Source organism: Mercenaria mercenaria, chromosome 3 (genome assembly GCF_021730395.1).
Source record: "Mercenaria mercenaria strain notata chromosome 3, MADL_Memer_1, whole genome shotgun sequence".
Lineage (NCBI taxonomy): Eukaryota > Metazoa > Mollusca > Bivalvia > Venerida > Veneridae > Mercenaria > Mercenaria mercenaria.
Window position 1 is genome coordinate 72,232,503 of NC_069363.1, and position 121,896 is coordinate 72,354,398.

The 121,896-nt window shown below is 35.6% G+C and overlaps 1 protein-coding gene across 3 annotated transcripts; it reads left to right on the forward strand.

Moving 5' to 3' along the window:
• The first annotated feature begins 60,901 nt into the window (after positions 1-60,901).
• LOC123524428 (CD82 antigen-like) lies at positions 60,902-117,082 on the forward strand. 3 transcript variants are annotated; one of them, XM_045302631.2, is made up of 9 exons: positions 60,902-61,488; positions 88,505-88,741; positions 98,577-98,777; positions 101,061-101,135; positions 102,249-102,368; positions 104,321-104,426; positions 108,963-109,108; positions 115,252-115,335; positions 116,535-117,082. In XM_045302631.2, the coding sequence occupies exons 1-9, from the start codon at positions 61,444-61,446 to the stop codon at positions 116,622-116,624; spliced, it is 1,104 nt and encodes a 367-aa protein (XP_045158566.1). In that variant the 5' UTR covers positions 60,902-61,443; the 3' UTR covers positions 116,625-117,082. The 3 variants fall into 3 exon arrangements, with proteins under 3 accessions (XP_045158566.1, XP_045158565.2, XP_045158564.2); XM_045302630.2 differs by lacking the exon at positions 60,902-61,488 and adding an exon at positions 70,869-71,055 and having other exon boundaries at positions 104,321-104,417; XM_045302629.2 differs by lacking the exon at positions 60,902-61,488 and adding an exon at positions 70,871-71,055.
• The last annotated feature ends 4,814 nt before the right edge of the window (positions 117,083-121,896 follow it).

Here is a 121,896-nt window from a genome sequence, read left to right on the forward strand (position 1 = left end):
CTAAATATATTTATGCTTTTGTGTAAAAATAGAAATATTTGATATTTAAAAATGACCTTCTAAAAACATATAAGGCAAAATGGACAGTTTTTCATTGATTTTGGGATATCCCCAATAATAGTCTATATCAAAAGTCTCCACAGCTGAATAAATTCAGTAGATTGTAGTGTAAGGTGTGTCCACTTTCAACACTTTGAAAGAGCCTATACTGAACTTTCTTTTGTCTTGTAGTAAATTCAAAATCCAAGACTAGCCAAGAGTCTAAAATTCATGAAAAAAAATCTGACTGAAAGAGAATGACATGCTCTTTATTATAAGCTTACCAAAACCAAAAATTGACCTGAGAGTTAGGTCCATGTTTTGAAAAAAATCGAACATCACGAAATCATAGAAAGAAAGAGTTGTTTTACATGCGAATTAAACAGCATTTAAAACGGTAACATATTAGTAAGTCTACAAAAGCATCACCAATTTACTTACATATGTATTCATAACTGAATCTGGAAAGGGACTGCATGAAGGGGTCACACTTATAGACAGTTCAACGCCTTTAAACGCTCACCATTTCTAAAGAATTGTTACATGTCTTCGTTTTGATGCAACTGCAATAATGTCCCAGTGCTTAAACTTCACATAACTAGGTTAAACGTCTTTTTGAACATTTGTTTACTTTTACTTCTTTACAAATGGCATTCTTTTTTAAAGGGGAACAACTGTTGAGAATATTTTAAGTATCAAATGGTACGATGTGTTGGACATGTAGATTGGTGGTAAAGATGTTGTTCCTTTACCAAACATTTCTGTGATTTGGTGATACTAGTATACTACTAAACCTGAAATAAGTTATTAAAGGTTTTATAATATGTAAACAAACCCCTAGAACATTTACCATCAATATTTTCCACTCAAGAATGCACTCAGTTCAGGTGATAATTGTTGATATAACTGTAAATGAGAGGCCCCAACAAAAATCTTTTTTTCAAGTTATGTAAACAGTTGAAGTTGTAAATAATTGCTATGAATATCCGAAGTTACCCGCTTACCTTGTTTACAACAATAAATGAAACACCTTTCAGTTTGTTTGGGTTAGAAATCGTCAAATTAAATATTCTCCATATGCTTCTCAGCATTTTTCGCTTTCTTATAGAAATCCATGATCATGTTACGAGAGAATGTCAAATTGCTTACAAATACATAATTACATGTACACGGAAATTGCAGTGTCATTACCGTTGCACTACCTTAAAATGTTGAAATTACATTTGTTGACTGTTACAGCATTTGCAGCAAAATACTCCCGAACAAGCAGAGAAATGCCTCAAAATGAGTAAAGCATAATAATCAGTTTCAAAATGATTAACTGAAATAATGAATTTAACAACAGTTTACGTGTAAGCGATCGGAGACCTCGAACGGTGCGCCGTTATAATCAATGACTAGATGAATAAAAACAAACTGAAAATGAACACTTCAAAAACTGAATTTATTATGTTTGGTAGCAGACCTCAATTAAACAAATGTTTTACAAAGTCGATTAACATTGCTGGTGATTATATCAAAAACGTGAAAGCACAATTAGATATCTTGGTGCATTTGTTGACGAGACAATGAACTTTAAAGATCATGTAAATCGCAAATGTCGTACAGCCATGTCGAATTAATTACGATTTAAGAACATCTGAAAATATTTAACAAAAGCAGCCACTGAAATTTTAGTTTTGTCTTTAGTTATTAGTCTCTGGATTACTGCAATGCCATACTGTATGTTGTAGCTAACGGCGAGGTGCGTAAGATGCAACGTATTCAAACTTGTCCATAACAGGAGGAATTTGACAGTTCCAAACATGCATTGTATCACTTACATAGGTTGCCGATGAAAGCAAGAATTGAGTTTTACTTCACAACAGCGGGTATTAAGTGCTGTGGCGGCCGTAAAAAGTCGCCCCGTCTTCATCTCAGTGTTGTTACATTTTCTGGTCCTTCGGGATCATTGATTTCAACTCATTTAGATTTGAAGATTGAATACTGCTTAAGCCGGTGCTAGGGGGCGTGGACAGTGTTGCATTTTCCATTACTGTTCATGAAAAGACAATCAAATCGAGTCTGCAATTTTCACTGTTTGCCTTGTTCTCGGTGCTTCCAAGGGATCTACTTTCCAGATTTTATTTTTAAGACACTGTATTTCAGAGACTTCATGACATTGTTTTGATTAACTTCTGACCTATAAGATGTAGGTTCAATAATAAAGCGCATCATCTGCCTTGTTTCAAGGCATTTACAGTCACTAATTAACACATTGTTTATAGTACATGTATTCTATTAATCATTAATTCATAATGCTTGCACATTACTTGACAAATAAATATTAGTATTTCTTTCATTTCAAATACACACTACGTATATGGCAACATAGCTCAGTTGGGTAAAATGCAGATAATAATTGGGTTTGAGCAGATCGTTTAGTGGGTTCGAATCCTCACGAGGGTTGTTTTTTTTTCAGATATTTCTCCTTTTTGTTTTCCGTATTTTTGTTTCTTTCTTTGATGAACGCCACTTTCGGTGTATGTGCGTGCGTCCGTACGATTTTGTCCGGACCATAACTTTGACATGTATGGACCAATCTTGTTTATATTTTGCATTAATGTTTAACTCAATTAGAAGAAGTGTCATGCGCAAACCCCATGTTCCTATCTCAAAGGTCAAATTAAAGTTTGGCCGGAGCATTTCTTCTTCATGCATGGTAGGACTTTGATGTAACTTGGCATGAAAGTTTACCATTATAAGACGGAGTGTCATGCGTAAGAAGTAGGTCCCAAGGTCAAGGTCACAGTTAGAGGTCAAAGGTGCTGGTGGGTTCGACATTCTGCCCGTTGGCATACTTGTATTTGTATATATGTCTTTATATAAGACACTAACTATTATTATGTTCATTATTTGCATGGCTTAGTGCATGCATTTAATAATATCATCTTTGTTATGTAATACACTATTCCGATCTGCCATCTCGCCTTTAGATACCTCTGTCGTGTTGTCACAGAGCTCATGAAGGAATCTTAATTTTTATTCAAAAGTGAAATAAAAATTTAAAAAAATAAATGTTGATGCTGAGTTTCGAACCCACACGGTAAAACATCTGTTGAACATGGACTGTATGCTTTACCAGTGAGCTAATTCTTAACTGGTACAAAACCTCGAAATATTTAGATTGTAACATGTTAGTAAAATGTTGAATTCCCTATGTTCCATTTTAATCTATTTATAGTCATGTTTGTAAATATCAAGTTCTAAACCATAATGAAATGAAATTTTATAAAAAGAACGGAACTAGGCATACTCATGTTATTACTATTAACAGCACTGTAAAAATCCTAGGTAATAAAATGAAACTTGATGAAGAGGTTCAGTTTGAAGAAAAAAAAATTTACACAGAGGAGGTTAAAGAAATGTTAAAAAAGTAAATCTTTATCCAGATGCTAAAGAAAGGGCCAAAACGAAAGTAAGCTTGATGCAGCGGTTTAATTTCAAAGAAAGGATAAAAAAAAGTTTTATGCAGAGGTTAAAGAAAGGGTCGATACAAAAATAAGCTTTATGCAGAGATTTTTTAAAAGAATGTGTCAATATTAGAAAAATTTTATGCAGAGGTTCAATTTGAAAGAAAAGCTCAATACTTAAATAAGCTTTATGTAGAGGTTCGATTTAAAGAAAGTGTCGATACTAAAATAAGCTTTATATAGAGGTTCAATTCAAAGAAAGGGCCGTAACTAAATAAGCTTTATGCAGAGGTTCAATTTTAAAGAAAGGGCAAATACTGAAATAGGCTTTTTATGCAGAGGTTCAATTTAAAGAAAGGGCCGATACTTTATGCATTATTTAGCTTTATGCAGAGAATAAAGAAAGGATCAAAACAAAAGTAAGCTTTATGCAGAGATTAAACTAAACGAAAGAGCAAACATTAAAATAAGCTTTATGCAGAGGTTCAATTTTAAAGAAAGAGCAAATAATAAAATAAGCTTTATGCACAGGTTAAATTAAAAGAAAGAGCAAACAGTAAAATAAGCTTTATGCAGAGGTTCAATTTTAAAGAAAGGGCAAATACTGAAATAGGCTTTTTATGCAGAGGTTCAATTTAAAGAAAGGACCGATACTTTATGCATTATTTAGCTTTATGCAGAGGCTGAAGAAAGGATCAAAACAAAAAGTAAGCTTTATGGAGAGATTAAATTAAACGAAAGAGCAAATAATAAAATAAGCTTTATGCACAGGTTAAATTTAAAGAAAGAGCAAACAGTACAATAAGCTTTAAGCAGAGGTTTGATTTTAAAGAAAGGGCAAATACTGAAATAGGCTTTTTATGCAGAGGTTCAATTTAAAGTAAGGGTCGATACTTTATGCATTATTAAGCTTTATGCAGAGGCTAAAGAAAGGATAAAAACAAATATTAAGCTTAATGCAGAGGTTCAGTTTTAAAGAAAGGGCAACTACTAAAATAAGCTTTAAACAGAGGTTCAATTAAAAGAAAGGGCAATACTAAAATAAGCTTTATTCAGAGTTCGTTTTAAAGAAATGGTCAACATTAGATAAACTTTAAGCAGAGGTTCAATTCAAAGAAAGGGCCGTAGCTAAAAAGCTTTATGCAGAGGTTCAATTTTAAAGAAAGGGCAAATACTGAAATAGGCTTTTATGCAGAGGCTCAGTTTAAAGAAAGGGCCGATACTTTATGCATTATTAAGCTTTATGCAGAGGCTAAAGAAAGGGTCAAAACAAAAGCTTTAAGCATAGGTTCATTTTTAAAGAAAGGGCAAATAATAAAATAAGCTTTATGCAGAGGTTCAATTTTAAAGAAAGGGCAAATACTAAAATGGGCTTTTTATGCAGAGGTTCAATTTAAAGAAAGGGCCGATACTTTATGCATTATTAAGCTTTATGCAGAGGCCAAAGAAAGGATCAAAACAAAAAGTAAGCTTTATGCAGAGGTTCAATTTTAAAGAAAGATCAGTAAAAAAACTCTATGTAGAGTCTAAAGAAATGGTCAATACTGAAAAATAGGTTTATGCAGAGGTCCAGTTTCAAAAAGTGTGTAGAAACAAGCACTAATGGGGATAAAGATGATGCAGTAAGTTTAGATTAATTTTTTTTACCAAAATATTAATAATTTAATATCGTTAAACAAATGGTTACCGTTATTTTGTAAACACCGGGTTCATACTGTATCTTTCTGCATGCAGCGACAAGGTGCAACAACAGTATTGACAGTCATGGTCATAGCAGTAATTGTAGTTTTTGAAAAGAAAAATACAGATGTTGGAATTGCTTTACAGTTTGCTTATTCTTCCATCGAATTTATACAGATATACTGAGCATCAATTGAACTGTAAAGATTATGTGTATCCAAATCTGGATGCAATAAATATAAGTAACTAATTTTAAAAAGTAGCCGCGCAGGCCAAACAAATCATGCGAGTTTATGATATTGTGTTGAGGTCACTTTCATGGGTTAAAAGACTAATATAAAATGAAATTATTTCAGCAATAGTACATATAAAGCATGGTAAGCTTGTTGCTCAGTGAACTTAATGCATTGAAAACATTAATGTGTCCGATGAATGCGTCTTGGAATTTTGACATTGGGCTCGCGTCTAAATATTATTTAAAAAAATATATCGATTTTATATATCAACGTAAAATGTTGAAAATTCGTAAATTTAGACACCTCCGCACCGTCAACCCCAAAACACACCTAAATTGCAATCTAAAAATTTCGGAATTGTATAACTTAATAAAATGGATCAAGCAACAAGGTGAATATAAAAGAAAATCTATTTAGGGGGTGCTAGAATAAATACAGCAATAACAAGAAACACTCGCGCATACGTACATGTACGCAGGTACGCACGCTTTACGCATGTACACACACTTGCACATGGACACACACGCACAAGCACGATGCGTACATGTTAGAGGTAGGAACTAGGGACTCCGTCTCGAAAAGTGAATGTCCAGGAAATGATGCCATTCCAGCCGTGCACCTCTCATTAGTTGAAGTCAATTTAACAATCCGGAAAAATTTAACATCGTATATAGCAGGCACCTGTATTTATCGATGGTAAACAAAAATCAAGACATTCCTTTATTGAATAACTCGTAATGACATCGCCGAGTGATATATGGCGGGTTGCCATTTTTGCTAAGTTGTGATAATAATGCGACCAACTGTATTTCAATAAAGAGAATGCATCTCTGAATTAGATACAAAAATCTCTATTGATTTCGCTCATTTAATGACAGAAATAAATTCCGTATCTTATTACTCTCAAAGAGGGAAAAAGATAAATTACATTTGTCAGATTTCAGGCATAAAACATCAACAAAATGGTAATCAGAACGGCAAAAATAAAGGATGATATACATGTACGAATTTGGTTATATCACGAGCCTGTATAGAAATGTTATAATACATTGTATTTACAATGAGATTTATTCAGTTCCAACAAATATTTACTTAACTGGTCAGTATTATGCCTTGCATTGCCTGACGATGATCTGTTAGATTTCGTTTAAAAATGAAATGAAAATAATAAGTATTCCTTAAACTTGTACATATTCTGTTCAGACAACTATAGTGTAGGCAGACTGAAGGTCTTCTGAAATTAAAGAAAGCAGACGTCTGTATAAATTCACTATAAATCACAAATCTTAATTTTTGATCAGTACCAAACCAAATGTGCCGCCAGTTAGTGTCATTGCCATTGTGTCGCCAAGTAGTGTCATAGTAATTGTGCCACCAACTAGAGCAATAGTTATTGAGCCACCAGGTAGTACCATGGTCATTGTGCCATCAAATAGTCCCGCGATCATTTTGCTGCCCCCCAGTCCCATGGTCATTGTACCGCTAAGTAGTGCCATGCTCATTGTGTCACCCTGAAACTATTCCCAAGACCTTTTTGTGCCATACTACCTATGGCACCAACTGGAGCCAATTCCATTTTGCCGCACTGTAGTTTGATGGTCAGTGTCTCGCCAACTTGCTAACCCACTTTGCTACCAACTAGTGCCAAATCCATAGTGCCTCCATCGGCATTTCGAAATATGGAATGGAAATAAAAAGAGAAAATTTACGCGAAGTTCATACGGTTATCGGTACATATGTCCTTTACAGTTAAAGCAGTTGATAGGCGCGGAGTAATTGTGATGGCTTTTTGTGAGTGCAGTGTATGTCGTAAATGACGATTGTTTCCTTTCGATTTGCAAAATTTCAAATTTTTATTTTTAATGACTAATCTGGCCCATAATAGTGGCATCAGATGTAACAACACAAACGGGAAAAATAAGTTTCACTAAAAAAAACGCAGCAGGAAAGAAATCAAAGAGCAGAAAAGAAAGCAATTTGTGTCGGACATCACGTGGAATATTCCTTTCGTTTTCAGTTTGATGAATGCGCCAGAAAGAAGGTTACCTTTTCCGTGTGTAATAATTTCATTTTTTTTATTTTAAATATTGATTTATTATATTGTAGGCATTGTTATTTGCCACATTTATTTCATTTGATAGGGGAGTATAGGCCTTTTATTCCAACCGAAATTCAGGATACTGGTTTGTACATGCATGTTAAGTTAATTTACCTACATTATTGTGTTACTTTTATTGGTTTGTATTTAAGTGAAGTTTTATACTACTACTTCTGTTTAGCATTTGTTAAGGATTGTTATGCATTTGTTAGGGGTTGTTTGTTAAGGATTGTGTATTTGTTAAGGATTGTTGTATGTTGTATATCGTGTTGTTAATATATCGTTGTTTCTATGCATTAAGTTTGTAACTCACTTAGCAATATCAGAATAATGGTCTTTCTTGAGAGGTGGCTGATTGCACAACATTGTTTGTCCTAAAATACCAGTTGATCAATACATATAGTGGTAAAGGTGTTTATAGTAGTGAACTGTTTAGTCAATATTCCAATATTTATTGCTGCGTATTCAGAAGCTGTTCTCCTAAGGAGGAAGTGAAAAAAAAACAACAACAATACCCTCTAAGTAAATACACCAACGTCGTCGTCGGCGTGTAACATTTGGGTTATAATTTTCTTGTTCCTTTTAAACTGTGAGTTTCACGCCCCTAGGCGGGATAAAATGATGTTTGTTGTGTTTCATTCATTGTACACCTTAGTCATTCCTCAACAGTTAACTTGAAAGTATCATATAGAGCCCACATTCTTGATTAGACATTTATTAAAATAATGGTCTTGATAACATCTGAGCTAAATTTGAAACTCAGTCATTTCGGATGAACAACTACGTAAGTCTGAATTTAAGCACAACCTTGTGTACGCAATAAATTTCTTTCCATACCGAAACTAAGAGGTCAATTTCGCATACTAGTATGGGTCATGATCAGTCAATAATTAGGTCACTAAATACAACAATAAAAATCCTGCTTACGCTACAAAGGCAATGTTTTTTCTCCAACAATTATGAAACTCCATCAGACTGTCTGTTTGCCGAGGGTCTACTACAAAGACACCAGTATCGTATATCATCTCCTGTTCTATCAGTACACTGCTTTGTTTGGTGCGGAGTTTCCTTTCGCTGCATCTTGCAACAACTTTCGTACTTGTATGTATTATTGTTTAGGGTGAGCACTTCTATTTAAGCGGTTAGGCACCTATATCTTGATATAAATCTATATGGTTATTCATTAGGGAAGAGTGCTAAATATTTATGATTGCTAATTATCGTTCATTGACTACAAAGTTATATCTGAAAAGTTAAAGGAATGAGAAGAGTTTGAAATAAATATACGTCATTTGAGTGAATGTGGCTGATTTCGATATCAGTAGTGAACAAAATAAAACGATGTTGTTGGAAAGGTACATAGCTGCTATTAAATTCTTCTGAACACAAACCAACATGATTATTATTGTCTAAGATAATTTTTACCACTTTTAGGTCCTGCAACATAATAACTCTGGAAATACTTCGATAACCTCAGAGTGGATCGTTTCTAGTTCTTGCAACAGAACAATGATTGTTTTACAATCGGCTTACCTATTGATTTCGGTTGGCATTAATGATCATCTTAACTACTGGTACATGGAAATACAGAATAAAAGAAAATAGAATATTTCTCTGATAAGATAATGGATGCGTCATAGTTATCATTACATATTTCTCCGAATTCCCCATCAAAGATAATCTGTACTACAACACAAAGCTTACTTTTCAATTCAATACTTTCTTAGTTGCCATTTCAAATGAAGACTTGTTGACAGTTGATGGAAATTGTAGAATGAGTCTTTAAATATTTCCCTGAAACTTTCCATCACATGTGAAGTATGTTGATCCAGTGTACAAGAAATTGCCACATGAATTCTCAAAGTCATTACATCTTTATGCGTGACTATGATATTGCATGATATTATATACATGCACATGTGTTATACGTATGACTGGGCTCTTTACATAGACATTCTCAAGATACGAAGACGACTGTACACCAGTATTTGCTAGTATACACTCTACAGTTTTAGGAACTTAGTACTTGGTCCGTGTTATGTAAGTGAAAAGATAAGAGTATTTGACGTGGTAGTATATCGTGTTTTGCCTCTTCGTTTTGCACCTTGACGGTTGATATGTAGTTGAAGTATTTAATCCTTGAGACAATGAAGATATTTACTTTGGAAAACTGGCAATCAGTCCGCTACAATGCTAAGCGTGTCATAAAAACACTGCAAGAAGTAACAAATTTTTTACATCGGACAACATAGTTTCACTTAGATAACGAAAGTACGTAACGGGGGGAATCCCCATGCTTACGTTACGCAAGAACGTTATTGCCAATGTATATTGCGTATGCAAAGCACTGTAGAGTGAAGTATAACGGCATATCAACAACTGGAATAGTTTAAAACAGTTAATCGATATTTAAATCCTAATCTTAATCTAAACTGAAACAGCTTGCAATGTTAACTCTTGACCTTACGCATTCAAGACGAAAATAGTTTCGTCAAACCCGTACACTACGTCAGCTAAATACGTTATATGTAAATATAAATGTAACATCAAAAGGGTGTCGTGTTAATACGGTACAATGTGTGTATTATATCTGCTATCTCATAATATTTACATTCCAAATGTTCGAAAGTTTTTGTTTTTTTAAGTATTTTGGCTTTACGTTTAACACATATAACTGATCTAACAGTATGATTCGATAATGAAGTGATTTCTCATGGGTATATGCAGCTTTAATTACATTACAATGATTAATAATTTTAGTAACAACACAACTTTTGTCACATTCGCACATTTCATATGTGTTAGCAGCGACTCGTATGATTCTTAAGATACACAGGATTTGGATGGTTGTAAATTTGGACGTTATATCAGTCAGCTGGTAGTGAACTGCAAAACCATCATTTATGCGCACTTACAACTGGATTTGTTAAGTATAAATAGGGCATGTATAGTCTACGTTTATGTTCCCCTACGAAAGATTACATTTTCCAGAAAATATTTAAACATTAAATGCAATTTTCTGTTTTGAAGGATATATTAATACATATTCTAAAAGCATTAAATTTTCATCTGAAAGCGTCTCAGGTGCAGACATAATTCTGATATATTAATTGAGACAGAATATTGAACACATGCCATCCGTTCCAAATTCTATCCTATTAGATTACAGAATGATCTGTCAGATTTTCTACTACTGTTATCGAGTTTCCTAAAGTAGTTTTATTTCCCTGTACTGCTGCCGCAGCTTTATAACAGTAAAACATGCAAACAACAGCACACTATTGTGCGTGATTTTTGTATCTAGGCTTTAAAATATATTTTCTGTTGCATTTGAAATAACAAAAGTATCACAAGTTATAGATGGTGGTTCTATTTCTGATAAATAACTTTCAAATACTGGTGGATTCCAGCGTAAAGTGAGCAGTAAAACTACTCTACTGCTAACTTCACGCTGGTTAGGGGGAGCACAAGATAAATGTAATAATTTGAAGTCTTCAGTGGGTTAAGTCTTCACCTCAGTTTGGTCAATTAACTTAGGTAATCGGCATAATGACCACATTTACCTCATCATTAAAAAAAATCCAAAGTTGAAAAATGTTCTTTTAAAATATAAACGGGAACAAAATGTTAATGTTGGCGTTTTTGGAGTTTGAAATGGACCACGTTTTCCGCAAGATGAAAACATTGGTGACGTTTGGGAGCAGGTTATAAACTTCATCAAATATAGTGTAATAGCCACTTTTAATACTGTCAAGCATATTTATGGTATTTAATGGATGTTTCTATATACATGAACAGCGAAAGAAGATTATATCCCAAACAGTGATTTTACGGTTGAATTAAATCACTGTTTCGTGTACGGAAGAGTAGGTAGTATAGTCTAGTAGGATATAATATCAGGTAAATGTAGCCCGGGTGTATAAAAGTCAGTAATGCAACTGTCTGCGACGTATTATTTCGATTTAAACATGCCTGGTACTCAAGTAAGCATCCCGATAAAAACGAAGGGTCAATTCGTGAAAGACTGGATACAAATAATTGATTTCCTAGCATAATAGTCTTTTTTTTCTTTAATAAGAAACAAATCGGGTCGTTTAGTAAATGTAAAACTTCTGAACCTTTAAGACAAGCACAATTATCCATTTGCAAATTTTATTTTCAAAGTAGGCACAAATTTAATGAAAAATCGAATCACAGAAATTTCACTACTGATGTTGCCTTTCATGACAGTTTCGCCAGTCAATAAACTAGTTATTTTGTTACATGTACAGTGCAACCTCTCCAGAGCGGCCCTCTCTTAAGCAAAAACCTCTCTATAACATCATCAAAATTTCCCTAAGCTGAAATATTCTATCATATTTACCTCTCCAGAATAACAACCTCTATATAACAGTCAATATTTTTATCTCCCAAAGGATGTTACTCTACAGAGGCTGTACTACAGCGTTCGTTCGTTCATTCGTTTGTCCTGAATACGTGTCCGGTCGGTAACTTTGTCATCCATGAAGGGATTTTAATATTATTTGGCACAAAAAAGGGGGGCATGATTCAGGAAATGTTGGTGCCATAGTTATGGCCCTTGTTTAATTTGATGTGGGTGATGACGTGCTACAATATTTCTTGAATATAAGTTTGAATCCAATCCGTTTGGTAAAACAGATATAGAGTGAAATTGCATCAAAACTTTTACCTGAAATTTTATGTAAAAAAGGGGGCATAATTCAAGCAATACTAGTGCCAGAGTTATGACCCTTATGTCATATGATGTGGGTGATGATGTCGAACAATTGTTTTAAGATTGAATCAAATCCCTTCTGTAATAACATAGATTTAGTGAAAATGCATCAAAATTAACCTAAAATGCTAAGTAAAAAGGGGCATAATTCATGACAATTGGTGCCAGAGTTATGGTCCTTGTGTCATATGATGTGGGTGATGATGTGGAACAGTTATGTCAAGTTTGAGTCTAATCAATTCAGTAACAACCGAGATGGAGTGAAGGTGCACCAAAACTTTAACCTGAAATTCTAAGTTAAAAGGGGGATAGTTCATAAAATATTGGCGTAAAAGTTATGGCCCTTGTGCCAGATGATGTGGGTGATGATGAGGAATAACAACTCTAAGTTTGAAGCAAATCCATCAAGTAATTAAAGAGATAAAAAGAAAAAAGAGAAAGTGCATCAAAACTTTAACCAAGGTGCGGACGCGGAAGGACGCCGGGATTTCAAGAGGCTTACATATAGCTTGTATTCGACGCATTGAAACCACCCTTACTGATATTTTTGTACTCAACTGTAAATCTTTATGCTAGTGTAGCTGTTCTTGTGATATTGTGGCAGGTTAAACAATGATTTCATCCTTGCACTTATTTTGCCGTGTTAAAAGAAGAACGCTTACATATTTTCCAGTAGAGTTCTTTATAGTCAACACTTTCTCACTAATTCAATGACGGATGAAAGAATGCATCCTCCATTTGAAAACATGCACAATCTGTCAGTACCAGGAATAAATATTTGCTTGTCAGTTACATCTTCTACAACTATCATTTTGCTGCTTTTTTTGCAAAATAATTTAGACTTCGGAAGTCAGAAAACGATCAACTACTGAAATTTAAGAATGCATGTTCTTACTTAATGGATTAAACAACCTTTATATAATGTATTGTACAATATTTGTCTAAACAATCAGTTATACGAAGACAACGTACACAGTCCTGTACAAAACTGATAGAGTTAATGTCAAGTATGAAAAAGGGCTATTGCATTTCACAATAACCTGTTCACGAACATCCTCAAGATTAGACTATTTTTTTTTAACCTGGTCAAACACGTATTCCTTTTGTGTGCATTGTCAGTTTCAAACTATAACGGACTTTAGCCATCATGTTTTGAAAGATGGATAAATGTAGTGCACAAAGACATTGTCTTATTGCCAAAATGTGACTTAAACTTTGCCGAAATTTGCGTAAAGATTCATATATCCGCCGTTTTCCTCAAAATACAAAATGTAGTATATTTTCAAAATTGTTTAGTATTAGTATTACATGAAAAATCGAGTTAGGTGATTTACCGATCCTTTGCATACAGACAAAATTGGGGAAAATCACATGTAATCTGAATCTGTCTATTATATGCAAAACATCTCCTTGTACCTGGTGCCAATCTTAACCCACAGAACCTTAGTTTATCTATCATGTACAAAACATCTTGTACCTGGTGCCAATCTTAACCCACAGACCTTTAGTCTATCTATCATGTACAAAACATCTCCTTGTACCTGGTGCCAATCTTAACCCACAGAACCTTAGTCTATCTATCATGTACAAAAAATCTTGTACCTAGTGCCAATCTTAACCCACAGAACCTTAGTCTATCTATCATGTACAAAACATCTTGTACCTAGTGTCAATCTTAACCCACAAAACCTTGGTCTATCTATCATGTACAAAACATCTCCTTGTACCTAGTGCCAATCTTAACCCACAGAACCTTAGTCTATCTATCATGTACAAAACATCTCCTGGCACCTAGTGAGAATCCGTCCTTCAAATATCTTGCACAACATTGTACATGTAACTACATTACTTTAACCGACCCTGTATAACGTCTTCGGTAGTAAAATGAAGTAGTTATAAAATAGAAAATTTTAAACAAAGAGCACTGAAAAATGCATCATTTTTCACATTTTTAAAATCGTTCATCATAATGTTACCATTTTTATTGGTTTTAAAATTCTAAAGCGCAAGGTTCATGTTATATTTTCATATAACAGCGACAAACAGGCGGCAGTAGTGGCAGTCATGTTTCTAGAATGAAATTATAGCATGTCATTTTGTTAAAAAACGTATCTGAGATTTGCTATCCATTCATTTTTATTTCATATGCTGTGGTTGATTTTTCACTTTAGTTTAAGATTTCTTTTCCTATTCGATTTCTGTAGATATTAGCGCCATTCGAACCTAATCAAACATGTTCAAGACGCTTTAAAACAAATATGCTTGGTATATGGTGAAAAATAGCCATGCCTGTCAAATGATTAATTCAAATATATATAATTATTTAGATATGAAGGGTTTTGTGTCAATTTCAGTGGGTAAGAATATTCACTTTGTAATAAAATTCATTCCCGGACCACAACGTATATAACTTTGCTGAGTGACTCCTGCGTCGGATATTGCCTGTGTATTAAATCAATTGATTAACTAAATAGAATATATCAGTTTTACATACATTTGTATTAATAAAATCTTAAACCGGCTTCCATGTCGTCTACCCCCACCCCCAAAACACTTCAGAATTATATCTAAAAATGCTTTTTACCTGAGAAAAAAAGAAATAACAAAAACGATGAACTCTCAATAAAAATTTAGAGTGTCTATCTACAGTCCTGCAAGCCGATTAGATACACTGGCATTCATAATTCCAAAGTCATTGACTAAATCAGATCAAAATTTCCATATCGTGTAAAGGGATATGCTTAGAATTAAGAATAAAGAATATGGGACGCACATTAACTGTTAGATTGTTAAAGTGCTATTATCTTGCTCAGTTTGCATTTGCAAAACAATGACATTATAATCATAAGGATATGAATTTAAAATGCTTCTTTGAGGCATCAATCACTTATCAGAACCGACACATTGCCTAGATATTCAAAATGTGCCCGAGATCTAGACCTCATGAAATCTTTTCTTTGCCTCTTTCAGGAAAACCAAACAGGTAAACAATTTGGCCAACATCAACACAAGGTTAGATATATGGAAGTTTTGTTCTGACTTGTTTTTAAAAATAAAAGAAAATGGAGAATAATAACGGAAAACTACCGAAGTGAATAACTCAGAAATCTAGTTCGTTAAGTGTCTTGGCAATAAATACTTCTGACAATTGTTTCATTTTACTACCTAAGACTCTTTATATACTTGGCAGTACAAGTATTTTACTACCTAAGATTCTTTATATACTTGGCAGTACAAGTATTGTAAAACTTGCATTGTTGTGCTCAGTCCTCTTTAAGAAAGTGACAGTTTTTCATGAGACTACTGAAAACTTTGTTTCCCCTTTTTTTAAAACTTATTAAGAAACTGGGCTTCAGTGATAAAGCAAATCCCCTGATCGTTTTAAGGGGTTTTTAACCACTACTGAATAGCGAATGTATTCTATTAGCCTTTAATACACTGTACATTCACAAATCTGGAAGATGTCTAAGGCCGAGGATCAATATAGCTGATTGTCAAAGCTAGTGAACGTTATCTGAGAACTCACAAAAATACTGGAGCTATTCGTCTGGGGCGTTTCGAGGAATCAAATAACAGTAATAAAATTCATTGCTAGTCAGACGTATTTATTGAATACAGCTTATTTATAATAGTAATGGCGTCAATACGCTAAGGGAGGCTTATTCGATAATGACAGATATACAGTATGACTTTTTTGAAATGATCCTAGAAATCACCAGTCATGGAATGGATATATACCCTGTCATTTAATGTTTAAATAAATGAAATAGATTAATAATATCAAATACTACGATTCGTATAGGGATATTACAAATTTGTATAACAGCAATTTCGTTATATTTTAATCAGTGCGTAGTACATAAATAGATAGCATTAGCTGCATTAGCATATGACCGATATGAATAATAAAACGACATTTATATACCTATTATATACAAACACAATATTGGCACAAACAAGTAATACACTCACATTTTGTTAAAGCTGAAGTACATTTGTTAATCTTGGCATTGGCCTTAAACTCCAGTCATAGTTCTCTCCGCTCCCTGTGTTCCCAAAACTTCGGAAACTATTGTAGCCTGATAGGTCTCTAAAGTTCTGTGGAGTCGATGCCATGCCTTGAGGTCCTTACCTTTGGTATAATTGCTATATTTGAATATATATCTGAAAGAGAGAGAGAGGACTGTTATTAAATCATTATATAAATCATGTAGGCATTATATAAATCATGTAGGTAAGAAGGTGTGTTTGTATCTAATGCTATAAAACGTTATCATCTTACTGTTACTGGTAACTTCCATCATGTGTACAATAATTCCATATAAACAAAAGTGTAATCAGTATAAATGAAATAGATGAAACGAAGTTCACTTTCCTGATTGTTTTGTTGTTGACTTTAGTACAAAAATGTCATGCCAGCTGGCAGTAGTTAAAATTTGACATTATATATAAGAGATATATGTTTATTAGTTTTAGTAGTCAACTATACTAACTGTTATTAAATGTTATATATAAAATAGGCAATGTTGTCACGCATGACCAGAGATACAAATCCTTACCTCATTTTAAAGAATAAACAAAAAACTGACATAAAATGATTAGAAAAGTAATTTAAGGGTCGTGTATTTCCATGAGAGATTTTTCTTTTCACGAATTAAATTAAAATTAAAAGTATATGACCCTGTACTACTGCTCAGACTGAAACTGAGATTTACTTCAACATGTACAGCCACCTCCCTCATTTTTATTATCAAAATATCAAAAATACATGAAAAATAAACCTTAATTTAACAAAACTGACTCATACACATACCCGATTATCTCAAGTGAAAAAAGTGTCCTATAACCTGTCCGCCATCGCGCGACTAGAGGTGGGACGGTCGTAAATAAATTTGCTTTATGTTCCACATAAAATGAACAGCCATCTGAGGGCTGTCGTATACAGCCAGGCCCATATCAACCTTTAAACATCAAGAAAAACGCCATCATGTGTCTTCTTAGAGACATTTTGTCTGACCTGTCAATACCCTGGCAACTAAGGTATGGGTGTGTAACAAGTTTTGTTTACATTTCTATAAATGCAAAAAATCTCTTTCAGAATTCTGTCAAAATGTAAAAACAACAACATGAAAATGCAATTTTATCTGAGGGAAAGTAAAGGAAAAGTAAGATTTTTTTCACCATTATCTGACTAACCCGGAATTGCTGATTGATAATTGTTCACTTCTGTGATACCTAGACCGGATGGTTCCCGCGCTGGTTCCTTTAGTCCAGAAAAGCCTAAGATGTAAGACTATTGAATTTCATGTACATAGATTATGCAAACAAAACATATATATTTTAAATATAATTCAGCAAAACTCAAGTTGCATACACCATGAAAATATAGGAGGACTTTAACTCGCAATCATTTTATTTACAATACAGACGTTATGAACATTACCCAATGGTACTAGAGCACATTGAAAACTTTACTTATTGGCACTGTGTATGAATATCAGTAGGTCATCTATGGTCTAAGTCTATATTCCCTTACGAAGTATTACATTTCACAGAAAATATTTATTCACTACTTTTCGGTCATAAAATGCAATTTCCATTTTGAAGAATAAATCAGTACATATCCTAAAAGCATTTCTTCTGAAAGCGTCTCAGGTGCAGACATAAGTCTGATATATTTGTTGAGACAGAATATTGAACACATGCCATCCGTTCCAAATTCTGTACTATCAGATTACAGAATGATCTGTCCTAAAGTAGTTATATTGTCGCCACTTTATGGTGAAACAAGCAAGGAGCAGATTCACATACTGTGCATGATATTTTTGAATTTCAAAAACGACTATGTAGGCTTTAAACAGTTATCGTAAACGTCTAATTTCTATAATATCTAAAGAAAAGATAAAATAAGTGTCAGCTGGTGGTTCTATTTCTGATATTACTAACTTCAATTGTAGGACTTTCGGGTTAGGTAACAGCGGCGTTTGGTGCAGGATACTACAGATACATTTATTTGGTGGATTCAGTTTTCTCTTCTATTCCGTCTATAAAGGCGAATGGTCGGTTACATTAGTATGGATTCTAACACGATCCGCAGCAGTTGCTATATAAACATATAGCGAAACCGCCTATACATGAATCTACGATAAAATATAGCTGTTCCATTCAGCATGACTGTGAGATTCTACTCTGTCGTTATATGGAGTAATCACTTTTGATTTCTATTTTATCTGACCTTAGATGTTATTGAAAATAACATTTTCACAGCAGTAAGCAGTAACTACTTTAAAATTTACTAAATATCGGACAATTCCGTTTTATGCAACGCTTTCCATTCATGGGGAGGATTTTATAATAGCATATAGCCAGCCGAATGACATATCGAGCTAAAAGTAGTGCTGTAAAATGAGAAGAATTTGCGTGGTTAGAATCGAAATAATAAATATGTTCCAATTTTTATCAGTGTAAACATGAAAAAGCACTGTTTGGTGCAGATCTAAACTTTAACAATAAAGTAACTGTTTGTGAAGTTTTTACTTTGATTCGAACACGATATCCGCCAGAACCTTGCCTGTTTGTTCTGTGTCCTAGTAAAAAACGTACTGTCGGCGTAGAATCACTTACTACAGCATTGGAAAAACAAATCGATCATTTAGTACAGCCCAAAACAATGTTTAAATAGTTTATAAAGACAAATAGCCTGGAGTTACCAGTATTGGGGATAAGGACTCATCTCCTATGCATTTGTCTAAACTTGGGTTAAATATATCAAAATGAACTTATTTTGATACATTGTTTACTTGTGCATCCTAAAGAGATCTAAATATTTTACAACCAGCTTTCAATTTCAAATCAGAGCCATTTTAATAACATGACCCATATAAGCAGTATGTCTAAAACATTAAAGTTATCATAAAAGCAATACGTTCTTAACATGAAAATGAATATATTTACTGGTATTTGTAATATTTGTAACAAGTAAGGTTAACCGCAGCACTGTCAGTGAAAACCACCATGCAGTCTAGCCGCCATTTGCAAGCAGCAGTATAAGAGGTGGATGATAGTGACATCCTTTATGGTTACATACCTCAAATTGAGTGAATACAAATGAGCTGCAACAATTTAACTGCAATCTTTCCATTTCTGGCAGAAAAAAAAACATGATTTATTTACATTCACATGTAAAACAAATGGAGATAAAACTCATTAATAGTACTTTTTACAACAAAAATATATAAGAAGATGAAATTTTGGGAATACCCTGTATGCTTATTCTGGGTAATGCATATTATTATTACCATATATTTATGATTTCGGCAGATCTTGAAACTACATCATACAAAACATTGTTTCAAATGGTTAAAAAGTGTGGAAAGTGGAGGAGATTTTGTAACAGTGGTAAAAAGTAATAAGAAATTCATGAAAATTTACACATGGGTATTTTAAATCATCATTCCTTTTTAATTAAAATCACATTTTGCAAAGTTTGACAGCTGTGATGTAGTTAATAAGTTTACACAACCAGTGCAGAAACTTATTATGTCATACGACTCCCTGTTCAAACAAGGAGCATGCTTAAACAAGATTCAGGTAACTGTACGACAGAATTGTCCATTTATTTTGCTATTTTAAACTAAATGTGAAAAAGAAATTCCTAATGTAATTCACGGAGATTCCACCATCTTGCCTTTTCTAGCCATTTCGCCAATCGACAAAGTTATATATTGAGGAGATACAATAAATCAGTGAAACTACAGGAAATCCCCATTTAACAAGTACGCCAATGTACTTTCTAATGCAATGCTGAAATTTCAACACTTTTCACGTACAGGCTTTTAATCTACATGTGCAAGTTAATAAAACTTCAGTGTTTTTATTTAAATCTGTAAATTTATAATTTTATTGTTGTCTTTTTCAGGTCCGAAAATAAGTATATTTTAAGAAAATAGTTTTGTTTTATTTGGCAGAAGTGGTAGCAGAGTTTAAGAATGTACATCCAGATTCTAGAGAAACCCGACTGAATAATGCTGTCTTCACTGTTATATACACAGATAGATAAATACTTTTATTTCCTCCATAATATGAAGAGCTCGACTACGTATTGAAAACACTCTTGCGGAGCCGTATATTAAGCTTGCGGAGCCGTATATTAAGCTTGTATCAAAATCTATATAATGACACATGCTATGTAAATAAGCGGACAAATCAGATTGCTTGATAAAGTTTCATGGGTATTTTAGCTATACGAAATATGTATGCCACAGTCTTGCTGTGTTCACTTTTTGCACTCTGTGTCTTGTGCAACGCTGGATGAAATGACAAAGGTTCCATGATCCCACAATAATACATCTTTTAAAAAACATTGTATATGCATAAGTTCTATTTTAAACAAAATCATGCTATATTTTCCTGTTATAGCGACAAGCAGATGAAAATAAAAAATTAAGTTATAGCAGACGATTTTGTTTGGAAATAAAATTGTATGCTCTTCATTTAGTCTATATTATGTCATAGACTCTGGTTGTCTTCTAAAGATTCTTTGATTTGACTTTTAGATTTTTTTCTATTCGATTTCAGCAGCTATTTGCCCAAATTAAAACACTGACAGACACCAATGTGTCAAAGACCCATTGTAATAAATTTGATTAACTGTTGTGAAAAGTATTTACTCCCGACAAATAATTCATTCGAATAAGATACGAAGGATTTTATGCTATTTCCAATGGGTTAAAATTTAAATAAAATCATTTCAGTAAGTATTGCACACGTGGTATGCTTGCTTCATTCAGCGAACGATGACTTTAACTTTAATGTCTTGTATGCCAGTATGAATTGTCTAAATAAATAAAATATTTCAGTTTTATATATTAATATATAAATCATAATTAAGGTTAAAATTTACCTATCGTCAACTCTCAAAACACACTTTTTTTATGTAAAATATTTTCTTTTTACCTTAATTAAATATAGTACAAATAGAACTCCGTAGACAAATCAGTCTATAAGATACATATATAAGAAAATACATTATTTATTCTATTAAAGGGGATGCTAAAGTAAATACATCAGCAGCACACATACACTATAATAATACGAACACGTTTGCGATCGAATGTAGCGTGTCTTTAGTTGGTATGTTGCATTTAGTGATTCATATAATTATAAGTTGCAATAAAATTAAGAGCATTAAAGTTTTAGAAATAATTCGTAATGACTTCAACGTGTGATTTATGGTGCGTTACCAATTTTGCTAAATTGTGATAATAATGCGACCAACAGTATTTCAATAAAGAGGAAGCATCTCTGAATAAAATATAAAATATCAACAGATTTCAGTCATTTAATGATAGAAAAATATCCGTATATTATTACCTTGCGGAATTACGATTCTCAGATTTCTGGCATAAAATTCAACAAAAAGGTAATACAACTGTACAAATTTGGTAAAATCTCACGGCAACATGGTTTTTATGTTATATACATCACAGGTGTTTGAAGCTCTATTAATGAAATATATGTGCAGGTTAGATCTCTTGAAGAGATCCAGTACTATGTCATAGTATATTAGGTGGGTGGGATATGGTAATGTATATATTTATTGATAGAGCTTCAAGCGCCTGAGTATACATGTAAGACAGTAAGTCTACTTGAACATGGATTCCAATATATCTTTAATGCAATGTTAAATATTATACCTCGCTTTGCCTGGTGATGGGCTAACACTTGATTAATAAATATAACTTAAATTTGTACATATTCTGTACTGATAACTATTGGCAAACTGAATACATAGGAAATGTGATAGCTTTGATCAGTTCAAACCATGTGCCGCAAATCTAGTACCATGGTAATTTTGAAATATGGGAGACGACGGATTTAAAAGAAACAACAATGACGTATTTGTGCGTAATTACAATTTTTACACTTTTAAACATCATTATTCTTGTTCATTGTTCGACTGATATTGAGAGGGAATTACAGATTACAAGAAACAGTAGCGAACACGTTCAAACAACTGAAAATTCACAGACAGATAATGTCGAAATGAGTGTATGTGAAGGCAATTCAATAGCTGGATGTCAAAATAAAGAACCTGAAGAAAACGAAACATCACCACAATGAGACTTTATCAGACAATGTAAATAAGTGTCTGTGAAAATAAATCAGAACTGGTAACACTATCCGACAGTGCATTGTGTGAAAATGAAACACAAATGAACGATACTTTTCAGACAATGTACAATGAAACACCAGTCTGCGAAAAACACAAATGAACGATACTTTTCAGACAATGTACAATGAAACACCAGTCTGCGAAAATAAAATGGCAACTAAACCGGTTTCAACTGAAGATTGTGCAATGGCGGAAAATGAAACGTCAGCAAAGGCAAATGGAACTGTTCAGACAACGGAGAATATAACACTTGTCTGCGAAGACAAAATAGGGGAAAGTAAAGCATTTGGGCAAACAAGTGAAACTTCACAGACAGTGGACAATAGAACACGTGTCTGTGAAAATGGATTAGCTCCTGAAACGGTTTAAACTGAACAGTTGCCAGTTAGTGCAATGGAAGAGAATGAGATATCAGCACAAACAAATGAAGCCTTACAGAGAATGGACAATGAAACGTTTGTGAAAGCAACATTATGCTTAAACAGAATTCTGATGAATAAGCGCCAAGTAATGATTTAGGAGGATAGATAGGACCAACACAAACAAATTCACAGACTATTGAAAATGAACAATGTGTCTATGAAAACAAAATGGTTGCTAACCCGATAATGTGAAGCGAGAAAATGAAAAATCAACACATACAGATGAAACTTTACAGAAAACTGTCGATGTAACGCCTGCATCAAGAAATAAAACTACACAAGATCATGGGTCAAGTGCACAATAATCAGATAGTGCAACAGAAGTAAAGGAAACAAAATGTAATGATCTAGGAAACAAAAACACAGACAAAGAAGAAGCTATTTGGAACGAACTGTATACTTGTATACTGATAATGTAATTGAAGACAAAAATACAGAATCACAAAAAATAAAACATCAGTGGATAGTGAGAAACGCCAAACTGATTATGAAAGACGTGAAACAGTTACTGCTATACTTGAGCTAATGGTAGAAAATGTTAGAAAAGAAAAAGCCGAAAAGAAAAAAAAAAGGAAACACAGAAGGGTGCAAACGCGAAATGAGTTAAAGTACATTGACTCGTCAACTTCAGATGATGATGTGCTGCTGTATGTTAGAAAGTGCGCAATGAATGTCATTGAAAATGATTCTGGGAATGATAACACTTACATTCCAGATTCAGAAGAACTTAATTCTACGTACACTGAATATTATTCAAATTTATCAGATAATACACGAGAAAATCTTGAACAGGCCAAAAACACGAAATGACATCGGAGGAAACAGAAGATCAGATCATATAGAAAGCGAAAGTCACATAAGAAAAATGAAGAAGGAAATATATTCAAAACAAAGACAAACAGAAACACCACTTAGTTCTAGAAGCAATGATGACATTAAAAAATCAAGTCAGGTGGAAGATTTATTAAGGAGGACATTAGTAAACGCAAATGAAGGACAATTAGACCATCTTTAAAGAGTAGTGGACTGCAATGATCCTGAAGGTTGTCATTTCAAGTATGAAATAGATGAAAATGGTGATTTTGATAGGGTAAAGCTTCTTTGTGGCAAACGTGGTCAATATGAACGTCCGCAAGCATTGTGTAAGAAGAAGGATCTGGTAACGTTATGTAAGACAGAAGTCATACCAACTGAATTTCACGAATTCTACAAGTCGATCCCCTCCAGCCAGAATGTGCCAGAATGTCTGCCTGAACCAGACAGGGAAGAAAGCGAAAGTAATACTGACAGTGACTGAGTTAATGAGAGAACTGTATTAAAACTATGATTTGATGGGTATTGACTAATGTTATAAGTTAGATTATTTGTTGTTGTTTTTTTTATCGAAAACTGTAAACATACTTACTGTGTGAATCATCATTTTAATAGTAAAACGTTCCTTAAACGTATGAACCAAGTGATTATCAATGATAAACAGTTAATGTTTGGACGGAAAGATCCTACAAGTTTGGATCAATTAAATACTGCCAAAACTAAGCAAGTAAAATTATGTTTTATTGAACGTTTTATGTAACTATAATCAGCAATAGTGTAAACTACACCATTGTATTTTATATACCTGTGTTTAGCACATTGTTGCAAATCCATCCAGTGTTTTTATTGCTTGAAAGAAGGATCTTTTGGAATATAAGATAGTCTGGTATACTTTTTTAACATTATTAATTGTATTTAGCTGAAAACCAAAACAAAGTACATTGAGAAAAAAGGTTCTTGTCAGTACAAATTTTCTGCAACAGAACTTTTTCATAGCGCAACAACCACGTATCTTTTGATACTTGCATATTGCAAGTGAATGAGTGAAAAGTAAAAAGTACTCATTTCAAACTGCTTGGTTTTGTCATTGCATGTTATGCAAAAACAAACACTGCAAATATAAATAAGGTGAGTAGATTCAGAAAAGTCTGTATGGAATATACCTAAAACCACATGTACCGACTAAACAGTTAATTGATATAAACACATTTGGATAAAATATTAAGTTTTTCCCGTTCCTGAAAAATTTTGAAAACTGGACATACGAGGTTTTGGCATTCACCCCACGAATTATGCGCGGACTGCCACTCGAGTCACAGTTGAGTTAAGAACGGGTATCTCCTACTTTCTGTTAGACTTACAAAGTCTGTTGAGATCAAATACTCTGTAATAAAGTTTATTCTTTCTTCATACTGACACTGAACTGTTAAGAGTCAGAGATAAGAGATAGAGTAACTTAAGAGGATTTCATGGCAGAGATGTTTAGGACTCGGACTAACTTTCTGTTTGGGGTAGGAAGTCAACAAGTGGAATGTATTACGTTATATATATTAAGTCTTGATTCATGTCACCCTCGTTGCAAATTGTGTTTCTTTTGTAGACATCCGTCTTAAAGATATAGCACGTAACAACCGTTCTATTTTCTGATACCTTTGCTAGCACATCTCATATCGACACCGTTTGGAAATATTGCTGTATTTCCACTTACGTGCTTTCACATCTATCCAAGAAATGCCGTTCAGTGAAGTGTATGTTCGTTTGCTAACTGCTGTTCCTGGGCTCGAAACTTCGCTATTTCGGAAAAAGTTTAAAGAATGACAAATTTTTAAAAAAGTGAAGTGACGATTACGGCATATTGGTAAATAATACTTATTGCGATGTCATCTTTAAAATTATTAGTGTGTAAAAATATTGTTCTGTCTGTGTAAATGGCTAACAGACAAACTAAAGTGTAAACTTCTTTTGACCATAACTCAACTTAAAGAGTAAATATTCCAAATTTCCAATTTCATATCCTTTCTGACAGCTTGCAACACAGCAAATCCAGAAATACCACGATGTTCTCTAAGTTTGTTCGCAACATAATGATGATTGTTCTGTAATCGGCTTATCTATTGATTAATTGAAAATGTAATTACGGTTTATATAAATGAGCATCTTTACCGCTGGTACATGAAAATACAGATTGAAAGAAAATGTTATATTTCTCAGATAAGGTGATGAATGTATTTGAAGAAAGATTAATAGAAATTTCAGTATATTGATTTCGCATATCTTTAATTTACACGGACGTTTCCAGATAGACTTCACAACTTCACATCATTTACCCAGGAGTGAGGAAATTGTGTAATAAGAAAAAATATTATCTGGAGGATTTCCAGATCAAATTTGTTGTAGACAGATGTCAGAACGTATAGTAGTTAGTGTCGAAAAGTATAGTAGATAGAATTTCAGATTGTAGACAGAATGTCGGAAAGTAAAGTAGACAGAATTTCAGAAAGTATAGTAGACAGAATTTCAGAAAGTATATAGACAGAATTTCAGTAAGTATAGTAGACAGAATTTCAGATTAGTAGACAGAATTTCAGATTGTAGATAGAATGTAGAAAGTATAGTAGATAACATTTCAGAATGTAGATAGAATGTCAGAAAGTATAGTAGACAGACTGTCAGAGCGTTTAGTAGATACAGTTTCAGATTGTAGATAGAATGTCAGAAAGTAAAGTAGACAGAATTTCAGAAAGTATAGTAGACAGAATTTCAGATTGTAGATAGAATGTCAGAAAGTATAGTAGACAGAATGTCAGAGCGTTTAGTAGATACAGTTTCAGATTGTAAAAGAATGTCAGAAAGTAAAGTAGACAGAATTTCAGAAAGTATAGTAGACAGAATTTCAGATTGTAGATAGAATGTCAGAAAGTATAGTAGACAGAATGTCAGAGCGTTTAGTATATACAGTTTCAGATTGTAGATTGAATGTCAGAAAGTAAAGTAGACAGAATTTCAGAAAGTATATAGACAGAATTTCAGAAAGTATAGTAGACAGAATTTCAGATTAGTAGACAGAATTTCAGATTGTAGATAGAATGTAGAAAGTATAGTAGACAGAATGTCAGAGCGTTTAGTAGATACAGTTTCAGATTGTAGATAGAATGTCAAAATGTATAGTAGACAGAATGTCAGAGCGTTTAGTAGATACAGTTTCAGAATGTAGATTGAATGTCAGAAAGTAAAGTAGACAGAATTTCAGAAAGTATAGTAGATAACATTTCAGAATGTAGATAGAATGTCAGAAAGTATAGTAGACAGAATGTCAGAGCGTTTAGTAGATACAGTTTCAGATTGTAGATAGAATGTCAAAATGTATAGTAGACAGAATGTCAGAGCGTTTAGTAGATACAGTTTCAGAATGTAGATTGAATGTCAGAAAGTAAAGTAGACAGAATTTCAGAAAGTATAGTAGACAGAATTTCAGATTGTAGATAGAATGTCAAAAAGTATAGCAGATAGAATGTCAGAAAGTATAGTAGATAGAATTTAAGAAGGTGTAGTAGATAAAATTTCAAGAAGTATAGTAGATACAGTGTCAAAAAGTATAGTAGATAGACTGTCAGAAAGTATAGTAAATATAATTTCAGAAAGTATAGTAGACAGAATGTCAGAAAGTGTAGTAGATACAGTGTCAAAATATAGTAGATAGAATGTCAGAAAGTGTAGCAGACAGAATTTAAGAAAGTAGAGTAACTAAAATTTCAGATTGTAGATAGATTTCAGAAAGTAAGGTCGACAGAATGTCAGAAAGTATAGTAGGTAGAATCTCAGATTGTAGATATAATGTCAGAAAGTATAGTACGTAGAGTGTCAGAACGTATAGTAGACAGAATTTCAGAAAGTATACTAGACAGAATGTAAGAAAGTATGGTAGATATAATCTCAGTAAGTACAGTAGATAGAATATCAGAAAGTATAGTAGGTAGAATGTCAGAAAATATAAAAGGTAAAATGTCAGAAAGTATAGTTGGTAGAATGTCAGAAAGTAAAGTAGATAGAATGTCAGAAAGTATAGTAGTTAGAATGTCAGAACGTGTAGTAGATAGACTGTCAGAAAGTATAGAAGATAAAATGTCAGAAAGTAAAGTAGATAAAATGTCAGAAAGCACAGGAGATATAATTCAAAATGTAAAGTAGATAGAATGTGAGAACGTTAGTAGAAGAATGTCAGAAAGTATAGTAAAAGGAATGTCAAAAGTAAGTAGATAGAATGTCAGAAGTTAGTAGAATAATGTCAGAAGTTAGTAGTAGAGTGTCAGAAGTATAGTAGACAGAATTCAGAAAGTATTATAGACAGAATGTCAGAGTGTATGGTAGATACAATTTCAGTTAGTACAGTAGATAGAATATCAGAAAGTTTAGTAGTAGAATTCAGAAAGTATAGTAGGTAATAATGTTCAGAAAGATAGTGGGTAGAATGTCAGAACATGTAGTAGATAGAATGTCAAAAATCAATAATAGATAGAATGTCAGAAAGATTAGTAGATAGAATGTCAAAAGTGAAGTAGACAGAATGTCAAAGTAATAGTAGATAGATGTCAGAAAGTATAGTAGTAAAGTCAGAAAGTAAAGTGTGAATTTTCAGAAATATAGTATATAGAATGTCAGAATGTATAGTAGGTAGAATGTTAGAACGTATAGTACATAGACTGTCAGAAAGTATAGTAGATAGAATGTCAGAAAGTAAGTAGATAGAATGTCAGAAAGTATAATAGATTGACTGTCCGAAGGTATAGTAGACAGAATGTCATAATGTTAAGTAGATAGGATGTCAGAAAGTGATGTAGATAGAATGTCAGAAAGTATAGTAGATAGACTGTCATAAAGTAAAGCAGACTGAATGTCACAAAGTATAGTAGACAGAATGTCAGAACGTGTAGTAGATTTAATATCAGAAGGTATAATAAATAGGTTGTCAGAAAGTATAGTAGGTAGAATGCCACAAAGTATAGTAGACAGAATGTCAGAACGTGTAGTAGATTTAATGTCAGAAGGTATAATAGATAGGCTGTCAGAAAGCATAGTCGTTGATTGTCAGAAAGTATAGTAGATAGAATGTCAGGAAGTATAGTAGGTAGAATGTCAGAAAGTATTGTAGGTAGACTGTCAGAATGTAAAGTAAATATAATGTCAGAAAGTATAGTAGATACACTGTCAGAAAGTATTGTAGGTAAACTGTCAGAATGTAAAGTAAATATAATGTCAGGAAGTATAGTAATGTATAATATTAGAAAGTATAGTAGGTAGAATGTCAGAAAGTGTAGTAGATAAAGTGACAGAAAGTATAGTAGGTAGAATGTCAGAACGTATGTAAAAGGACTGTCATAAAGTGAAGTAGATAGAATGTCAGATTGTAGATATAATGTCAGAAAGTATAGTACGTAGAGTGTCAGAACGTATAGTAGACAGAATTTCAGAAAGTATACTAGACAGAACGTCAGAAGGTATGGTAGATACAATTTCAGTTAGTACAGTAGATAGAATATCAGAAAGTTTAGTAGGTAGAATCTCAGAAAGTATAGTAGGTAAAATGTCAGAAAAGATAGTTGGTAGAATGTCAGAACATGTAGTAGATAGAATGTCAAAACAAATAATAGATAGAATGTCAGAAAGTATAGTAGATATAATGTCATAAAGTGAAGTAGACAGAATGTCAATAAGTAAAGTAGATAGAATGTCAGAAAGTATAGTAGGTAAAAGTCAGAAAGTAAAGTTGGTAGAATGTCAGAAAATATAGTATATAGAATGTCAGAATGTATAGTAGGTAGAATGTTAGAAAGTATGGTAGGTTGACTGTCAGAAAGTATAGTAGGTAGAATGTCAGAAAGTATAGTAGGTATAATATCAGAAAGTATAGTAGGTACAATGTCAGAAAGTGTAGTAGATAAAATGATAGAAAGTATAGTAGGTAGAATGTCAGAAAGTATAGTAGGTATAATATCAGAAAGTATAGTAGGTACAATGTCAGAAAGTGTAGTAGATAAAGTGACAGAAAGTATGATAGGTACAATGTCAGTAAGTATGGTAGGTACAATGTCAGAAAGTATGGTAGGTACAGTGTCAGTAAGTATGATAGGTACAGTGTCAGTAAGTATGGTAGGTAGACTGTTAGAAAGTATAGTAGGTACAATGTCAGAAAGTATGGTAGGTACAATGTCAGAAAGTATGGTAGGTACAATGCCAGTTAGTATGGTAGGTACAATGTCAGAAAGTATGGTAGGTAGACTGTTAGAAAAGATAGTAGGAAGAATGTCAGAAAGTATGGTAGGTACAATGTCAGAAAGTATGGTAGGTAAAATGTCAGAAAGTATGGTAGGTACAATGTCAGTAAGTATGGTAGGTACAATGTCAGAAAGTATGGTAGGTAGACTGTTAGAAAGTATAGTAGGTAGAATGTCAGAAAGTATGGTAGGTACAATGTCAGAAAGTATGGTAGGTACAATGTCAGAAAGTATGGTAGGTACAATGTCAGTACGTATGATAGGTACAATGTCAGAAAGTATGGTAGGTAGACTGTTAGAAAGTATAGTAGGTAGAATGTCAGAAAGTATGGTAGGTACAATGTCAGAAAGTATGGTAGGTAAAATGTCAGAAAGTATGGTAGGTACAATGTCAGTAAGTATGGTAGGTAGACTGTTAGAAAGTATAGTAGGTAGAATGTCAGAAAATGAAACTAGGAAAACTAATCTAAAGCAAAAAAAGTGCAGTTACTTTAGTGTAAATATCAGTATGTTTGTATTCTAAACTCTGCATTCAGGTTGGATAGTTAAATAAACAGTCTATTTTCACTACATCTTTTCTATCTTTCCGCCGTCTCAAGTTCCTGAGAAATACAGACCTCTTTTGTATGACTACATTTGAAAGATCATAACCTAAAAGAAAAGAAACAATTCTACTTTTGGAACATTAACGATGTATCTGCAAAACAATCCGTGTAATTGCTATCTGCGTAATTGAATCCTAGGAAATAAATAGGTTTTGGTAACGTTGATAAAATTTAATTAAATGCGTAGACAATTTGTTTTGTAGATATTAGTTTGCTTTGCGTTTCTCTGTAATGACAGATTACTTGTCATGGAGTTTCCGAGAATGATGACTAGAAGTAAGAGTAAAGCAACACCCTTCATTTTTATTTGTCGTTGATGAAATGGAATCCTGTTATTTGTGACATCGTAAAATAATAAGAGCTACTAATCACAAAAGTTATAATGAAATTTCCTGTCTTTAAATTACTTTTTGACAAATTGGATTTCGTTGTTTTCCGGTTGAAGAAATCTTATTTACACTAATTTTGGCTGTTATTCTGCATACTTGATGATACAAATGACAAGGCGGTATCGCTGACATTACTTTCTCTACTCGTATGCAAACCGGCAACTATCTTTCCTTATAATATTCCAAAGTTTCATTCGGAAATAAAAATAGAAAAAACTGGAAATGAAAAGACTGGAAATGATAACGATGCCAAAGCTCTAGTAAGGACAGTCACTTCCAGAGATATCCCTTACAACAGTAGATGCATTGATGTGTAAAGTGATTGACATTTACAGAAAACAGAAGATATGTGAAACACAAAACAGGCCTGTGTAAATAACGTTAAAAATAACTGAACAAAAATTAAATGCATTTACTCAATGCCTTAGCAAAGAAACACAGGACAGGAATCAACGGTTGGCTTTAAGACTGGCGATCATTGTTTCATCCACTTGTATCGTCAGACAAAATCACAGAGGAAGCGTAGAGAGGAATACCAGCCCAGAGGTGATCCTCAAAACAGTCGGGGCATAACAAGTATACATTTCAGCGTATAACATACATTGTAATGATGAACACTTCCCGGTCTCTATATTATTAGTTTGTCAGTAGATTGGTAATAGTTCGTAACGTCCGGTGCTCATTACTTTATATATGGTAATGTTTGTTCATTTTGGCTCACGATCATATCATTCAGTGCAGTTTAAAACGCGGGATTTTGCAATATCAGGTATTGTTGTAAGGAGTAAGAATTATTTGAGCAGTTTGAACCAATGGATATTGAGAGAATTATTCATGGCTTTGTGTTTTGTTTCAGACATTTGTACGATCTAAACGTTTACAAACACCATAAGATTCGGGTCAAGGCAATTTTGTAATTGCATAACTTGTTCAATACAGTCAATCGGAAGCACGGAATGCGACCAAGGAAAACAATAGCAGACTCATTTTCAATCTGACATAAGTACTTGATCTTCTAAACGAAGATCGGAGAACGACCCATTCACATACGTCTTCTGTATATTTTGGATTTCCAGTATAGCAACCATATTGTTAGCAAATGTACACTGTCAGAGACCAACCTGTCACAAATACAGTCAATCAACTATTTCTGTTTGTAGCAATAAAGACTGAAGTAAAAATCATTTTCTTTTCATTCGTAGCTCTGAAAACCCTTGAGAGTATTTATATGAACTGCTGGAGGAAACATATTTTACAAGGAAGTTTTTCCTCTGTCGTGGAAACCAGTGACAAAAGAGTTATTGTCTCACTTAGATCATATGTGCCACACTAATGCAATTTATCTAAGAGCAAAAACTAAATTCTTTGCTAATAACCTTTACGCAATACTGTCTTTGGGTTACCTGAGAGGCTTGGATTTAAAGTGCAGCCGATACACAGGTGTTTTCGTAGCAACAAACAAGTGATTTACCCAAAGTATTTCTAAAGTAACATGAGTACTTTGTAAAAACATTATCTGTGCTATGTACCAAAATGTATCTACACACAAGTACATAAGTTCTCAATTTTAAATCGGCAAACAGATCGAACTAAAATATCAGAGCCCGAAGACATACGGAACATTTTCAATGATCGGGAAAATCCGTGAGTCGCGCTCGTTTGATAAACTCGAAAAAACTGAAATTAATGCGGTAAAATTTACGAATAGAGCGTTCGTCTTCAGTTGCCGGCTTTCCATCCGTCCTTTTACTGTAAAATACATCTTTGTGATACTTCAGTTGTTTTTTCTTTCATTCTCGATATTGCATGTCAGTCAAATATTCGGATAGTTCAATAATTATTATCGTTATATTATATCTGTCTGACAAAACTGATATATTCTTAGACTACGTATTACGTCGGACCATAGTGTCTTGATTCCTAAAATAACCACAAGCTGTCGTATTTGTTTATCAGACACTTTTCAGAACTCAACCCCGAAATCCATTTGTGTTCCATTATGATTAAACGCATTAAAATGCAATGCTAGAATTCAATGCTAAAATTCTAGTTGCTGAAAACTTATAAATATATAACTGCAAAACAATTATATGTACTATCAAATATTTCAGTTTCTACAAGATACACCAATGTCCGGTCCGGACTTTTACATCGATATCCAATGTTTGCAACTTCGATGATAAGCTGACAGTTTCGTTTTTAACGGAATAACTGCGTGTAAACACAATAAACTCTGTAATTCGCCAGCATTGCTAAATTTTCCTGCCCATTCCCTGTTCCATTAGATAGTGTAAGTCTAGACAGTACAAGTCTAAATGTACCTCAAGACAGTTTAAGTCTAGATATTGTACAATTAGATAGTGTCTTAATATTTACAATTACATAAGGTAAGCCTTAATATTACACTAGTCTAGGTATTGTAATGTTAGATAGTGTATTTGTTTGTTTGTTTTGGGTTTAAGGGGACGCATACTTTGAAATTAGAAAAAAGTGGGTGGGGTATTATAAAATTTACCTGCAAAAAAGTACAAGGTTTTGGTAAATGAAATGAATACTGTTTCAACTGTTATAAGTACACAAAGGATTGCTCACTAAAATAAAAATGAGAAAAACTGAAACAAGAAAGTTATTGTTGAATTACATAAGACTTTTTGTGTACATTCAAAGTCAACAATTAAGACATTTTGGTGCGAAAATAATAGTGCTTCACCTTGTCCAAACATTTATCAATGTCCTACAGATTCTAATTTTAAGAAAGAATGTGAAATAAGTTCACTGTCTTGCTTTTCACTTAGCATATGTGAGCTAAAACACATTATTTAGTTTGTTTACAAAGTAGTGCATAAGAAAAGATACGGTGGTCAAGGAATGCCACATTCAAAAACTAAAAGAGTATATTCCCCTTAATACATTAAACATTTATCGTTTCAGAAGTCTAGTGGCTTACAATAAAGGCCTAGAAATGATGCCATTATTAATTTTTAACTTGGTATTCATGAACTACAATGCACTTAAATATCAAAACACATTCAACAAACTTTTGAAAATGTATTGTCTTAAAAATCCCTAAAATAAGGTATGAAATTTGGTTGAGAGGCCCAATCAATGTGTATATGTGCAAAAGTAACATTCTAATCTTGTTCACAGAAGATACTAATACACAGCAGGAATGTCAATGATCAAAACTGGACGAATATACAGTTATCCTCACTTTAATGTCATTTATAATGTGTCCTTGAATTCTCCACCATACTTTTCATAACTCTGTTTGCACGAGTTGCACGAGAATGCTGTCATTCACGTAAAGAAACGGTGTCAAATAAGTTGTAAATGCAATATCATCTAAACGTAATTAATGGATTATGCAGTTCAAGATAGACTTTATCTCATAACGTAACGAACATGTATAATGTTGTAACAACAACTTTACTTAGCAGTCGGTTTATAAGTGACTTTATTGACTCATTTTGTGTTTTGTTATTGTTGTCAAAAAGTATAACGGAAGTGCCGCACAACTGAATCGGAAACCAGTTTAATGCGCAAAGTAGTCCACTGTAAGCAATATTTTTTGACAAATGTCCACAGAAATTAATAATTTTATAATATTAAAGACGAATATCTGAATAGGATTCATTATTTGATGAGAAATTATAATCATCGACATGTTTTTTTAAAAATCGTACACGTGCTGACACCTAAGTTGTCTCCCGTTGTTTATTAGAGTTACCTTTCGTCCGGCGCAGTAATACATTTGCAGTGAATCGCCGAGAAGTCGTGGGAAAATTAAAAACCATGTAAATAAACTAAAATTAACCACCTTTTCAAGATGAATTTCAAGTGATCGACATTATGCATTTAACCCGCCTGACCTGTGTAGCATCTTAGATATCTGTTCTAAGGTATTCATTGTGTAGAATGTCATGTTATGCACTTGCAATGCTAATCCCACTCTGACTTGTTTGTTAACATTTTTTATCAATGAGAAATATGGCGTCCATCCCGAAATGAAATGACGTGGCGTTAAATTTTTACATGTTTAAGCAAACCTGGTGTGTTAGAAAGAAAATCTCATCCCTTCAACATTATTTGGAACACTGTTATTGTAAAAAACCTGTTTTTTTCCTTACACAAAAGCTTAATATTTTGTGTTGAATGTACTTTCACAAAGACCTCTGTTTTCCTATTACATTCATAGTACCACATCCTTATCCACAAAATACTGGATATTACAGGTGTCCATCAGTATTATATCAGTTTAGGCTGGAACAACTGATACGTATTAGACCTTCCTGGTTTAGGAATATGTTTTTTATTTTCCCACCATTGATTTCTTGAATATGCACCCCTTCCGCATTTCTGTATGAACTGTGAATGTAGCAATATGCGTCCCCTTAACGCCGTTTTTCAACAGTATAAGTCTATATGTTGTGTAATTAGATAATGTATGTCCAGATATTGAGTTATTACATATTGTTAGTCTACATATTGTACCATTAAAAAGTGCAAGTCTACATATTGTACCATTAAAAAGTGCAAGTCTACATATTGTAAAATTAGATAATGTCAGTCTAGCGTAAAATTTCCGTCCACATGTTGAACGTGTAAGAGCGGTTGCTGTAAAATGTTATTGCAATTTTTAAAAAGAGAACTAATTTCAATTGAATTTAATTATTATTCATGGGCATCAAAGGTCAATATATCTGTTGTTTTGGTTGTTTATGTTTGTGTAGACTTGTACCAATGCCACCTTCAAAGAAGCACTGAAATGTGTTGATTTCCCTGAATCCCTGTTAAAGAAAACATTAGATTTGCATGAAACATATAACATAATTGATAAGATTCTAGTCTGCATTTTTTGTTGTTAACGACATATTCTACAACTTACTTTAAATTGATAGAATTTTCTTCAGTCATACAGATGGATAGATTAAAAAACCGTTCTATACTGTGAACATTAATTACCAATGGCGTCGCAAAAGTAGATCGTGGAGATACTAAAAAGAAGACAGAATATTATATTGAATAAATGACATCAAACAGTGTCCATAAGCAAAATAACAGCAGACTCGGTGATGTCGGGCTTTTCGAGAGAGAGAGAGAGAGCGGTTTTATTTATTTCTAAACGAAATGTCTTTATCAGTGTATGTACCTGGAAGTGTTTTACATAAATTCATTTTTCCTTATTTAGCAGTAATATGCAATTTTTATATGCCCGTCTGAAAGACGGGACGTATTATGGGAACGCCCTTGGCGGGCGGATGGGCTGCGGGCGACGTCCACAAACTCTGTCCGGATAATTTCTTCTTCATGCATGGAGGGAGGCACAGATTTTCACCATCATGAGACGGAGTGTCATGCGCAAGAACCAGGTCCCTTTGTCTAAGGTCAGTGTCACACTTAGAGGCCAAAGGTCAGATACAAGAATGACTTTGTTCGGAGCATTTCTTCTTCATGCAATGAGGGATTTTGGTGTTACTTAACACAAATGTTCACCATCGTATAAGACGGGATGTCATGCGCCAGAATCAGGTCTCTAGGTCTAAGGTCAAGGTCACGGTCACACTTACAGGTCAAAGGTCAGATACAAGAATGACAACTTAACAAGCTCTCGACGACCCTTAAATTGAGAAATGACAATTAAAATGCGAGTTTTTTTTTTTAAATAAGATAACGTATCAGACACCAAAGAAGTAGTAATTCTATATAGAGGATATGACACGAGTGTCTTTTTATATTGAATTTATTAAACGAATTGAATAAAATAATAAAATGCGAGGCTCTGCCGAGCATTTTATCAATTTTATTCAACAAGTTTAATAAATTCAATGTGGAAAGTCACAAATGTAATTAACAAATAATCAAGGCCTTCGAGTGGTTTATCGTCTAGTTTACCACGGTTCAGAGTTCAGATGCATAGGGATTGAACCACGAGGGCTTTAGGTTAATATCTAACTGGAAAAGTCTGGTTCCAAGAACGCAGTTCCATCAAACCGCAACCCCAATACTTTCGCCGTCCGTGTGTTCCAGCTATCTTTTGATAGCAATAAAGAACAATAAATTCAAATAAAAAAATCCTGAAAATGTTGTAATTCCACAGCCCCGTCAACATTTTCTAACCTATCTCAACCACTTTGAATCTAAAGCAACCACGCTCAGTCGCTGGTCTAATTTTAAATTATGGGTCAGCTTGGAGTTGCATAGATCCGAGGTTTTATGCCATCATTTAAAAACAAAACAAAACACCATATCTTACATGCCGCTGAAAATATTGAATCCGGTGTTCACTCGTGAAAGATATTTCAGTCTTATACTGAAACAAACAAATATCCTCTATATCTTCCTTTGTTGATATATGTCCGCAAACAGACGAGATACTGTGAATCTGAAGCGTTAAAACTTAAAGCATTTGCTCGACATTCTACATAATTGAAACAAATCTGTAAGAACATGTTGTAACACTTTGCCCTCACAGGTCGTCCATAAGCCTACATAAATGCCTGCTTATAACAATAAGTGGTCCTGATAGGCCTCCATAGACAGTATTACGTCTGTGAAATAAATAATGTAGAATTGTATGTAGTATTTTGTAACAGTTTGATAAATTTGTACAATCAAAGGTTATCGGTTTTTCCGGACTGTGAGTAAGATATTAGGAAAATAGTTAATAATTACAGAACGTGGGCCGTAAAGAAAGAGCAACCAGCACCAGAAGTAATAAATAACATGTCTACAAATATCGTTGAATGTTGATGATTTTTTCAACTTCGGTTTTGTATCTTTATAAGCATTTTATCATGACAATAAAAAATAGACATGGAAATTCTTGATAGGGTCCTGTGCTTGATTTTTTGTTAGACCTATTTGAAAACATTTGTCCTCTTATCAATTTCACAATGAGCTTCTACTGGAAAATCGCACTTATGGTGATATTTTCGCGTAGTGCAATAATTCCAATTGAATTATTTTACTTTCTAAAACAAAGTAGCATTGACTGAACGATATATACGGATTTCAGGGTAACATTTATATAACCAGTATCAAGGGAACAACGCTAGGTTTTCCTCATAAATGTAGTTACACCGTCACCTCCATAGAACTACCTCGCACTTGAATACAAGGTAATAACACCGACAGAGCTACCTCGCACTTGAATACAAGGTAATAACACCAACAGAGCTACCTCACACATGAATACAAGGTAATAACACCCAACAGAGCTACCTCACACTTGAATACAAGGTAATAACACCAACAGAGCTACCTCGCACTTTAATACAAGGTAATAACACCAACAGAGCTACCTCACACTTGAATACAAGGTAATGACACCAACAGAACTACCTCACACTTAAATACAAGGTAATGACACCAACAGAACTACCTAACACTTAAATACAAGGTTATAACACCAACAGAACTACCTGACACTTAAATACAAGGTAATGACACCAACAGAACTACCTGACACTTAAATACAAGGTAATAACACCAACGGAACTACCTAACACTTCACACTTGAACACAAGGTATTTAACACCTACAGAACTACCTCACACTTGAATACAAGGTTAGCTTTTTGTAAAAGCTAGTCAGTGGCCCGTTTGTTATGTTCAAAATATCCGAGACGGAAACATCTGTGAAATACATAATACTGGTATACCATCGAGCAGTTACACAAAATAGAAACAAATTTCATTTAGAAAGAGTCTCTTTGGGTATATATATTGCAGTACCTTTGGTTAGATCACGTCAAAAATTAATTGTTACACCAAATAGGAAATGACTTCTCAGAGTTACATGTGAAGTGTGTGTGTGTGTTTGGGTTTAACATCTTTTTCAACAATTTTTCAGTCATATAAACGACGGTGTCTGCTTGTAGCAGTGAGCACAATGCCCAACTTTATAGTGCTGCCTCACTGGAATATCACGCCGTAGACACGTGGCATGATACCCCACCCAGTCACATTATACTGACACCGGGCTGACCAGTCCTAGCACTATCCCCGTAATGCTGAGCGCCAAGCGAAGAAGCTGCTAGTACCATTTTTACGTCTTTGGTATGACGCGGCCGGGGATCGAACCCACGACCTCCCGCACTCGAAGAGGACGCTCTACCACTAGGCTACCGAGGCGGTTTACATGTGAAGTAGTCCGAAATGTAGTTCCACATAGTTGATGAAATATGGTATTGCTAGGCATATTAGGATGTTGGCTTAGATTTCTTGGTTATTGTATTGAGAAAAGATCTAGACAACTTTCATTATAAATTTGCATGTTTTAATTTCATTCATTGAGAAAACGTTTACATACGCATGATTGCTAACAGCAAGTTTCATGGGAGCATTTTCAGAAGGTCTTTCCGAAGAATTCCGAAGCTCATTGGGGATAACACAATAAGTAACAATTATTTTATCAGTAGGACATGAATATAAGAAGCAACAGAACCGCCCGCACTCTGAAAGGTATGTTGTTTTTAACCATGGTGAGAAGTGACCTAGATTTAAACCATATATCAGTAAGAGCGGCCTGTCGCTTCTGACTATTGACAATAAATAACAAATGCTGATTGAGTGGGATAAGGCCGTGACTTTTATTATTATAATATCATTACAGAAAATTAATGAAATATCATAGCATATTGTATGAGATAGAAGTATCATGAAATGAAGCATGAAATGATAGATTTCTAGCCAAAATGCAATTAAAACAAAATAGACAACGCTATGATGCTGAAGCTCTAAATATGATAAGCACACATGCACTAGACAATGCAAGGAGAATACATAGTGCTAGGCAAATGCAGCTACCGAAAATCCGAGGCCAAGATGCTCAACGAATTCTCAACATAATGATGATGGCTTTATCTTTGATTGGCTAAAGTATGCTTATGATTATGTATACAATATGCCATACCGAAATGCAAGTGTGTTGAGGGCCACCAAATATTTTATGAAATAAAATTTGCCCATAAAATGGTACATTGAATATCATATCTAATTATTTAATAGCCACATGCAAACATTCAATTCTTTAATAATATCAGATTTTTCCTGGTAATTTACTTTCAAAGATGACAATATAAGCTTAATATTCAGCTGTATTTGACCATTATTTTTCTTGATTTTACCTTATCAACCGAAAGCAAACTGATAGATCAGGCAGTAATCTTCATAAGTCACGTACTTTATAATCCAGCCATTATTCAAGTGTGTAATTAAGTATATTTGAATAGATCAATAGTTTTACTTAATAGTTTTTGCTTACCCTGCTAACAAAACTTCTACTTGTTTTCACCAGTCTAAGGTGAAACAACTCTCCCGAGGACATGCCACCCTGCCACTCCCAGTGTATATTTAGATTATGCCATCCGCCAATTGGTTCGACAGTGCTCTCATGCCACCCTGCTATTCTTAGTGTACTGTTTGAATCGACAGCGCTTCTCCCTTGGCTCCGGTATAATAGCATATATCAACAGCACCACGCCTATGACAAGAGGATGTAGAAGCTGCATTCACAAGCATCTAAATATAAGTAAATCAAATATCAAAATTTATTTATTTTGTTGGATTTAACGTCTAAATAACAGAAATACTATACAGTTATTACTTATTGATGAATGATTTCGTTATCACAATAAAGTCACAAAGCGCACAGCTCTAGGTTTGGCTCTGTGGACAAAAATATGCAATACTCAAGAATCAATTTTACTGCAATTCCTGCGCGACTAAGCCATTGGCAGTATAATACGGAATTAATTTTCTTCGTAATACATGCATGCACAGGAAGCATCTAGCACAGAAAACACAGTCAAGAGTCGCAATTCAAAAGCAAAATCTGTATGACATATGCCGTTCAATTCGGTTCGATCAATTTCACCTCCGTAGAAAAACCGAGTTTACAAAAGCCACAACAAAACAGTTTAATAACAAGCGTTAACATAGATATTACGGACATAAACCAACGTATAGTCTGTCATATATGGTAGAACAAAACAGACGGATTTAATGGACCAAAAACAACGTTTCAATAACATTTAAATTTTATCTTCCACTTTTACAACAACCGCAGCAAAATAGTTTTAATAAAAAGCGTTAACATAAATAATGTGGTCACAAACCGATGTAAAACAAAAGGGACCAAAGACAACGGTTTAATAACATTTAGCTTTTACCTGACTACCTACCTTCAGGAAATACTACCAAATAACATATTCTAACTACCTCACCCAATAACAGCATACATTTCTATTGTCCACATGTGTGCTTTTCTTTACCCATTGGCTCAAAAGAAATTTCTTTTCAATACCTGCTTAAAATAAAACAAAGCAAAAAATTATACGGCTGTATACTGAACAAAGTGTGACACAATCTTATACTTAATGCATTTTAAATTTTTAAACCATTTCCCGTTTCGGAAGGTCAACACAGCATTTCTGTAATTATCAACCAATGTGCAGTAAAATGCATAGTCTAATCACCATCATCATAACCACCTCAGTAATAATCATCATCACCACCATATTTTACTTTTGCCTTTACAAGTATGTTTAATAGCTCATCGTCGTCATCACCATCACCGCCATGGGGATACCATCAAAATGATGAAACATAACAATTAGTAAATAACAACAAAAAGTAACAACGTCAGTAATCAGAATGATAATCATTGTGATCATCATCAAATTCGTCCATTCCAACATCATCATAAGAATTGTCTTGACCACTAGTCCTGTTCATCAACATCGTCCTTTTTCTGTACATAAATCTACTAAATCCGGTCTAGTATACTTTGTATTATCACCATCGGCAACGACAGCAACAAGACCATAATGGAAAGCATGATAAATTATCATACTTTCGAAATATTCAACCGAGTAGTAGCAACAACCATAGAAAGATTCGTTCATTCATTATCGAAAATAATCTCTCGAATTTTCAATCTTTTTTAAATTTTTGTATTCCATTTGTAATAGAGTGTATATGTAAGTCAGCAGCGAAACAAAACAAAATTGTGTTGATAATGCTGTTATAAAATATGCACGCATCGAGACCTTCGGTGCTCAAATGTTCAAAGACATTGAATTCATTCACTTAGGGTAATCGTTCAGGTTTGACTGAATAAGCAGTGTGAAATCTTGTGTTTTCATCCTAAATTATTAGAATTTTGCGACGTGTCAAATCTAGGACATGACAAACGTAAAATCGCCAGCCAGTATCCAAAACACAATGTCTCCACAAAATGGTAACAAACAAAGAATGGTGAATGTTGCAACGGGGGTTTCCCTTGAAAAGGAGCCAGGTTTTGATATCATGAATAACCAATGATTTTTCGATAGAAATAACGCATGAACTAGTATTTGAAATTATTCATGAGCTTTAGTGAACATAGTTCTATAAATAAACGTCGGACTTCAATATTTTACGATTTTGACATTTCATATAGTCCCACGTTTTATCGAGGTTCTAAATTTCCTGGTAGAGCTTTCCGCAAAACATCTTGCGGAAGGTTTTACAAGTTCAAGATAGAATGTGATTGAAAGGCAATAGCTAAATACCAACAACGGAAAAAGAAACCTATTTTACACATCCATTGAACATATTGTCTTACTGAGAGCACCGAAGATCTGTTCATGCTTTGAAATTGAAATTTACATCAATTCACTTTCGCACCAAAACACGGAATCTTTATTATAAAGAATGAATTTAGACGAAATAAAAATCTCACGGTCGGATTTCTTAAACAATGTGGCACGTTACGGTACGTATTGTCTATGTAGTGTGTATATATAGTCGATAGATGTTACCAGCATTTATCCGTGGTAATTTATCTAAAAGTTCTTTCATTAAGTTATAAGTTCATATCAAAGCAGTTTTAAAGGCTAGTCCATATGCATTCGGCGGTACCCGGCGTCAAATGACCGCACAATGTTTTTATAGTGCCGTAGGTTAAACGTATTTGTTTCCGTCTAAGCATTTATAATTGATTCTGTATATTTTTAGTGTTGTATTGTGCATAATATTTAATTAAATTACGCTGGAAGAGTCTGTGTAATGCGTCGGGGAAGTGTTTGGTGGTGCACTTTTAATTAAGGTAAACCAATATATCACGTGTTTGAGACTTTTCCTACATTACACTTCAATAAAATAAGGTTGAAATTTTTGCTATGCAAATGGCTGTCATTCGATTAAACTTGACACAGGGACATGTTGTACGTCAAAATATTAAAAGGCGCCCTGTGCAAGTTTAATGTTATTGAATTATAGTGAACAACAAGTGAATGAAGTATTGCCATGCAATACAAAGTCCCCTACTGGAAGGCACCTAATTTTTTCTACTGCAGTATAGCATAATGAACTGATACCTGTCAACGATGTATAAACAATATTGTACTATACATACAATATGTTATAACAAAACACTTGGATTAAAATTTGCATGTATAAAAACCTACAGTTATTTTCATATGGAATTTTCCTTTGGCCAGTTATAAAAAAAGTTACCATACAAGTTATTTATAGTAACAACAAAGGGAAATTAATCCTGAAAACAAGAGTTGTCACTAATGGTGACAAATGCCCCCGCAGCGCCTTGACCTTTGAACTAGTGACCTTGACATTTGACCTGGTGACCCCAAAGTCAGTAGGGGTCGTGTACTCATTTACGTACTATCAGCATGCGAAGTTTTAAGGTCCTGGGTGCAGTGGTTCGCGAGTAAAGTGCCTTCATGCAAAAAGTTAACATTGGCCCCTGTGACCTTGACCTTTGACATGGTGACCCCAAAGTCAGTGGGGATTGTTACTCAATAAGTATTATCAGCATGGGAAGTTTGAAGGTCCTGGGTGCAGTGGTTTGCGAGTAAAGTGCCTTCATGCAAAAAGTTAACGTTGGCCCCTGTGACCTTGACCTTTGACATGGTGACCCCAAAGTCAGTAGGGGTCGTGTACTCAATAAGTACTGTCAGCACGCGAAGTTTGAAGGTCCTGAGTGCAGTGGTTCGCGAGTAAAGTGCCTTCATGCAAAAAGTTAACATTGGCCCCTGTGACTTTGACCTTTGACCTGGTGACCTCGCAGTCAGTGGGGGTTGTGTACTCAATAAGTACTATCAGCATGTGAAGTTTGAAGGTCCTGGATGCAGTGGTTCGCGGGTAAAGTGCCTCCATGCAAAAAGTTAACGTTGTGACGAACGAACGAACGAACGAACGAACGAACTAACGAACGAACGGACGAACAGTTGAAAACTAATATGCCTCCCTTCGGGGGCATAAAAAATTCTATTATAAGACCACACAAAACTCTTTACCATGTAGAGATAGGTCAAAATACACCTAAAAATTCGATGTAACATGCATGTTGTACCACAGAAGGTGTTCTCAATTTTTCCCTATGGCCAGTAATAAAAAAGTAACAATATAATTTATTTATAGTCAAAAAAGGGACGTAATTCTAAAATCAAGGGTGCCTCATGGTGATGAACAATTGTGCCAAGTTACATCAAAATCCCTCCAAGCATGAAGAAGAAATGCTCCGGACAAAGTCATTCTTAAATTTAACCTTTGACCTCTAAGTATGACCTTGACCTTAGACCTAGGGACCTGGTTCTTGCACACGACAATCCGTCTCATGGTGGTGAACATTTATGCCAAGTTACATCAAAATCCCTCCATGCATGAAAAAGAAATGCTCCGGACAAAGTCATTTTGTATCTGAACTTCCTCTAAGTGTGACCTTGACCTTAGACCTAGGGCCCGGGCTTTGCGCATGACAAGTTGTCTCATCCAGGGGAATATTTGTACAAACTGATATTTAAATCCTGTCTTGCATGACAAAGTTATAGACTGGACAGGAAAAAAATCCTATTGACCTTTGATCTTCAAGTGTGACCTTGCGCATGACACGTCGTCTTATCATTGGGAACATTTATGCCAAATAATATTGTAAACCCTTGATGGATGACAGAGTTCTGGACCGGACAGGAAAAAAAAACCTAATAACGTTTGACCTCCAATTGTGACCTTGACCTTTGAGCTATGGGTCCAGGTTTTGCACATGACACGTCGTCTCATCATGGGAACATTTGTGCCAAGTAATAGTAAAATCCCTTCATGGATGGCAGAGTTATGGACCGGACAGGAAAAAAGCTCTGTTGACCTTTGACTCCCCTCCCCCCCCCCCCAATTGTGACCTTGACCTCTGAGCCTGGGGTCCGGCTTTTGCGCATGACACGTTGTCTCATTATGGGAAACATTTGTGCCGAGTGATATTAAAATCCCTGACAGAATTATGGACCGGACACGAAATAGACCCTGTTCATGCCATGTTAATATTTGATTGCTAAGTGTGACATTGACCTTTGAGCTAGGGGTCTGAAAGTTGTGCATGACACATCGTCTTATTGTGAGGTACATTTGTGCCAAGTATTATAAAAATTCCTTCATGGATGGGAGAGTTATGGACTGGACAGGAAAAAAACCCTGTTGACGTTTGACCTCCAACTGTGACCTTGACCTTTAAGCTAGGGGTCCGGGTTTAGAGCATGACACGTCGTCTCATCATGGGGAACATTTGTGCCAAGTAATATTAAAATCCCTTCATGGATGACAGGGTTATGGACCGGACACGAAATTGCGGACGGACGGATGGAAGGACGGACGGAATGATGGAATGACGGAAAAGCGCATTCATATAGTCCCCGAAACTGGTTTTCAACCAGTAGGGGACTAATAATTGTATCTATTCATTCATCTTTAATTCAATGAAATACGCAATAAAGTAAAAAGACAAAGTTTGTCCAAATACTTATCTGAATTTTGCTTGCATCCTCTCTGTGGCAACATTACTGGAAAACGCTAGCTCTTCAAACATGTGATGAACATATTTTTTGTACACGAAGTGTCGACTTGCCTGCTTAGTTATTTGTGAAGGAATGAACCGGTTTGAAATATAAAACAAGAGCTGTCGGAGGACAGCAACGCTCGACTATTTAACAGCCTTGTCGATTGAATGAATAAGAAAGTCGAAAAAGGGGCATAATTTAGTAAAAAAGTAAAATAGGGTTATGGAACCTGCAAAGTGCTTATCAGCTCATGACAGTGAACAAGTGTATAAGAATTTAACCCAAAAACTCCTAAGTTGAAAAAGGGGCATAATTTTGTAAAATGCAAAGTTGAGTTATTGATCCTTTGCACTGCATGTCATATCATGACAGTGAACTAGTGTGTGAAGTTTCAATCCTTTCCCATTAGTGGATACTGAGATACCAGCTTACATACGAAAACTTAACCAAAAATTTCTATGTTGAAAAAGGGGCATAATTTTGTATAAAAGCAAAATAAAGTTATGGGACCTGCTTTGTGCATGTCAGATCATGACAGTGAACAAGTGTGTGAAGTTTCAATCCATTCCCATTAGTGAGTACTGAGATACCAGCTTACATACAAAACCTTAACCAAAAAATTCTAAGTCAAAAAAGGGGCATAATTTTGTAAAAAAGCAAAATAGAGTTATGGAACCTGTGCAATGTAAGTTAGTTTATCACAGTAAATAAGTGTGTGAAGTTTCAATCCATTCCCACAAGTGGTTACTGAGATACCAGCTTACATACAAAACCTTAACCAAAAATTTCTAAGTCAAAAAAGGGGCATAATTTTGCAAAAAAAGCAAAACAGAGTTATGGAACCTGTGCAATGTAAGTCAGTTTATTACAGTGAATAAGTGTGTGAAGTTTCAATCCATTCCCACAAGTGGTTGCTGAGAAACCAGCTTACATAAAAAAACTTAACCAAATCGGGACGCGGACGCGGACGCCGACGCGGACGCCGGCGCATGGGCGAGTCCAATAGCTCTACTATTCTATGAATAGTCGAGCTAATGACCAAAATGACAATGTAATTGCGTGTAAATTGTAAGGGGTACAAACAACAGAGGGAAGTTTTGCAAAGGAAAGAAACAAAGTCTACTACAGGTTAGGAACATTGCAAACAAAAATGAGGTATTACATAGAACAATAACCAGAAACAGAGGAACTAAAAAGAAAAAAGAAGCGGTATAAAATGACTTCGTTCTAATGACGGTTAGTGTTTTAATCTATCTTCACTATTTATTTCGATATTTCTAATACCATGAATTATTCTGGATTCGTAAATAGATATAAAGTAGTTGTCAAAACTCGGTTAGAAATTTACGCACTACTTCTACTTAAAATTTACTAATAATGAATTTGTGTGCATGCATAATGTAACAATCTAAAGAAATGAATGTACACGCATGTGATGCCACGCTAGTCCAATAAAGAAACGCGTAGTAAGTTTGAAAATGTAATAATCAACGCTATCAGTTTTTACTTTTAAATAGTTTTCCTTTAAAAGAAAACACGAGTATGAAGTAATTGAAATATAGATTTATTGAATCAAGTATGTTTAACAATCTTTAAACAAATCTGTAAACAAACGGTTGAACTGATATGTATACAAGACGGAACTATTTGAATTGCGCAAGAAATGTTTTTGTGTTGTCAGTCTCAGAAGCTGCTGATCTTTGTCGCTTTCGATTTGTTTTAATAATAGGCTAGTTCGCAAGCCTGGAAACAGAGCAACGATGTACGAAACATATGTGTGAGCATCAGTTTCTTAATTAAATAAATTTCAATCTGATTGTTTGTCTATAATAGCTGATATTTTATCTATCTGATTGATCTCTTGTTTCTGTATTAATGCGCGTATTTCAGCTTTGCGTCAATGCCGAAACTAATAGCAGTAATGTTTGAAACCTGGCGATAACTTTCTTATTTCTGAACGGTACATATATAGAGAATAATTGGTTACTGTCTTTACTTATCAAGTCGGAGGATGTAAGCTTTTCGAAGACGATCTCGATAAACTTAAGTTAAAAAAAAGACAGTAACCTAATATTCTATTTTTCCTGCAACTAAAAATCCTGTAAAGAGCAAAATATTTTATAAACATTGCTTTCTGGTACAAAAGTTATCCATTCGCACTTTTAATGATTTGTAACTTCCTCCGCCCAATGCTCGCTTTGAATACATATTACAATAAAAACGTTGATCCGACTTCTTTGCAGTATAATAAAGGTGCTAACCGGGCATTCATGTAAAAAAAACAACAAGTAATGGCGTTTCGACTTTGACAAATATAACCGAACATGAGTCTTGAAACTGACGATTGACTTTGACTGTAAAAGCTGTCTTCGTACCGTTCCGTACAGAAGTGGAATGTAATGGAATTGAACAATTTTTGGTTGCGGGTTTACCCAGCTACCAAAGTTACAAGTGTATTTCTGACAATCATATAGCATCTTTATTTTATTCAAAAGGGTGTTCATGTGCTACACAAAATAGTTCCATTCATGAACAATGCGGATGAATTACTAATGATCAAGCAGTTCTAATTAAACCTGTATCCATTCACACTGACCATTTAGATTATATAAGATCTATCAATGATAAGGTATTCTAGTTCATTATGTTGTGGCAGTCATAGTGGGACATGATAGAGTGTTTATCTTGATCCAGTTTGCAACGCCTACTGTACATGTACATAAAAAAGCAGTATGTCAGCTTCTGTGTGTAATAAAGGCATGGTGACGTGTAAAGCCGAAATTCACACGACAGTCAGATTTAAGAGAAATAAATGCGTAGTTGAAGGATAAAAGTGCGAGTACCCATTTTCTTAGTCAGATCAATATCTGTCCGATAATTATGGCTTTTATTCAATATTTGACAAAAAAGTTGTTTTTCAAATTTTAATGCGGAGAGCAGAATCGTTAAAAAAAATGATATATTGATGCGGATACACATTTACTTGGAATTATATGATTAATAATTTTCTGATGCTCGTGCTTGTGTAAATCCTGCCTTTAACGAACACATTTAACATAATTATTACCCTTTCAACGGTAGGGTTTACACATGCATGAACACAAGAAAAATCTAATGCTATAGGTCACACTACACTAAATTGTATTCCCTATATATTCTATATAAAACTGACATTTTTAAAGAGCTACCAACCATAGCTGGAACTATTTCAGAGAATAAATCCTTACCTCATTTTAAAGAGTTATGATAAAACTTCCCTGAAACACAACGACAAACGTCATGACGTTTTCTTTCTGTTTACAGACATCGATTTTTCATGCTTTGTCCAAACATGTTACAGGTTACAGACCACCAATAGATTTCCTACAGACTTCCATTATTATTTTATGGTGGGAACGGCTTACCATAAATCAAAAGAGTATGTAATCACCTCTTTAGATGCTATCTTATGATTCTTATTCCACCAAAATAAACGGATGAGAAGTTTTTCGCTTGTATGATATGACTACCCTCTTTACATCGTTAACATGTTTAATGAAACTTTTTTCAAAACCTAGCAAATGTAGCAAATATTGTTCAACGGAAAAATACTTTAAACGCAGCAAGAAATGTTCCGTTTTGACAAAAAGGAAACAAAAAAATGTTTCTTTGGTTTGTATGCGTTACTGAACAGAACGGACAAAACATTACCCTACTCCAGTTACCCTACTCCCTTGTTCCCAGTAAGTTCCGTGTAAATTTTGAATTGGTAGTCTCTGACCAATATCTTGTAAGAAAAGAGAAATAACAAAACGCATTATTACTTCTTTATTTAAAATGAACATAAAATTTAATCGGTAACACACCGTGAACTTAAGTTACCTCATATGTAATATACTATAAATTCCATATATGGAGCATTGAACCGTATGGAATTCACTGGCAGTGTATAGTCCATATTATTTAACTACACAATGTAAAACTTATAGTACGTGTCACTATTTCTGGCCAATAAAAAACAAACAAAAAAATCCGGTAACATTTTGAAGCATCCATAATTTGACAATATAGTCGGGGGATTTTCAGTGTCGAATAAATATTAAAATCTTTATGCAGTCAGATATTGAATTTAAAAAAGAGGACAGACATGAAACTTTCCACCAAACATCGACACGGCTCGAGCCTTTGTGAACAATATAGAAGTGTTACTAATGTAACTGTCAAACACAAACAACCTAATGCGGTACTTGACTTACTTATCCTGGGATGACATAATTCACATGAAGTGTTTTACTGTACTCATGAAACAGGAAATATGTTTTATAGACACAAATTTACCTTGTGCTAATGCCAGTTTAATTTTTACAACGCCCATAACATTCAAAATAGAAAGAAGATAAATATTGTTTATGTCCACTTCAACAGAACGTTGAATAACCTTGATATTTAAGATGACAAAGACACAAATCTGCCAACACAACAGTATAAAAAAGTTTAGGGAATATTTCCAAATAGCTGTGGTTATAGTTTAAATTCTAAACATTCTTTAAGTTTGATTGCCGTTCCGGTGGGTTGTGCCACTGTGCCAAGTTATCTTGGCCGCATCATATGCAGGTTTGCCAACGGCTCCATTTATTATTACTATATATTGTTACTAGTCCAAATAATAGAACATTTTGCTGTCCCGTTAGAGGGATGACAACTATATAAAATATCAGATCATAAAGTAAGTCATCCTCATAAGCCAAACTAGTAAGGCTGTATTGTTACCTGCGTATAGTAGTCCCAATGTCTCCAATTCAGTCAAATACCAGTGTGTTTGTGTGTGTTGGGTGGGGGGATTGAGATGGGTACTTACAAAACTGTTTTATAGCAAAACTGTGAGTGTTACAACAATGTATAGTCCAATATGATGATCCCTTTATTTGAGATAATTCACTTGATTTTGCTCCTTCGGGCAATGTTACATGGTACTGCTACCGTTCAGCGAGTGTATATGTTACATGGTACTGCTACCGTTCAGTGAGTGTATATGTTACATGATACTGCTACCGTTCAGTGAGTGTATATGTTACATGATACTGCTACCGTTCAGCGAGTGTATATGTTACATGATACTGCATGATACTGCTACCGTTCAATGAGTGTATATGTTACATGATACTGCTACCGTTCAGTGAGTGTATATGTTACATGATACTGATACCGTTCAGTGAGTGTATATGTTACATGATACTGCTACCGTTCAGTGAGTGTATATGTTACATGATACTGCATGATACTGCTACCGTTCAATGAGTGTATATGTTACATGACACTGCGAGTGTATATGTTACATGATACTGCTACCGTTCAGCGAGTGTATATGTTACATGATACTGCTACCGTTCAGCGAGTGTATATGTTACATGATACTGCGAGTGTATATGTTACATGATACTGCTACTGTTCAGCGAGTGTATATGTTACATGATACTGCTACCGTTCAGCGAGTGTATATGTTACATGATACTGCTACCGTTCAGCGAGTGTATATGTTACATGATACTGCGAGTGTATATGTTACATGATACTGCTACCGTTCAGCGAGTGTATATGTTACATGATACTGCCACCGTTCAGCGAGTGTATATGTTACATGATACTGCTACCGTTCAGCGAGTGTATATGTTACATGATACTGCTACCGTTCAGCGAGTGTATATGTTACATGATACTGCGAGTGTATATGTTACATGATACTGCTACCGTTCAGCGAGTGTATATGTTACATGATACTGCTACCGTTCAGCGAGTGTATATGTTACATGATACTGCTACCGTTCAATGAGTGTATATGTTACATGATACTGCTACCGTTCAGTGAGTGTATATAACTTGGAAAAAGAAAACATATTTCTTTGAATTACGGTAATTATGTTTATTGATCTAATCGTAGACTGTTCGTAGTTCCCTATAACTAGGCAATAAATATTTCGCTACCTTTAATGGGAGAAATCTCTTTCTTATTAGACTGAACGTACCTCATTACTGGTTCCTATTGGACCTGACACAAATAAAACAATTTGAAAGATATCAGGAGAACGCAGGAAAGAATGCCGTATCACTATAGAAATTAACTGTCGGAAATACAGCTGAAGCACTGTTATACTCGATTTCTATGTACATGTATTCATGTGCGAACAGAATGAAACGTGTCTATGACAGAACATTTTTTAACGGCTAGCGCCATATTTTGAGAGAAAAAAATCCATATCATACAAATCATGGAAAGAAAATGTTGTTTAACATGAAAATTGAACAGCATATAAAACATGTATATTACTCTAAAATTTACAATTTACAGATATATTCATTGAACCCTGGAAAAGGGGCAACACTTTCAGACAGTTCAACGTCATTAAAACACACCATTTTCAAAGAACTGTTACATATCTTTATTTTGATGCATTTGCAATAATGCAGTGCTCAATTCCACATAACTAGATGGAACGTAGTTTGCAGCAATTGTTTATTTTTATTTCTTTACAAATGGCATTCATTTTTAAAGGGACACAACTTTTTGAGGATATTTTTTATATCCAGCCGTAAGGGACAGTACGGTGAAACATGTAATGGACAGGTATATTGATGGTAAAGATGTTGCTTGTTTACCAAATATTTCTGTGTTTTGATGATATACTGCTAAACCTTAATGTCACGTGTTAGAAAAACTCGTGTTCGTATTTAGACTCGGTGTTGTTCTGCATTTATAGATGTAAGCTTATTTAGGTTATAACACACTAAATAGTTGTTGTTCTTTATTCTATATAAAACTGATCTAATTCCAATGGCCGCAGCACACATCAGGACCCATTTTAAATGTCTGTAACCTATATTTTCTTGAAGAATATTTTCAGTACTAACTAACAAGAGGGTCAAGATGACCCTGGATCGCTCACCTGAGTAATATGAGCTACATGTTTCAAATGTCAAACTGATGATTTTTAGAATTTTTTTAGAAGATTTTCCGATGTACAATCAAGTAACCCCAGGGGCGGGGCAAATTTTACCCCGGGGGTCATGATTTGAACAAAGTTTGTAGAAGTCTACTAGGCAATGTTACATATCAAATATCTAAGATCTAGGCCTTCTGGTTTATTTTTAGCAAATTTATGAAGATTTCCCTATGTACAATAAAGTAACCCCTGGGGCTGGATCAATTTGACCCTGGGGGGGGGGGGGGTCAAGATTTGAACAAATTTTGCAGAGGTCCACTAGGCAATGCTACATGTCAAATATCTAAGCTCTGGGCTTTCTGGTTTATTTTTAGAAAATTTTGAAGATTTTTCTATATACAATCAAGTAACCCCGTGGGGCGGGGTCAGTTTGACCCTGGGGGTCATGATTTAAACACATTTTGTAGAAGTCTACTGGGCAATGCTACATATCAAATATCTAAGATCTAGGCCTTCTGGTTTATTTTTAGAAAATTTTTGAAGATTTTCCTATGTAAAATTAAGTGACCCCTGGGGCGGGGTCAATTTTGACCCCGGGGGTCATGATTTGAATTTTTTTTGTAGAGGTCCACTAGGCAATGCTACTTGTTAAATATCTAAGCTCTAGGCCTTCTGGTTTATTTTTAGAAAATTTTTGAAGTTTTGCCTATGTAAAATCAAGTGACCCCTGGGGCATGGTCAATTTTGACCCCGGGGGTCATGATTTGAACAAATTTTGTAGAAGTCCACTAGGCAATGCTACAAATCAAATATCTTAGCTCTAGGCCTTCTGGTTTATTTTTTTTTTAAAAATGACGATTTTCCTATAGAAATCTATGTAAAATCAAGTGACCCCTGGGGCGGGGTCAATTTTGACCCCGGGGTCATGATTTGAACAACTTTAGTAGAGGTCCACTAGTCAATGCTACATGTCAAATATCTAAGCTCTAGGGCTTCTGGTTTTTGAGAAGAAGATTTTTTAAGATTTTCCTATGTAAAATCAAGTGACCCCTGGGGCGGGGTCAATTTTGACCCCGGGGTCATGATTTGAACAAACTTGGTTGAGGTCCACTAGGCAATGCTTCACACCAAATATCTAAGCTCTAGGCTTCTGGTTTTTGAGAAGAAGATTTTTAAAGTTTTTCCTTTCGGTTGCCATGGTAACCAGAGTTCTGCATGGAATTCAATTCATTGAACAATTTTGAAAGGGGGCCATCCAAGGATCATTCCTGTGAAGATTGGTGTAATTCTGCCCAGTGGTTTTCAAGAAGAAGATTTTTTTAGAAATTGTTGACGGACGACGCACGACGGACGACTGACGACGCACGAAGCCCGACGCACTACGCACGACGGACATCAAGCGGTCACAATAGCTCACCTTGTCACTTCGTGACAGGTGAGCTAAAAATCAAAAGAAAAGTGGGGGTCATGTTTGATGCAACAAACATAATTTCAGTCAAACACACAAACTGCAAAATCAGCTAAAAAATGAGACCCCAAATTATACTGGTGGTGTATGATCTAAGTTTCCATGAAAAATTTTGTAATGTTGTTATTTCATTATGAAAATGCTACCTACATGTCAAGCATAGATCTGTCATGTGATTTTAGCAAAAAAATTGCAAAGAAAATAAGGAAAATAGCTCTACAAAGCAAAAAAACTGAGGACTATTTGTATCCGCCATTATGCGCCATTTTTCTTTTTAGTGTCTGTATGCCTTTATAGTCGCCACCGGTAACCAATATATACGACTCCCAGAAGACTATAGTAGGATAGTTCACGGTACAGAAGACGATAGTAGGATAGTTCACGGTACACAAGACTATAGTGGGATAGTTCACGGTACACAAGACTATAGTAGGATAGTTCACGGTACACAAGACTATAGTGGGGTAGTTCACGGTACACAAGACTATAGTAGGATAGTTCACGGTACACAAGACTATTATATAAATATTGCATTCCTGAGAGGGTGATATGAAAAATGTTCACCACAAGATATATGAATATCGACCGAGGCGCCAGCCGAGGTCTATATTCATATTTCGAGGGGGTGAACAATTTTCATATCATCCTCTCAGGAATGCAATATTTATTTTATTATACCGAAATGACATTAAAGGTCAAACATTTACTGTAAAATCAATATAATGATTTAAATGCTTTATCTAACGTTAAAAAATGGAGACTGAATTAAGGAGTGCTTACTTGTTAGCACTCGGATGACAACTCTTTTGTGTAATAAGACATTTTTTATAGATTTAGTCGAGACGTTTGCATATTGCTGAATCCTATGTTAAATTATGCGCATTATCATTTCAAGTTACAACATTGTGACGCTGCTGAAATCGCTAGCAGTAACATTCGAAAAACGGCGATAACTTTATTATTTCTAAACGAAACATATATGTGTGAGCACTTATTTTCTTAGTTAGATCATTTCCAATCTCATTGAAATAGTTTCGATTCAATATTTGATAAAAATGTGTTTTCGAAATTTTTGGCACGTAGAACAAATCATTAATAAAAGAAAAATCGGCCAGGTTCACAAATGAAAGAAATTTAATCCTAAATTATAAAAGCACATCTTCTGAAAAGTTATAAAAGCACATCTTCTGAAAAGTTAACGTTTCAGTCTTTTACTCAGTGCAAAAGTATCAATTACTCAACGGCAGATATGAAAAAATAATATCACATGCGCAGAAAAACAAAATAGCGCTTTTGCGCAGGTGGTATGAAATTATGTATCATATCACATGCGCAGAAACTGAAAATAACGATTTTGCACATGAGATATAAAATTACTGGGGAATATGATATATTATTCAAGTTAAACTAACGGGAAATTTGCATTGGATATTTATGTGAGGTATAATAAAGTAGGATAGTTCACGGTATAGAAGACGATAGTAGGATAGTTCACGGTACAGAACACAATAGTAGGATAGTTCACGGTACAGAAGACGATAATAGGATAGTTCAGGGTACAGAAGACGATAGAAGGATAGCTCACGATACAGAAGACGATAGTAGGAAAGTTCACGGTACAGAAGACGATAGTAGGATAGTTCACGGTACAGAAGACTATAGTAGGATAGTTCACGGTATAGAAGACGATAGTAGGAAAGTTCACGGTACAGAAGACGATAGTAGGATAGTTCACGGTATAGAAGACGACAGTAGGATAGTTCACGGTACAGAAGACTATAGTAGGATAGTTCACGGTACAGAAGACGATAGTAGGATAGTTCACGGTACAGAAGACTATAGTAGGAAAGTTCACGGTACAGAAGACGATAGTAGGATATATATAGTTCACGGTACAGAAGACTATAGTAGGATAGTTCACGGTACAGAAGACGATAGTAGGATAGTGACGATAGTAGGATAGTTCACGGTACAGAAGACGATAGTAGGATGGATAGTTCACGGTACAGAAGACGATAGTAGGATAGTTCACGATACAGAAGACTATAGTAGGATAGTTCACGGTACAGAACACAATAGTAGGATAGTTCACGGTACAGAAGACTATAGGTACGCAATAGTAGGATAGTTCACGGTACAGAAGACGATAGTAGGATAGTTCACGTTACAGAAGACGATAATAGGATAGTTCACGGTACAGAAGACGATAGTAGGATAGTTCACGGTACAGAAGACGATAGTAGGATAGTTCAAGGTACAGAACACAATAGTAGGATAGTTCACGGTACAGAACACAATAGTAACGCAATAGTAGGATAGTTCACGGTACAGAAGACGATAGTAGGATAGTTCACGGTACAGAACACAGTAGCAGGATAGTTCACGGTACAGAAGACGATAGTGAATAGTTCACGATACAGAAGACTATAGTAGAATAGTTCACGGTACAGAAGACGCTCCAATTCCAAAATATTCCCTGGCTCTTTAGCGTACCAGATGTAAAACACCCATACACGGGACTCTTACCCCAGTGTTGAAATGGAGGAACGGGGGCTCGAACTCACAACCCCTGATTTTGTTGTCAGATTGTGTTACCACTGGACCACTGCGTCCGCTCTAATCATACAGTATTCATTCAGTATATATAGAAAAGGCTGTTTACACCAAATAGGAAGTGCCATGTGAAGTACTGTAAAATGCAGTTCCATGTTGTTGATGAAATGCCTCATATAAGAAAGATGCAATTATATTTCTCTTAACAGAATAAATGTCCACATACGCGTAATTGCTCTAAAACCATTGTTTTTCAAAATAGATTATTTTTCTTGTGATAACATAGCATCAAAAATTTCCATAAATTTCTATGTTTCCAAAAGGTGTTATTACAGATTTAATTTTTACTCATTGTGGCCGGCACGGAGATGCTTTGCTAAGCACGTGTGCGCATTTACGCATTTACAATATTAAAACGATTTCCGATTACTAAAACGTTACGTTTCCGGTTTTGTTATAGAAATGTAGCTGAAATCAGAGAAATATAACAATAGAACAATAACAGGTTTCCTAACGTGCCAATTTCAAGTGTCATCTAGAAAATGGTGGGCTACAAGGATTATTTGAGAGCAAAACAAACAAGTTCCTTTACTACTGGCGTGTAGCCATTATCACTAGGCATTAACTGAGATCCCGTGTTTTATTAGAAGAATAAGCGACGTGATAACAGCCTGCGATAATGTGCGGCCAGGGTGCAGCCAATATGTAATAATCCTATAGACAAGGTACTAAATACATTGATTGGTAAAAGTCGATGAAATATAATACCGAGAGTTACTAATTGGACAGAATGTAAATATGGGATGTTGACATTTTTATCACGCGTAGCTCGCTTGTCAAATATGGCAAAAATGTATTGACGAATTCGTATTTGTAAACATGGCTGTTGCAAAACATTGTTTCTCTGTCCAGCTAGTTTATGTATATTTCATTCAGTAAATATTAAACATTAAATGTGTTTGCTTCAACATATTAAAGTAAACATAATAGTACTAGTTAAATGTATCTACATGATGTGTTCATACATTTTACAGGTATTTGTTTTGCTTCAACTTTTGCTTAAATAAAACAAACCGTTTAAAGGTATTGTTTCCATTGCCCTTATACATGTTTATAGTCAACAAGAATAATCTGCTCGCCGTAATGATAAAGGTACCACCCACATTACCTGCATTCCCCATCGCGAGGTGGGAGCGTTGTTTCACTCATTAAGTCACTGCCTCAATAGGTCTATTTTTTCACGAAAGTTACACTGATGACAAGTTTCGATACGAGTTGCAAAATATTTCATATGAGAGAGACTCCCTATATCACGTATCTCGAAATTTCAGCTTCTTAACACGATACTAATTCGACGTCATACTAAGTCTAACTAACTGGAACTGTCGATTTAGTATATAAGTATATTGCCTTTGTATCCGCGAAAAAAATGAACGTGTGTCCGTCTGTCAAAGGCCCAAAATGTTAATGGAATATTTTTTATTGAGTCTTATACAGTAACAAGAACTGTCACTAATGGTGACAAATGCCCCCGCAGCGTGTGAAGTTTGAAGATCCTGGGTGCAGTGGTTCACGAGTAAAGTGCCTTCATGCAAAAAGTTAACGTTGTGACGGACAGATGGACAGTTGAAAACTAATATGCCTCCTTTCGGGGGCATAAAAATGTAGTGAATACATATACCTTCAAGACTAGAGCATATACATACATCGATGTATGACCTACCATATTTCAAACTCTACCCAGGATATATACCTACATTTACATGCGTAATATGTTCCTGTCACAGAGGCTCGACTTCTAGATATGGTCAAAATAGGGAATTTCTTTATCTAAGTTCGAACACAACCCGATCACCTATTATGACCTCTCCTAAAAGTCTAGAGAAACTCAAGTAATTAATTTCGGCCGGTTTCGTAACTACACGTCTACATTTCCTTGTCGTATCTAGGCTCAAATATGGCCGAAAACCTTCTAAACTTGAACACGACTTAAAAATAGTGAATATTTTTAAGTGCGAGCGCTGCCTTGTCATCTTACATGTCCTTCTAGGGCTACCCGAGAGCTACACAGGGTACCTGATCTTTTCAAGGGCCTAGACATCTACTGTAATAATTTATGATAATTAGAAGTTTAAGCTTCATTACAGGCGTATTTACTGGCAAGCCTTTTATGGCATTTTAACGATTGTTGTATGGTCGTCCTAAACGCTTATTGTTCGGTGTGGGTTAAAATAATGAGTGCAGGAGATTCATACTGGCGAGATATAATTACAAATTTCTCATAGTTTTAGTAAATTAATATTTCTAAACTTACAAGAGGCTTTATGTAATGATTAGGTCGATAGGATGTTTTAGATAAGACGCATTCTTTGCAAATAAAGATATCAATTCGTGTTTAATAATTCAGAGTGTGACATGGGTTAATGTTTCTCACTCAGGTATTGGGTGTTCGGCAACTCTACCAATAACTTTTGAAAATGCATGTACTCTAAACGTATTCCGTTAAGTCGGCTGAGACTGATCACATTAAACCAGGGACTGAAAAAAATCCGCCTAAATTCTTTTCGTTTTTGCATTTACAAAATGTTTGACAATGTACTTCTGACCGAATTCTATTTTTTTCTGACTTTGATCTCGCCACATCCGTATTAAATAATCCAAGATGTAAACATTTTGTTTTGATAGTGAGGCGGAAGTAACTTTAACTTTTTAGTTTAAAGGTGACAATACTATAGATCCAGCGAAATATTTTCGACACACATTCTTCCGTACTTCCCTAACTCAATAAATAATTTGTAGTCACGTTCGGTTTGTTTGATATTACTTCCATTATTCATTGTTTAATTTTGTTTAAAATACCGCTCTTTCTTGCTTCTTAAATTGAATGCCTGCTGTGGTATTCAAAACGGTGAAAGATATTTTCATAAGCAGTACATACTAAGATTAAGATTGCATCTCTTTACTATTAATTTGTTATTTTTTTTATTTCTGCTCTTAACTTCTTCACTATGCAGCCTTGTTTACATGTTGTATTGTATAAATTGATGTACTGTTTTATATGGAATGGAAAATAAACGGATTATCACTAGATAACTCAAAAAAAAAAAAAGAAGATATTTTCTCTTATTCTTGAAATCCATCATATTTGTTTGAAAATGGCACTAGTTTGAATGTATCTTCCGTAACAAAAAACGAAAGAAAATAAGACAAATACCTATATCGTTCATAACACATGAGGTTTAATCTGGTTTTAATCAACAAGCGAGTCTGGTTTGCATGTCTATAATTCAAGAAATTTGAAATTGTATACTCCCGTGATAAAATTGTATTCTCTCTTGATAGAGCGTAATAGCTGGACTTGTTTCCCGAATAACCTTATTACCATATTTTTCCTGTCAATGAAATCAAGCCACGTATTAGCATAATTTGTAATTCGTTTAGGTCTAGTGGTAATTACTTTGGCTATTGAATAAACAGTTAATTAATTGATAATTAATAGGAACCTGAATCAATTTCAGCTTCGAGATAAGAAAGCAAGAACTCGTTGATAAGGAACGTGAAATAAACTAGCTACAAGACGCTATATATATACTCTGGTTACGAGGGAAAAATGTATAAAGACAGCGAAAACGTGTTTGTTACATTGGTTGAGCAAACCAAAGAGCTATAAAAATAAATGTATTTTATACTTCTTTGAGCAAACGATGGAAATGTGTAAGAAAAAAATTCTTCGAATTTGAAATCTTTAACGAGCTCGGCGTCAAAGGTAACAAGAATTTCGAAACAATCGCGGATAATCGGTGAAAATTAAGATTCCATTATTCATTGTTTAATTTTGCGGACTGAATCCTACGTATGTTTTAGTGTTTAAAGCCACATCTTGTAGGGAAAAGTTAAAAAGTTAACTTTAGACATATTTCCAAATTGTTTGCATACTTTCGGTAAAATGATGTAAATAACATCGTTTTCCTGTTCCTTAAAGTGTGACGCTGTTCCATCTTTAAAAACCATTTTCTCTTAAAGTATTTTTCATATTGGCTTTCATTCCTTGAGCCAATTTGGATTAGGAAAAAAGAAGAATTACTTTAATAACTGTCGTTAAGAAAATGGATATCCCGCCAAGTTAAGCAGAATTTAAAAGAGCTCTTGGTATTTCGTATTGGAAAACTTGCATTGGAGAGAAGTTTGTGACAACTCGTACAGTTGCGAAATAGTTGCCTTGGATTTCAGTTCAGTTTCAAAGGGTGTGTGCAAACATAATGTATTAAGCGGTTTACATGACGCAGAGAAATAATATGATACTCCCATTTAGTCTGGGGTCAGAGTTCAAGAATATTTAATTTAACCAAGGATAATTTTATTTTTCATTCCGAATTTAATAAATTTCCTTGTGTGCAAATAGCAAATATTTGCTAAATTGTATTCTTTCATATTGTGCGATTTTATATCCTTGATGTTATCGCGATTAAAAGGGTCATAAACAGGATAAAGGATATGCACGGAGTATTTGTAGAAAGGGGCCGCTGCATAAAGAGATTACACTCGTGTGTAAACCGATATGCCTTGAGGGGTTCAGGATAAGAGCGGCTGTCTGAAGATAGGAGTGGTTTCAAAAACAACAAACTCTTGAGATACACACAACCTGTGAGATTACAGCAGGGGAAAATAGTGCCGGGATTTATACAAAGTGTTAGTGGAAAAGGATTTGAATTAATTTGTTAGTGCGAAACTTGGAAACATAGATTTGTAGAGTAAAAATGACGAGAGAACACATAGACGTAAAAATGATGGAACAGATAGAGGTCAGTATAATAGTGACTAACAATACATAGATCACTCAATTAGTATTCTCATGATACTTTTTCAAATTTCGGAGAGGTATATTTGTTAACTTGTTTTATTTTTTCAAACCATTGAAAAAATAATGTGGTTTGATTAAATGTCATGTTTGTATCTAATTGTATACAATAAACTGTATATTACAAAAAATAATGACAAACTGTTCACATAACATTTTACAACCGCGGAATATAAATGAGGAAAATAACGGGAAAATTGTGTAATTTCGCCCATTATCTGCATCAAAACAACTGTTTTCGTATGCTGTTATACATTAACTTATTTATGAAAACGTTCTTTGTATTTGTAACGAATTTTTTGGGTCTTTTGAAAGTTATAAGGGCTTCCTCTACATATCGAGAATATAACGTTATAAAGAAGATAAAAATACTGTTACAGCGGGGAGGGCTGGGAGGTGGGGAAGCGTGTCGTTTCAAATCACGAAGTCAAAGTAAAGGCTCGGCAAATCACTTGAGACTTCTTTCTGTAGACAAAAAAAAAAGAATATTTAAGATATGGTTTTGCTGGACTTCTGTCTGCCTGAATGCACATGAATAAATAATCAGTGGGAGATAACGTCATTATTTCCTCTGGTAACGAGCTTTGTTTTTTTGAATAATTTCTCGTAACGTTATTATATTAATATAAAATCAACTGCACATTAACGGTGATATTATACACACAACAATAATATATATACAGCTCTGGGGACAGAAAATCACGTTTTATTACATGTTACTGAGACTTCAGTAGACTGAATAAGTAATTCTGAAATGATAAAATAACAAAGATTTACCATTGTGTCATATTGTGGCTGAAACACAGACACCGTTTGCAGGGCATTATTCATCTGCATTGAAAATAACTGCAGCGCCACTTCAAAAGAAAACCACGTTACAGAATCAAGTTGGCTATAAATCTTGCATATGCTCATTGGTGATAAAATGGAGGAAATGTTGGTAATTGTAACAACCCTGAAGTTTTATGACTTTCGGTTGGGTGTATCGGGCAAATTTGGTATCAATGGGAAATAACATATGTCGCTGTCGGGTGCAGTATGAACAATGTCTCTCCCCAGACAGCAATATTAAAGAATGAGTGTGCTCTCATATTTAGTCCCAGAAAATTAATTTAGACCATCCGGTCATAGTGTAGATTTATTTCATACCAAATAATCTTAAGGGCAGAACCGGGAAGCAGTATCTTTTGCTAGTTTTTAACTTGACCGACTTACGCAGAACCCCTGAACTAATCTATAGGTCATTCATGATAAAATGTATTAATCTATAGGTCACACATGATAAAATGTATATCTAACCATTAATTTTCCGCAACGATTGGTAATACAAACTTTACGAATCATTTACAAATAATGACCGCCAGCAAACTATATCTACATGACGGTCTGGATTGCGTAAGGCGATGTAAGGAATGAACCCGAGGGTGTGTATATAGCCGAACAGTAATTATAGCTGTCTAAAATATACAGCAAGGTGCATTCACTTTGATGACAACTGGACTTTTATGATGCAATGCGATGTGAAAGAAAAACGTTTATAGGTCAATCTTAACCGTAATTTTATTTATAAATGCATTATTTGATAAAGCATGCATCGAAAAAGAAAAGAAAACATTGATTATGTATTTTACACTGCTACTTTCCAAAACATTTCTATTTAAGTTAAATAAGAAGTCATTTTTTCCTCTTGATTTTTTTCTGTACTTAACGTAAGAGTCAGAGATATGAGATATTAGAAAAATATTAGAAAGTGCAACAAAAAAGGATTTATGGGGAAAGACGTTTAAACAATTTTAACAACTGATGCGCGACTGCAGTAAAGTCTCGGTCTGTAGCATATTCACTACAAATGTAGATTTTTTTTGCAGTAAAAACAGATCGTCCTCTTAAAATACCTGCAAACATTATGTTAACGTGACTGTTAGTGTAAATATGTCCATTAACATTCACAAAAGCTACCGAAACAATAACAGAGGTATAAGCCAGTGTCATCTATTGTAAACACATCTGAGCTCGGATTTCACAGCCTCCATTGTACCCTCTGTCAGTCAGATGTGTAGACAGGGGAAAGACAAATATTGTGGTGTTTGTTTAACCAAACATCCCAGTTACATACACTGAGATATAGTCCAGGAAGATACGCCATCTCAAATACTTGTCGTGCTAAATAACCCGCTTGAATAATATATGACATAATCATCATTATCCAAATGATGTCCACATTTTCTAAACACGTTTCTATATTATCTTCACATTAACCACAACTTCCTATATTCCATGGATGATAATACGAACGTCTTTACAGTCTGACCAGCGGTGGTTTCTTCATCGCGCCGGTGTAGGATTCGTCGTAGATAAGTTGGTGATGGTATTTTTGCCGTCAGCTAAGTTTTATAAAGATTTGAGCATTATTATCTTCGCTTGTAAATGAAAACAAGAAACAGAAAGAAATCTACAAAATATTTCCTCCCGACCACAGTCAGCACTCCTTGTCATTAGTGTAAGCACTTCCGTATATAAAGAGTTTAGAGAGGGAATGCCGTTTTTATGGAATTTGGAATGAAGATTTTAAAAGTGTGCAAAACGTCCACTGATTCACAGCGTAACTATGGCACTTTAAAAAAAACAACCATTTCCTCGTAGTCTGTGAATTTTCATTGCATGCATATAAAAATCGGTCAAAACGTTTTTCCAGCAACATGGCGGTGAGTACCATGGTCCATAGACCTTACGACCCATTCATCCAGCCATATTTTAACTCGACGTTTTGTAATTGTACTTCTAATTTGTTTTAGTTGAATTAATGTTTACAAAGTTCATTCTTCCTCATTCGGGTTTTCATAAAGCTTTATTTACTTTATTACTGATTTCCTGAAAAAGTATTAAAATTATGTTAAAATTCTTTTTTCGCATTTTTAACTGTTTGAAATGGACAAATAGCTTCATATTTACAGCCAACAGGAGTATATTAAAATGATGAAGCACATCTCGAAATAACGAAATAAAAGAAATGAGCTTTTGCACGTGAATAATTTTATTTCTGACGTACTCGGGACACAAAATAATATGTGCTCCTAGTTCCAGTCAATATGAATCACAATTTTTTTATGCTTTAAAGCCCTGCTCCGCGGCTGTTCATATTCTTTTGTGGGTATGCAACCCATGATTACAATAGGTAACAGTTAACAGCCACGTGCCACACTATAGCACGCAAAACACAGGTATTTCATACAGAATTTTATATAAAATAGACCCTATTTTGACAGGCGTCACTGTTCATAGTCAGGATATTCATGCATTTTCAGTGACAATTCAAGGTTAAAAGGTAGGACGGGAGCAGGGCTTTAATGTAAATTTAGGAGATTCACAATTCATATTAGTTTACCGTATTTAATTATATAAACAGATCAGTTGTGAGTTAAGAAGTTTTGGTTATTTTGCTTTATAAATTCACACATGCATTTGAATAGTGTGTTAGTCGCTGTTTGATTGGCGATGTAAAAGAAATGTTGTTTCGGACACTTTTAAGGCGTTACTGAAACAGTCGTTAATTATCTGCTGAGATTCCTGTCTTACAAGAAAGTCTCATATCTCGCATGAAAAATGGCGGTCGCAATGTAAAGCAAAGTTCTGATTGTGCTAGATGGGGACAAGGGACATTAGATTTAAAATTCCACAAATCTGCTGATACCAGTGCGAAAAAAAATCATAAAAAATCCAATTTTGATAAATTCCAGGCAAGTATTGAGCGAATGTATTGCATATACTTAGCAGTTGATTATGTGATATTTTCAGCCTGCCGATTCTATAGTTTCCGTGATAAAAACGAGTAAAACCCAGGTTTCCGGGCACTAAATTTAGAGACAAAAATGGCCCAAAATGCACCTGTAGCGTATTATCTGCAAATGACTGATCTAAAACGCATGCATATTTTTAGCTCATCTGATTTTTTGAAAAAAAAATGATGAGTTATTGTCATCACTTGAGCGGTTGTCGGCGTCGGCGTCTGCGTCGGCGTTGCCTGGTTAAGTTTTATGTTTAGGTCAGCTTTTCTCCTAAACTATCAAAGCTATTGCTTTGAAACTTGGAATACTTGTTCACCATCATAAGCTGACCCTGTATAGCAAGAAACATAACTCCATCTTGCTTTTTGCAAGATTTATGGCCCCTTTTGTACTTAGAAAATATCAGATTTCTTGGTTAAGTTTTATGTTTAGGTCAACTTTTCTCCTAAACTATCAAAGCTATTGCTTTGAAACTTGGAATACTTGTTCACCATCATAAGCAGACCCTGTACATCAAGAAACATAACTCCATCTTGCTTTTTGCAAGATTTATGGCCCCTTTTGTACTTAGAAAATATCAGATTTCTTGGTTAAGTTTTATGTTTAGGTCAACTTTTCTCCTAAACTATCAAAGCTATTGCTTTGAAACTTGGAATACTTGTTTACCATCATAAGCAGACCCTGTACGTCAAGAAACATAACTCCATCTTGCTTTTTGCAAGATTTATTGCCCCTTTTGGACTTAGAAAATCAGTTTTCTTGGTTAAGTTTTATGTTTAGGTCAGCTTTTATCCTAAACTATCAAAGCTATTGCTTTAAAACTTACAACACTTGTTCACCATCATAAGTTGACCCTGTACAGCAAGAAACATAACTCCATCCTGCTTTTTGCAAGATTTATGGCCCCTTTTGGACTTAGAAAATATCAGATTTCTTGGTTAAGTTTTATGTTTAGGTCAACTTTTTCTCTTAAACTATCAAAGCTATTGCTTTGAAACTTGCAACACTTGTTGACCATCATAAGCTGACCCTGTACAGCAAGCAACATAACTCCATCCTGCTTTTTGCAATAATTATTGCCCCTTTTGGACTTAGAAAATCATTTTCTTGGTTGAGTATTATGTTTAAGTCAACTTTTCTCATAAACTATCAAAGCTATGGCTTTAAAACTTGCAACAGTTTTTCACCATCATAAGTGGACACTGAACATCAAGAAACATAACTCTATCCTGCTTTTTGCAAGAATGATGGCCCTTTTTGGACTTAGAAAATCATGGGTAGGACAATATTTCTATTACACAAAAAAAAAATCAGATGAGCGTCAGCACCCGCAAGGCGGTGCTCTTGTTAAAGCATGTGACCAGACGAAAATAATGGTGGGAAGAAAAGTGTCTCATAACCGTTTACTTTTTTCGCAAGTTTGAGCTGAATCTGAATGGATGGATGACAGCTTCCATTTCGTCTGACTTCCGTTACCTCAGGTAAGATTTTAGACCCGGCCGTCTACACGGAGCTAGGAAAATCGATACAAGCACATATTTATTTTACACAATAATTACTCGTAGGCAGGGATCCTTATAAACATCATAAATAACCAGTTGAATATATAAGTGGCAGGGGCCAGTTTCGCATTTGGCCCGGGTACGTTTTTTAAATAAAATAGACAGATGCATTTTAAAGGCATTTATATTCAACTGGTTATTTATGATGTTTAAATATAGAACTGATGATTCCTGCGTACGAGTAGTTGTTGTGTAAAGTAAATATACTCGTGTAGACGGCCGGGTCTAAAGTCCCACCTGAGGTAACGGAATTCAGACGTAATGGAAACGGTTATTCATCCATCCAGATTCAGCTCAAAATAGCGGAAAAAGTAAACGGTTATGAGACACTTTTCTTTCCACCATTATTTTCGTCTGGCCACATGCTTTAAAAATATGCATGTGTTTTAGGTCAGTCATTTGCAGATAACACGGTACAGGTCGCGCAATGTGTACATTTTGGGCCATTTTTGTCTCAAAATTTAGTGTCCTGAAACCTGCATTTTACTCGTTTTTATCACAGAAGCAACAGAATCGACAGGCTGAAAATGTCACACAATGAAGTGCTAAGTCTATGCAATACATTCGCTCAGCACTTGCCTTGAATTTATCAAAACTGGATTTTTAATGATTTTTTTCGCACTGGTATCAGCGCAGATTTGTGGAATTCTCAAATTAACTGTCCCTTGCCCCCATATGCCTTTAAAGAACATCTATCTATTTTATTTTTAAAAAAAACGTACCCGGGCAAAATGCGTAACTGGCCCCTGCCACTAAAAGACTACCGAACTGTCAACAAATCTATTTTACCACCACCACTTGATGCAAAGTGTTGGGTTACCTCCCCTCAAGTTGCTCGTAGTCTAGAAAACGCCATGTAGTATATATGAATGAAAGTTCATTTAGGATAGTCAACCAGACATAAAACATGAATATCAACTAAATTGGTTGCATTAAGTAGCGGTTAACAAGAACATTTGAGCATGATGTGCTCTTTAACCTTTACCATGCTAAATTTCTAAAATGGACTGGTCCATCTTTCATTTCGGGCAATACCATTTATCATTTGAAGGCGTTTTCACTGAAAATTTACTGACTGAATAGCGAACAGTGCAGACCATGATCAGACTGCACGGATGTGCAGGCTGATCTTGGTCTGCACCGGTCGCAAAGGCCAGCAGGCTAAGGGTTAAACAATAATACACAGCTATAAGTTTACTGACAACAACACTCATAATAGGATTTTGCAGGGCTGCAGTGTAGAAAAAATAAAAGATAAGGATAGATTTCCCGGAAGCAGAGGACACCCCAAACATGTATCACATCTAATGTTGTGTCCGATATTGCATATTTGAATAACAGTCATGGGTATTATAGTCCGGCGGGTTAAAATGGTACTGTATATTTATATGGATTACACACTTCTATAACATCCGACAAATTACTACACTACTAAATACAATTTAAAACTGACAATTGCTGTGTACATGTGCGAATAGTGTATATGTCTGTATTTTCTTTTCATCAAGACCTTTGTTCTATATTATAGGTTATTGTTTGATGTTCCTTACACAATGAGTCTTATTGTATTTCATAGAGAGCAGTTTAGTACATTGTATATTTCTGCTTTCATATAATAAAGATTTTGTTCTTTCTTGTAGTTAAGCAGATTTTAGATCGTAATTCTGTCTGTGTAGACAACTTATCAGAGAAAGAACTAGTATAGACATTGTGACATAAAGTTACATCAATTCATCATTTTAACATAATCTTATTCAAAATAACAATATTGAATTTATTTATATAAATGATCGGAGTGTTGATTATGCAGGAACCCATTTCAGCTAAACGCAGTGCGACAATACAATACTTTACAATTAATTTTGTTAACAGATAAATGTTACATATGACATTTATTTGTGAATTTAGCTCTATAAACACAGTTACATATACAATTAGTCAAGTTAAATTCATTTGATCAGGATTTTATACATTATAAGGTATTTAACCGGAAGTAACTGCGTAACGTCAGTTATCCTGAAAACCTAGAATAATGCCCGGTAGCCGTTATACGGCTAGCTTAAATGTTGCCGGAAATCCATCATATCCCATGAATTACGTGTTTTAAAAACAGTAAGAGCTACTTTATTTTCAAATGGCCAGTTATTTTGATGAAAAACAAATCAAAATAATAACATCAAATAAGTAGCAAAATTGTTTAATATAAAGCACAAGAGTCTGTACATTTTATCTAGCCATATGATTGAAAAAATGTGAATCTACAAGTGTGGACAGTTTTATAAAAATCTACTTTGTGAAAAAATTTTCTGTACGCGAAAATGTCATCGAAAGAGTGATATTCCCGGAGAAGCACATTGGGAACATTGACTGGAGGACTAATATTGTCAAATCGATAAAAAAAAAATCAAGTTCAAAACCCTATCTTTTTATTGGTTGAAGTTTCTTCGGTTACAGTGCTTGTAATAAATTTCTACATTGCAGAACAGTAATTGTTCCAAACGTGCAGAAGTATCTTAAGTTAGTTATTTGTTATGAAAAACGCACATTGGATATCTTTTAAAATTACACTATGCTTTTTGCTGCGCATATTTTTGAGTTTTAATTTTCGCAAACTCCCCAGTATACTAATAAAGTTTTCAAAATATTTTAGCAGGTGGCTGACGGCATTCATTTGTCTTTTTTTTATAAACCTTTGGTTCAAGGTTGCTTTCAAGTGTTTCGACGTTTTTGCTTATTTGCCAGATAGATGTAAGATTTTGATAAGTTTAGAAATGTACATGTTGACGAGTATAATGCGAAACATGTGTATGTTCACAAGTGTGTGAAATATGGCGTAGATTATGGTTACATGAAAGGGGATGTCAAGTATGTTATGCAGTACTGCTCACGTCTAGTTGAGAATAAATGCACTTTTACGCCTAAATATGAACACAACTTGAACACAAAGCATTTAGAAGTACGTTACCTAGTCCGAAACGTGACTTAATTATCACTACTTTAAGTAAATTTTGTTAAACAAGCTTATTCGTTTTTTAGCATTAAAACACTAACAACTTTTAAGTAATGATATACATATAGATCTTATTGCAGAGGATGCTTCATTTATGGGAGAAAATCCAGCTAAACGGTCATTACTCACCATTTTCATAATATGACATACCCCTCCCCCTTCCACCCTCAACCCCGCATACACGCACACACACACACACACACACACACACACACACACAAATTTCACATTTATACATCAACTTTAACATCTCTATAACATGTGTGCAAACTTAACTGAAAAAGGTCAATTTTAACCAAAACAATTTTACTCAATCTATAGATACAGTGAAATCTGTTTCAAGGAGCCAGTCCATAGAACGACACAGTATGGCGGCTTAAGGCAAGTGGTTGTTTAAGACAAGTTGAAGTTAAAACAAAATATATTTTAGGAATGTTAGCTGACTGGCTGCTTAAGACAAGTGGCTGTATACAGGTGGCTATAACACATGTAAAACTGTAATTAAAGATTCATGCATATATAGCGATGGTTAGAATCGGGAAATAAACCTTCAAAGACAGCGTAAATCGTTTCATTTTCCCGACTTCAATAATAATAATGATAATAATAATAACATCTTTATTTATAGGAGGTAGCACATGCAGATATAGATCAGTACAAAGTACAAATGATACATCTTAATTTTAAATGTAGCCTTCTGAACAACAACAACAACAACAACCAAATACAATTTACACTATCACATAACCTACTGTCATAATGATTTTAGACTAGAAAGCTGAAAATCAAAATGATCATTAGTTTACAGAAGTAAGCGTTTACAGTATTGCCACAATTTACAAAATAAGGTATTAAACAGCGAAACATTTATCTTTGGTCAGTGTATGATCAAGCTGACTTTTTATGGAGTAGATATACTAAGTGGCCATTTCCGAGGTTTCAGTTTTCGCTGTATTAGAGTGATTCAGCGTGTTGTGAGAGATTTTGCAATCAAAACGACTGTTTCGTGATATTTATACCGGATCTGACAGTAAGACAGTTATAAAATCAGTTGTACTTCATATTTTACAAATTGAACACAATCTTAAATGATGGCACGAAATAATAATGACGAGCTAGTTCTTAAAGTGGATAAAGACGACTTCATACTGAAGGTACAGTGCACTTTGTTTTCATAATAGTATATCATTTCAAATAACCTAGTAGCTGTTTTTTAATAAAGAGTACTTATAAACATCAGCAACAATGATAATTATGTCTTCATTTTAAACAACAACACTTTTTCTAGGTCATCTCTATGTTGTTTTTAGCTTTTAATTCAAAATTTCCATTGTTATTTTGCTGCGGTAGTGAGGTCAACTTTAATATTGTTACAATCTTGAAAGTCCCTGCAATCATCATCATCGTCAGCATCATCATCATCGTCAGCATCATCATCGTGAGCATCATCATCATCGTCATCCTCTTCCCCCTTCAACAGTCATCATTGTCGTTATTATCATTGATGGAAAATAATCATCATTTTCGTTTAATCTTGTTTTGGTAGGGAAAAAAAAACCCGCAATCCAGTGGTTATAGTAATGGTGAGTTATTACTATTTTTGTATAAAAATGTCATTAGTGAAGTATTACGTCCGTTTTAGGAATCGACATAAGGAAATAGGATATTTTTGTAGTTACAGTACTGAATCATCATATAAAAATTTCGTTTTCTCATTTCACATAAAATTACGACACTCACTAGGTCATGTTCGCCCTTTATGTGTTTTATACAAGTATTTTGAATTCATGGTTATATTTTATATTGTATTGTAGGGTACAGTCTATTTATAAAGTTTAATCTCATCATGTAATCTAGAACATCTAAATTAAATGAGAAGATAGAGTGATGGAAGAGAACATGTTGCAATTTGTGTGAAACACATATAAATAATACAGCAATGAGAAATAGCAGCTGCTCAACTTCCCAACAATTGTTGTGAACAAATAACATAAAGCCTCCATAAGAAGCGATATCTTACCATGTAATTTTAGAAGTTTTATTACACTCATTAGGAAAATTCTTAGTTTGTTTGTAAATGTATTACCGTCGTATTGAATTTCATGACATGTTATTTGCTAAACAGTAAATCTTGAAAAATATGTTATTTCGTTTGCAAGATGAGATTAAATTCTTCCAAGTTATTATAATTGCTTTGAATTTCCAGGAAAATGTTTTGAATTAGATATTAATAGTGTATCGTAAGGTCTGTCAAGATTCCTTGGTAGACCCTACCTTAGCTCTCATTTTCTTGCATGGGAAGCACTTTACACGAGCAGTCATGGCAGTAAGATTGCATGTGAAATGATTTTCTTCTTCACGAGCAGCCGTGACAGTAAAATAGTCTGGAAAACACACCTCACGAACCGTCTTAGCAGTAATATAACCCGGAAAAAGTTTCTTCACGAACAATCGTGGCAGTATTATGCACTTCATAAGCGGTCTTAGCAATAATATAACACAAGAAACGTTCTTCACGAGCAGTCATGTTAGTAATATAGCCTGGGAAACGCTCCTCACGAGTTGCATGGGAAACGCTCTACATGGGCAGTCGTTTCAGTTATGTTGACTGAAAAACGCTTTTTACAAGCAGGCGTGGCAGTTGCCTGGGAGACGCTCCTCACGAACAGTCGTGGCAGTTGTCTTGGAAACGCTCCTCACGAACAGCCGTGGCAGTTGCCTGGGAAACGCTCCTCACGAGCAGTTTTATCAGTTATGTTGACTGAAAAACGCTCTACACAAGCAGTCGTGGCAGTTGCCTGGGAAACGATCTTCACGAACAGTCGTGGCAATACAGTACTGTTACCTTGGAAACGCAGTCTTTGCAATGTTGTAGCCTGGTAAATGCTCTTCATGTGCAGAAATGGCTGTAATATAGCCTAGAAAACGTTCTTCACCTGCAGCCGTGGCAGTAACATAACCCGGGAAACGCTCTTCACTAGCAGTCGTGGCAGTAACTAGCAGCCGTGGCAGTAACATAACCCGGGAAACGTTCTTCACTAGCAGCCGTGGCAGTAAATAACCCGGGAAACGCTCTTCACCTGCAGCCGTGGCAGTAACATAACCCGGGAAACGTTCTTCACCTGCAGTCGTGGCAGTAACATAATCCGGGAAACGCTCTTCACTAGCAGTCGTGGCAGTAACATAACCCGGGAAACGTTCTTCACCTGCAGTCGTGGCAGTAACATAACCCGGGAAACGCTCTTCACTAGCAGCCGTGGCAGTTATGTTGATTGGAAAACTTTCTTTAGAAGCAGTCGTGGCAATACAGTACTGTTACATGGGAAACACTCTTCACGTCCAGTCGTTGCAATAATGTAGCCTTGCAGTAATGGCTTTAATACAGCCTTAGAAACGTTCTTCACCTACGGGTTATATCACTGCTACCATATTTTGCTATATATTCTTTACAGTATATTTTAAACTGTGGAAATCTGAGCCAAAGAAAATATTCGCATATATTTGAAAAAAAAGTTCGCAAAATTAGTCGGAATAAAATTAGAACTATTTTTGGCTGAATCAAGGCAAGGAAACGTATGGTTTTTTTTATCTCATTTTAAACAAAGGTTGGAGATGATTTCTGGCATGAGTCTTTAGAAAACTCAACCAGAATATCAGCATTAAAATTCTCTCAGATTTCGGGAAAAAGATCCGCGAAATTTAGATTTGTATTAACAAAACTTTGTTTATTTGCACACAGATTATCGACGGAAAGAAAGATAGCATACCAAGAAGCATTATATGTAATGTTATTGAAGATGAATTTCACTTCATATTAGAATGCTATTTATTTTCATCTTAGGCATTGTGATATATGCAGAAATATTGCGTATCAAAATTTAAAGAGTTGTTTTCGTCTGATACATTACCACATTATTCAGAAAGTTGTATACTAAACTTTCCATCTCCGAATACCTATCTAAACACGTTTCTCCTCAGCATAAACAGAGAACATGGACGCATTGAAGTTATTAAACTTGAATGACGCATAATAGACACTGTTTTTATTTTTCACTATATATATATATACTAACTGGTGTAACTTATATGCATATTGTTGCGCAATCATTAACATTTAATTTCACTCAAAAAAATTATTACACAAAGTAAGTTTCACTATAATTGATGTAAGATGTGACATTGTACGTGAACTTTGCATATACATGTATATACATGTTTGCTATAACGGAGTAACATGTCATATTAAATGTCGAATTTACAGTTTCTGTATAATTGGTGTAATATGTTGCATTGTATGTGGGACTTACATATAAACATGAGTATACTAAGTATATTTTCACTAAAAGCGGTGTAACATTTCAAAATTTATGTGGAATTAACGAATATACGTCTATACACATTTCAATTGTAAGTGGTGTAACATGTCCATTAGATGTGGTATTTACGTACATACACACACGTTTGTTATAATTGGTGTAACATGTCAGATTGTGTGTGGAATTCACGCACGCACGCACACATTATGTTAACTTTAATTAGTGTATCATGTCATATCGTATGTGAACTGTACGTATGTTTGCAACGTTCAACGTTGTTGCACTCGAACTTTCCTGGTAGTTATTAGGGAATCGATCTTACCGATTAAAGGCGACGAAATCTGGATCGAGTCCTCTACGTCAACATGCGATATACCGAATGAGATATATACTATCGAAATAAAAAAATGTGTCCTGCCGGCACGTGCACAGAGCGTCTGACTTCGTAATTTTTGGAATAATACGCTTTTTCCTTGTGCCTAATAAGCGTCCACATAACTTGTCCCAACCGCAACGTCTTGCACATCAGTACAAATATGGGCAGTGTTGTTTTTATTCCAAAGTCTACCTTTAAAATGATACGGAATCGATGCTATCATTAGACAGTTCTTTTCAAATCTTATGTGTTGAGTTGAAGTCGGATCGAGGCAGTGCCTTATTTCATATTAACTTTTATGTTTGTACTGAATATAATATACCATGTGAACTGAACCTTTTGTTCGACAGATTATCTATTTAAGCGGGAACTTGGAAAGTGTTTCCACCAGAAACTGAAATAATATTTTTGTCAAAATATTTCATATAATAATAATATAATGGACTAAATATAATTCAGTTCATTTCTACGTGCACAGCCCCGGCAGCGGCTAGTAGACATGTTTTGAGTGATGGCGATGAAGCTGAAGTATATTATCCAGAATTCCATTAGTTGTGTTGAAAATAGCGTGACCAGACTGAAATTCGAGTCTACATTAAAACATTTAACATTAAACATTTAACATTTAACATTCAAACATTTAACATTCAAACATTTAATACTCAAACATTAACATTCACCAACTTTGTCGAGCTAAATGTTGATAAGCGATCCTCGAAGGAAAATTATCTTTCGTTGATCATACCCATACGGACAAAGTGGGTTGGAAATGTGATTGGAAATCGTTAATCTAATGCCGCAAAATGTAAATGATCTTGTGTCTTGGCTAGTTTGCCCACTGATTAGAAATATGGCAATATATCCAACTGTTGATAAACTGTTGAATTCAGCTGACATTTCCTCTGTAGCAGAGAAACTCTTACCCGGGCTTATCTTTTGTGCATGCGTCATTGGCTTTTATTCACGATTTTCGCAAATCAAGAATTGTATTACTGATTATTGCTCCTCGTTGTGTCAGACATTTTCAAGGGTCCTTGCTGATAAAACACATTGCCTGTATTTGAATGAAACACACCACTTACATTATTTCTTACGGGAATCTCGGAAAATTGTGTTTAATTTTGTGATAGGCGACTGATTGACGTGCATTGATTCGGTTTATTGTCCGGGTTGGACAGGAGAAGTGTATCTGGACAGTAATATATTTCATTTCCTGTTTGGGGATCTGCCATATACGTTTGTGTATAATCCAAGACTTTGCTATCGTTATGTACAATACTCTGTCTTTTAAGCTGCATTTTTGTACTGTCAGGAGAATTGCTTGTCTTTCACATAATAAAAAGAATCAAACGTTAGCGGACTCCTGACCAAGAACAGAGTGATGCAAGAATTTAGCCGACTCCTGGCCAGAAACATACAAGAATTTAGCTCACTCCTTTATCTAATACTATACAACTGCTTACAGCACCAAACAAAGAATTTTACTGACTTCTGAAAAGAATCTTTTAGACTCCTGCTAACATATTCAAAACATACATATAAATGAGCATAGAATCATGCAAAAATTTGACCAGAATCATGGGGGGGAGTTAGCACACTCCTTCAGCTACATACAATGGTACTAAATTCTTTATACATGAAATTGTCGGAGTGAAATTATTCTGAGTGTTTTCGCTTCAGTCCAGAAAGAAAGATATATATGTAATTTCTGAGTTTTCATATTTTCAATTGTCTAACAGCGGTCTGCTTAAATCCCTTGGGACGTATAGATATCTTTATTTACAGCTTTACAATGTAGCATTACTGCGGATGTTTAACAAATTGTTTCAAACTTTTAAGTCAATTGTTTTGTCCATCCCGTTGAGAATCAATGGATGAGTTAAAGTGTGTATCTTCGTCAAACGTCGGTGAATTTTAGTGAACAAAATACATATGTAGCGTTTATTTTATGAAAACACGTTGGAATGGGGTTAATCTTTGTTGCGAACGAAAACACGTGGGCGTTCTATATAAAATCTAACGATAACAAAAAAGGCAAAAAATAAATAAAGAAAGAAATAAAGAAAGAGGGAAAGAAAAAAAGCGGTACGTATAAAATAACAGTTTTTTAAGCGTTCGATTTATCTACATTTCATACATCTATTTTAATGCAAGTTACTTTTCATCAAACGATAACGTATAATTAAAGAAACATGTAATAAACGGTTCTGAGTTTTGTAATTTGGAAGTAAGACATTGGTAATCGTATCGGTCGAATTTTTTCTTCGTGATATTTGTATTCACGTGATACATTTCGTGATATGAGCGTTAGCACGAGATATTTTCGTGGTATGTTATTGATAACGTGAGATATTTTCGTGGTACATGTATATTATTTTCCTGATATGCGCGATAACTTGAGATATTTTCATGATTCTTTTGCCATTCTTAAGATGTTGAAATGAATGAATCGTTCCAATATATTGTATTTACTTTGTTGTCAAACGAACGAGCCAGCTCGATAAAGGAAATAATGGGACGATTTATCACCGAAGGGTAAGAGGGGGGTACAACAGCTGATCAAAACAATCAAGAGAAACCATTTATAGATTGCATTCCATCTAGGAAAATTGTAACTATTGACGTAAGATCACTGAAATGACAGACTGGGTACCATATCTACAATTCTCTGAAACTGTATGAAGATGTTACCTTTTAAAATATAATTGTGTTCTGTGTTGTACTTTGTCTACATTTGAGTTTGTGTCCTCTTTCTACAGAAACAAAGTCTTTAGAAAGGCGTCTTTACTGATTCGACTAATGAATGTTTCGTTGGAGTCAGTGACAAGTATATGAATAGACACGGTCTCTTGGTATACGGGTATATATGTGAAAAGTTATATAATTATGTTAACATTTAGAATAATTTCCTATTAACGCTACGCATAGGATCTAAAGACGAACCGATAGAGGATCACGCTCATGCGATATTTCCGCCTGTTGAAAGCGAAAGTAGAAGTTAACCCATATCATGCTGGACAATATTGATTCTGCCTTTCCGACCAGCGTATATCATTATCAACCTGCACATCTGTGCAGTCTGATCATGAACTGCATTGTTCACCATTCAGTCAGTATATTTATGGTAAGCCTCCCTTTTAACAATTAATGGTTCTGTCCAAATTGAAAGATGAACAAATTCATTATAGAAATTAAGCATGGTAATGGTAAAATGTCTAAATTTAGCATAGGATTTTTTCAAGTATCGTGTAAAACTTACATTGAAATAACATCTTCAGGTCATCTTTTGTTAATCGGTGCCATTTTGAAGGTTTAGCAAATCGCTTGTTGGAACAAGTCGTCTGATTGGTTCAAATAAAAATAGATTGGTGGAAATTAAAAATTCGATGATACAGATAGTTGAACCATCAGATTTTACAGTTAGGAAGATTGAGTACTTTAGTCAGACTGCATTTAGAAAAGATGCACAAAGTTGTTTCACTCACAAGGTTAGCTTTTTGTGAAAGCTAGTCAGTGGCACGTTTACTATGATTATGTTCAACATAACTGAGACTTAAAGATCCGTGAAGTACATTAATAAACTGGTATACCATCGAGCAGTTACGCCAACAGGAAACAACTTTCATTTAGAAATAGTCTTTTTTGGATTTAGAAAATAATCTGTAATAACGGTTAATTTCTTTCTTCATACTGACACTAATATTTTCTCAGAAAACCATTTTCTCGCTAGGGTCAAAGATAAGAGATATTGTAAATTTTTCAACTGGAAGAAAGTGCTATTAAAGAGGATTTTATTGTAGAGGTATTCGTTTTGAAGGACTCTAATGACTGATGCCAGTCTAGCTCTCAGGTTGCCAGTACATTTGCAAGTGCTCGCACAGAAAGCGAGGTAAAAATGCCTCAACGGGATGCGCACAGAAAGCGAGGTAAAAATGCCTCAATGGGATGCGCACAGAAAGCGAGGTAAAAATGCCTCAATGGGATGCGCACAGAAAGCGAGGTAAAATGCCTCAATGGGATTCGCACAGAAAGTGAGGTAAAATGCCTCAATTGGATCCGCACAGAAAGCGAGGTAAAAATGCCTCAACGGGATCCGCTCAGAAAGCGAGGTAAAATGCCTCAATGGGATCCGCACAGAAAGCGAGGTAAAATGCCTCAATGGGATCCGCACAGAAAGCGAGGTAAAATACCCCAATGGGATGCGCACAGAAAGCGAGGTAAAAATGCCTCAACGGGATGCGCACAGAAAGCGAGGTGAAAATGCCTCAATGGGATGCGCACAGAGAGCGAAGTAAAAATGCCTCATTGGGATGCGCACAGAAAGGGAGGTAAAAATGCCTCAATTGGATCCGCACAAAAAGCGAGGTTACACATGGGTGAAAGTTTTCCGGAATACTCCGGAAGTTCCGGATTTTCCATCTCGGCCGGGATCGTTTTTCCAAATCGTCTAAATCCGGGTCGAAATTCGGGGGGGGGGGGGGGGGGGGGGGTTGGTATTGTGTCATCAATCAACAAAGCTTATAAAATCAGTCGATCGGCGACAAACACAATCGACTCTGTTTATCACATTTGCCGTTTGCAGCGCATCTCGCATATTGTCAATATGTAACGACAATTTTAAATGGCCCGCACAGGCGCTGTACATCAATCAAAACAACTGTTACGTTTTTCATAAATTTTACATGCGCCGAAAACTTCCCGCGCGTCAGAATTTGCACGGACTTTTGTCTGCAGCATGCATTTCTCGATTTCTTGCATGCAATTTTATCTTCAAACACCACGGACATGTAGCCGCCTCGTATATTGCGAGTTATGTCTTATACGAGTATTGATGGGTTAAAGTCTGGATAGGGACGAGTGGACCTCTCTGTATGCTCATCCGATCGGACGCGTGGATTTTACCTCGTAACTTTACCAAATGCAGAAATTACATCCCTAAAACTAACCTGGATTGACTGGAATTTACCCGCGAATCGTAAAGATATCAAAACGTCATACCAGTAATTTTCCATTCCACGAACACGTGCGACCAATCGTAATAATAATATCTAATTTAGGCTAGATCGCCGTTACTTTTGTTTATCGACACGTACACAAAAAATGCGCGTAGTGCATTCATTTTTTAATATAATCGCTTCAAATTTTCAACACCGCTTGAGAAGTAATACAGTTTGAATTCTATAACGATTTTAATAAGATATCGACAGAAATGTAGGCAAAAGTCTATAAAAACGATCGAATTTTCATACATTTATTTGTAAAATTTCAAACAGCGCCATCTTAAATATTTATTTATTTCTAAAAGTAAATAAATACTACATTCTATGGTCATAAAATTCAGACTTTTGACAAGAAAGTACAAAAAACAGAATTAAAAAATCTTAAATAATAAAAAAGCGGCAGCTATTTCAATACAGGCAAACAGATTTCTGTGTAATGCGGCAGAATAGGTTACGTGACCTCGTGAACGTAAATAGAAATATGGTTTTAAAATAAAGCAGTATGATGTCGCTGTGGTTTTAAATAAGTTTGATAAGTAAATGAATATTTGTAGATGTATTTTTGACACGACACTATGTGAGATATTCTTCTCAAACAATAATGTAAAAAAAAATTAGGGCAAATAGGTCACTTATCGTTTGACACATTTACCTGTCAGTTTATACGGGATATTGCACATTCGCTTTTAAAAAAAATTAAAGAAGATACTTTTTTTACTGTTTTAAAGAACCGAGGCGGTACGATCAGACAGTGATGTGTCACATGGCGCCTCAGGTAAAATGCCTCAATGGGATCCGCACAGAAAGCGAGGTGAAAATGCCTCAATGGGATGCGCACAGAAAGCGAGGTAAAAATGCCTCAATGGGATGCGCACAGAAAGCGAGGTAAAAATGCCTCAATGAGATGCACACAGAAAGCGAGGTAAAATGCCTCAATGGGATTCGCACAGAAAGTGAGGTAAAATGCCTCAATTGGATCCGCACAGAAAGCGAGGTAAAATGCCTCAATGGGATCCGCACAGAAAGCGAGGTAAAAATGCCTCAATGGGATGCGCACAGAAAGCGAGGTAAAAATGCCTCAACGGGATGCGCACAGAAAGCGAGGTGAAAATGCCTCAACGGGATGCGCACAGAGAGTGAGGTAAAAATGCCTCAATGGGATCCGCACAGAAAGCGAGGTAAAAATGCCTCAATGGGATCCGCTCAGAAAGCGAGGTAAAAATGCCTCAGCGGGATCCGCACAGAAAGGGAGGTAAAAATGCCTCAATGGGATGCGCACAGAAAGCGAGGTTAAATGCCTCAATTGGATCCGCACAGAAAGCGAGGTAAAATGCCTCAATGGGATGCGCACAGAAAGCGAGGTAAAATGCCTCAATGGGATGCGCACAGAAAGCGAGGTAAAAATGCCTCAATGGGATGCGCACAGAAAGCGAGGTAAAATGCCTCAATTGGATCCGCACAGAAAGCGAGGTAAAATGCCTCAATGGGATTCGCACAGAAAGTGAGGTAAAATACCTCAATTGGATCCGCACAGAAAGCGAGGTAAAATGACTCAACGGGATCCGCTCAGAAAGCGAGGTAAAAATGCCTCAGCGGGATCCGCACAGAAAGCGAGGTAAAAATGCCTCAATGGGATGCGCACAGAAAGCGAGGTAAAATGCCTCAATGGGATCCGCACAGAAAGCGAGGTAAAAATGCCTCAATGGGATGCGCAAAGAATGCGAGGTAAAATACCCCAATGGGATCCGCTCAGAAAGCGAGGTAAAATGCCTCAATGGGATCCGCACAGAAAGCGAGGTAAAAATGCCTCAATGGGATCCGCTCAGAACGCGAGGTAAAAATGCCTCAATGGGATCCGCACAGAAAGTGAGGTAAAATGCCTCAATAGGATCCGCACAGAAAGCGAGGTAAAATGCGTCAACGGGATCCGCACGGAAAGTGAGGTAAAAATGCATCAACGGGATCCGCACAGAAAGTGAGGTAAAAATGCCTCAGTGGGATCTGCACAGAAAGCGAGAAAGCGAGGTAAAAATGCCTCAATGGGATCCGCACAGAAAGCGAGGTAAAAATGCCTCAACGGGATCCGCACAGAAAGCGAGGTAAAATGCCTCAACGGGATCCGCACAGAAAGCGAGGTAAAATGCCTCAACGGGATGCGCACAGAAAGCGAGGTAAAAATGCCTCAACGGGATGCGCACAGAAAGCGAGGTAAAAATGCCTCAACGGGATGCGCACAGAAAGCGAGGTAAAAATGCCTCAACGGGATCCGCACAGAAAGCGAGGTAAAAATGCCTCAACGGGATGCGCACAGAAAGCGAGGTAAAAATGCCTCAACGGGATGCGCACAGAAAGCGAGGTAAAAATGCCTCAACGGGATGCGCACAGAAAGCGAGGTAAAAATGCCTCAACGGGATGCGCACAGAAAGCGAGGTAAAAATGCTTCAACGGGATGCGCACAGAAAGCGAGGTAAAAATGCCTCAACGGGATCCGCTCAGAAAGCAAGGTAAAATGCCTCAATGGGATGCGCACAGGAAGCGAGATGAAAATGCCTCAACGGGATGCGCACAGGAAGCGAGGTAAAAATGCCTCAATTGGATCCACACAAAAAGCGAGGTAAAAATGCCTCAGTGGGATCCGAAAGTGTTTTTCTGGTGTTTTTTTTTTTAAGTCAAAAAATCATGTCGTAATACCAACTGGTCAAGACGGACCGGAATAATATGAAGTAGAGCGAGAAGAGGCATATCGCTGAAAGAACTGAAACCAGTCTTTCCAATTATCAGCCTGTTTGTAGGTCTAAAATGTTATAGGCTGTTACATATATCATACGAGCCTGGTTTAAATATAATAAATTGCCACAGTTTTTCACAGTTTGCTGTTGAAGATGTTTTCCATACCACAGCAGGGCTGTTGTTTCCTCATACTACGCAGTTAGAAATTTATGCTATACATGTATTCAGTTATAATCATACATAAAATGTAAATTTTCAAGTGTAAACGGAAATGAAACTTGTATATTGGGATGAGTATTGACAGCACGAAGTATTTTTTCTGAAAAAAAGAGAAAGGAACTATAAAGGCGGAAAGTTTCGGTTTTAACAGAAGTGAAAAGGTAGCCTAAAATAAACTGTGAGCAAATAATCCCCAGACCGATGTAAGGAACAAGGAGGAATATGATTATGTAGCATAAAACCCGAGATAGATCGTGATCAAAGTAATAACAAAGAAATATAGAAGGAAAAATTCAATCATGTTATTATTGTTCTCAAGACACAGTCTTATAGGGGAATAAAGAAATTAGACATAAAAGCTCATATATCATTATTCCCAGAGATATCATCATTCTGCGAGTCCTCGGTATGTTTAAAGTAAAATCATGCATGCTTACAAGATAACATGTTTTATATCGTATGATATAAGTGTCAATCCAAAAACACCAGCATTTTGGTTCTGTTGAAATGACTAAAGAATCTATAACGATTAACAGATTGTTATAAATTCCGAATGTAATCAAATATTGTCTCTCTAGTTACCATTATGAGTGATTCCATAAGCGTCCTCAAGTTCTTTATGGTTCTCATAGTAACGGTTATCACCTTCTGTCCCAGCGTTAATTAAGATTTATCCTTTCTGTAATCGTACAGAAGTAATTGTTTTCGTATATTTATGTGTGTAGTATTGTATTTATAGGTTAAGGTGTCTAAATGAAAAATAATACTAGAATTGGTATGTGTGATATAACTGTAACAATTACTGTATGTTCATATCTGCATGGCTGGGAAATGTGCTCGACAAACATATAAATGATCCTTTTTTTAGGGTAATTTCCTATCAGTTTAACTATAAAATGGCTGATCTAACATAATATTATCATCATTTGTTACGGGACAGGGGATGCAATACAAATATAATTATTTTCTCATATTTAATAACAATTGAATTAATGATTTGTAAATTTCTATGAGAAAAGTGGTTGTAGAGATTTTATCTTTATCTTATAGAAACTTTATATACACAGAGCCAGTACACACCACATAGATATAACTATAGTGTTGTTGAGTTTTTCACACAGAAACATTGTCCACGCGAAATGTGAACAGTAACAGCAGTAGCAGTAGCAAAAATGAGAAATTGGCATTAACAGTAGCAGTAGAAGGATAAAAGCAGTAGCAGACGAAAAATCGTGAAGCTGGCAGAAGCAGTTGCAGCAGTAGCAGTAGAAAAATAAGTAGTAGTAGTAGCAGCAGTAGCAGTAGTAGCAGTAGCATTAGTAGCAGTAGCAGCAGTAGCAGTAGCATTAGTAGCAGTAGCAGTAGTAGCAGTAGATTAGTAGCAGTAGCATTAGTAGCAGTAGCATTAGTAGCAGCAGTAGCTGTAGTAGCAGCAGTAGCAGTAGTAGCAGTAGTAGTAACAGCAGCAAAATTTTATATTTAGATAGGATTGATAAGCGAGTTTACATTGATATTGTATACGCAGAATGAGTGTTCACATCAAAATGTCATATTCTACACGCACAATGAGTGTTTACAGCAAAATGTTATATTGTATACGCACAATGAGTGTTTACAGCAAAATGTCATATTGTATACGCACAATGAGTGTTTACAGCAAAATGTCATATTGTATATGCACAATGAGCATCGCAATGAGTGTTTACAGCAAAACGCACAATGAGTGTTTACAGCAAAATATCATATTGTATATTTTTACAGCAAAATGTCATATTGTATACGTACAATGAGTGTTTACAGCCAACTGTTATATTGTTTACTGTCAGTGTTTACAGCAAAATGTTATATTGTTTACTGTGTTTTATAGTATACGAACAATGAGTGTTTACAGAAAAATGTTACAATGTATATGAACACAACGATTAGCATTTACATTAAATTATACCGCGAATCTATTTCGTGTTTACCCATACGTGATCAGAAAGCTTGTGCAGTTTTGCCAGTCGTTTTCATAGAATTCAGTTATCGCTTTAAAATGTTAATTCTTGGAAGAGGAAAATGGAATCAACAGCAGTCAATCTGTCCCTTGAGAAACAGTGTCTAATATGAAACCAGAATTATGAATTTGAATAATACACAAGAGTAGATTCTGCCCGGCAATAAATATCACGTGATCTATTCTTCCAATAAGTGATATGAAGAGATTTTAGGAACTTTGACAGAAGATCTTATCTTCAACAATTCTTTAAGATTGTGTTGTATTTTGATGGCTAACTTCACTGCGGGATTGGCATCAAAATAGCGCTAATAGATCTCAAAAGATTCGCATTTCCCCCAAATTAGATTGGATGTCGCTAATTTTCTAATGGTTCTGTGGAATAAAACCACAAAAGAAGAATGACTAAAGCGTTTTTCATACATAATTTTGTTGAATCTTGATCTGAGAAAACTTGCCTTAACTGTCGGCTGCTCGATCTTGGTCTGAGAGAAAGTTGCCTTAACTGTTGGCTGCTGCTGCTCGACGATTGTAGAGAAATTTCCTTTATATAGTCGGTTTTTGAAGTATGGATCGTGTGCAAACCACATGGGAAATGTCTTAATCATTCTAAAACTGGTAATAAAAATCAGAGCGGAATGTGTTTGATGTAATTCAGATCTAAGAAGTCTGCACATAAATATGCTTAAAGCAAGACAATTTTCTCCATTGAAAGCTAATGAAAAGAATGGAATATTTGCGCTTTTAGACAGCCACTGTCTCAAGAAAAAGCAGCAAAAACGATCAAAGTATAAATCACATCTTCAAGCTGATTTACATTGTTTCAGTTCTTTATTTTTCAGGAACACTTTACACGTACATGTACATACTTTTTATCACACCAAGCGTCGTGAGATCTGCTACTGTGTGGATATATCCTGAGTTGTCACAATGTATCTGTTTTCTAGAAACAATTTCATTAATTTAGGGAGACAAAATGTGTTAAAAACTGGTGATTATGCTTCTATCGGGCTTCCTGGAACGTAAAATCCCGCTGTTTTCTGGACAAACCCTCATATAAAGGCTGTTGTTTTCCCCTCCATTATGTACTAATCAGATTTCCTAAACTCAATTTGTAGTTTCTGTTTTCGAACGTCTCAGAAGTTGTCTACAGTGGGAAACTTTTTATACTAAATGACTGGACAGCTAGCGTTTTATGTATGTATCCCAATGGCCGACTGGGGTATTTAATAGGCGAAATGGAGCTCATAAACTGTTTTTGTCAGCTCATTTGTCTCATATTAATTTCCGTTGTATAATGGGCTGGAAGAAATCACTTTATTAGTCTCTGTGAAGGACAGTGATCGATGCTTGAGAGTCTAAACAAGGTCATCTGTGATACATCTCATTCTCGCTGGTTCCCGCTCTTATTTTTCCATTACAATATATGGATATTAATGTGCCTCACTGGAATTACTCAACAACTTAACAATAGATTATATTTTTCTATAGATACGAAATTATGATACACATTAATATGGTACTTTTTCAGTGGTCAGGTTTGAATCTAACAACCAGGAAACAAACACAATTTTCCTTATTTCCATTTTATGTAAAACCTGCTGAGACGTACATCATTGTACTGTCACTAGAATCTTTCTCAAATTATGTATTTTTATACCTTACATAAAGTGTAGTTGTAAGCGAAAAGTTATACTCTGCAAATTAAGTGATTGTAAAGTTGGATAATGCCATAGATTTTTTACAATGAATTGCTCCTTTTTTCCACATGGAATCGTCATGGTGCCAAATCATAATTTTCTATGAAAGTTAACCAAAATCTTATTAGGAACTAGTAAGTGCTAATTAGGACTCAATTAGGAGGTACGAAGTCCTAATTAAGACTTATATAGCTACTCCTCCTTAGGACTTAGTAACACCTAATTAGGACTTAGTAACTCCTAATCAGGAGTAAGTTTCTCCTAATTAGGGATTATCATATCGCCTATTTAGGACGCAATAACTCCTAATCAGGGGTTACTGAATCAGGAGAAAGCAAATCCTAATTGCAGTTTCTTAGTACGTATTCTTCTAAGTAGAAGAAGCTAACTTTTAATTAGGAGTATCTAAGATCCAAGTTATTGACTACTAATTAGGAAAAAGTAAGTCCAGTTTAAGAGATGCGAACTCCTAACTAGGAGTTACTGAAACCTAAGCGTTGATTACTAACGCCTCATTAGAAGTACGTCCTACTTTGGAGATAATACGAATACAAATCAAGAATTTGGAAGTAAATTCTATTTAAAAATACTAACTCCTTATTAGGACTAAGACTTGGAGATAGAAAATCATAACTTGAAGTGTGTATCTCCAAATTAGGCTTTTCAGACTCGCATTTAGGAGTTAGTATCTCCTAACTATAGGATATAAGTTTATAGAATATTATGATTTGGTACCAGGACGCTTTTAAAGGTCCATTACTAAGGGAAAGTGAGTTGGCAATTTTTTCCATAGCCAGTGCATAGACTTCTGCAAGACACTAAATAATGAAGATTGGCAGGTCAAAATTTACAGAAGGTCTTTGGAACTCAAAGAAATGTATGTGTATTATGTTGAAATTTCAATGAATCAACAGAATGACCCCCAGGTCTTTTTAACTTTCTTCATACTTCATAGAAAAATAATTGTACATATACTGCGATTTATTTCGAATTTCTACATATTAACTTTCATTTTCCAATAAAATGAAATAGTTTCTGTGCTTTTTAAAAGAAATTAAAATGTTCACTTTCCTTAGTATTGGACCTTTAACAGACATAAAAGTCATCAAATGTATAAAATTAATGCAACTGAATTCTCGCAGACGGCAAATGTATGAGCTGTCTTATTTCTTGATGTTAGTAGTCAGTAGTGTATATATACAGTGTATAAAATACATGAGAAATGTCTATAGTATATGTCGTTTCCGAGACTGGAGAATGATTCAAACAAGCCTCACGGCATTTAAAAGTCGAGCAAGAATGATATGAACTTGGTGATCTGGTGCCTTACAATGCGTTATACTAACACTACTGAATTATATCGATTTTTAGGTCACCTGAGCACAAAGTGCATGGGGTGAGCTATTGTGATCGCTCACCGTCCGGCGTCCGTCCATCCACACTTTCCTTTAAACAACATCTCCTCTGAAACCATTTGGTGAAAGTTGATGAAACTTAGCCTAGATGTTCCTTTGGTTGGCTCCTTCAAAACATGTTCAAAGAATTAAATTCCACATAGAATTCTGGTTGCTATGGCAACAGAACGGATAAACATAAAAAATCTTCTTGTCCAAAATCGCAAGACGCATAGAACCTCGATATTTGGCATGTGACATCATCTAATGGTCCTCTATGAAGATTGTTTAAATTATGCCCCTGGGTTGAAAAGAGGCCCTGCCCTGGGGGTCCCGAGTTTTACATTGACTTATATAGGAAAAAACTTTAAAAATCGTCTTGTCTGAAAGTTCAAGACATAGGCCTTTGATTTTTGATATGTAGCATTGCCAAGTGGTTCTCTAACAAGATTGTTCAAATTATGCTCCTGGTGTGAAAAGAGGCCCCACCCCAAAGGTCACATAGTTTTTCTATGAGTTATATCGGAAAAAAATACTTTAAAATTATCTGATCATATTTCCTAGACGGTTAAATTGTAATTACCTGATGACCCCAAGGAATTAGGCGTCACTTGACTGTGACCTTGACCTACTTTTTGTTTTTAAGATACAGCCTGGAAATTTGGACAACATATACAGTTTTGCACACCGATCTTAAAACTGACTTTCAGTGACCATAGATGTGACCTACTGACCTACTTTCTCGATATTTTAGCATCAGTTTGACATCTGAAACATGTGAGGGATCCAGGGTCATCATGACCCTTTTGTTTATTTTTTTTAGCGGATATTTGTGTAACGGTCATGTAAATAATTGTCTCTGTATTTTACAGCCTCTCAACAAGCGGCCTATCATGCAGAACAATCATTGCGATCACATTGACCGTGACGGTAGTTTACGATCAGAGAGGAAGGATCGACAGCGGCTCGGGAAGTCACGTGCCAGTATTAGCAGCTACAAGGGCAAGTACAGTCTCAACCACAGAGTCCGAAAGAAAAGCACCACCCCAGAAGAGCAGTGTATTTCAAATCTGAAGATGATTCTACAATGCTATAACGTTTTCATTTTGGTATGTTAATTGTTTAACATTCGATTTTGTACATTTCCGTTCATTGACCTGATCACAGGCATCAGATTCAAAGAACTGGGTACCTATGATACTTTAATGTTATACTTGAAGTCTTGTTCCTTGTAGTGAATGGTCATGATCACGGTGTATCTAAAATTTATTATTATGCCCCGCCCCTCATTACCTTCGAAGAAGGATGGGTATATTGTGTTGCAGATGTCGGTCGGTCTGTCGGTCGGTTTGTCAGTCGGTATGTAGACCAATCGGTTTCCGGAAGATAACTCAAGAACCCTTGGGCATAGGATCATGAAAGTTGATAGGAAGTTTGCTCACGACCAGCAGATGACGCCTATTGATTTTGAGATCAGGAGTTCAAAGGTCAGGGTCACAGTTAAACCGTTTCCGGACGATAACTTGAGAACGCTTGGCCTAGGATCACGAAACTTAATAGGAAGGTTGATCATGACCAGCCGAGATGGCCCATATTGATTTTGAGGTCAGTAGGTCAAGGGGCTAGATCATAGTGACCCGGAACAGTTAAAAAGTTTCCGGACGATAACTTGAGAACGCTTTGGTCTAATTTCTGTTCCTTGTTACTTGTGCAGTTACTGAATGCATCAAGGTGGAGCATTTCGTGTTCTACGAGCTATTGTTTAATACATGGCCTCTTCGCGGTTATAGTAGGTCAAATATTAAGGTAAAGGGGAGCGATGGCCTAGTGGTTAAGGTGTCGGCCGATCAACCCTAGGGTCTTGGGTTCGAGCCCCACTGGGGTCACGACCATGACTTCTCATATGACACCAGTACTGGTTTTTCCAGGAAGCGGACTCGAGAGTGGTTCAAATAAGCTTGAAGCTTTCATCACCATCGAGCTAAAATAAATTAGTATAAACTAGATATTAAGGTAACGCTGTCATCTAATTTGAAAATAGATTCTGCTCAATAATCTTGAAGCTGTCGTGGCATACATGCATGAACTGATACAATCATAAAGTAAAATGACATCTCTCTGAAGTCGACTGTCCTGTAAGCTCCCTGTATCACGAATTACACGAATTGCTATATGCCAACCTCCTCCGACGATTGTTTTCGCTTTTATTATTTACACATCTTTTCTATTAAATTTAGCATGGCGTTTATGCTTAATTAAGTTTTAGAATACCAATTTCGTTTGAATTAAATTTGAATTAAAGAAAATGAATGTGCTCACAGCAAAACTATTTTGGTGGAGTTATGAAAGCGCGATTGTTTTTGTCAGAACTAACCTAATCGAGAGAATACTTTGGGTAGAACGTAGAGACTGTAAAACATTTAATTACTAGAAACTTGTTCAAATATTTATCACTCTCTTTAAAGGAAGGCGAAATGTTACTGGTTCATTGCTGAATATAGTTCGTGTAATCACCGTCACTCGAGTTGCTGGCTATAAATATATTTCTGAATCTTTTACATCAAATATTCATGGTCCGCACCCGTCTTGGCACATAATCTCATAGATTAGATCGCCGAGATTGAGAGATTTGGCGCAGAGATTGGAAAAGATTGAACACCGAGAGCAACAAATTACTACAAGCTTTGAACCACTTTCACACCGAGGGAATTCCTATATTGACCAATATATCATCGATTACTTCACATTTCTTTGATACCGTTTAAAAGAACGAACGTTGTTTATAAGTCTAATTAACTTGAAATTGCATATAAAATCACGACATGCATACGCCAAATTAGTTTACGCCATAGATTCATTCCAGCATTAACTGCGTTTAACTGAATTAAAAAGAACCTATTTGAATAAAAGTGTTCGGGTTGGTTGCTCACTACTTTATACGTCCTGTTCGAATTATTCTTGTCAAATGTGAAATAACGCATGTATTTAGAAATTGTAATCGTTGTACTTTAGTTTATATGAATGCGCGTTTGTTAAACGTCCCATCCTTAGAAATATAAGAAAAAAAGCTCGTTTTCCGTGAACACATTTATGATTTGGTTGTATTATGTGTTGTCTAGCAATAAATTGTTTCTTAATAATTCTGTTCTCAGCGAAGTGTATGTTCATCTCTTTAAAAGAAATGGTTTCAGTGTTAGGGGAGCTACACAAAGATGTTGGAGTGGCCTGACCTAGCTGGACATCTCGCTTTGCCAAAACAGAAAAAGACTGCCCTATCTGTAGCCTATAGTAAGCCAAACAACTCGCTTCGTCCAAAAGAAATGACTGAGTTGTCACTGTCTGACTGTAACCTAAATCCGAGCAACTCGCTTAGTCCAAAATAAAAGATTGACATGCCACACTCTCTGAATCCGTCGCTTCGTCCAAAAGAAACGATTGGCTTGTCCGTGAAGTCCGTATCCGAATCGCTCGACTGGTGTAGAAAACGACTGACTTGTCAGTGTGGCATGTAGCCGAATTCCTCGATTCGTCCAAAAACGATGCTTGTCAGTACGGCCTGAAGTCGATTCTCTCGCTTGGTTGAAAAGAAACGATTGGCTGGTCAGTGTGGCATGTAGCCGAATTCGTCTAAAAGAAACGACTAGCTGACAAATCCTTCGCTTCGTCCAAAAGAAACGACTAGCTTGTCAGTGTGGCCTGTAGCCGAATTGCTCGCTTCGTCCAAAAAAAAAAACAACAAAAAACGACTGGCTTGTCTGTATTGCCTGAAGCCGAATCCCTCGCTTCGCCCCAAGCAATACGACTGGCTTGTCTGTGTGGAATGAAACCGAACAACTTGCACCGTCCAAAACGAGTATCCTGGTATCCTGTAGCTTATCACGCGCTCCAACCAGGTAACAAAACATTAAATAACTGTTCTGCTTTATTCTATATAAAATTGACATATTTCCAATGGCTGCAGCACACATCAGGACCCATTTGTCTGTAACTTACACTTTCTTGAAGAATATTGTCAATGCTGGAAATTCAAGAGAAAAGTGCGTGTCGTGTTTGATGCAAGAAAAATGTTTTCAGTCAAACACAAACTGCAAAATGAGCTAAAAAATGAGATCCCAAATTGTAGTGATGGTTTATGATCTAAGGTTCCATGACAAATTCTGTCATGTTATTTTATTATGAAAATGCTACCTACATGTCAAGCATAGATCTGTAATGTGATTTCAGCAAAACAATTGCAAATAAAATATTAAGAAAAATAGCTCTGCAGAGCAAAAATATAAAAACAACAACAAAACGGGGGACTATTTGAATCCGCCATTATGCGACTACCATTTTTTCGCGCCATTTTCCTATTTACTGTCTGTATGCCACCAAACGAAACGACTAACATGGTGTAGCATCCAACCAAACGAAACGACTGGCATGTTGGTGTGGCCTGTAGCTGGATCACTCGCTCCTTCCAAAAGAAAGGCCTGGCCTGTTGCTACTGTATACTGTATAAAACACTCAAATCTTTTCAGTTCATTTGTTCATTTTAATGTCTTTATTTTACTTACGTAAAGAAAACAATCTATACGTTTACATACTACAACGGGACGTATTATATTTTCACCCTTTACGGGTGGACAGTATGGCGGGCAGAAAAATCGGTGTCCATTCAATAACTAGAGTATTGTATCAGAACTGAACTAAACTTATACACATTGTGTATCTCTATGAAATCAAGCCTAAATTCAATAACCAGTCAGAAATTGATAGTGTTCATCTGATAACTAGAGTATTTCTTCTTTGATGTCAGCCATACTTGTAAAGAAAATTTATATATTACTAAAACATTTAGGCCAAGTTCGATAATAAGCCAGTTCGGACCAGTTTCTCCAGATTTTCCCTTGTTTAGGTCAAAATTGACAGTGTCCGCTCAGAACTAAACATAACTTACTATAACATCTTTAGGTCAAGTTCCATAAGCAGTTAATTTGGTCAATGTCTACAGTTATGGCTAAAATTGCCATAGTTTAAATCATATGGTAGCAATTTGTTTCCAGATCGGTCATTTCGAAATGAGGCTCTCAAAGAATCATAACGCAACCACAGAATTTAAAAAGCTACCTTCAGATACCCAGTAAATGGTAATGATTTGTCCGTCTGTCTGTTTTTAATCTAATTAGGGTCCATCCGACCTTTCAGCTACTGTATAACATTACGCAATATATGAGTACAGGCCCCCAACATGTCACTGGACATGTTTTGAAGCCAAATGGTGAAGAAAATTTACCTCTATGCAATTTCCGTAGAGCATAAGCCAAAACATCCAATAATTTTGAAGCCAAAAGTGGGACACTGTCACGGCTAATGAGACCTAGAACGACGACAGTGATCCGATGACTTGATGGCTGGCAAGCAAAGTTGCCCTAACTAGGGCGGTTGATGCCGCAAAAGGCTGGCTGCTATTGGTCGTCCTTCCTCGTAGAGGTGATGTGCTCCTTCATCTGTCTCCATGCCGTCAGCTAGACATCACAAAGTACGCCCCACTTTCACAAACGGTCCCTTCGGTTTCAGCCAGGATAATGACATAATCAAGGGCCAGTATAATTATGACCTAGTTCCATCAATGCCCTGTGCCTTCTCGAGACGTGCACTCACAGTGGGGTCGGAAAAAATGGTCCTGATTTTTAGGGTATTTTTTATTGATAGAATTAAAATTTAATACACTGAACATGTTAAGTTTGGACATGAAATTACGGCAAAATTTTTAGACACAGGTAGTCTGTTAGGTTTTTGACCCTTATCATAAACTTTATTATTAGATAATAGAATACTTTAGTACAATTTAACATTATTTCTTCACACGTTCGGCCAAGAAACTTTCCGCAAACATATCCTGTAAAATTTGTTTTTATGGGTCAGTTTGTTTAATTCAAAGACAAAAAAACAACAGAAAAAGGAACTTAAAATTCATTTAAAATTCTATAGTTTGCAATGACACAGGCGCTAGTGTGAAGTAATTTTCTACGACGGACGTATATTGTGACATTCTGGCACTCTTGTAATGATATATCTAGGAATGTCATATGATTCAATTTACTTTACTTCTAAAAACGCTAGACGTATTTAAGAATGCATGGTGTAGTTTATTGTCAATTACCTATTTATAAAACAAATAAAAGTCGTTGCACATCGCAACTTTTGGCGTTACGCCATGGCACAATATTGCATCTTGTGTTTGTTCTTTCAGTATATTATTTAGCATCTTTATATATATTGATAGAATACCAGTTTGATCAAATATTTGTCTAGGAGACAACAAAATAGATGTTTGTTGAGCTTACATGAACATAAGTAATTTTCCCGTTTGAATGCAGCAAACGTGTTTGGAAGGTATTAAGTGTGATCGTGTTTGAATGTAGTTTGGTTAGTAAGGGTTGTAGTAAGTGATGTACCCTAAAGTCGGCTTTTTTTTGGTAAAGGATAGTGACACATTGATCAAAGAAAAAACCTCCTTAGTTTGAATACTTTAGATGCCTAAAGTGATCCACCAATTCAGTCTTGTACTATCTAGGGATTGAAGTAGGAACTTTTTGGGGTTTGAAGATATCTTGAGCCATTTTAACTTCATGAACAAACACGTAATTCCAAGGGGAATTTTGAACCAGCAGTTTTACAAATGTACTAACATAGATATTTTTTTAAGTTTCATGTGAATTCCAGCAACGTGGGAGTCAAAGTTGCAAACTTTTTTAAAATATAATGATCCAGATTAGCTGAATTTTATGTCGGAAAATTATGTTTTGAACGACAAAACATTTCAGTCAACAAGTATAAACCAACAGCAACGACAACACCAAAGTCACTGGTCCAATGATTGCAACTCAAAAACAATTTGCAATTTAATAAAATATGGGCAAATATTCTAAAATATAGTCCCTCCAGAAAACTCATTTTTTACCAAGCACCGCCGCTCCACAAAATTATGTTTCTCGCACTATGCCGTAAAGTAATTACCAGCAGTAAATCATAATTTACCCCTCATTGACATAAATATTTGATGAAATTATCAATAAGAAAATAAATGTAGCTAGGAGTCCTCTTTTTTATTATGTTTAGCTATTGGTTCTCTGACAATGATTTCCATATTATTATTACTGTCTGTTAACAATGACCTAATGTTTTTTAATAAAATATTTTGTGAAGTATTTCTCAATGACCCGGTTCTTAGAATGCTGGAATCGCGTAATTTTCACACGCCGTATTTATTTTATAGGGATGGTGATTATGAGAGCGTGTAAATCTGTACTACTCGTGAAATTTATTTCATTTTCATGTAGTATAGTAAGTCAATAAATCAGCCACCGTGTACTGCACTAATGCAACCAACATGGTTTGAACTACACGCCACTGCACTTAGCCTTATTAATTCCTCTTGACTGCCATCGTGACTTGGACAGTGGCCAACAATGGCTCTACGCCTTATCATTGGGACTAAACTATAAACTAAACTAGAATAAAATGTTGCCATGTATGATAATGTTGGGGTATTTACGTATGGAACGCCTACTCGGCCTCTACTTGGTCATAATATTATATATAGACATTTGCGTTCACTTTGCAAGCTTTTTCGATGCAGTTTATATGCTATTCTGTTCAATTAATTATTTGCGTTCACTTTGCAAGCTTTTTCGATGCAGTTTATATGTTATTCTGTTCAATTAATTAATTGCGTTCTCCTTGCAAGCTTTTTCGATGCAGTTTATTATAGGATTCTTTCACTGGTTATAGGTGCAGATGGGAATTTCCGGCCACGAGGGTAACTGGATAGGCGGTAACGAGGTTCCTACCGAGTTACCGCCTAAACAGTTACCCGAGAGCTGGATATTCCCATCTGCATCTATAACCAGTGACAGAATCTTTTTCTTGCATACCGATATCAAGATATAATAATAAAAATAAAGTCAGTCGAACGGCTTTCGTTTTAGAACTATTTCTTATAGCAGCGTATTTAAGCAAAGCGCGGGAAACCAACGTCCGTAAACGGGAAAGACGTCACATGTGACGTTTCAAAGACAAATAACAATGTTAAGTTCCGGTTTTGTTTTATCAGTTGCAGCGTAAAGTTATGAATTTTTGATAAAATAACGTGTTTTGAATCGAGAAATATACTATCAGGAAAAAGAGGAACTGTCAAGGTACTGGATTTTTTTCCCGTTTTTCGAAATAAGATATAAACAACTAAAATCTTCTACATATATGTAGGCCTAGTTCGTAATACGTCATTTAAAGCACGAGAGTCATCTTACATTTTCCAGCACCGGTAAAAATACCGGACATCCCCGTCTGGTATGCAAGAAATGTTATTCTGTTCAATTGAACAACAATCGTTTTATTGAAGAATAAAACACTGTTTGAGATATATCATTTCTGAACACGTTATCAAAGATATCTTTGAAGATCAAGTATTTGCCTGTTTGTGTAGCGCGCCGCAATGGCGTCTGACGCTGTGACGTAATAATTATGGCGTACAAACAGTGTATCATATTATGCTGCATAATATTCTTTGTTTAATAGGGAAATAAAATTGGGTCGTGTTACTATACTTTTTAGCTCCACTTTTCGGAGAATAGGGGGGCTATTCTACTCTCCCCGGCGTCGGCGTGACCTTTCTTGGTTAAAGTTTTTCGGCAACCTTTGTTTTTCTGTCATATCTTTGTTACTATTTCTTATATCTTACTGTAACTTCACATAAACATTGTCCAGTATACAAACAAAGTATGTACAGGGGCTAGGCCCATTATACCCAAGGTCACCAAGGTGTTATACTTAGGTTATTTTTAAGGTTAAAGTTTTTCGGCAACTTTGTTTTTCTGTCATATCTTTGTTACTATTGCTTATATATTACTGTAAGTTCACATAAGCATTGTTCAGCATACAAACAAAATATGTGCAGAGGCTGGGCTCATTATACCCAAGGTCAAGGTCTCAAAGTTGTTATACTTGGAATTATTTTCATGTTAATTTTTTTGGAAAGCTTCGTTTATAGACATATCTTTGGTACTTTAAAAGATAATGACTTGAAATTAAACATATTTCTTTATAGTCATCATCTGTATTAGTGGTTACAAACCCCATAACACTAATTGTATTTTTGACAGAATTATGCCCCTTTTGTACTTAAAGTTTTTTGCAATCTTCGCTTTCTGGATATAACTTTAATGCAAGATAAGGTAAAGACTTGAAACTTAAAATGTATCTTTATCATCATCATCTGCATGTGTGGTAACAATCCCCATAACTGTGATTTGTATTTTTACTTAAATTTTTTAACAAACTTTGTTTTCTGGACATAACTTAGGTACTATATAAGATAATGACCTGAAACTCAAATATATCTTTACATTATCCATCATCCAATACTTATTTGTGGTAACATTATCCCTTGATTCTCTAATGGGTTCATGAGACATATATTCATTTTACTGTCAAATCGCCGAATAGTGGAGTGCGCTGTCTTACGGACAGCTCTTGTTAATGTTGTTTTGATCATGTTCATATTGATATGTGCACTAGATATTGTCATGCATATAGTTAAGTTGTTACGAACAGTTCGTCATGTGTATTTGAAGTCGTAACTTCTTATGTACGTTGATGTAAGTAGAAGTTCTAGAGTGGGAAAAACAGGACAACTTGCAAAATGTATTTACAAGTAACAATTTACATTTAGCTAAGATTTAAGTTAGATTTCATAGTTGGAAGCTCAACTTCTATTGTCTTGCGCTTGTTACGGTATCAATCGGGATATCACAGTGCGGCTCGTCAACATTATACTGATACTATGATACATGTCTGCTCACGTTTTCTGAATATGTCTGCGTATATATATTGAATAAGATTTCACAGCTTTTTGCTTTTAATTTCCCTGTTGTTGTTTTTTTGTTTTGCATACGTATGTCTCCAAGGAGACCAGATGTGCTAATTTATGTTTTAATACGCTGATTTTAAGAGAAAGTTTATGAGCGTCGTCCAGATATACATTACATGGTGCCGTGAAACTTTCAGAGATATTCAGCTGGGGGAATATGCATTTGATATTTCTTCATATTCCAAAAGATATAAAAAAGAAATATGTAGGAGGTCGGCAAAATGACCTCTTAGAAACAGATAAATTCCGTTATTGGGAGATTTGTCTCTTAAATTTAAAGAAAAAAACCTGCTTGTTCTGTATAGTACTTCGGTGTTCATGTAAAACTTGAAGGAAAATTATGTTATACATAAAGTGCACCGTTCAGCTATGGAATACAACACCAATATGAAATTGATAAAAAGCATGTATGATCTGTTGATCACAAATTAGTCTGGTGGGCCTTGTGCACTTGTTGTATGTCGCTTTAAAAACAGTAAATGAAATAATTTGTAAAAATCAAAGTGTTTACTGAACTAGATGTTTATGTGTAGTAGTCAAGTTTATTTATTTATTTTTTATTTTTTGTATTTAACGTCGCACCGACACATGATAGGTCATATGGCGACTTTCCAGCTTAAATGGTGGAGGAAGACCCCAGGTGCCCCTCCGTGCATTATTTCATCACGAGCGGGCACCTGGGTAGAACCACCGACCTTCCGTAAGCCAGATGGATTGCTTCCTCACATGAAGAATTCAACGCCCCGAGTGAGGCTCGAACCCACATCGATGAGGGGCAAGTGATTTGAAGTCAGCGACCTTAACCACTCGGCCACGGAGGCCCCTAGTAGTCAAGTTTTTGTAACAGTATTGATTAAGGAATCGAGAGACGTCGCATAAATGGGAACAATTCAACCAAGTGAAAGCATTCCTGCCGGAGAACGTGTAATTAGGAGAGTGGCGGCAGCCTAGCCTACCAAAAGTGGTTGACATAATGCCTATAGTGACACTTATAAGCCGATGTTAATTCGTAATTATATTTATTATTTTAGATTCTCGGTTGTGGAGTACTTGGTGTTGGTGTATGGCTGCTGGTGAAGGAATTTAACACCCGTGAGATGTCGGCAATAATGGGGTCACGGCTTGTAGAAATGATTACATATGGTTTGATAGCTGGGGGCGGGGCGGCAACCATCCTCGCGTTTTGTGGCTGTTGTGGAACGATGAAGCAAGAAAAATTCGTTCTAGGTTTTGTAAGTATAAAAATTCTTCATTAAATTGTTATATTATTTAATTATCCTACTTTTTGAACATTATTGAAAAATTTTGCTTTGATTTTCATCTAAATCTTCGAGTTTTCTTCTGATGAACACTCTCCCCAGGCAGAAACTGCATTACCGCCAAAACTTTGTCGTCTGCTCATGGTTAATCATTGTAATCACATTACTTTACTTATCTTGAAAATATTTGTATATCAGGCGATCTATTTCTCCTAGCTTATGTGTCTTTATTTAATCGAAAACTGACTACTGAAGTATTTTCGTTAAATAAACAAAAAGAAATAATACCTGCTTGAAACCAAAAATTTCAATTATACTCATGTTTGTGACATCACAAGTGAAAAGGGAGAAAACGAAAGAGTATTGATTTCAGCTTCAAAAATGTAGAATGCATTTTCCTAGTATCAAAATTTTATGATCACTGTTTCTTTAGCAGATAGCGATTTATACCGCATCCACAATCTAACGTAAACGATGTCTAAAATCCTTATTCTGTAACGTATACAGGCCTATTCTGTAAAGACTTAACTTTTTCAGTGCTATAAGATTACAGGTGTTTTATAATTGAGAACTGTAATACGTCTGTTTCTTTATAAGGAATAGCATTTACAATTTAGCTTTTCGAGCACAAAATATGTTTTAGAATTTTAAATTGTACACGACATAATTAGTTAAACTACATTGTATATTATTTTACAGGAACCCCAAACTTCAAAGATATACATTTGTACATCAATGACATTTTTAACTAATAACTAATACACATCCCTTGTTGCTTAATGCAGTTGTATTTTAAAGTGCTAAAAGTCGGCCAAATTCTGCTGAATTATGTTCCTATTCCGTTACATATTCTAAGAAAACGCTATTTTGTTTTATTATCTAGTCCACAAAAAATATCAAACTAGTAGTGTTTCATCCACAGTATACACCGTTAAACTGTATCTTGTTAGGAGGTACTGTATTCTTCATTCAAATGAATGTTTTTAAAGTATGCAGTCGCTTAACTTTACCAGACAAATATTTTATTGGTATGGTAAATATGTCACTAACAGTGTTCAAAAGATAAAAATAGCAATTAGAAGAAGTCGGCGTTGCATATCTTGTGATATTTCTGCCTTCTTAACCTACCATAGTTTGATTAATTTATTTCAGTAGCAATAGCAAAAAATCTCCTCAGAAAAGGCTCATACGGCATTAATTTGAATTTATATCTCCGCAAGTAATTACGCCTATAACGGCACGAAAATCGATCAAGGAAAATTAATAAAACAAAGGCAAAAATTTATCTGGCAGTGATGGAGACAGCTTGCAGATTTCTACATTCTCACCAGTAAAACTATCTCTTTGATGCGATATGACCACATGCACTTTTCGGCATAGATGTTTTATTTTCCGCAATATTCTTTATTATTGTTATTTTCTATTTTTGTTAATTTTACTCCATTACTTTTGAATCTTGCAAGATCTGCTAAGGACGTAATTTGCCTCCCCCCTTCTCTCTCTCTCTCTCTCTCTCTCTCTCTCTCTCTCTCAAACAGCAAACACGGTAACACGGTAACGCGGTTTTACAGGGGTAACTATACCTTTTGTACAATTCATAACATGTTTTCGCAGCAAATAAAGTAATTTTCCGTCAGTCTGTAATTGTTGACTTCCCCCAGCGTTAATCATCCTACTAATAACACAGTAGACAATTCCAACACGAAATACAGCTCCACTTAACGTCAAAAATTATCTGACAGACCTAGTTCCTGCAACTGTGCGGAACAAAATTAAACTTAATAAGATAATAGTGGCAAAATTAGGGGAGAAATAATCGAGTGCTCTTGTAATGTGATAGCGAATTATGCGCGGAAACGGAAAATGTTTCACAAACAAAAACACTGGCTCAGATTTAAGATCTTTTTATTTTCCACTGTTAAAATATGGGCGTTTATTTTGAAATATTACAATAGTGTTTTCGTAAAAATTGGTAATTCGAATTAGAGCGTATTCATTTTTTGTTTGTTTTCTGTACTTAAAACACATTATGGCAACATTTCATTGAAAAGCGAATACATGTTTTAAGTCTGTATTTATGTCAACCTTGTTTTATGCCACCTCAAATGTGACAGGAATCAAAATGATAACCTCTAAATTAGAAAAAAATAGACCTATTGAAAGGAGGTCATCAACAAGAAGGAGGAACTGGTACGGCAGACTATAGTCCTGCTATAATTCTGTTATATGTGTAAGAAGTCGTGTTTATGTTTACAGTATGGGACGATATTGACCCTGGTTCTGATCACACTGTGTGTGGGGTTCGGTGTCAGCTTTATATTCAAAGACGATGTAAGTACTTGTACACTCATTTATCATCATAGAGGAAAATGTAGCGCCAAGAAGCATACATCTTGCAATTTGTCCGAATTACAGCTTTTTATGTATTTATAGTATTGTTATTTCTTTATTAGAATTCAATTAATTGTGTTTATGTCTACTTTTCTGCAGTACTAAAAGACTATTTTTTCTTTTTGTTAGGTCAAATACCAACCTCACTGGGTCAAGTCCCATAACTCTGACATGTATTTTGGCCGAATTATGCCCCCTTTTGGACTTGGAAAATCCTGGTTAAAGTTTTACATGCAAGTTATTATCTCCAAAACTAATGCAGATAATGAATTGAAACTTCACATGGGTCTTTGGGGTCATAAAACTAGGTGATAGCATCAAGAGCCATAACTCTGACATGCATTTTGGCCAAATTATGCCCCCTTTTGGACTTGGAAAATTCTGGTTAAAGTTTTGCCTGCAGGTACATATAGCTATCATTTAAAGACATATAGCTTTGAAACTTATTTTTTTTTTCTTCTTTTTTTAGGTCAGTTACCAACCTCACTGGGTCAAGTCTATAACTCTCACATGTATTTTGGTCAAATCATGCCCCCTTTTGGACTTAGAAAGTATTGGTTACAGTTTTGCATTCAAGTACATATAGCTAGGCATATAGCTCTGTACCTTATTTTTTCTTTCTAGTTCAATTACTATCTTCACTGGGTTAAGTCCCATAACTCTGACATGTATTTTTGGCTAATTGTGCCTCCTTTTGGACATAAGAATCCTGGTTAAAGTTTTGCATGCAAGTTACTGTCTCCAAATCAAATGCAGATATTGAATTGAAACCTTACTGTATCTCCAGGGTTATAAAACTAGGTTTTAGCATCAAGTCCCATAACTCTGACATGCATTTTGGCCAAATTATATCCCCTGTGAACTTAAAACTTCTGGTTGAAGTTTTACATGCAATTTACTATCTCCAAAACTAATGCAGATACTGGATTGAAACTCTATAGATACTCAAACACTAAGGGTAATATACCTGCCTTTGGGACAACAATTCGAATAGTCGAGCATTTGCTGTCTTACGGACAGCTCTTGTTTACTTAATGTGTTTTCTTGTTTCAGATAACTGAAGGTATCAAGACAAAGTTCGAAACAACGATCATGTTTAACTATGGAAATGATATTCAGAGAAATTCAACAAATAAGCTTATAACTGATGCTTGGGACTCAATGCAGTCATCGGTAAGCCTTCACCGTATGCAGTAGAAACATAATTGACAACCATGACCATGTTCGAGCTTCAGGTGTTCATAGTAGTTTAATCGTCTTTATTAAATCACGTGTTTGGCACCTGTTGTTTCTTGACATCATTTTACTGTGTTATATTTTATACCTCCACCAAACTTTGTGGCGAGGCTATATTGGAATCATTTTGTCGCGTGCTGTCCGTCACTGTCCTATCTCATCCCGTCACATCTCTTGAACACACAGAGTTTTGCCAATTGAAATCGGATAAATTCTCAATGCGTGTCAAAGCTACTGCCCGGACAAGATCTGGAATGTTAAAGCTACTGCCCGGGCAAGATCTGGCATGTCCTTTGAACACCCCCTCGTCTACACTTTGAGATTGCGCGCGGCACTCCGTCTCATTGAAGCAAACATTTCTGCCAAATATAGATATTGCTCCATGCCAGGCGACGAAATCGAACATACAAACGCACTAACGCAACACCAATAGCCATTTAGACGATTAAGCAAGCTAGACATTATAAGACGTGCATATTCTCCATATTGACGTCTGTCTATGAAAAAAAGTCATAAAAAACATATATTGTACTTAGTGCACACAATGTGAGAGTGTCGGACTGGCACAGGGGCAAAAGTCCCCTCCGGTCATACAACTAATGAACGCATAGCATTTTGGAAGGCGAAAAGACGCCGCTTTGCGGGGCGACGATCTTCGGAGCGCAAAAAACGATACCCGGCGGTGCGCCATTACGCCGTTTTGTCTTACAAACCTTTGAGTAAGCAAAAATTTGCATGACGAAAACGAACAACTGCTTTCTCTAAAACGTGATTTACAAATCCTTTTCGCTAAATATTTGTTATTTTAATTCTTAATTCAGTGTTTTAGCGTAAAAGATAAAAAGATCTGAAAACTTTCTTAATGAATCATCAAAACACCTGAAATAATTGGAATATATAATATTATAATGTTTTAAGTGGAGATGTTAGTCATTAACAGTACACCACAAATGATATTGATAGCAGATAATGTACGTGCCGGATCGCACAATGTACTGTAATCAGCAAGACAACGGTACCATGTGTTTTCTAGACCGGATCGCACGTTGTATAATCAGCAAGACAACGGTACCATGTGTTATCTAGACCGGATCGCACGATGTATAATCAGCAAGACAACGGTACCATGTATAATCTAGACCGGATCGCACGATGTATAATCAGCCAGACAACGGTAACATGTATAATCTAGACCGGATCGCACGATGTATAATCAGCAAGACAACGGTACCATGTATAATCTAGACCGGATCGCACGACGTATAATCAGCAAGACAACGGTAACATGTATAATCTAGACCGGATCGCACGACGTATAATCAGCAAGACAACGGTACCATGTATAATCTAGACCGGATCGCACGATGTATAATCAGCAAGACAACGGTACCATGTATAATCTAGACCGGATCGCACGATGTATAATCTTGCAGACAAAGTGCGGATCGGTTCGTTTCATTTATAAATCTAGCAGACAAAGTTCGGGTCGGATCGTAGCTGGTATAATTTAGCAGACAACGTTCGGGCTGAATCGTAGCTGTAATAATCTAGCAGACAAAGTTCGGGCCGGATCGTAGCTGGTATAATTTAGCAGACAAAGTTCGGGCTGGATCGTAGCTGGTATAATTTAGCACCGGATCGTAGCTGGTATAATCTAGCAGACAAAGTGCGGGCTGGGTCGTTCCAATTATAATCTATCATGTAATCAGGAAGACAAAATGCGGGCCGGGTGGTACCATATATAATCTAGCAGATTAACTAACAGGCCTGTCGTGCCGTGTATTGCAGACAATGTACGGATAGGATCAGACAAATATATAATCTAACAAAGCGCAAACCGGATCGTAACATGTATACTATTTTTGATGCTAACATTACTTTTGTTTCAGCTTGGTTGCTGTGGTGCCTATGGTGACGTGAACAATGAACATTCCTGGGGTCTCTACAAAACTCAGAGCATATGGTTTAAAAGATATAAACCTGACGGTATTATAAGTAGGTGCATGCTTATTTTTTTCTTAACACAATGTGATTTCAAAACACGTTTAAATAAATATAATATTATAATTGATGTCGTTTTTTATTAAAAAGAAAATACAAAAAAAAGAAAAGAAATTGAAACAATTATTAATATTGTGTTTTGAGATCATTTCAGTAGAATAATGTTTCTAATTAACAACAAATTAATTAATAATGTTTTTATTAATATTTTGTTTGCATGTTGCTAACGTTATGACTAAGGGGAGTAATACAATTTTTTAAAACTTTCTTGGTGCTACACGATTTCTTTCCCTTGAGGCATGTTAAATGGTGATTGGTGCATGGGACATCATTTTTACTTCTTGGCACTTGTATCATGGCATGAAAACAATGCACTGAATACACATTTAAATCTATTAGAATTTACTGTATGTTTATGATATTCTTAAATCTAATTTTTCAAAGAAAAACACAGAACATAATGTACAGAAATTGTGTTAATTAGCCTACATGAGAACTAGATCTATATAGCAACAGGGTGTACATAAACAATTATTTCAACTTTCAAGGTATGTCATAACATAAGGTCATCCAGGTTCTGCTCGAAACAAAAATTACAGTAACAAACTTTCTACTGCAGCCCTAATATCTTAGCGTCATGTGAGGTACAGTTTCTGAAATATGGCATACGTTAATTGCAATGTCATATGAAAATTTCCATACAATAAATTGAAAACCGATCATAATTTTACTTACTTTTACGAGTCAGTTTAAAATGGCACAAAAACACACAAACATATTGAATCACTTAAATATGACAGTTTTATTTTGGCACAAAAACAAATATTAATTTAACTTACAATAACACCATTTTTGCCAAACCTTTGTGTCTATTAAATAAAAGTTCGCCTGCACACACTTTCAGTTATTGTAGTGAAAATCTAGAAAATATCGTTAAAAAATCATAATAAATACATGTCAATCATACGCATATTTTTGGATGAGTTTTCGCCTTATCGAACTGATAGCCCTCCATGGTGTTACACTGCAAAGTTCATGTCGGAATAATTATCTCGCATGCCAGTTTCAAAATCAGATGTTTTAGATTACTCCCATTAACTATCAAAATGAGAGCGAGTTACTTTGAATAAGTGCAATTTATTTTTCAATTTATATTTTGGCAATTTATCCAATGGCCTAAAGTATCAAAATAAATAAAATTATATGAGCTTGCATATTCTGAACTGGCTGTTGACATGCTAATACAGTGAATGTTTCTAAATGCGTATAACTTATTTTAAAGTGTTATTTAAGTATCTGATAAACATTGGCAAAAGAGAATTGCGTTTGAATATTTGTAAAGTAGTGTTTTTATTTGCTGCCAGGTATGTAAAGCACATCGAGACACTACAGCACAGAACTATTAAGCATAATCTTAAGTGGTTCGATTTTGGTCAAAGGTACAGAATAGCATATCTATAACTAACAGTCACTTTTATTTTTGGCTTATACCCATTGACCTCACAATCAGAGTGTACTATTCATTGTCCACGAGTTATGTGCCTGCCAGAGAGTACTATTCACAGAGTTATGTGCCTGCCAAGTTCTAGGGTCGTGGGTCAAGACATTCTCAAGATACTAAGAGGAAGTAACTGTGACCTTTACCTTTGACCTGCTTACCTTCAAGTCAATTTGATTAATCTACTGCTCTGCAATATCTGCCGAAGGTCGCAGGTCAAGTCGTTGTCAAAGTAAAGAGAGGAAACTATTTTTGTTCTAACAATCAGTATGACCTTGACCTTTGATCACATGCCCTCAGAATCAGTAGGGATCATCTACTGTACCTAAGAAGTAAGAAGATTGTAGGTCAACGGTTTCACAAAATATCAAGCGGAAACGGTGTTTTATACTAACAGTCACTGTGATTTCAAACTTGGCAAGCGCATTACACATGGGCAGGGAATAATTGATTTGAGGTCAGTGGATCTAAGGTAAAAACAGTGACCGTAAGTTGAAAAAGAACAGGCATCGTCGACTCTTCCTTACTTTGAGGTTCCTTTGTCAAAGGTCCTTATCAGCATCTTAAACAGGGGTCAGATTGACGTATTCTATGGTGGTGCGTGTGCCTGTTTAGTTTCCGCTCAAGGCTAAATGCTCAAAGTTATTAAACACATTGCTGTAGCGTTGTAACTAAACACTTCCTTATCATCAGTAGCATGAGTGGATGAGTATGGTCCCAAACCGTAACCCTTTTCTAGCAGATTGCCTGATATCAGGCACTAACAGACTAATGATTACATCTCGCAGGTGATGCACTTGTTAATGAGTAGGCTGATTAAAAGATTTAGAACTCAAATTAGTATGATTAAAAGATTTAGAACTCAATCTTCTAAATCATACAGGTGTTAAACGATCCCTACCATCCCTGTAGCCGCGAAACTAACAGTCTTGTCTGTAAAACGATGAGCACCATTCATGTAGTTGCGAAACTAGCAGTCTCGCATAATGATCAGCACCATCCCTGTAGTTGTGAAACTAGCAGTCTCGCCTGTGTAAAACGATCCGTACCATCCCTGTAGTAGCGAAACTAGCAGTCTCGCATAATGATCAGCACCATCTCTGTAGCCGCGAAACTGACAGTCTTGTCTGTGTAAAACGATGAGCACCATTCATGTAGTTGCGAAACTAGCAGTCTCGCATAATGATCAGCACCATCCCTGTAGTTGCGAAACTAGCAGTCTCGCCTGTGTAAAACGATCCGTACCATCCCTGTAGTAGCGAAACTAGCAGTCTCGCATAATGATCAGCTCCATCTCTGTAGCCGCGAAACTAACAGTCTTGTCTATGTAAAACGATGAGCACCATTCATGTAGTTGCGAAACTAGCAGTCTCGCCTGTGTAAAACGATCAGTACCATCCCCGTAGTTGCGAAACTAGCAGTCTCGCCTGTGTTAAACGATCAGTACCATCCCTGTAGTAGCGAAACTAGCAGTCTCGCCTGTGTAAAACGATCAGTACCATCCCTGTAGTAGCGAAACTAGCAGTCTCGCCTGTGTAAAACGGTCAGTACCATCCCTGTAGTAGCGAAACTAGCAGTCTCGCCTGTGTAAAACGGTCAGTACCATCCCTGTAGCTGTTATGCTATCTAACCGCATCACTGAAGCTATGAAACGAAAATGTAGTCCCTAGAAACCTAGTCCCTGTAGCTGTGAAACGAGTATCCCCAATTAAAGTGAGCATATCCATTCGTGTAAATGAGAAATGAACAAGTTCGTCATGATTACAGCTCATGAATCTTTAGCTGTGAAATGAGCAGTACACACCTTTTATGTGAAATCAGCAGCATCATTCTTGTAGCTGTGATATGAGCAGTACACACCTTTTATGTGAAATCAGCAGCATCATTCTTGTAGCTGTGAAATGAGCAGTACACACCTTTGATGTGAAATCAGCAGCATCATTCTTGTAGCTGTGAAATGAGCAGTACACACCTTTTATGTGAAATCAGCAGCATCATTCTTGTAGCTGTGAAATGAGCAGTACACACCTTTTATGTGAAATCAGCAGCATCATTCTTGTAGCTGTGAAATGAGCAGTACACACCTTTTATATGAAATCAGCAGCATCATTCTTGTAGCTGTGAAATGAGCAGTACACACCTTTTATATGAAATCAGCAGCATCATCATTGTAGCTGTGATATGAGCAAGCCAGGTGTGTAGCTGTGAAATGAGCATCCCCATCTCTTTATCTGTGAAATTAGCAACCACGCCCCTGTACCTGAGAAATTGATAGCATTATACATGAAGCTGCGACACGGGCAGCCTCGTATAACCCCGTAACTGCAAGATTAACAGCCTCGTCCATGTAGCTGAGATGCAAATAGCCTCATAGCAACCACACCCCTGTACCTGAGAAATGGGTAACATTATACATGAAGTTGTGACACGGACATGCCTGCTCGTATAACCCCGTAATTGAGAGCAAGCTAGTACTGAGACACTTTCTTTGATAGGGCCTACTTTTCTGGTACATGCATATAATGTGTTTTTTACATGGATTAAAATTATATTTAGTTATTGAAAGATAAATTTTATCCTAAAAAAAGGCATTGAAAGATAAATTTTATCCTAAAAAAAGGCTTTTTTTTTCGAAAGTAATCTTATTTCCAGATTTTCAATATTTATACGTAGTATACAGGGAAATATGAAATGAGCCGTGCCATGAGAAAACCAACATAGTGGGTATGCGACCAGCATGGATCCAGACCAGCCTGCGCATCCGCGCAGTCTGGTCAGGATCCATGCTGTTCGCTAATAGTTTCTCCAATTCCAATAGGCTTTAAAAGCGAACAGCATGGAGCCTGACCAGACTGCGCGGATGCGCAGACTGGTCTGGATCCATGCTGGTCGCATACCCACTATGCTGGTCGCATACCCACTATGCTGGTTTTCCCATGGCACGGCTCAAATATATCTGTGTATAAATAAAGCAATAAAACAAATATTGAAATCTTTACACAAAGCTTAAGCTGATCTTGTTTATATTACAGTGTATGTACCGGACAGCTGTTGTGTTGACGGAGAAGACAAACATCTGTGCCAGGGAGACAATAATAAATATGACGGTCCACCAGTGTATGGGCCTCCCAACTCTAAATATAGAACACATAAAGACAATCAAGCATTGTATACCACAGTAAGTATTGGCTTTAAATTTTTGTAAAATGTTTTACATTTCAACATTTATATTTCCAAGGTTTGTTTAATAAACGCACTTGTTGGTAAGGCTCTATGGGTAGGGTAGTGTGTAGTATTTCTTTCTTAAATAGTATATGATGACACCATTAACCGGGGGGTTTGAACCTCTTATGCAGCCCGTCTGAGCGTACCAGATGCTTTAAGCACTGGTATTCACAATAGGGGTAAAATTACCTCAAGGGGAGGGGTGCGGTCATGACTGTTACAATAAGGCTGTTATTATTATTGTCATTATTAATTTTGTTATAATAACGCCATTGAATATATCATTGTATAAAAATAGGCGTTTAATCAAATTATTCAGTTTCAGTTTAGGTTAACATATGAGTGACGGAGGAGCACATAGTGATACATCTGTCCGTGTGTGCACAAAATCTTGTCTGAACTAGCTATCTGTTGCACGTTGTTGGATTTTGAAATAACTTAAAGCACAATTAACCACCATTAGTCAAAAGTCAAGGTCACATACAGAGAATTAAGATTTAAGGTCATTTTTTGAGTCAACGTTTGAACTTAGACGACAGTATCCGGTATCTCATGCAGGATTTATATGCATTAATAAAGCGTTATGCAATCTTCAGCACAGTGGAAGACATGTATTTCGTACAAAAATCTGGTCGCACTATGGGTAGTTATGACTCATTTGACGGAGCCAATCTGACACTTTCGTTATGTGAACTTCAGCTGATAAATTCACTTATAACAAATAATATAATAGATTTCTTCCGGTTTGTAGACGACGGTTATGTCATTTTATACAGCAAACATCAATAATTTGTATCAAATGTATTGCAGAAATATACCCTCCAGAGTTAGAAATAGAATTCACAGTCAAAAAAATCTTCAGTAGTTTCTTAGATCTGAGTTCCGGTATCGGTTTCAACACCGTTTTGGGAAAATTTACTTCCACATATACCAAAAAAAGACAAAATAAATATACCTACATTCATTTTAATAGCAACCACCCACCAGATGTACGTATGGGTATCATAAAAGCAGAATGACATAGATATGTTAGAAAATCAGACAATAAACTTGAATACAAACACATAATTAGTTTGTTTCAACAAAGATTACAAAAATGCGGTTACCCTTCTAAGGTTACCATTCTAAGTTTATCCGTAAGCCTATTTTAGAGTTGGACGGTTCATCAGTCAATGTTAAAAGTCAAGGCCGGTGGTCTTGGCGTAGGAAAAAGCATAATAGGGTAAAATACTGTCTAATTACATATAACGAGCTGGACAGTAGACATATCATTGCGAAAAGGCTTCTTAACAGAGCAAAAATAGGTTGTGTATTGAAATCATGCTACAAAGTGAAAAGTAAAACATTGTTACTGACAAATAGAAAACTCCACAAAAAGATGAAAGTTGCAGATTATGTACTGTAGGGCGGTGACAAATAGAAAACTCCACAAAAAGATGAAAGTTGCAGATTATGTACTGTAGGGCGGTGACTCACTAAGTTTTCCTAGTGGTATTTTTGATAAGCTTATTCAGGTCATGTACTGCTGGCTTGCACTCCCATGTGTTGCTGTGTTCAGGTCCCCTAATTTAGCGATGTTCAGATGTTTCCCTTCTTCATACCAGTTCTTGTACGTTTGTTTTGTGCAGTTCCCTGCCTTGATCGCCAGAGGGTAGGATTTCTGTTGTTAGGTATGGCTGTTATGCATAGGCTGGTATGGCAAGAATGTCTGTTTTGTGAGTCGTTCAATATCAGGTGAAAGAAGATACTGAAACAAGGTTCCTAAATGAGATATCAGGTCTTGCATGTTCTATGAGGAGAACCTCTATATTGAACACTGCTCTGCCTGTTCTGTGTCGGCGGGGTGAGGACTAATATGTTTTAATTCTTGCAAGTGTTAACTAAATATTCACATTTCATATGCTTTAATTCTTGAAAGGTTTACAAAATAATTTTGATTTGAAACTAACGAGTGGTGCTTGTCTGGATAAGGCGGTGTGATGATTGATGAACATAGATCCCCCGGTCCGGAGGTCGCTTTGGAGTCAGTTTTTGGTAAAGCTACGGTACGTCTCTGATTAATTTTTAAGTGTTTTTCGATATGAATTGCTCTACTTATAGTAATGGCGCTTCCTAACTATTGTAATAACGTTTGATTATGCATTGATGGAGTTAACTGGAGATTTTGAATTAATAGCACGTCTGTATGTCAAAAGGTTTGACTATACCTTATTATGGGTCGGTCACACTACAACGTATAGCGTTAACGGACGCCCAACATATAGATAAATTGCGACAGAAAGTTATCCGATGACGAAAGGCATCCCCCGTAGCTGTTCGGTGCTCTCGCGATCGGTGTATGGGGCGCATTAAACGCACAATGACCACAAGATCAACGCACATATACAGGACGAACAACGTTCAATTAACGGACATCACAGTACTATAGTCTATAGTAACGGAGTTGTACCTCGTAAAACGTAAGCGCAACGCATGAGAAACTGACAAAACGTTCTTCGAACATTTGACGAGTCTACTGTTAGTTATCGTCCGTTGAAAATACGTTTCATCCTTTGCATGTCCGGTAGTAGTCCGGCGGTGAATCAGGTCCACCGGACCGTTGAAGTTGAAGAACGAATGCGAAAAAGACAAGTATAGAATAAGGAACGCACGAGTAACGAACAAAACACATACCAGCACATGGCTACCGAACATCTAACGGACAACTTTGTCCGGTGGTGTACTTTCCAAATTTTGAACATGCTTAAAACCTTCAATCGGATGGAACGAACATTGCCGGACAAGGAGTGCAGGCGCCGCATGAGAAACGGAAAAGAAACGCATACGAACGGACACGAACGGATTGAAAATTTTGTTATATGTTGGACGTCCGTTAACGCTATACGGCGTAGTGTGACTGACCCATTACGAGTTAATACTTTTAGGCGTTAATTGAATATTTTTGAAATGATGGCACACATGGATGTAGGACCGCAGTAACTTGCGGACATGGGGCTTCCGGTAAGATTGTCGCTTGCGGTCTGTTTTATCAAGATGGTGCAATGATATGTCTCTAGTACACATATAGCATATGTCTATGTTGTTTTTTTTTAAATAACTAAAAAGTTTTGAATTGATAATACCATATAAGCCTGGATGATGGAATGTTATGTTTCTACAGGCATTGTCACTTTTATGATGGTTTTGTTGTGTTGAGCAGTTAACGCATCTTTATTTGGTTGTTCATTCGATACAGGGCGGGGATATGGGCGCCTACTTCTGAAGGAGGGTTTTTAGTTGTCGCACGCTGTAAACGATGGGACATGAAATAAGTCAATTAGATGAGGTGATCCTATACGCTAATATAATTAATTGAACACTAGATTTCATACTATGGTGGTGTTGGCTATTTCGTGGTGTCATTAGTTTATAGGCTTCGGATCTTACATATGAAGTGTGATGAAGGTGTTGCTGGTTGTTTGGGCTTGGGTTTTGTGGATGGCCCCGTGGTACATACTTTGGCACCTTTTGTTACAGACCGATTCATGTATGTGTTTCCAGAGTTTGGTATTTTCGTTCCCGGATGTATGGATAGTGATTTAGAAATTAGGAAAGATCTGACAGGAACATGGATTGGGTCAAAGATATAATCAAACTGCTTCTTAGTGATATTATGATCACATGGATATAATTATGGGTAGATTGCTTTTGACTCAGAAGATATTTTCTAGATGACAAACAGCTGCCGATTTGATCTCAAGCAAATGCAAGTGACCACGGATGCTTATAAGGTATTTCTGGATACAGAAAGCAAATTGGATGATCGCCACAATTATTATAAACACGTCTGTTTTATCATCTACGATGTTCAGGGTAACTGCACGGTTAAAATGGAAGCCTCTTTCAATAAAGCTCTACCTAGTTTCTTGCACAAAACGAACACAAAACGAATAATGAGTTGTAACAAATTGTGTACATAAATCTACATAGTCACTTTTTCATGAAAGATATTAACTTCGACGAAGACATGTAAGCATTTTTGGCTGGATGGTTTTCTCCGGTTGATGGGCCAGATAGACAAGGAGCGTTGCGCGCGCGTAAAGGCCTAAGCTTGCCATTAATTCTTCGCAAGGGGATTTATCTGGTAATACGTCCGGGGAATCCTTCAAGCCGCTGATATGCATGTTGTCGGGTTGTGTTGATACATGATGCATTGGAGTGATTATGGTTTTACTTTTGAATAATTGAAAAATTATCTAAACTCCTTTTGAACGGACGGACACACGGTGAATTGTGGTTGCATTAAATTTGGAATATTTGAATGGCACTTTTCTGCGTGCTAGTTCATTCATTTCATTCTATACAACTTGATGTTGCGTGACTCATTGATACAGTGGCAAAGAACACTTATTATAAGTGCTACGCCAACCTATACACGTACATACAAGACGGTTTATGGTTATATTTCTTTTCCAGCACACATGATCTATTGTTAGAGGGCCATGTGACTCACAGGACTTCGTAACATCACATAGCGGGTGCAACCGGGTCCTGTGGACAAAGTCCTAGTTGATTTTCTGTTGAAAGTTTTAGATGATCCATGTCACTAGTCCTGTATCAACATTCTTACATAATCGTTGTTGGAAACTGAAGTAAGGGGTGTAACTCTCCATGAAAATATTTCTGTAGCATTCATTGTTATTTCTCTTTAATATGCAAATTGAAAAAGAATCGCTACAATCGCTACAATGCTGTCGTTTAGAGCTCGACTGTTCGAAGAATAGTCTAGCTATTCTATTCACCCTGGCGCGGGCGCCGGCGTCGTCGTCACACCTTGGATAACGTTTTGCGTGCAAGTACATATATCTATTACTTAATGTTATATAGTTTTGAAACTTATTTTTTCTTTTTCTAGGTCAATTACCAACCTCACTTTGTCAAGTCCATTACTCTGACATGTATTTTGGGCAAATCATGCCCCCCCCCCCCCCCCCCCCCACCCCCACCTTCGGACTTAGAAAATCCTGGTTAAAGTTTTACATGCAAGTTACTATCTCCAGAACTAATGCAGATACAGAATTGAAACTTCACATGTGTCTCCGGGTTATAAAACTAGGTGATACATAAGTCCCATAACTCTGACACGCATTTTGGCCAAATTAACGTGTAAATTAATCAAGACAGTTGTGCAATACGACATTTTGTTTTAAACGTGCTGTTAAGTTAAATATTTTATCAATTTTTTTCTAGATGCATACATGACGGACCTGACGTCAACATAATATCGTCGTGATGATTTAAGCATTGCTAGTCATATCAGAATATTCGTTAAAGACTGTAGGTGTACACGGCAGGCGAGCATATTCAGACTGTAGGTGTACACATCAGGCGAGAATATTGTTCGTTAAAGACTGCAGGTTTGCACATCAGGCGAGCATATTGTTCGTTAAAGACTGCAGGTGTACACATCAGGCGAGAATATTGTTCGTTAGAGACTGTAGGTGAACACATCAGGCGAGAATATAGTTCGTTAATACATGTAACTGTATGTGTACACGGCAGACGAGTATATTGTTCGTTAAAGACTGTGTGTTTACACATCATGCGAACATATTGTTCGTTAAAGACTGTAGGTGTACACATCCGGCGAGCATATTGTTTGTTAAAGACTCTAGGTGTACACATCAGGCGAGCATATTGTTCGTTAAAGACTCTAGGTGTACACGGCAGGCGAGCATATTGTTCGTTAAAGACTGTAGGTTAACACGGCAGGCGAGCATATTGTTCGTTAAAGACTGCAGCTGTACACGGCAGGCGAGCATATTGTTCGTTAAAGACTACAGGTGTACACGGCAGACGAGCATATTGTTCGTTAAAGACTGCAGGTGTACACGGCAGGCGAGCATATTGCTCGTTAAAGACTCTGGGGGTACACGGCAGGCGAGCATGATGTTCGTTAAAGATTCTGGGGGTACACGGCAGGCGAGCATATTGTTCGTTAAAGACTGTAGGTGTACACATCAGGCGAGCATATTTTTCGCTAAAGAATTTAAATTCCTGATTATTAGGTGAGGGGTCAATGGTAAGATAACCAACACGTGTTATTTTTATTTTCAGGGTTGCTACGATAAAGCCCTAGCGTATCTTGAACAGCATTTCCTAATCATAACAATTGTTACCGGCTCCGTGCCTCTTCTTTTGGTAAGTTATATATTGCCTTATGATAGATTTAAAAGGACGGTTTCAGTTCATGTAATGTTTGCAGTTACGAAATGTAGAAGTGATTTTATGTAATACCTCACTTGTAATCATTTTCTTACTTTAAGTTACTTATATATCAACTGTCCTTTAGTTATTCTGCTACACACCCTCCACGTCCTTTCCAAGAAGAAGAGAATAATGTGGGCCGGTGGTCTAGTGGTAACACGCTTGACTGCCAATCCAGAGGTCCGAGGCCCGGTCCATGGCGGAACTGGAAATTTCTGAGATGCTCTTGAGTGTCTCCTACCTGACTTAGAGGCCTGTACTTGTTCTTCCCATGAAAGACGGCTTCGCATGTATCGGTGCTATACACCGGGCACGTTAAAGAACCAGACTGTCTATTCGCAAAAGAACTAGGCTAAGTTAGCCGGACAGGCCTGTATCTCTCTCTGTTCTCTCTGTCTGTTCTGGGGGCTTTATCTCACTCTGTCCCTCTGGTCAGATCGCTCTGTAGAGGATGAATTTCGCGCCCTGTGTGGCTGCGTTTGCTATATGTAAAGCGCCTTTGAACGTGTTTATCATGAAAATGGCGCTATATAAATCTGGTTTAATAATAATAACAATAATGATAATAATGTCTGACCTATTGCCTGTCTGTCCGTTAGTCGATCGGTAGACCATTCGATGTCTGATCAATAACTAGATAATGCTTGCATCTGCAGTAGTCAATTGCATGTAGTATGTAGATATATCGTATTGTTTTTTGGTCAATAGGTCAAAGGCCATTGTCGCAATGACCTTTAGACTGAAAACAGGGTCCTATCAATATCTAAAGAACCATTTGTCCTATAGCCGTCAAACTTGATACGATGACTCTTATAGGTCATTGGTCGAGCCCAAAATACTTCATGTAAAATCTAACCTGTACATGCGTATAAACATTTTTGTAGACGTGTCGATAAATATCTATCTAAATTTATGTCTATTCAACTTGCTTCCTCGCCTATATGGGTTCGAAACCTGGATTATGGTGTAGAATTCTTCAAGTGAGGAAGCCGTCTGGCTGGTTTGTTAACTTTATGACCTTCAGTGTGTCGGAGTGACATAACCTTCCCCACCGCAGCACCTAAAAATGATAACTAGCAATATGAGAATATGTTTTACCAATACTTATAAAGGTATACCTGAATTCTTTTCAGCTCATTGGCATCGTTATTGCCTTCTACCTGTGTGCCAACGTCCGCGATACAGACGATGATGATGATTTTGATTATGAGGTTGAAGTTTAGCCAAAGGCTGACACTGTCTTCTGTCACATTCCGTCCACTCTCGGACAATATGGAACCAGTAAACTAAAGTAGTTGTAACTTCAAGATGGAGAATTCAGCGGAAATGGCATCTTTCTTTCGCGATATACACATGTTTTGCAAAAGTATATGGATTGAAATGCTTCAGAATCAGTGAACAGTGTTTGCACGTACTGACTATACATCTTACCCGAACAGTATGACCAAAGGTCAGCAGTTTCGGCTTTAACAAAGGAGGTGTGTTATTGCATAATTATGCAAGTAAAATGCTTGCCTTAAATGATTTTGCTATGCAAGCTAATTTTAAGACCAGTTTTCTGGTGCAGATAAAGCTAGATTCAGATGCACCATGTGCAATAGATAGTGCCAATAAGTGTTCCTCTTTGTGGGCCAGTGTTGATGCAAGTCAGTTTTCTTTAAAAAAAATTGCGAGAGAATACGTCTTCGTATCCGATTATCCTCTGGGATACTATATGATATATAATATATAAATGAATCTCCATCGTTGCCGAAATAGAATATCACCTTCTATTTTATTAAGTGTGCAAGTATTTAAATGAAAACGAATGCTGTGCAAGCTTAAATGAAACGAATGCTGTGAAAGTTTAAATGAAACGAATTTTGTGCAAGTTTAAATGAAAACGAATGTTGCATGTGTTCAAATTGCTGCGGAAATATGGAAATACAATATTGAGGATACATGTGATATTCTAGTCGGAATATAATGTGTTCAAATTTAATCATCATTTTAGTCTGAAATATACGTGTTGGATATAATACCATATGTGTGATGTGATATGGAAGAATTTACTTCATTACATTAAAATTCCGTGAAATGCCCGTTCAAACGGACTCGGCATTATTCGAAATGCTAACAGGACTGGAGCATTTTGTACATACGACTTAGTGCAAATATGTAGTCCTAGGGACAAGATCGTCTCTACGTATCACTGGATATAGCTGATCTTTGACATGATGAAATGTTTGGAGCCTACCCTTTTGTAGTACATTGTATTATGATTCTATATAATATACTTTTGTTTTGTTACTTTATTTTTTGGTTTGTATGTTTTCTTTTTAAATGTCTTTTGGTTATGTACTCTTTTTTATCAACTACGTTTTAATTTTACCATTGTATTATTTAAGCTCTCATCAGATGTTTAAAACTATATCTTTATATTTCAACAACAGAAAGACATGAATTTAAAAATCAGTTTTAACCAAGTTCTAAAAGTAAATTGTAAGGATACATTTCTGTAAAAAGTAATCGAGGTAAAGTGTACATGTGTATGAAATGTTACTGATTAATTTTTGTTCATTTTCTTGTATTTCAAGTATATGTTTGTGATACAGCATTTTTTTCATACCACTGTATTTTAATTGATATTTTGGTTAAAGACTTTAGTTTTGGAGAATTATTTTTGTTTTAACATACGATTACTACTGTTAGCCAGTTATTTTTATATGTAAAGAGAATGGTTCCAATTTGTTAATTTTTCTGAATTGTTGGATACACAAAGCTTTTTTATAATTCAGTAATATTTTGCGGAATTGTATCAAACATACCCTACGTAACACTGTGTTTGCAGAAATTTCGAGCAGAATTGTGCCCTTCGTGCCCTTAGTAACACTGTGTTTGCAGCAATCTCTAGCCGAGCCAATTTCTCAAGTTGTCATCATTTCTAGTTTGTTATGGTTCAACTGAGCACATGTCAGCAACTCATTTGTCGTACACAAACGCATTTAATGGTTATAACAATATTTTATCTGAGATGTTGATTGCCGCTCGGGTGGGATTTTTGAAATGAAAAAAAGATCTCAAAAGAACGAGAAAATATCTCGCAATTACGAGAAAATGGAGAAGACAACATTGTTTTGGGCCTGTCGTTGAAACGGCTTCCGATGAATAACTTAAGAACCATATGACAATATGTAATCCCTATCGACTTTTAGCCAGCGTGTCAAAAATCAAGGTCAACAGACCTGAGTTAGCAAACCGGGGTCCGATCAATAACTTGAAAACCGTTTGACCTCCAACTTTCAATATTCATAGAAACGATTGTGTTGGCCAGTAGATGATGACTGATTTTGGTTTCAAAGGGTGGAAGGTCAAGGTCACAGGGACCTCGGCGTTGAAAATAGTTCCTCCTCAATAACGTTAGAATCTTTTGACTATAAACTTTAAACTTCATAGGGTCATTGGTCTTGACCAGTAGATGACTTCAATTAATTTTGCTGTCAATAGGTCAAAGAGGCAATGTCACAGGGGCCTGAACTTAAAAAAAAATTCCAATCAATAATTTGAGAACCGTTTGACCCACAACCTTCAAACTTCATAGAGAAGCTAGGAGCAGATGATCCCTTTTGTTTTGGGCTCAACATGCCAAAGTACAAGCACCAGGGGCCTGAACTTTGAAAAATGGTTTCAGCTCAATCAGTCCATTTCATATAGACTATTCTGACTTTATATTGTCATTGAGCTTGGCCAATAGATAATTCTTATTTATTTTGGGATTGCAGATCAAGGGTTTGAACCTTTATCATAATCATGAATATAAATGGGATAATTTTCTCGTAATTTCTGGATATTTTCTCGTTATTTCGAGATGAGATAATAGATTCACTAAATCCGCAATCGATATAAATGATAGTTTTTCCCCCCTAAGATTATATCTTATACCACCTGATATCAATGTCACTGTTAGCTGTGTCAACGGTGATCGAACCTGACCTTTCAATCCTGTTTTTATCTTTTAATCACTGTCCCTTTTATTTGGCCTTAATCCCTTTTTATTTCTGGCTTTACAGGCAAGAAAGTGTCTTGGTCCATGAAAATGGTTCAACGATATTGGAAGATAGATTTGCCGGGTCATTAGTATAAATAAAAGTAGGCAGATGAAAATACGGATTAGGCTTTCCATATAGTGCAATATGGATCTTTTTATTTTGTTTTAATTCAAGATGTATTTTTACAGGATATAATTCATAGGTACACACTTAACAAATGTTGTATCCGGTCAGTTTCATTGCAAATATTTATTTCTGGTTATGCTTTCGTCACATAATTTTATCAGTACTGTTTTTGTTCTTTGACTGGTCGCCTGGCCGCTAACATCTTACAGCATCGTTGTGTTAAAACACTAAAATAGTCCGTAAAATCGCATCTTTTCAGGCTGATGTTAAGTCAGTATGTTTTCCGATTATTTATTTTCCTTTGGTATCTTGAAGATCATCTGAAATGCAATATTAGTTTTTGTGAGGTGAGCGGTTGGAAGCATTTTTAAGAGTGTAGCAAAAATTCTGTATTCATTTTTGAATTACTGATTCTTTTTATCTACTCGAATAATTGCGTGATGTTAAACATTAGATACAATTTTGTGTCTGTTAAATTAGTTGAAGTTTAAATGTGAAATATAAATCAGACATTTATATCATTTAGTGTCATTTGAAACGCAGTGACATATTTAAAAAAATTTTCAGTTTAATGAAATTAAATATAAAACATTTTTCCATGATATAAGATTGTAAAGGAGAAGGTTCACTTTGGCAAAAAAAATGGCATAAATTCTAAAAGTGTGTTAGTCAAGGAAATCATAGAGAGCAATTTTTAATCAAACTGCGTGTAACAGTTTACAATTGATTTATTAATGAAGAAAATAGTTGATATAAATGAGAACAGTTTTAACATTACTATATAGGAAACGTTCAATTTTAACTGATTTTTTAAAACAAATAAGAATTTCTGCAATGGCCGAGACCAAAAATTAACTAATTCTCTGAAAGTAGCTGGCATGATATTATGATCAAAATATATTTTTTTGTCGTTGAGTTTGTCCGCTACTAAAATCATTACTTTATATCCTAAATAGGGCAAAAATGTCAAAACTCAAAAAACAAAAAAACAATAACAACAAAAAAAAAAAAAAAAAAAAAAAAAAAAAAAACATGTGATTTCACAATATTCAGAGATATATTTTAACCAAATAATTCTGCACCCTCCACCCTATTAAAAAAAGATAAATCAATTAAGAAATTAGACATTAAAACATTATGGTAGCAATTTAAACAATGTATAAATTTCTCAGTTATCACCAATTTGAATGTTTTCTAAATTTTGAAAACCATGTAAAGCTTAAGTGAACCGAGTCCCTTGGAATCGAAAATTGATCTTTATGTAAAAAATAATATAATGAAATGGATGAAATCAATTTTGAGGATTTGCTGACTATGTTTGGATTATTGGGACCAATTTTTGTATTTAATTCCAGCTCATTCATCTCTGTTTTTCGTATAGTACGGATGAAATTTCCGAAAGATAAAGTCAGATATACCGTTTACATAATGTAAATAGTATTGTGATGGACAGTAGGTCCAAATTTCTTTAAGTTGTACTGTTACTGTTGATAAGTTGCATGTTACTTTACAAGATGTGTTTATTATATACATAATATTTTTAATGAAATATACCTAAGGGAAATTACTGTGTATGTTTTTAGTCAATGTACATCATGGTTGTTGCTCTTTGTTGTAACATATTAAAACAGCAGACGGTTTTCCCGATTTCCTTAAATATATATTGCATGTATTGATTTTATTATTACAGGTGAAACGTTTGTCTTGCTGGTCGATACAAAACTAAGTAAATCGGTATGTGTATTCTAATATAGGAAAGTCAGAAATCAATATATCGTGACCTCTGCTAGATCAGGGTGGTTAATGAGTTTATTATATGCGATACCTGTATAAAGGTGAACGACAATCACGAAAAAACTTTGAAATCATTAGTACGTGTCTGTAATATCTGCGGTCTAGTATTGAAATATCCATTCTTACAGGCAGATTCCGTTATGAGATGCCGAGAATACCTGTAATCATTGTAATGGATTTTTATCATTTGAGGATGTGAGGGAGCCATCATCAGCTCGTTTACAGAAGGTCGATGGTTCTAACCAGGTGCCCGCCCATACCTGAACAATGTTCGGAGGGGTAACGGGGGTCTTTCTCCGCCGTGAAAAGCTGAAAAGACGCCATATGAACGCAGATGTGTCGCAAATAACAAAGTTTACTGAACGGTTCGTGAAAGAATACTTTTTTTTATCAATGAATAGTGTTATTTTGAATTAAGCTTCACCAGACCGTTATTGCAATATTCCGAAAAACGCCAGGTTCATGACCCGTTATAGAATAACTTTATTATTTAACTTAAGTGAACCCATAACTTGCCAAACATTTTATTAACTGACATATTGTTGTA

What these genes read in the sequence shown, in the direction of transcription:
- LOC123524428 (XM_045302629.2), top strand. Translation starts at nt 70,990, where the DNA reads ATGATGGCACGAAATAATAATGACGAGCTAGTTCTTAAAGTGGATAAA. An exon ending in AAAAATTCGTTCTAGGTTTT is followed by an intron (nt 98,778 to 101,060) that starts GTAAGTATAAAA and finishes TTATGTTTACAG; the next exon opens with TATGGGACGATATTGACCCT. An exon ending in GCTCCGTGCCTCTTCTTTTG is followed by an intron (nt 115,336 to 116,534) that starts GTAAGTTATATA and finishes AATTCTTTTCAG; the next exon opens with CTCATTGGCATCGTTATTGC.